This window comes from Grammomys surdaster, unplaced genomic scaffold (genome assembly GCF_004785775.1).
Source record: "Grammomys surdaster isolate TR1022 unplaced genomic scaffold, NIH_TR_1.0 126158, whole genome shotgun sequence".
Classification (NCBI taxonomy): domain Eukaryota; kingdom Metazoa; phylum Chordata; class Mammalia; order Rodentia; family Muridae; genus Grammomys; species Grammomys surdaster.
In genome coordinates, this window is record NW_021620966.1 from 2,086,042 (window position 1) to 2,227,378 (window position 141,337).

Consider the following 141,337-nt stretch of genomic DNA (forward strand, 5'->3'; position numbering starts at 1 on the left):
TGAGCTCCGGTCATGCTGTCTGATCTGATTTCATTTTCTCTTTTAACTTCAGAAGGTAATAGTATTTTAGAGTATGAAATACGACCGATGAGTCACATCTTATGTAGGTAGATGAGTGTTCCAATAAGCTTGTACGTTTTCAAAAGCAAATGTTAAATGGTAATGGAAAGGGTGGAACAGGAGGTCAAGGGTAACAGAAAACCACAATTACAGCTAATAAGTCTGGCCTATATTTTCAGGGGAGCTCTTAAAATAAGCTAGGTCAATTCCCATTTTAGTTGTTTAGCTGAAGCCGAGGTTGCCAGTGGCATCCAGTAACCCTTGTTCCCCTCCTGAGCAGTAAGATATGGGTAATGTGTGTCCGTGGACTGAGTCACATGTGCAGAGAATTGTATAAAAAATGCAAAGTGCAGTTCCTGACTGTCTCTAACAAGAATGCCTGATGAAGACAAACATAAACTCCAGTGTGGTGGTTAGTGGGATTTTTCATTTCCTCTAGGTCAATTGTTGCAACCAGACCTCTCTAGGAAACAAACGAAACAAAAACCTCATGTTTCAGTGATGACTGGTATGAGTGGCAGCCCTGGCTAGCCCTGCTCCTCTTCAGGGGACTCATTGCTTTAATTTCAGTTACTATCTTGTCTCCCAAGAGAACATGTGGTCATGCTCTGTGTGAGACATCTAAGGCACTCTGGTGTGCCATTCTGTAAGCTTCTGGTTGCAGGAGTCTCTAACAGTTCCACTTTTCCTCTGATGCTCTGCAAGTCTGTGTGTGAATAGGCCTTCTGTCCCTCAGCAGCTTCCAGCTCGGCCTGTGCTTCTGAGAGTTAACCAGCGTTTACTGAGCAAGCCCTGTGTGTGCTTGGCACTAGTACTATTTATGGAGAGCATTCAGAGGGTCTTTTGACCTCAAAGGCACTTTCCATCCAGAAGGGAAATAGCACAGACAGACTCAGAAGCCCCAGTCAGGAGGACCACAGAGAAAATTTGGAGATAAGCGAAGCAATTTGTGTTCCGAGTTCTTTCCCTTCCAGCTTCTCTATTGGGATTGGTGGCTTGAGTGACCAAGTAGCTGACACCAGACCATTTATAGGCAGACTCTATTTTGAGATGGGAGCTGTGGTTTGGGAAGGATACGTTATAATCATTTTCAACACATGCTTATTGAGTGTGCACAGAACACCAGGGAATATAAAGCTCCTGCTCTGCTGGAGGTGGGCTCACATTTGGAAGGCTGGACATGTTCAGGGTGCATTAAGTGGAATTGGAGCTGTCTTCCTAAGAAAAAGCACAACCAACAACGTTTGTAGAAGAGCATACTGAGCTACTCTGGAGTAGGACTTGGGTAGTGGCATGTGTCCAGGGAAAAGGAAGGTCCTTCATTTTTGTTCCTAGTGCATGTATATAACACGTAATTTCTGTATGCTGAGAAGTCTTTTCAAATAACAATAGTGCCTCTGTTGAATTATTTTATTAGTTTGATAGGTGACGAAAGCTAGAAGATTAAACATTAACCTGGACTATCTCTGTGTGGTAAATTATGAATGACTTTTGTTTCCTTTATTATACTTATATATTGTTTACATTTTCTATGATGAACATATATTATTTTATAAATATAAATATGGGCTGGGGCACACCTTTAATCCCACCACCAGGAGGCAGAGACAGGTGGATCTCTATGAGTTTGAGTTCCAGGATGGCCAGAGCTACACAGAGAAACCCTGTCTTAAAAAAACAGAAATAAGTAAGTAAGTAAATAAATAAATAAATAAATAAATAGAAGATGGAAATATTTGGGTGGAAAATATTCTGCAAAGATGATTGTCACTTTTTACATGTGTTCTGGATTTTAGATATAATATACCATCTTTCTCTGGTTTGTTTCCCATTTCCCAGTGGAGCCCCAATAGGTTTATTATTGATCTTTGTGATTGTTGACTAGACAGACAAAACAAAGCCATTCACTCCTTGCCTCTGCCTCCTGCCATTTTAGCAGTTCTGTCTGGAAGCAGGAGGAATCCGACCTCTAACTATTCAGCCATACTGTGAAGACTGCTTAGCGAAACTTCAATTATGCCGATTGGATTATAATTATGTCTGTCAGTGTGGGCTCTGATCTCTTGTTTTAAAGCACACTAAGAATACTCTGCTATGTCTTTATATTTAGTTCTGTTTGAGAAAGCAATTAGACTTCCCCATCTCCCATCTGGTGCAGTGAAGATAACTCCTCTGCTTGGCTTACTTTGTGTGAGAGAATTGAAATTTCTAAGTCATCTGTGATTTGGATGAAGTAGCTAAATCCCATCTCTCCCAAATTTTATTGTGGGAATCTGTGTCCCCTTCTAATTATGAACTTAATTACACACAAGAGTAATAAAGGATTGACTAACATATCAGAGAGCTCATCCCTTGGGGAGACTGATTCTCTGTTTTCTAGCAGCCTGTAGTTCTTCCTCTAGAGACAGAGCCCTGTGAGACTTCTTCCATCCACACCAGGATTTCAACCAGTGTTGTCATTGTGGAGGCCTTGCTTAGCTGGACATACTAAGATTTCGTGGTGCAGTTCCTTGTCCTATAGAGAGGATACTGTCTCGTAGCAAGTATCCTGGTCCTCTGGCTCTTTGCATCTTTCTGTTCTCTCTTGTGTGATGTTCCACAAGCCTATGGCTGGAGTCTGTGTTGTAGATGAATCTGCTGGGGCTGGGCACTCCATGGTCAGTTATTGAGCAACTAAAGGGGCTCAGCAGCGCGCTCTCTCTCTCTCTCTCTCTCTCTCTCTCTCTCTCTCTCTGTCTCTGTCTCTGTCTCTCTCTCCCACCACCCCGCTCTCGCTCTCTGTATGTGTATGTGTGTATGTGTGTGTGTTGAGCATGCGTACACACACGCACACATCCACATTTGAAGATGAGGTTGTGAAGTTGAGAGGGAGAGAGGGAGTGAGAGGAACAGGAGATGTCAGAGAGGGGAGAGTATGAAATGGAAATGACGTAAACACAGCGCCCGTGAGTTGCATTCTCAAAACAATACATGTGAAAAGGTAACAAAGGTCTGAGGATGGAAACGGAGTGGATGACATTTCTAAGTGAATTTCATTTCCTTTTCTCTAATAGCATGTCTTCGATGACCTCAGTGGCTCAGTGTCCTTGTCCTGGGTTGGAGACAGCACTGGGGTAAGTAATATTCTAAACTCTTTTAGTCTAGCAAGATGATAGACTTTGGGACAGGTAGACACTCTAAATATCACTAATTTCTGAAAGTGTCTTCAACCTTAGTCACAGAAAATGTGTTTTCAGGACAAACTTTCAGGAAATTGTAGTTGTTTTGGCTTTGCTGTAGAACTGGAAACCAGTTTAATGCAGTCTTCAGACTACTGTTATCCTGCTGGATGAGGGTGCAGGGTGGGGTGGGTGGATGGTGGATAGGTATCCCATTAATGCCTACATTAGTGTGAGGTACATGGTAACAATACTGGACGCCTATGGAAGCCCAGCTCTGGCTCTGGACAGCAAGTTGTCCAGGCTGAGGAGATGCTCAGTGAGTTAAGTGCTTGTCGTGCAAGCATGAGAATGTGAGTTTGGATCTCCGGCACACTTGTAGGAACTGGACGCAGGTCGGAAAGATGGCTCTGCAGTAAGAAACACACTTGTGTTATTGCAGAGAGCCTGCTCCCTGTTTGTAGCACCCACACCAGCGGCTCCCAATCACCTGTGACTCCAGCTCCCGGAAGTCCAGTGCCTCCGTCCTCTGAGTCATCTGTGTTCAAATACCCCCACACAGGCACACAGACACACATAATTTAAAGTAAAATTAAAGACAAGCAGATGGGTGTGTAGCACATGCTTGCAATCCTACCACTGGTGAAGCAGAGGCAAGAAGACCCCTAGAACTCACTGGCCAGGTCACGGTCTCTACTCCGGCATTTGTCAGGTTCATGAGAAGACCTATCTCAAAGAATATGGTGAAGAACAGTGGAAGAAGATACCCGTATTGACTTGTTGTCTCTACACATGCACATATGCACACATATGTAAACATGGACAGACATATAAACCCTCTACATACATACATGAATAAGCAAAACAAAGTTGTTTCTTATAATTACCCTTTAAACTTCCCAGTAGAGGTTTCTTAAGTGTGTACAGTTTTTCTCAATTTTGACATATGCCCTAGTTTCTATGATTTTTTTTCACTTAACCCAGATCCTTGGTAACTCTAAGTTTTGTTTTGTTTTTTCCCCAGAGACACAGTCTTAAGTAGCCTGGCTAGCTTTAAGTTTACAACACGGCTAAGTTGGCCTTGAACTCCTCCTGATCCTTCTACCTCTGCCCCCTACTGCTGGGATTACAGATGTGTGGACCACCATGCCTAGCTAAAATTTCTTATTATATGGGTTTTTGAGACTCTCTAGATGCCTGTACTAACTTATCTAGAATTTTTCTCATGTATATTTTTGCATAGAAAATAATGGTTCACAAAATGAATTGCACAGAGAACTAGCAACCTGGAGGAGAAGATGCCCAGACATATGTGGCATGCTAACCTCTGAGGACAGAAAAAAGAGAATTTTTTTTTGTGCTTATATAGATACAAATTAGACAACTCCTTAATTATATGTCTCTGAGCATCCCTGACTCACTGCTTCCGGTGTAAGCAATGGGATGAGATAGAACTTTCAGATCCGCACAGACCCATGTTCCTTGGCCCTTCCTAGATTTCAGATATGTTGCATTACAGGTTTCTAGAAAGCAGAGCTTATCGTCATCCTCTGTCAGCATGTTGTTGCCCTGTCTCTCATCTCTTATCAACAGAATGCTTTTGTCCCCTCCAGGTCATTCTCGTCCTGACTACTTTCCAAGTGCCACTGGTAATTGTGAGTTTTGGACAGTCCAAGTTATATCGAAGGTGAGACAGACAACATATCCCAGGGACATTTGACTAGGCCACGCAGGGACGGGGGCTCTACCTTTTCTGGTCACAGTAGTTCAACAGATAATTTTGATCTTAAAATTCCAGCAGACTGTGGCGCTCAGCCCACTTTTGGATGACAATTTAGCAACCTTAAGAAAAACGAGAAGGGGCTTAGCTGGAAGGAGATAAGGCTGACCTGCCAGAAAGGTGGGATAACACAAGGTAAAAGGAGGAGTCTGCAGGCACGCGTGCCCATGTTAATCTACAGGCACTCGTGCCCATGTTAATCTGCAGGCACTCATGCCCATGTTAATCTGCAGGCATGTGTGCCCATGTTAATCTCATGAATTCTTACTGACAAGAAGGCAATGTGATTTTTCTGCTTCTATACGTTACAGATAGATTTTTAAAAAATATTTTGTTCAAGCAAATCTTTAATGTTTTGGAGTCTAAATGGATTATTTTTATATTAGATGGTCATTTCTGCATAAGAAGGGACTTTTTAGATCACCCTACTTCAGTCTACCTCATTACTACAGTTCACACTAGGTGATGAGGGTGGGAACATGTGTCATGACATCCGTGTGTCTTCTGCAACTTGAAGAGTAGGCTCCTTTCGCAGGATCCAGAGCAGCTAGCACTCTAAAGTAAACCATTATCTTCTTTATCCTGTAAATCTATCCCATCTTCTGCCAAGGGACCTAAATGAATCACAAGATCCTAGCAGCTGATTCTAGAAATACCACAGGAGCCAGAGGCCTCTGGGAGTCCTGCTGGGCTCTAGCTTGTTCTACAGCTGGTCCTGGCCCAGGTGCAGGGAACTGATGTTGCAGCTCTGAAATGCTTCAACCCCACTTCCCTCTTCCAGCAGGTGTGATCTTTGACTTCTGCCCAGGGGCCTGGAGCCAGAGCTTGCTATTCAGCACAGCAATGCTGGCTTAAAATAAGCAAATACTCCTGTAGGCCAAGAAGGAGTCACATGTTGGAATTGCCAAAGCCCCATGAAGGCTGGGCACTGAATTAACTGGAGACTCTCTAGCTGCTGGCCAAGTTATTACCACATAGTAGGATGGCAGAAGTGTTTGTTGAATGAACAAATGGATGAACTGATGCCTTGACTTCTGTGAGTTTTTATACCAAGAATGTGGTTTTCCTTGTTTCATATAGATTGTCAGTATATTATAGAGTCTGGGTATTAAAAAGGCTCACAGCAGGTGCCATAGTTTATGCAGTTAAATAATCACAGCTAGATGAAAAGTCTCCTGTTTGCAGAGGAAAAGGTATATTTAAAACTTTGTTAAATTTAGTACCTGTTTCTAGCACTTAAAAGTCCTTGCTATAATGAAGTCTTCCCCTAGTATTGTCTTCACCAGCTTATCTTTCATTCCAGAAGAGTTATCATCAAATTATAAAGTAATTGGAAATCCTAACGGGAAGAACGACTATGGCTGAGCATCATCTTAGTTTATTTACGTTTTTTTTTCCCTCCAGTGCTAAATCTACCATTCAGCTGTATTGTCTTGGGAAGTCATATAGAAAAGCAAAGGGCTGCCAAGTTTTAGTTGGCAGGCAGGCCAGGGGTTGACTCTCTGCACTGTCATTTGCAAATAGATTAAACTTGAACAAGTGTTGAGCATTGGCCTTTGCTATGTATTGCAATGCTAAATACTGGCCCCAGATCTGGTTGCCTAGGGATGAGGAGGTTCTCACATAGACCAAGTGATGCTATGTAAGCTATCTCCTTAGTTTAAAACTATTGGTTGAATAAAGATGCCCAGAGCCTATAGCTGGGCAGAAGAGAGGTAAGTGGAGCTTCAGTTCCCAGCTTGGGATTTAGGGGAGGACCACAGAAGGAAGAGAGTGAGAAGGTGGAGAGAGGAGAAGACATCATGGGGTAGGTGAATCATAAAAAAAAAAAAAAATGGCCATGAAGCTAGCCAGTTGGAGTAAGAGCGTTCCAGGCAGAACATGGCAAGTCATATGTCTTAGTTAGGGTTTTACTGCTGTGAACTAACACCATAACCAAGGCAACTCTTATAAGGACAACATTTAATTGGGCTTGCTTACAGGTTCAGAGGTTCAGTCCATTATCTTCAAGGTGGGAGCATAGCAGCATCTAGGTAGGCATGGTGCAGGAGAAGCTGAGAGAATATTGACTTCCAGGCAGCTAGGATGAAGATCTTAAAGCCCACACCCACAGTGACACACCTTCAACAAGGCCACACCTCCAAATAGTGTCACTCCCTGGGTCAAGCATATTCAAACCAAGGTATCATATCTTGGGATTATTGGCAGGAAGTAGACACAATAGCATAGAGGGTAGCTATCTACCCAACTGTAGTGCTGCCAACACTTATTATAAATACAAAAGTGTTGTGTCTTTTATCTAGGAACTGAAGGATAGAAGGTGGGGTAGAAACTACCAATTAATATTGATATTTACTACAACAAACAAGTCATGCAGCCTCCTAAGTGTTAGCGGGGAGTGGGGGGTTGGTGGGGTCTAGGCTCCACCCCACAGTTACCTGGCAATAGCCAGGTATGCCAGACTCACTATAAAAGGGACTGCTCGCCCCTTCTCTCTCTTTCTTGCCTTCTTGCTCTAGCTCTGTCCACTCCTCCTGCTCCCTCTCTCTCCATGTGCTCATGGCTGGCCTCTACTCCTCTGTGTTCTCTCTCTCTCTCTCTCTCTCTCTCTCTCTCTCTCTCTCTCTGCCTTTCTCTGTCTTTCCCTGTCTCTACTACCCTCTCAGCTCCCCTCCCCTGCCCTGAATAAACTCTATGAGGCTGCATGGGCCCCCAGAGGTACCCCTTTCCCTACACCTTACCGCACCTCCACCAAACATATTCCTTCTCTATTTTTTATAAAACACAGCACTAAGACTTTCTATTAGTTTTAAAAGAGGGTGATAGCAGTACTCCCCTCAGGGTCACCATGAGGTGAGGACTCTGTAATGCTTGGCATGGAGTGACGGAGAGAGCTTGGTCTAGAGCTAGGCTAGCACCGCTGCCCTAGTTGTCAAAGTGAATGGAAAGTCTTCCATGATGGATGGTATAAAGCCACTGCCCCCAGATTCCTCCACTACTTCTGTTAATGCAGAAGGGCTTCACAAGCTCTTGTTCCCTCAGTATCTGCTTCTGTCAGACTGACACAGTTTACTTAATTGTTACTCTTTTGGACAGCTGGTTAAAATGTAGCCAGTTTTTCACTGAAACTAACCTTTCTAGGATGCGTCTTGTCACCGGGATGCTTGTTTCCAGTTCATTCTTCAGAAACAAATGGAAACCTCTGATTATTGATGACTTTATATTTGAAGGCTGTGTATTAAGCTCCTCCCTTGCTATGTTGGCTTGTCTTCCATACATAATGCTTCAAGCCAGTTTTATGCCTAATAGTTTTTGTTTGTGTTTGCTTTGTTTACTACAAAGTTCTTGAACCATGTGGGTGCAATTGGAGCTAATGAGTTCCTGAGTCAGACCTTAGCAGTGAACCCCACCCTTTTCCTTTTCAGTAATGTGCTTACAGAGTCATAGGCACTGGTTAAATACTGACCGCAGCCTGACTCAAGCCTTTCGCCTGATTTATGAGAGAAAACCCTCTTTGCTAACACACCCTTTACTAGAGAGCTGTGCTGCTTGTTTTTGACACTAAGTCATTTTTTTTTTTGTTTTGTTTTGTTTTTCGAGACAGGGTTTCTCTGTATAGCCCTGGCTGTCCTGGAACTCACTCTGTAGGCCAGGCTGGCCTCGAACTCAGAAATCCGCTTGTCTCTGCCTCCCAAGTGCTGGGATTAAAGGCGTGCGCCACCACTGCCTGGCCCAATACCGAGGCTCTTTTTCTTCTTGACATGGTAGTATTGCTGCCAGTCAGTCTGAATATTCATTATCTCTCCTCGATGTGAAAGGAGATTGGATTCTGTCTCCTGTTCCAGAGTTTAGGAGAAAACTGTAAATATGCCCTGTTGCCTCTCCAGCTGGGCTGGCCTGGCCTGGCCTGAAATGGCTTTGTTGAGCATGTCAGTCAAAGTGCACCTGTTACTTCAGAAATGGAAAAGGGAGGGGCCGTTGACTCCCAGTGGGTCCTGAGGAGGCTTCAGTTGCCCAATCACATATTAAAAGCTGGCTCTATCACCTTTTCTGTTTTTCACAGCTTGGATGACTATCGTTTATTGACTTGCCTTTGTTCAGGAAAACTTCATTTGGGATGCAAATTACAGGATAGGTAAATGTGTATCTCCTGCTGGGTAGAGTTAGGCATAAAGGCTCTTGAGAACACAAAGAAATTGTCTTTGCTGCCGCCAAAGAAAAAGGCTACCAGGAAAGGAATTGTTAAAGGACTAGGCACATCATAAGTGATAAGAGCAGAATTATCTCTGCAGTCCCGTGTGCCAGCCTTTTGAAAACATTTGTGTTAATTCTTTGAGAATTTCATACATTGTATTTTGATCATGTTCATTCACCTTCCCCATTGCCTTCCAGATTCATGTTCATTCCATACACACCCAACTTTGTGTCCTCGTTAAAACAAAACAAAACTCAAAAACAAAACAACAATAAAAAAAACTCCAACAACAAAACCATCTCGTCTAATTAGTTCTGGCTATGTGACACCAACTAGAACTTATTTGACCTACCCTTAAGGAAAATTAACTTCCTGTCTTTCAGCAGCTATCAGTTACCAATAGCTCCTCAGCTAGGTGTGGGGCTTCCTGACCACCACACCTTCCATGCTAGAATGTTTGATGCCTTGAGCTAGCACAAGTCTTGTGCATGTTGTCACAACTGCTGTGAGTTTGTCTGTACACCTGACATTCTCCTTCATATTCACTGCTGCTCTAATCACAATAGGCAGGAAATGGAAGCAGCCGATATGCCCATCGGTGGATGAATGGATAATAAAAGTGTACATTTTGCATAATGGGATGGTGTTCAGCTGCTAGGAAAAAATGAAATTATTAAATGTGAAGGTAAGTGGCTAGAGCTTAAAATAATTATTCCGAGTGAGGTAACCTAGACCCAGAATGATAAATGTTGCATGTTGGCTTTGAATGTTCAGATAAGTTTGTTTCATTTGGAATCTCCACAAAAGTCAGGACATTAGTAAGGGACCATGGTGAGGGGCTTTCAGGGGAGGGAAGATTGAACACAGATATATGAAAGGGAACGTTGGAGCAGGAAGGATGAAGTGGGGTACAGGATGGGAGGCGGAAGAGGTAATACAAGGAGGGATAGCTAACACTAAAAATCTTCTGAAAGTCATTTGAAAAACTACTACCACAGAAGCATCCTAAGATATATAGACTATAGAGGCCTAAAATTATAGGCTGTTGTCAGTACTCTTGGTTACCTTCCAGAACTTTACAACAAGATCCCATTGCTAAGGGTACCACATACTTGTTTTGTGAGAGATCAGGCTGGTGTTGACCTGGAAGCTTCATCTCTACTAGGTAGCTTTTATAGTGCTGGAAAGTGCTATGCATTCTCTTAGAGAACAAAATTATCAATCTTGTACAGTGTGAACCCTGCATGCTACAATAATGACCAGCCTTGCAAGATATGGCCATTTGTGCAATAGTGGTAGTAATGTCATAGGAGTAACCAAGCAGGTTTTAATTGAATTTGAAGCCCACTCTGCAAGATAAAACCCACACCTGCACTGTTACTGGGACCAAGAACATGTGGCAAGATAGGTTATAGGTCCTAGGGAGAAACTACTGCTATTAGTCTGCGTGTCTTAGTTAGGGTTTCCATTGCTGTGAAGAGACACCATGACCAAGCCAACTCTTATATAAAACAATACTTAATTGGGGCTGACTTACAGGTTTAGAGGTTCAGTCCATTATTATCAAGTGGGAGCATGGCAGCATCCAGGCAGGCATGGTGCAGGAGGAGCCAAAAGTTTTATATCTTGATCCAAAGGCAATCAAGAGAAGACTGGCATCCTCAGGCAGCTAGGAGGAGGGTCTCAAAGTCTACCCCCACAGTGACACGCTTCCTCCAACAAGGCCACACATGCTCCAACAAGGCCACACCTCCTAATAGTGCCACTCCCTGGACCAAGCATATTCAAACCACCAGTCTGCTAACTGGACATAGAATTAAACCTATTTCTAATGACTTACTGTTAAACCCATAAACTAGTGCATGTCTCAGTCTTCATCAAGGATGATTCCTTTTGCAGTAGATGGCAATTGATACAGAGCCCTATAACCGATCAAAGTGTAAAGAATGAGAGACCGTGGCGAGCTCAGCTCTAAATGGGACGTCTGTGTCATGCCCTCTCTTATGGTACAGTTATCATAGTGGAAGAGTGGGTGGGTGACAGGGAAACTGTGCTTTCTGTGCTAGCCTTTAAGTGAGAGGCTCAGTTTAGTTTCACCACAGTAGATAGGGAAAGGCAGGAGGATCATGTGTTCAATGCCAACCTGGGCTACATAGTGGAACACTGTCACAAGCAACAAACATGCATATGTGCATATATGTACACACACATATATAGAAAGTTCATCGAAATGTGTAATGACATATTACCTTTAACACAATTTCAATTTTACATACTGAAGACTTGTCAAACAATGCAAAATACAGGTCCAAGATACTCAAATTTTCTTTATTTTATAGTTCTATGGCTTTATTTTCTATGCTTTATTCTGTTTTTGCAATTATATTTTTATGATTTCCATAGAAAACATACATTTCCCCAATAATTACAAAACATAACAAAATATTAAAAATAAAAACATAAAGTTGCATCAGACAAGGGGAAAACAGATTAGAATAATGAGAGTTAAGTTTAGTATGAATTCAAACTCTGCCACTTTTGCCTGGCATCGGTTTCAGGTCTATTATTCTTTTGTCACATTTTAATAAGCTACATTCTCTTGACTGATATTTTAACTGAAAATCTCAATGTATTTGGTTCAGGTTAGTTGTTACAGCTGTGCTTTGTAAACTTGTCACAAATGCTGAGTCACTGAGTATGGTGGCCCACACCTTTGATGCCAGTTCTCTGCAGGCAGAGGCAGGCAGGTCTCCGTGTGTTTGAGCCAAACCTTCTCTACACAGCAAGGTTGCACCCAGCCAGGGCTTCGTAGCAAGACCCATCTCAAAGACGAAGAAAACAAAGCAAAACCAAACATAAGTGCTGAACCAGCGAGTGCTGAATTATTGTTCCTACAGGAAATACATGGTGAGCTTTCTGCAAATCTCTCTTCATAACATTTCCAATCGATCAGTATATAACCTTGGCTCACTGTGTTTCTGTTAAAAAATATCTTATTAATATGTGTTGTTCCTTTGATAGAATTAAACTCACGGCCAACACTACCACAGGTCTTACTCAAGTGACATTTACCAGGCACACATGTTGCCTGCATGAGGCACTTTTAAGTTTCTTTGTGCTCAGGAACAAGAGTGTATCAACACAACACATGGAGAGCAACAGCAAATCACCAGCAAAAAGTACAAAAATGGAACACCGTGGCACTCTTAAAAGGATCCTTGTTCATAGTATGAAAGAGGACACTGCAGGCAGAGCACTGTCTTGTTGGTCTGGGTGGTTTGGGGAGGAGGATGGCTGGGGACTTACACCTCTAGGTAAGCATACTACCACTGGGCTCTATTCTCAGTCCAAACATTATCTTGTGTAACTTCTGCTGGAAACAAATGACCAGGATGGGTTTCATTTGTTTCTTTGGTTTTCATTTTGTTTGTTTGTTTGTTTGTTTTTCCTGTAAATGTCTGCAGATAGCCACAAAAGCACCATGAGTATTGAATTTGAAATTACAAATAAATTTAAATGCATAGGCAGTTTGCAAATAATGTGTGAGAAATAAAGACCAACTACATAAACATTTCCAATTAATGAAAACTACAAAACTGTAATTATTCTTTAGTCATTGGCCTTACAGCTTTCATTTCAGGATCTGTAGACTTAGTCACTGAAAAATGAGTTAAAGAACTAGAGACCAGATTGAGGCAGAACGAGTGTGAGCTGTAAGCTGGGAACTCCTGGACTGCCGTGAGTACAGCTATGTAGGTGATTCTATTAAGGAATCAGAAAGAAAACAAGGGACCTTATGTCTTAGAGTGCTTCTGTATTCCACCGCAGACACTGTTAAAATATGGATGTAAAAGCCACTATGTTGAGGTCTCAGACAGAACAACCATGTGTTATCCAACAGTGGAGAAACGGTGAAGCTGTCTTAGGCAGTGGCTGAGTGGTGTTCCTGATGTCCTGTTATATGGAAGATGGAAGTCACTAGTGAGGGTGAAACTGGAAATACATTGATGCATTTCTAAGAAAGGTGCTGAACTCGGACCTCGGTTTCCTGACAGCAGATAGTAAGATGCAAAGGGAGAGAAATGACTTAAGACAGAATTGTTAAGAGATGAAGCAGAATTTAAGGAATAAGAACTTAAGCAGAAAATCCTCAGTCATTCCATACTTCAAAGATTGTAACATGAAGGAAGTGGTCGTGAGGCCATTTGATGAAGGGGATTAATATACACAGGAAGCATTTAATTAACCACCCAGCAGGAAAACTAACAAATGTGAGCTTGAGAAGAAGTGGAAAGGAACAGAGGAGGGAAGGGACGGAGGAGGGAAGGGGTGGAGAAGGGCTGCTAGACTTCTTGAGTTTGATAGGCTAGGGCTGGGGTTATTCAGCTAATGTGTACTGTTCTTCCAGACCAGGAAGAATGAGCCCAGAAACCATTCAGAGATCATCAAGGTGGCTTCTTCAGGTTCAAACTAGGGTGGGGGACAGGGATCACAGGCTCAGTAGGTCAGCTGTCTTTCACTTGAAGCTGTAGGTGCAGAGCTTCAGAGTCATTATACTTTGAAAACACTTGTCTTGTCTCATGGCTAGAAAAATGTTTGCTGCAGGATGCACTGTACCTTGAGTCTCACCCATATTTGATTTAGATGACATCTGTGATCATTTTAAATTGTCAACCTAATACAACAGAATTACCTGAGAATCTATTTACCTACTCACTTATTTTGAGAGAGGGTCTCACTTGGTAGCCCTGGCTGACCTAGAACTTGTTATGTAAAACAGGCCGGCCTCAAACTTTCAGAGATTTGCCTACCTCTGCCTCCTGAGTGCAAGAATTAAAGGCATGCACTGTCATGCCCAGTGGGAAGAAAGTCTTAAAGAGTCATCTAGATCAGGATTGCCTTTGGCATGCTTGTGGTGGATTTTCTTGGTGGTTAATTGAGGTGAGAAGATCCACCTCACATGGATTGCACCATTCCTTAAGCAGGGGCTCCTGACCTATATGAGGAGGGAGGGACCTCAGGTAGGTAAGTGTTTAGAACATGAAAGCAAGCCCTAACTGACAGGATTAGTATTATTTAAAAGACCCCTCACCCTCAGACATCTGCTTACCTTTTCTGCCCTACAACCTCACAGTGATAAGATGGTGATTTAAAGCCAAGTGTGATGGGAAATGCCTATAATATTGGCTCTTAGTACTGGGGCAGGAGGATGTGTTACACATTGAATTCAAGCCTGGCTTCATAGCAAGAATCCAATTAAAACGAATAAAAAATTGCAGGAATTGGGCTTCACCAAACATGGACTCTCCCAGTGCCCTAATCTTGGGCTCCCCAGCCTCCAGAATATGATATTCCGTTATAATAGCTATGTGGCTTAAATAATTTTTGTTCTACACACTGTTGTCCTTGGTGATGTCTTGAGTTGAAACCATTCATGAGCATGTCCACACCATAGACATACTGAAATGATCTTTGTGTTTGGTAACCAGAGATGTGGCTGATACCTAGAATTGTTGTTAAAAAGGTATCTCTAAAGCAGATGGTTTTCAGGGTTTTCTTGGTTAGCAATCATTCGGTTACTATTTATAATTATATTGTCATATGAAGTTTAGAAAATAGATTTCATTTTCAGGATGTTTTATTGGTTTCCAGTTCATGCTGATGTACATAATATACCGATAGAAATTACTTAACCCCCGAAGGTTAGCTCTAGGCAGAACTTACTTAACGCCCGAAGGTTAGCTCTAGTCCATTTTCTCCACTTGCTTAACAGCTGAAGTAATGGATGGTTGTCATGGATGTCTTTTGTTTACTAGTGTGGCCTTCTTTTCTGGAGTGCAGGGATAGGTTCATTGGACCTAGTTCTTTAAAAGCAGGCAGTTGTGTCAATGGGTTTGTGAAGGTCCCCTGGGGAGGTTATAAAGGCAGGAAGATTTGTAAACCAGAGATAATGAAGCTGCCACAGTTTCTCCAACAGTTGTCTGAGCTGTTGATGGTGTGCACTCTGCAGAGCTGGGCACTGCTTACCTGTGTCTCCTGCTGGCTGCCTAGAAGATAAGATCCTGTACTCCAAAGCCAGAGACAGGGCAGTAAAGGAAACTGTTGGATGGTACCCACTCTCTGTCTTGATTATCTAGGAATTTGTGTATGTGTGTGTGTGTGTGTGTGTGTGTGTAAAAGTCATCCCAGTAACTCTGAGACAATGTGGTTTGCTTTGCTTTATCATCCTTGAAGACTGCGTAAACAGGCATAGGCACCTCTAGCTTCTACTGCTAAACAGAGACTCTAGCCATAGAAATGATGATTCCCAAGTTATAAGAAAAATGGACTCCTCACAAATAAGTTGTCTCTAGTTTGGGGCTAAGAATTCAAAGAACTGGACTATGATTTCAACTTTGTATTTAATTAGCTACTTGGGTTTTGTTAAATTGCCTCCCGCGCATCTCCTGTAAATCACAGGAGTGGCACACAATGGTCTCCTTGGCTCTGTGCATTTCTCATGTTCCTCAGTTTGTGATTATTTGTTGTGGTATTTCCCTAAATTTGTAGTAAATGTGAACATTACCATAGATTTCTTCTGGCTCTGAGAAACTGGCTTGCCATGTCTTCACCAATAGATGATTTAAAAGTTTTTATATCAGTTATTCTTTGATAATTTCATATGGATATACAAGGATCACATCCCCCCATTTACTCTCTCCAGCCTCTCTGCATCCCTCCCAGTGCCACCCTCTGACTTTGTTGTCTTCTCCTCCTCCTTCTTCCCTTCCTCCTCCTCCTTTTCTTCCTCCTCCTCCTCCTCCTCGTCTTCTTCTTCTCCTTCTCCTTCTCCTTCTCCTTCTCCTTCTCCTTCTCCTTCTCCTTCCCCTTCTTCTCCCTCCTCCTCCCCCTGCTCCTGTCCCTCCTCTCCTCCACCTCTTTCTCTTCTTCTTTTCTGTTTTGCTTTTTGCTAAGTCAGGCCAGTGATTGCTGCCCATATGTGCATGGGTGTGAGACCATCCACTGGGACATTGAGAAATTTACCAGCAAACCAACAAAGAAGCGTGCTTCTCTCTTCCCCAGCAGATACCAGTTGCCAGTAGCTCCTCAGTGAAGGGTGGGGCCTGAAGATCATCTGCCCCATCTGTATGGCTGACACTACATCGTGAGCGTGATTGTCACGGCACACCTGGCATCGCTCAGGTCCTCCCACCCTCCAGCTTTGACATCCTTCTCACATTTCCATGCTGTTCCCTAGGCTTGGCAGAGGGTGGGGATAATAAAGACACCCCATTCAGGGCTAAGCACTTAGTCTCTTGTCAGCCTCTTAGCCACTTGGGTGTGTCTGCATCGGCTGCTGCCCACTGTTTAGAGAAGTGCCTCTGACAAAGGTTGCAAGCAGCCCAGGTCTGCACCAGATCCAGTCCCTTTAAATTTAATAAATATTTGGTACTCTGTATCATTTAAAGAAAGTTATGTATAGTATTAAACCTATCAGACAGCTACTGATTCTGTTGTTGTTCTCATTTCTCAAAAAGATTTTGTTGTTATTTTTCACAAATCTAAACATGAATTCGAGTGCTTCCCACAGGCTTTGTCGGAATGGAATTTTGGGGAAAGCTCTTGAGAAACCAAGAGTTAAATTTGGCCATTTGCTTTCTCTAGTTGTAGCTTTGGTGAGACATGAGTTAGGAAATTATGACTAAGATGTTAACCTCTCACAGGAAAGCATCAAAGTCACCATTACTCAGTCACTGGCTTACCATAAGTAATGTGGATTTATAGGTTAGTTAGGAGCCCTTTGGCTACAGTTAGCAGAAGCTCAATTCAAACTAGCTTGAATAACAAGGAAATTGCTGATTCACATAACTAAATACGGATAAACAACATGCTTCAGGGTCAGTTCTATCCCACGTTGTGTGCTCTGCTTTTCTGGGATTCTAGAATTATCTCAGTTTCCCCTTCATCATGGAATAATAATTTTTTGCATTATATTCATATGCCAATTGTGGTATTTCTCAACAATGATGCATCAACATTTGGGACCAGATAATTCTCTGCTGCCCTGTGCATTGCAGTGTGGCCAGCATCATCTTTGCCTAAATAGTGTCTGGATTGTGATATCAAAACTGTCTCTAGATAGTCCACAAGTGAGAGTAGGGAACAAAAGCACCCCATTGAGAACTACTGGCCTAAAAGAAAACCGACCAGATTCAGCATGTGGCTTATCTGGGAGGAAATGTGTTCCCTAGAAAATCTCAAGGAAAAGAAGGCCCTCTCTTCTTCTTAGGTCAACATAGGTCACCTCACAAACCCCAATCCTGAAACCTATCACTAATGAGGAAGAGAAATATCTCTTAGGCTAACCCCTTCCTGACTGAGAAAATCATGAAAGAGGGATAAAGGCTAAGAATTCTGGCAGATCTCCACACCACACTCTAAGTATGCTTTTTTTCTTCTCTCTGTCAGTGAGGATTATGGGAAGAACTTTAAGGATATTACAAATCTCATCAATAACACCTTCATTCGGACAGAGTTTGGCATGGCTATTGGTCCTGAGAACTCTGGAAAGGTGAGATTCATTCTTGCATGTGAAGTTGTCCCCTCACAGCACCTGAAATATGTTAGTGTCGGAATGATCCAGCAGTTCACAGGATTGCGTTTGTGATGATTGATTTGTCAACATGACCACAACCTAGGAAGAGCCTCCGTGAAAGTCGTTTAGATCAGACTGGCCTGTGACATGTCACTGGGGCATGAGACTGACTTGACTGCGTTAAGATGCAGGAAGATCTATCCCACTGTGAGCAGCATAACTCCCTAGGCAGAGGATCCTGAACTAAGTATGGGAAGCATGCTAAGCAGAAGTAGGCGTGCATACATGCATGTATTCACTCTCTGCTTTTGACTGTAGGTGTGACCAGCTGCTTCAGATTCTTGTCCAGGAAATGATGGGTTGTAATCTGGAAGTGTAAGCCAAATAAACCCTCTCTTCCCTGAGTTGTTTTCTGTCAGAGTGTTTTATCACAGCAACAGAAATGAAATTAGGGCAGTATTTTAGTTTGGTATTGCTATATTTTAAAATTAGACATAGTCTGACACTGATCATAAAAGAATGGGATTTAGCACAGTTTTTTTTTCCTGGTTCACATCCAAGATGCACCAAAACCCTTCCTGCATATGTGGTAGTTAGTTAGCATTGCAACAGGTACTCCCTACAACACTGTAACCTTTGTGGAAACTATATCTCAAAACTAACCAGAATCAAAAAAATTATCACAGGTATGATGCATTGGCCCAACTCAGGATATCTTTAATATATAAGAGTAAAACTTAAGAGTAGTAAATAATGTATTTTATAATTTCTCTTTGTTTTGGATCTAAAATTTCCTTAATTATATGTGCATGTGCACACACACACACACATGTATGCACACACACAAGCATATGCACACTCACTCACACCACCTTCCCAGGTGTTCACAGTGTTACTCCCTAACCCTGATGTCTCCTCTCCCTGGGCAGGTGATATTAACAGCAGAGGTGTCTGGGGGAAGCCGAGGAGGAAGAGTGTTCAGGTCATCAGACTTTGCCAAGAACTTTGTGCAGACAGATCTCCCCTTTCATCCTCTGACTCAGATGATGTACAGCCCTCAGAATTCCGACTACCTGTTAGCTCTCAGCACTGAAGTAAGTCCAGTTGAACTTGCCTTTCCTTGTTTACAGTGTCAAAATATACTGACTCTGAAGGATCTTCTAGGGTGTTTACATTAGACTTCTTTACAACGTGCCCTTACAATGAACAGTATTTTTACACTCTGTTCCTATCTGGGTGTGACTTCCGTAGCCCGCCTCTTCCAGGTATGTGTGATGTATGACTGCTGTCGTATGTTTTTTGATGAATGGATATCCTCTGCTAGAATAGTGAACTGGAGAACAGTTTGCAGTGGTCTTTCTTGAGCTGCAAAGGACAAGTATAAATTGTCATCTGCCTAAGGTCATTATTGTTACCAGAGGAGAGGAAGTTGAAGGCCCATTCTGCCTAGATGAGCCCCAGTCACTTTCTGATGATACAGGGTATTTCTGTCCCACCCCCACTGAGGCTGCTCAGTGAGCTCTGTTGCCAGTGGAATTGAAGCTGACAGATCTCGCGTTCTTTTTTTTTTTTTTTTTTTTTTTTGGTTTTTCGAGACAGGGTTTCTCTGTATAGCCCGGGCTGTCCTGGAACTCACTCTGTAGACCAGGCTGGCCTCGAACTCAGAAATCCGCCTGCCTCTGCCTCCCGAGTGCTGGGATTAAAGGCGTGCGCCACCACCGCCCGGCAGATCTCGCGTTCTTAACTGCTATATCCAGTCCCACTTTTGAGGGCCTCGTTTTGCTTGGCTCTATGACCCCATTTTCTTTGGTTGTTCTACCTCTCTAGATGGTCCTTCTTGGCCTTTTCCATAAACTCCTGTCAGCTGACTCTTAACTGCCTTCTGTTCATCTGACATTGAGCAGCCACTTTTACTTGATTCTCCACTCATAAAGGTTCTCAGATCTTACTTCCTGCTCTGGCTGCCCGTAGGCCAGCAGGTTCCTGTCTTGCTGACCCCAGGTATCTTCAAGTGTGTGTCCCACAGGCACCTCTGGCTCAGGCCCTCCTGAACTTCACTGCTCTTCTCTCATGTGTGCTCCTACAATGTCTATAGTAATTAATGACACAATGTACCCCCGCCCCCACCCTGATGATGTTGTTGACTTATACATACACATGCGTGCACACACACACACACACTGACCTGTTAGAAGTCAGTTCTACTCTGGCTTCGTTTCTGCCTGACCCCATTCCTCAAGGCTGAGGTCGAAGACCTCATTAACTCTTACTAAACTACTTCAAGCTTGCTTACTTCATGTCTGACCTCTAGCTGTGACGCTCTGACATCCATCTTTCCCATTCACATCTATGGTTGTCACCTAAAAAAGGTGAAGCTGCCATCCCCCTCTTAGAGTACCGTCCTGCTAGGAAATCACGCACAGTGAGAGCCAGGTCCGTCCGTAGGCCTGAGCGCCCCTCGTCTTCTCACCTCGGGATTCTGCACCGTTGTTTTTTATCTTCATACTCTACCATGTTTGTGCCCTTCCTACCTTTGCTAGTCTTCGCTGGTCTCCTTCACCAGCGCTCCTGCCTCCCTTTGAGCATAGCACTGGTCGTTTCTGTCAGTGTGGTGTTCTTCAGTCAACTGTCACTGTGCAGCGCGCCCCTCTTCCACACTGGACCCCGTCCATAACACCATATGGTAGTGAGCTTTCTTAGTCATATCCCTTGATAAACTTCAAGATCATTGAGAGGCGGGAATGCAATGTCTGGTATGGCGCCTGGCACTCAGGGCACTTTATATGATTTGTTGTTCTCAGTGCTAAGACCAGAAGGAACCCAAGTAATATGCATGCTTGTATCTGTGTGGAGGTGTATGTGTGTGTATGCATGTGTACATGTTTGTATGTATATGTGTATGTACATGTGTACATGCTTGTGTGTATATGTGTGCATATGTGTGTGAGTGTGTTTTGCTCAGGAAGCTCCAGTATTTGTTTCTACCGTTCTGACTGGTTGGCTGTGAATTATTAAAGGTCATGTAAACAGCTGCACAGAATAAAGCTGGAATTTTGATAAGTCATTTATAATCTTTCAGAATGGCCTGTGGGTGTCCAAGAATTTTGGGGAAAAATGGGAAGAAATCCACAAAGCAGTATGTTTGGCCAAATGGTGAGTAACGCAAGACTCCATCTGTCAGAGCCCTAAGCCTGAGAGCTGCCAAAAGTCACATGAATAAATAGCAAGTACTTGCTATGTGCCAAGTGCTCTTCAGGGTCCCATGAGAGATAGACAGTGGGCTGGGACACAGACCTGGACCTGGAGGAGCTTCTAATTGTGCTGGGAAAGGATTTTGTCTCAGTGAATGTTATAAGGCCTGTGACTGCTGTCTACAAAAGTTTTTTCTCCATAGCTGGTAACATCAATTGGAACAGAAAATGGAGCTTTAATGTGGGGTCTTTGGTACGTCTGTGTAGTCAGGCTTACACTTTCTTGTCTAGCACTCCATCTTAGTGGCATAAAACTCAGTGCAAACTCAGGAAGAGCTGAAAGGGCTTCCAGACTGCACAAGTGCCACCATTTGCAGCGTGAAAATACTCCCTTCCCTTGGCAGCATGCCCTGCCCCTCAGTGCCCGCCCAAAGACCATGCACCAGAGGCAGCTCTGACTTAGCAGTGAAGTTGCCTTTGTTCCAGCCTGGCTGTGTTACTAGTCAGTGGCTTACCCTCTCTGGGCTTCAGTTTCTCCCTTGGTGAGAGGAGGCTTCTCAGCAGAATACGGAGGATGGTGAAGCAAGGATTGAACCAACAGCCTCAGACCTCACACATTCTGCTTTCAGAACTGCGTTCAGAGTCTCTTTTGCACTGACAAATTTTATTAAGTCCAGTAACCTGGTTTCCCAGTGTGTAGCAGATTGCTGCCAGAGATGAGCTATGGGGCTGATAGCAGCAAGCACACAGCAGCTTTACAGTCTGAAGGCTGGAAGCAGGTAGGAAAACTATGAAAAAACCAGACAAAACTCAGGGCAAAATTACTGTGCCAGATCAAGGAAAAATACTTTCTTCAGCAGCATCTGGCTTGATATGATTAATATTTGTGGGGATGACCCATACTCTTTAGGGTTTCATGCATTTCACTTAGGGAGCCAGATGAAATAAATCGTACGTATTTTAAAAATATCTACAAAAATCAATTAAAACACTAGTTATGCTACTTAAATGAGGTAGCCTTTTCCAGAAGCACTAATCAAATGATTTTGTACTATTGTACACCTGCACATCTGATTTCATGGTGTGTGTTTGAATTAGTGGTGTTGGTACAAGATAGGGCTTAACAGGAACGATGTCATATGGGATCTAAGTTAACACCTTTTTTTGTTGTTTTTGGTTTTTGTTTGTTTGTTTATTTTTGAGACAGGGTTTCTCTGTGTAGCCCTGGATGTCCTAGAACTCAGTTTGTAGACCAGGCTGGCCTCGAATTCACAGAGATTCTGGGATTAAGGCATGTGCCATCACACCCAGCTTTACTTAAGGTTTTTTTTTTACCTTAATTTTTTTCTCCTGTGAGTTTTGCATATGGTTATGTGTGTGTATCGTGTGAGGGGTGCCTATGGAGGAGAGGCATCAGACCTTCAGGCATAGAAGTTACAGACAGTTGTAAATCATCATATGAGGACTGGGAATTGAACCCAAGTCCTCTGCAAGAGCAACAAACACTCTTAACTGCCAAGCCATCCCTCTAGCCCTGGTATTTTACTTTTTTAAGAAATATAATTGCTTAGCTTTAAACTCAAGGTAGCTAGGCTACTGATGCAACTAACTTACCTTTGAGACCTTTGATCTCTTGGAATTTACACCCCAAAGTTCTGAAAAAGCATGCTCAAACCGAGAACCTTTGACTAATGTAATCTGTAAGTGCTATCTATCAGGGCCTAGATCTCATTCCTTGCAAACTGCCTTTCCAAGTTTCATTTTAAATAATTCAACCTCTGACCTAGTTGTCTATTTGAGATGGAAGAACTAAATTATTTAGCTCATAAAAAGCACTGAGCTAAATTCAGATGGGAAACCACAAAGCCTAAAACCTAGCAACGATCTGAAGATGCCAGTCTGTGTGGCAGGTGCAGTATGGCACACATTGTGCAATTAAAATAACTCACTAGAGGACAAATGAATGGCCAACAGTTGGTGTAGTAGGGTACAGGGCTCTAGAACAGGGCCTCTCACAGGCTGGCATCTTATCCACTGGGTCACAATGTCAATCCAACAGGGATTCTTGCCTTTATTATCAATGATGTACTAGGCTGCAGGGGTCATTATTGAGGGAGATGCTCTGTGCACTTTGAAATGTTTAAAAGCATCCTGGCTTGTACCTACTAGACGCCAGGAGTAACTCCTGCCCGCTTCTCTCCCCACCTCAACTGTGCCAACCAAAAACACTTCTAAGTGTTCCCAGGAGGCAGAACTCTCCTTGTTAAGAATTCACTGCTCTAGAATTTTGCAAGAAAAAAAAAAAAGGCTTCCAGTCAGAGTGACAATGAGATTCTAACAGGAGGGCTAGTCTTTAAGCCAGTGCTGAAAGATTTTGAGGTTATGAGGTTATGGTTTAGTGACATGAGAGAGAAGCATCTCACTGTGGGGAAATGGTGTGACCCCAGAGGCAGATTTGGAGTGTAAGTACATCAGTATGACTGGGAGATTCTCTCTCTCTCTTTTTTTTTTTTTTTTTTTTTTTTTTTTGATTTTTCGAGACAGGTTTTCTCTGTGTAGTCCTGGCTGTCCTGGAACTCACTCTGTAGACCAGGCTGGCCTCGAATTCAGAAATCTGCCTGCCTCTGCCTCCCAAGTGCTGGGATTAAAGGCGTGAGCCACCACTGCCTGGCTTGGGAGATTCTCACAATGAGGTAGATGATGGTAGGAGACAACAGAGCCCAGGCTGTGGGCTGCCCCACCAGGGGACCATGGGAGCACAGCTTCTCCACTTCTCCTTTTGAATCCTCACTGTAAACCGGACTAAACACAGTGAGTAGCATGCCAGCTGTTGTCAGTGGATAGGGTTGTTACCATGCCAGGGACTTTGTGACTAGGCCAACATACTCTCTCAGTAGCCTGAACCCATTTTTTATCCCTGTCTTTTTGCCTCTTTATAGGGGACCAAACAACATCATCTTCTTCACCACCCATGTGAATGGCTCCTGCAGTAAGTATATTGTAGACCCAGAAAAGAATGTTCTGCTATCCATTCAGGGTAGAACATTCTGGGTTGTGTATGGTGAAACAAAAGATTTTTCTCATCTTCCTGCAAATTCAGTAGCTATAGAAAATTCAAAGCTGCTAATTACTTTTAAAATCTTGAAAGTACAACTAAATTCCTTCATTCTGCACAGGTCAATAAAAATGTAACTGTATATGAAAATGATACAGTTCCTCTTAGCAATTGTGTGTTACTTTTCTCATTACTGTGGCCAAATACCTGACAAATACAGCTTAAGATAAGAGAAAGGTTCCTCAACCTCTCAGAACAGCCCCACCAACAGATACTCAAGCATCAGAGTCTAGAGGGGACACTTCCCATTTAGACTATAACATTCCACTCTGGGCCACTGTTGGCTGTCATTGTATAATGCAAAATACGTTTAGTCCGACATCAAAAGTTACCATTGTCGTTAATAGTCCCAACATTGTTCTGAAATCCTATGTCTCTTCCGAGACCCAAGACAGTCTCTTAACTGTGAGTTTGTATAAAGTCAAAACCCAAGTTGCATGTTTCCAGTATACAAGGGCAGGCATTCATATACTTCTAAGGAAGAATAGGAGGGCAGCATGGAGAGACAAGCAAAGGACCAAACCCATCAGAGAAGCAGACTCTAGAGAAGCATACTCTGCAGCTCCATGCCCACATCTGGGCATCATGGTGGGATCATTGGAGCTTCTGAGACCTTGAATGACCCTTCTCCTATAGCTCCTGTTACCTGTGGCATGTATAGCCTTTCCTGGGACAGCTCCCTTGGGCTCCAGCCTCCTTCAGCATGTGTCTGCATTCCCAGCATCCTGAGGTCTGCCCTTGCACCTTAAGCTTCGCTTCCACAGCTGCATGCATTGGTCCCTAAGGGTCTCCCTGAGGAGATTCCAGCCCAGCTAACATTGCCTGGACTCTGGTCTCTTTCATGAGACAGATCTTGATGGCTCATTGCTCTTGCATTCTGCCTACAGTAAAACCACCACATGGACAATGCTGAAAGTCTCCAGCTATCTAGAGATGTATCTACCCGTCTACCTTGGTCAACAGCTGCAAGTGCCCTCTAAGTGCCTGCAGATGAACCAAGGTGTCCCAGAGGCTCATGTTCTCAGGCATACTCTTTTTGAAAGAAAGTTTGCAAATGACTTTGCGGGGTTTGCCCTAGAGGCTTCGTTGTGTGGGGTCCTGCCCTCAAGGCACTTCTCCTGCTCTCCTGGTGTGGCTGCTCTCCTGGTGTGGCGCCTGGCTTTGCTTTCACGGCTCCACGAGTCTCTTTAACAATCACAACCACATTGCCTCATCTGTCTTGCTCTTGTTTCTTTCTTCAGCAAACTAAATATGTTTCACATCTTTTTCCACAGTTGCCTTTGAATTCTCACTTTAAACCTGACTACACACACAGGGAGCAGTAACCATAGCACAATATGAATGCTAAGCCGCCTGTAGATCTCGGTCAAATAAATTAGTCCACTAGTTAGCAGTCTTACCCAAAATTTGAGCTCATAGGCAGACCACAGTAGATTTTTTTTACCAGAATGTAACATAAGTGCTCTCTAACCCAGTTCCCAATAGAGCTCTTAAGTCTGGCCTTCGTGTCTACGTTCCTCTCAGAACATTTCTTTCAGAATTCTGCTTTTTATGAATTCTCACCAGAGTGATCCACTGACCTGTGCTCGTAGCATTCATGTAGCTAGACGTACCAGAGCTCCAAACTCTTACACGTCCCTCAAACATGGTCAGTCCGTCACTACAGTGCACCCTCTGATACCAGACTCCTGTACTAAATACTTTTCTCATCACTGACTGTCTAAGTCATTGTCACATTGCTGTGAAGGGACACCATACCCATGGCAGCTCTTATAAAAGAAACCATTTAATTGGGGCTGGCTTACAGTTTTAGAGAGTTTGTTCATTATCATCATGGCAGGGAGCATGTCAGCACACAGGTACACATGGTGCTGGAGAAGTAGCTGAGAGTTCTACATTTGGATCCACAGGCAGAGTGACATTGAACCTGGCTCGAGCTTTTGAAATCTCAAAGCCTACCTGCAAGAGACATGCAGACCCACAAGGCCACACCTCCTAATCCTTCTTAAGTAGTGCCACTCCCTGATGACTAAGCGTTCAAATACAGGAGCCTATGGGAGCTTTCTCAAACGACCACATTGATAAAATACTGACAGGAGCAACTTCAGGGCCAAGGGGTTACCTTGGCTCACAGTTTAGAGTGTACAGTCCATAATGGTGGAGGAGACATGGTGACTGAAGCAGCTCTGTCCCTGGCAGTGGGAGTTTACAGCATGACTTAGATAAGGAAAGCTTACCCTCGTTTACAATTACTGGGGTACAGTACACAGTGGCCAGGAGAATGTCCCAGTGGAGCAGCCCTGCGTGGCAGCAGGGCCTCTCAGCCACTGCTTGTTGATATCTTAGTGGATCAGGAAGCAGAGAGCTTTTGCCCGAATCTGAAGTAAAAACCCACCTTCAAGTCCTGCCCTCAGTGACACACAGTCCCAGAGATGCCACAACTCCCTAAAAGCACCGAGCATTAAACACGTGAGGCTTGGGGGGACATTTTGTATCTAAACCATAGCAGCCATGAAGATAAGACAAACACTAGGCTGTAAACAATAGGAAACAGACATGCACGGTGATTCCTGCCAAAGATGAATTGTTATCATGATGGCTGAGCTATTGGCCTCCCAGTCTATGCTACAGTCTCCAAGCAGAAAGCAAAATCTTTTTTTAAATTCATGCAACAAATATCTGAGTCCTTGCTGTAGGCTAAACACTAGTCTAAGGACAGAACAAAACACCCAGGGCTTCCTTTCATGGAACAGTAATGTAAGGGTGTTAGACGATAAGCAGTGAAGGAAAGACTCAAACAAGATCATTTAAAACAATAAGATCATTTTAAAGTGTGACATGAAGAGTACAGGTTGTCACTTGTTATACAACACTGCATTTGAGTCATAAACGCTCAGAAAACCTCTCAGAAGTAAAGCCCAAATGCAAATTCTCTGTGTATGATGGCATGCCATATCTATGCTCTCACCGGATCAACACACAGTGGATTTAAAATGTTTCTTCTGTATTAAAATAGAAGCAATTCTAGAGCAGCTGTGTGAGCAAGACTTGCCAGTAAGTGAAATTTTAATCAATATTTTGTCTTGTTTAAGAAGCTGATCTTGGTGCCCTGGAATTATGGAGAACATCCGACTTAGGGAAAACCTTCAAAACCATTGGCGTCAAAATCTACTCATTTGGTCTTGGGGGCCGTTTCCTTTTTGCCTCTGTGATGGCTGATAAGGTAAGTATTTGCCTTGCTGGGATCTGGCATCCCTGCTAACACACACCGTATGGATATTTTCAGTATGTAGTCCTGATAGTGTTTCTTGTCTTCTTTCAGACTTTTACTTTTTTTTACGTTTATTTGTTTATTTGGTCTGTGTGTGATATTAGTGTTGGACACACACATGCCACAGCAAATGTGTGGTGATCAGGACAGTTTCCAGGAGTCCGTTCCTTCTGTACACCATGTACATCCAAGGAATCAAGTTTGATGGCAAACACTTTCACCCACTGAGCCATCTTGCCAGCCCTATGATCTTAAATATCTGTGTAAAAGCTTGGGAGAGATTCTGTCTACAGAGGCTGACTGAGTCTCAGGGCTTACTAGGGGCTTTAGCCTTTTGTAACTGTGACTAGTCCCTGTTTGGGGATTTGTAGGTCCAGTGTTTTGTTTTACCCAGACATGAATATCTGGAGGGCAAAGAAAGCAATTCATGTGCATATTATTTTATAGTCATAATTAAAAATATACAATGTTCTGGGTAGTAGTCTAGATACCATAAGATAGCTGTAAATTAATAAATACATACCCTACTCGCTGAGCTTGTATTCAAGTGGGGAAGATCTTGCTAAGCAAATGTATTAATGTTCTATTGCTGTGAAGAAACACCGTGACCATGTTGACTCTTATAAAGGAAAACACTTAATTGGGGCTGTAACCATAAGCCATTACAATTCAGAGGTGTAGTCTATTATTATCATGGCAGGAACCATGGCAGCATGTAGGCAGACTTGGTGCTGGAAAAGTAGCTGAGTTTTCTACATCTGGATTGGCAGGCAGCAGGAAGAGAGAGCAAGACACTGGGTCTGGCTTGAGCTTCTGAAAGCCTCAAAGCCCACCCCCAGTGACACACTTCCTCCAACAAGGCCACACCTCCTCATCCCTTTCAAGTAGCACACTCCCCATGGACCAAACATTCAAACACATGAGCCTGTGGGGGCCATTCCTACTGGCCACCATGGCAGTAAGTCTGTCTAGGAAGAACTGAAGCAGCATGGCGGGTGAGGAGCAGCAGGAACTGGCTGCACTACTGCAGACCATGTGCTTGGGTGGGATCTCGGTGACCTTAGTGACCTGAAGAGGACATCCCTGTGTGGATATCTGGGAGGAAAGCAAATATGGAATCAGCAAGGACAGAGACAGACTCCCAGGCTTCCTGAATATGAGGAGAGTGGCAGTGTGGCCGGAGCCCTGGAGAGCATGGGAAGTGGGCCAGGATGGAGTGGGAAGCTGTAGCCATGGGGCTTTTATTCTCCAAGTGGGCCATATTATGACTGAGCTTCCACTGTAGCAGAATAGGTGTGCTTGAGAGTATAACTGTGGGCTTTTCCATACATTCCATAAGAGATTCTGTTTGAGAGAAGGTAAGGGTGGAAACAGCAGAAGGCTGTCAAGCATTCAAGGGGCAAAGGAGATGGGAGCTGGAACCAGGCTGTTCCCAGTGGGTGAGGGAGAAGGGATGAGACTGTTCTGTGTGTGTTTAAATGTATTGCAGTTGGATGAGCTAGTGCCTTAGATCTCCCTGTGAGATGAAAAAATTAAAGCTACAAGAAACTTTCAAGTCTTTGTATAAATGGCAGGGCTGTATTCTGCCATAGCAAAGGCTATAGGAGGAACAGGTTTGTGAGAGAGAAACCAAGAATTCACTGTGTTGGATATAAAAATCCTACTATATATCTGAGATGAAATGTCACGTTGGTGTTCATATTTATGAATCTTCCCAAATTACATGGTATTTAAAGTCTCGTGACTGGGTGCGTTTTTCTGAAGGATGGGGAGGTAGAGAAGAGGTGGGAGGATTGAACAAACCCTGAGGCACCTTTCCACTGAAGGTTTCAAAGAAAAGAAGAATCCAGCTGAGAAGTCTGGGTGGGAGGAAGGGGTGAGGGAGGGGAAATCAGGACACTACGCAGCTGCAAAAGTCAAGTGAAGAAAGTGTTTCCTGAGGCAGTAGTGGCCAGTTTGGCAAACTCATGTGAGATGTTGAGTTACAGTGAACTCTGAGAATTACCCACTGGGCTGGAAGAGTGGATTGATGGATAGGATCGCTTTCATTGAAGTAGTGGGGCTAAAGGAGGGAACTGGGGATGGAGAAGCGTACACAGCTGTGACCGCTGAGCTATGCCTGCTGGTCTCATGTAACTGTTTTAATTAACAGAGACTAGGATTTAGTGGCCTTCCTAACAGACTCTTTTGCCAGCCAAATTCACGCAAAATTACAGGAATTTTGGATTCTTTGTCCATATTCTAGCCTGTGCATATCTCCTTCTTATGGCTGTGGTGAGAATTCCTTAGAAGTGTGTCTCATCTTGACTGTCCCCTGTGGTCTATGAACATGGATACGGATTTCATTCTTTTTTTTTTTTTTCGTTTTGTTTTTTTTTTTTTTTTCGAGACAGGGTTTCTCTGTGTAGCCCTAGCTGGAACTCACTCTGTAGACCAGGCTAGCCTCGAACTCTCGAACTCAGAAATCCGCCTGCCTCTGCCTCCCAAGTGCTGGGATTAAAGGCGTGCGCCACCACAGCCCAGCTACGGATTTCATTCTTATCTTTTAGACCATCAGTTACCTAATCCTTTGGATTAATTATCTAAAGCTAGGGCTATCTTAAAGGCACAGAACATTTAAGTGCCAATCAAATCATCATTTTGAGAATTTCAAGCAAGTATTTGCAAATGATATAGAGCCAACCTAGTTAGTGACGGTCCAGACTCGTCCTTAGCTCTGTTGAAGGAGATGGAATATCAGCCATTGGGAGGACCATACCAGAATGAAGGAGCCAGAGAAAGGCAGGAGAGAAGGGACTCTTTCATTGCCTAGAGGGGATTAGAAGTTACCTTGAGAATTGGCACAGGCCCTTTGTTGCAACTGCACCCACTGAGGAAATAATTATTAATATAACTATTTTAAAAATGTTTCTATTCATGTCCTTGACATGACATCTTTACAGAAGATTAAAAACGTAGATATTGGTATCTTTATTCTAGGATACAACAAGAAGGATCCATGTGTCAACAGACCAAGGGGACACATGGAGCATGGCACAGCTTCCTTCTGTGGGGCAGGAACAATTCTATTCTATTCTGGCAGCCAATGAGGACATGGTATTCATGCATGTAGATGAACCTGGAGGTAAGAGCCGTTTAGTGGCACACCCTTGAATGCGTAGAGGTTTCAGCTTTGGGCTCTGCTCTGAGAACCTTTCCCTTTTATGTCAAGTCTTCCTCTTACCCCAAGAAGTTTATTAATATCCCAGAGATAATGTGCTGCGTCTTTGAAAGGCTGCTGTTCTGGTGCCTACAGTAGTCTGTGAGGGTGGTTTAATGCTTTAGGGGAGCGCTTCCCAGAGCAGCTGTGGGTACCTGTTCAGTGGTACTGGGTTTCAAGCTGGTCTGTGACCAGGTAAAACCAGGAAATATTCAGGAGCCATTTTTTGTTTGTTTGATGTTTTGTGGGGACAGGGACGGACTCATTCTATACTCCAGATGATTTCAAACTCACAGTGCTCCTGCCGTAATCTCCTGGATGCTGGAATTACAAGTATGCGGCACTTTACCCAGTTTAGAAATTCGTAACCATTTGATAAAGCAATTTTTTGTCTTCTAAACATAATTATAAAAAGTTAGGGCTGACATTTTGTCTCTTTCCTATTTTACTTTTCTAGTGATAATTTTTTATATAAACTTACCTGTGATATATTGTGATATATTGGAATTTTTTAAAGATCCTTCAACAAAGATAGTTTGAAAAGTATTCTAAAGTACAAAGATTTAGAAACATGAAGTGGGAATCTAAATACAATGCATATGCCGGCACAATATACCTGAGAAGAGCTTTTCTGATTATGTCAGGCAGCAAATGCAACATCTCTCTCCTGTGTTCCAGCCTCTAACTTGAGTGCTAGAATTAAAGACAAACTTGAAGACTTTGAATGTGAAACTGTGAGTCCACTCAAGTCTGAGTCTTACTGTGAAAGTGATTAACAGATCTGCTGCCAGGCCAGATCATGACTAGACTACTGCTTTGTTCTGTTTCCTCCCAAGTCTCAGTGTTTTTGGTTTTTTGCACATGTCAGATACCGGGTTTGGCACAATCTTTACCTCTGATGACCGAGGCATTGTCTACTCCAAGTCTCTGGACAGACATCTCTATACCACCACAGGCGGGGAGACCGACTTTACCAACGTGACCTCCCTCCGCGGGGTCTATATAACAAGCACGCTCTCAGAAGGTGAGGCTCAGCGCAGCTCAGTGGGCTAGGGTTTGAGGTCTTCAGAGGAACCTCATGGTCCTTCCCCGCCCCCAATTACGTGGTTGCCTAGCCAATAAGACTACTCTTTTACATTGTAGCTTTATTGTGTAAAGAAATTATGCAGGACAGAGCAAAGCAACAGTGGGAAGAGGGGGGTCCATATTGGCTAGTGTACAATATGGGTCTTCTGTATTTGGAGGGCTAGGTCTGGAAGAATGACCCCAAACTTGAATCAGTCTATATTACTGTGTGTAAACTATATTACTAGGCCAGCCAAAGTTCTATAGACCAGTGTTCTACTTATAGGGCTCCCTCTGCTAAGGCTCTATGTAAGGAAACACATCACTTCCAAGGACAAAGACCTTTAAAACTTCTCTATGTGTCTATGTTTTGGCAGGAGGTAAAGGCTGTTTTTCTGCCATACATAACTTGCAATGGCCTATGAGGTCCCAAGTGACACTGGTTCCTCTTTCCCTCCCTGACCTCACCTCCATCTTTTTCTCCTTCATTTGCTCTGTGGCACTCACACTGTCTCCCTGCCAGTCTTCAAACAGACCAGGTACATACATCCATCCCTCACAGATCTGCCAGGAGGTCAGTTTCCTCAGGTGTCCGCCAGGCTAAGTGCTTCTTCAAGTCTTTGCTCCTGTGTTACGTTCTGAAGGAGAATTGCCTATACTAGCCTATTTTAAATTCATATCCACTCCCATCCTTGCACACATTTCCAGTCCTCCTTAGGTGTCTAAAAGGTTTTCCAGAGCACTTAGTGTATGTCATTTGCCCTGCATCTGTGTAATTTCACATATGCACCATCTCTAATATCTGTTTCATCCACTGGAATTCACACTTCATAAGCTTTTGGTGCTGATGGTGGTGGCAGTGATGATGGTGATGTGTGCCACACTCGTGCATGCGTGTTCACATATTCCTGTGTGCCCAGAAGACAGCCTTCAGGAGCTGTTTTTTTCTTCTCTTGTTGGTTCTGGAGCTCAGACTCAGCTCCTCGGGCATGTGCAGCAAGTGCTTTTCCTAATGAGTCTTTCACTAGTCCCTCACAGGGTCTTCAGTCTGTGTCATTCCCAGAGGCATACAGTGGTTTTTAAATACAGACCTTTCAATAAATGTTTGTTGAATAAATGATTTTTCCTCCATCTGCCTTCCTGGTTGATGTACCTTGAAACTTGAGAGCATATCATTTCTGTACCTAAACCACAGCAGTTTATATGATTGAGAGCGTAGGAAGGAGACACTGGGCTGAAAAGAAGAGAGGGAGGACTGGGAAAATGGCTCAGCAGGTGCATGTGTTTGCTGCTGAGCCTGATGACCTAGGGCTGATCCCTGGGACCACGTGGTAGGAGAGAACAGATTCCCCAAAGCTGTCCTACAACCACACGCACACTGTGGCATATGTTCACACAGATAGTTAAATAAATGCAATTTAACATTTTGTAAAAGAAAAGGACTTCAGAGGGATGGTGTGCTGTCCAGTGTTATGTCAACTTGATACGAGCTGAAGTATCGGAGAGGAGGGAACCTCAATAAGAAAATGCCTCCACAAGCTCGGGCTGTCGGCGGTTTCTTAATTTATGGGGAGACCCCAGACCATTGTGGGTGGTGCCATCCCTGGACTGGTCCTGGTCTGTAAGAAGGCAGGATGAAGGAGCCATGTGGAGCCAGCCAGTAAGCAGCGCCCCTCATGCTGCCATGCTGCCTTCCTCCATGCCGCCTCAGCATCCGCTCCTACTCCAGGATCCTGCCCTGTTTGAATTCCTGTCCTGACTTCTTTCAGTGATGGACTGCAGTGTGGAAGTGTAAGACAAACCCTGTCCTCACCAGCTTGCTTCTGGTCATGGTGATACATCACAGCAGTAGTGACCCTAGGTAGGACAGATAGGATATTGGATGCTGGGAACAAAATCCTAATTAGAAGTTATTAATCTAGGAGTAGACATAAGTAATCTGGAGAATCCCTAAAATAAGCTTGGTGTCATGCCTTTGAGTAAAAATTAGGATCCCTGCCTAGATTTTTCTCCAAGGCATCACACAGTGAAGAAGAATGAACGTTTGCTTCTTCATACTTATCAGTGCGTTGACTTTCAGTTACTAAAATAGAATTTAGAATTTGTGAGACAATCAATTTATAAAGAGCATTTTTTTTTTCTGTGTAGCTCTGTCCTGGTTGTCCTGGAACTTACTCTGTAGACCAGGCTGGCCTTCAACTCAGCGCTCTGCGTGCCTGTAACTAAAGGTGTGCGCCACACCAGCCAGCTGCAGAAGCTTATCTTGCTCACAGTTCTAGCAGTTTCCACCTGTGGCTGGTTATCCCCACTGCTTTTAGGTCTTCAGCACCACATCATGTATAATAGAGACAAAACCCATCACCTCAGACATGGGAAGACAAAGATCATGACATCTCTTCAAGGACACAGCCCCAGTGACTGAACTTCCACCCATTGGCCTAGTCTCAGTCTGGCAACCAAGCTGTGAATACCTGAACAGGGAGGAGGGAATTTAAGATCCAAATTTTAGCATAAAAGAGAGCTTTGGGGTTTCTCAGTAGCAACAGTTCCAGGTGGTTTCTGGAGTTAGCTGGGGCATTCAGATGGTAACCCTCTTCTGGCCTGTTACTCACCTACTGTGTAAGGTGTTAAGGTGGGGCTCCAGAGTCAGAGGACTGGGAGGGGGTAAGAAAGGGGGAAATGTGCTCAACGTAGAATATGCATTTATATGAAAACATACATGGATGGATGGATGGATGGATGGATGGATGGATGGATGGATGGATGTGGTTCCTCAGGAGAGAGGAACATCTCCATTGTCGCTGGCTGACTGAGACCCCCAGTGGGTTGGGCTTACATCACTCTTCTTCAATGCACTGGGCTTACATTACTCTTTCCACATTTAGATAACTCCATTCAGAGCATGATCACTTTTGACCAGGGAGGACGGTGGGAGCACCTGCAGAAGCCGGAGAACAGCAAGTGTGATGCTACTGCAAAGAACAAGAATGAGGTTTGTTGGAGCCAGCCATCATCTGTGTGGGCAGAAAAGCAGGCAGCCCGCCCCATTCCTGCTAGTGCTAAGCTTTTCCCTGAGGGGATCTCATTCTCGGTCAGGGTCCACAGGCGAGGGTGGAAGGCTTGGAAAAAAGAATAATGAGTTCATGTAGGATTTGTGAATAGGAACTGTATGGAAAGGCCAAGGCACTGCAGGTTACCTGTCTTTTTCAAAGAAAAACAAAATGGAGTAACAACCATTTTACCAAGTTTCTGAGGAAAGACAGAATGGACAGATGTACTGATTGTTAGCTAAGGGTCTACATTCAAGGGTAAGGCCTTAGAAGTCCTTCAGGAGTTAAAGAACAGCCGTTCATAACATTACCATATTATACTATATATATTATAGGTGTGGGTAGGTACAGCCTGGAAGAACTTAGTTCAACAACAGTGAGCTGGTTGTTCCCACATTCCTCTCAGATCTGTTGCACACGGGGCCACTCTGCTTCTCTAGCCTGGAGTTTTTTTGTGAGGAGTCTCACACTCTCCCTTTGTATCCATACTTAAAGCATCTGCTTCTGTCTTCTTCACCCTTCTTCTGTTCTGCCTTGGACTTGCGCTGCCCCTGCCCAGCTCACCATTCCCGAGGCAGGGGTGATGGCCTCTTCTCTCCTTGAGGCCTTCTGGCTCCTCTGCCTCTCCCTTCAGGACCTTCTCTTGGTTCCGCTTTCCTGGATAAAGACTGCGCCCCTCTAGTGAATGAAGGCTTTGTCCTGCCTGGCTCTGTCCACCTCTCCTCACTGACACACCCTTGCTGTTCTCCACACACCCTCTGTGGCCTCTCAGTGTCTTCACAGAAGTCATGTCTGTCTCCCCAAACTCCAGCTAGTTATAATCTGCAGTAGTCCCAGGCCTCCGTAGCCCCCATCCAGTTAGAACCAGTCATCCTTCTTATTCCACTAACATTTGGCTTAGCCTTTTGCAAAGTACAAAGGCATCATGTTTACTGCTGTGACCGTTTGAGATTTATCTGTCTGCCAGTTTGAAGCAGGATCTCATGCGCAGCTCTGACTGGTCCTGTGTAGACCAGGCTAATCCCGTGCTCATACATATCCATAGCTGGGAGTTCTGTCTTTTAAGTGCTGACGTTACACTCCTGGCTCACCTGAGCCTCTTGAACGGCACTCGCTGTTAAACTTTCACACATTTGCCTGCTTTCTGACATTTGTTTTTTTCCTCAGCTTCATTGAGGTATCGTTGATAAATTTAAATGGCATATATTTGACATTAAATGGTTTGACATTTCCCTATCTGTATACATGACCATAGTCAAGCTAATCAATGCACACATCAGTTAACTCAGCCATCTTTTTCTTATGTGCGATGCGGGCGTTTAGGTCTATTCTCTTAGCAGATTTCAAGTTTGTTTCACAGTTTACAGGATGCTGTCCGCGATGCTTACCAGCTCTCCAGAACTTACTTGTCCAAAATAGAAACTTTAGAACCTTTGGGCCAACATCGCTCGTACCCGTCTTGCCTCCTGATCCCTGGCAGCCTCCACTGTGCTCTCTGCTTTGATGAGTTTAGTGGTTTCTGACAATTCCACATTTAAGTGACATCATGTGGTATTTGTCTTTCATGCCTGGCTTATTTTATATAGCATACCGCCTCCCAGGTTCATCCATGTGGTTGCAGACAGCAGGCTCTCCTGTATAAGAATGACAAACATCCCATTGTGCATGTACTGTGTTCTCTCTTTATGCATTCATCTAGCAAAAGATACATAGATTGGGGGCTGGAGAGATGGCTGAGCAGTTAAGAGCACTGGCTGCTCTCCCAGAGGATCCAGATTGAATTCAAAGCACCCATATACAGCAGCTCATAACTTCTGTAACTCCAGTTCTAGGGACCTGACACCCTCACACACACATGCATGCAGACAAAATATCAAATGCATATAAAATAGAAATAGATCATTAAAAAAAAAGAAGAAGAAGATACATAGGTTGGTTCTCTATCTCAAGCCACAGTGCATGTAGACTGTAGTTATCATTGCCTCGAGGTTCTAACTTCATCTCTTAGCTAAACACCACTAAGTAGACTTGCTGGCACCCCTGTCTTTACATTTTAGAGGAAACACCACAACATTTTGTGTGGTGACAGCTTCAGTTACCTTTCCCCAACACCATGAAAGGATTGCCCTTCCCCGACACTTTAAGCAATATTTGTTACCATTTGTATTTTTGGTAACAGCCATTCTAACAAGTATGACTAGACGATGCACTGTAGTTTTATGTACTTTTCCCTGACAATTAATGACACTAGACACTTCTTCAAACACCACCTGGCTATTTGCCATCTTTGAAGAATGGCTTCATTGTTCTTTGCCCATTTTTTTTTCTTTTTTTAATGTGTAGCCCAGGCTGGCCTCGAACTCGTGATCCTCCTGCCTCTGCCTCCTTCAGCAAATCCTACCGGTGTGCGCCACCACTACCGGCTCTTTGCCCATTTTTTAAGTTAGGTATTTGTGTCTTGCCATGCAGTCCCTTGTCCTCTGTGTAGTGTGCAGACAACTCTGTTCTGTCCACCGTCACTTCACCCTTCTGCCGTTCCCTTTGCAGAAACACTTTATTTGATGTGACTTCATTTGTACATTTTTGTTCTTTGTTATGTGTGTTCCCAGGATCAAATCTAAAGTTGCTGCCTAGACTGTCAGGAAGCCTTCCTGTGTTCTCTGCGAGCATTTTAGTTTCTAGTCTTACATTCACCTCTAACTACTTAGAGTCAATTTTTTAGGTCATATGAAATCAGAGTTCAAATCCTTCTTTTGAATGTAGATATCCCGTTTCCCCAGCAACATTTATTGAAGTTATAATTTTTTCATGTGTTCTCAATTTCTTTGTCAAGTATTAATTAGACATACATGTGTGGGTTTATGATTGCCCTGTTCCCTTGGCATGTATGTTTGTTTTTATAGCAACACCGTGCTGTTTGGATGACTGTAGCTTTATAGCACTGTAGGGCAATGTGACCCATTTCCCCTTCTTCTTTTATTTGATTGCTTTGGTATTTCACAGTCTGAGGGTTCCTTTTTATCACAGAAAAACATTGATTTTTATCAAACATCTCTGAAGATGTCTATGTAGATTACTATATGTTTTTTTATCCTCCATTCTGCAAAATGTGCTATATCATATAAACTGATTTTCATGTCTTTGAACCATCCTGCCACTCCAAGGATGACTCCTACTTGGTCATGGTGTATAGCAGCATGCTGTTGAATTTAGTTGCTAGTATTTGTTGAGGATTTTGACATCTGTGTTCAGTGAAACATTAACCTGTACATCAGTTCCACTTCTGGGCTCATATAAAACATAAGTGCGCTTAGGCATGGTCTCCTATGTCTGTTATCCCAACCCCTAGGGAAAGCTGAGGCAGGAGAACAGCCAACTAGCCAGCTTAGGTGATTTAGTAAGACCTAATATAAAAATAAAAATTTAAAAATAAGGATTAGGGATGTATCTTGGTTGTAGAGTACTTGCCTAATCGGTGTAAAGCTTTTGGTTACAATCCCCAGCTGGGAAAAAAAAAAGAGAACAGAATCTTAATAAAACAATTGTGCCAGCTGTCTATGTAACACAATTTACAGTAGCCACAGAGGTAGAACCCCATCAATAGTTGAATCGGCTAATAAAATATAATATATACTCCCCACCCCTACTCAAGATGGAATATTATTTTGCCTTATACAGGAAGGAAATTCTGACAAATGCTCTAATATAAGTCAACCCTGAGGACATTGTTATAAGTGAAATGAGCCCATGATAAAAAGACGTTTTCTGTGGGGTTCATTCCTATGAATGACTATCCTAGAGGGACCCTAGAGTAGTCAGATCTACAGAGACAAAAAGTGGGACATGGTTTCTCAGGCTACAGGAGACAGAAGTGGTTTGTTGCTTTAAAAGTGGTGGTTTCAGTTTTACAGGATGAAGAGGTTCTGAAGGCTGATTGAGAATATACTAAGAGTAAACTTAAAAAGCCAGATAATACATTTTATTAAATAAATTCTACCAGGTTGTTTTTTGTTATTGTTTGTTTGTTTGTTTGTTTTTTTAAATCAGCCCACTGAGGTTTAAGTTCAATTCAGTCTTATTGCGTCTGTGAAAGGATTGAGGCCGTCAAGCCTTTGGTTTTAATCTGGGCTTTGATTTCTCTTCACAGTGCAGCCTTCACATCCATGCTTCTTATAGCATCTCCCAGAAGCTAAACGTCCCGATGGCCCCACTCTCTGAGCCTAATGCCGTGGGCATTGTGATCGCTCATGGTAAGGAGCCCTCCCTCTCACCATTATGGACTGAGTCACCAAGCACAGGGAGACTGCACTGCCTTTGAGCTTGTGCGTGCACTCGTACACACACACACACACACACCATGAGCTCACCCTCAAAGTAGGTGGCTTTTGTGTTTTGTTCCAGTTTTCTTTCTGTTGCTGTGATAAACCACTCTGACCAAATGAAACTTGAGGAGGAAAGGATTTATTTCATCTTATACTTCCAGGTTACAGTTCATCATTGAAGGAAGTCAGATCAGGGATCAGGGAGGAGCCTGTTTGCGCCTGACTGATCTTTCACAGGCTGATCTTTAGCTAACTTCCTTATACAACTCAAAGTGACCTGCCTAGAGGATTGATGGTGCTCACAGAGGGCTGGGTCCCTGCCCTGTCAATCATTAATCAAGACAATCTCTCATAAATGTGGGTATAACCCAATCTGACCTGGGCAGTACCTCAACTTGCGATTCCCTGAGACAATGCTAAGCTGTGTCACATGTACAGCTTAAGGTGACTAGAATATGATCCTTTGATAGAATTTCCTGTATTACAACAATTCTTTGGGCTTGGCAAGAGCAGCAGCTAGGCTTTGATGGCCGTCATTCTACTACAACAGGCCTGGTGACAAATACAGTAAATTCACTCAAAAGTTTTCCTCTTGTCAGTAAATCCTCTCGGCTTCTTTGCTAATGGATGCTAATGGTCAATTACTTTTCAGGTAGTGTGGGAGATGCCATCTCGGTGATGGTCCCAGATGTGTACATCTCAGATGATGGCGGTTACTCCTGGGCAAAGATGCTGGAAGGACCACACTACTATACCATCTTGGATTCTGGAGGCATCATCGTGGCCATTGAGCACAGCAACCGTCCTATCAATGTGATTAAGTATGCATGCTCTCAGCTCCCCACACATTATCTGCATAGAAGGCAGTGGTGGGAGAGCTCTTGGGCTTACTGCAGGGAGAGCCACAGGACCCTGGTTTACATTATTAGATTCTGCAGAACTTTGGCAAAGGCTCTCCTTCACAGGGATTATGTTTAGAGCAAGCCAGACTAGGTGACGCTACTTTTCCTTCTCCTAGCTATGTATTTTATCACTTTTTAAGACTATTTTTCTAGCCGGGCAGTGGTGATGCACGCCTTTAATCCCAGCAAGCACTTGGGAGGCAGAGACAGGCAGATTTCTGAGTTTGAGGCCAGCCTGGTCTACAGAACGAGTTCCAGGACAGCCAGGACTACACAGAGAAACCCTGTCTCGAAAAACCAAAAAAAAAAAAAAAAAAAAAAAAAAAAGGACTATTTTTCTTAGGCCGGCAAGACGAGTAATCACATAAAGGTGTTTGCTGCCGAGCCTGACAGTCAGAGTTCAGTACCCAGAATGCACATGGTGTAAGTTAAAAACAACCCTTCCACACCCACCATTAAATGAAAAATATTGATCTTCTTTCTCTCCACTGCCCAAAATGTAGAAATGCCCAAGTTAAGTTAATTTCTAACCTAAGTTCACATGTTATAAAGTAATGTGAGTTATTTCAAGTCTATCTTAAGTTCTTAGGAATTTAGAATTAACTTATTAATTTAGAAACTCATTCTTACCTGGGCCATACCTCTGTCTTCCTTTGAGAGAAGTATTCTCTTCCATGCTTGTATGAGTGAATCCTTTCTCATACTCTGCTAACTAGAGGTATTGGAAATTAAAGTAATTTTCAGACGTAAGTCACCCTCTAAATCCAAGAGTGTCCCCTGGTCTGGGACCAAAGGCTAGGTTGCTTTCCTGAACCCCCAGTCCATGCTGGTCCTCTGTCATGATCCTTCTCTAACTTGGGTTTCAGGTTCTCCACAGATGAAGGCCAATGCTGGCAGAGCTATGTGTTCACTCAGGAGCCCATCTACTTCACCGGGCTTGCTTCCGAGCCTGGAGCCAGGTCCATGAACATCAGCATCTGGGGCTTCACAGAGTCTTTCATTACTCGCCAGTGGGTCTCCTACACAATTGATTTCAAAGACATCCTTGAGCGGAATTGTGAGTGTCTCCTTTGGAATTTCCCACCAGAAATCTATAAACTCCTTTTCTCAAATAACGAATTCAGAGGAATCTCTTTCAACCAGGATAATGAGATGCATATGCATATGAAAGGCGACGGGGAGGATGTTCCACGTGGGCAGTCCAGCAACGGAGCAGAGAAGCAATCCTGGGGCTAGTGCTGTCCACAAGAAATACAAGGGGCATCTGTATAATTTAAAGTATTCTGTTAGCTATGTTATAAAATAGAAGGTGAACTACACCTCTGTGGTGGAATTATCTATAAGTGTCTAAAGCATCATTATCACGTAAGCAATATGAAAGATACTGATAGTTCACGGTTTCTTTAAGTCAGCATCCCCAAGCAAGTTTCAATTCATCCAGCCATGCTTGGCGGGGGTGGGGGTCAGGGTGGGGGGGGGTGTCAATTCATCCAGCCATGCTTGGCGGGGGTGGGAGGTCAGGGTGGGGGGTGTCAATTCATCCAGCCATGCTTGGCGGGAGTGGGAGGGGGGGTGAGGGGATGAGGATTGGGGTGGGGCTGCCATATAGGACCCTGCAGCCTTGCCCAGCAGGAAGGATCTTTTGTGCCATTTATGAGACATTCTTTTGACTTGTTTGTCTAAAGTGACTCTGTGACTTTGGGAGGTATCCCTCTGTAGGACAGTGGGTGCGCGGGGACTTTAGAAAACGAGTTTTGGAGGGAGTTTTGAAAGGATCTCTCTCTATCCACTTACTCAGAACACTGAAGGGAGGGGTTTCACATGCAGGTTTAGTTTGGATGTGAGTCCTAGCCGAGGCTCTAAAACTCTGGGCAGGTGTGAAGGACTCCAGGAAGGAAGTGTCCGGCAGTGTAGCGTCTCAGTAAGAAAGATGTAGACTAAAAGAAAACACTGCGGGAAAGGTGCCTGCGTTCACTGTCGGCATCATACAATCAAGGGCTTATTGGAGTCATTTCAGACACGGGTGACCCCCATGTTCACCCTGCGGCACCTGTAATGCAGGGCTCTCAGCCTGCACTTCCTTTTCTATAAGACACTTAAGTGTGACTCATAACCTGATTGCCTTTGGCTTCTAAATGCAGTAAAGAAGGTGGACAGAGCTGGCTTGTGAGTTCATCCTCAGCAGGGACTTCTACATTAGCTCTCAAGCTTAAGACTGTTAAAATATTTGTTACACACCTGTCCCTGAGCAAGCTGGCTCTCCGATGGTCCTCAAGTTCCTCAAAGTAAAAAAACCCAGGCGGCACTCTTTAGGTTCCGACCAGGAGCATTTTCCTACGAGCAGATGATGTAGAATGCTCAAGCAGAGGCAGATGGCGGCAGTCGTAGAGCCAGTGGGCACTAGAGAAAAGCTAGGAGGAGGCTGCTTTCCCTTCTGCTTGAAGCCAAGTATGCGTGGTAACATTGAATCTGGGCTCTTGTTGGTGTCGTATGCTAAACAAATGGCCAACGTATGGGAAACATGGCTGCTTGTCTGTGACAGCTCCTGGGATGGAGGGACCAGGCCATCAAGGCAGACAGCAGCCTCTTGGTTTCAGAAGACTCTAGCGCTCCCTCTACAGCCTCCCTTTAAAACAAAGGTTTCACTTAATCTCCCTACAGAAAGCAAGATGGAGAAGAGTCTTCTTTTGCTATGAGGAAGTGCAGCTGCTAGTGGGTTCTAGACTAAAGTGACTCTGTGTTTGCAACTCCAAACTGAAGCAAGAGATTGAATCAGCCCACCTCCCTTCCCTCCCCCACTCCTTCCCTGAGCCTGACAGCTGCCTTTCTCTTGTGGGTGGGCTGTGTGCTATGCCAATTCCTGAACATTCTGTCTGTCCTTTAGGTGAAGAGGATGACTATACCACATGGCTGGCACATTCCACAGACCCTGGAGATTACAAAGATGGCTGCATTTTGGGCTATAAAGAACAGTTCCTACGGCTACGGAAGTCATCCGTCTGTCAGAATGGTCGAGACTATGTTGTGGCCAAGCAGCCATCCGTCTGTCCGTGCTCCCTGGAGGACTTTCTCTGGTATCAGCACTCCTCAGATCCCTCTGTCAGCCCCTGTCCCACGTGCAGGGAGGTGAAAAATGGTTGTTTTGTCCAGCTAAAAAATACTGACATCCCTTTCCCCCAGACTAAGTAACTCCTGCCTGCTGTCCACAGAAGTGAAGTGCAGAGAAAGGGGCCATTACTAACAGTTAACAGATTATTTTATCATGCTGGATGGTCACTGGACACAGACACTGTCCAACCTTAGAGGTAATGATATGGACAGAAATTAAATAAGAAGAGGTGGTCTGGCATGCAACTCAGGTGGTACAGGGTTTGCCTAGCATACATGAAGCCCTGAGTTCAAGCCCCAGCATCAAATAAACAGTGTGTTGATTCATGCTAGTAATCCCAGCTTGGGGGACGGGGCAGGGGTAGGGGCAGTTCAGTAATAGCCTGGAATACATAAGACTGTCTCAAAAAAATTAAATTTTAAAAATCAGGAAGGGTTGCAGGGGAAGTCTACAAAACGATAAACTAAAAACAACAGGGAAAGTCGCTCAGGAGCATGGAGGAAATTGGGCTTGGCAGGCAGCTTCTGGAAGGCTCTAGGCTTTGGATCATTTGCAAGACTGCGGATTGAAGGTTGGTGATTTGGTCTTGAGACTAGAGGTGACATCAGCATATTCATTGTGCCTAGGTCAGTGAATTTAGTGGCCACCAGGATGTACTCCCTAAAGTTCAGGACCATCAGGATCAAGAGTTAGGTACTTACGTGGTCTGGTGTTAGTTTATATGCAAGAGACCAGTGTCACTTAAATGAGGAAATTTGAGACAAATAAGAACTGCCTCATATTGAAGGTGATAACTTGCTGCTTGTGACAGACAGGAAGTAAAATTAGGTCCCTAAAGCACTTGGACAAAAAGGGCAGCTAGTACTCTTGTCTCCTTGTCAAATTCCCCGAACTACAGATGACAGCTCAGTGCAGCTACAGATGTCAGTGAAGGAAACTCAAGTCCAACCTTGTGTGGCCCCTCCCACCCTCCTTTCCACAGGAAGCATCACTGAGCTCACCTTTGTCTGTCAGGCAAGCCTGGGTCACTCTGAAGGGTTGTCCTGTCCTGTCCCTGGCTTCCAGGGGCCTCTTTCCCAGAGCCGCTGTCTCCTAACATGCTGGGATCCTGCAGAGTGTGGGCTTGTGAGAATGCTTCCTATGTGAGGAAGATCTGTCCTCACCCTGCACCTCGGAACCTCCCCCTTGACCTTCAGTGTATAAGATAGCACAGCTTGAAAACCTCATCCATTTCCCTCACCAGACTGAAACACACAGGAAGTGGTAGGTGAGGAGAGAAGGGTCCCCTGTGGCTGAAAGGAGGGGGATCGTGGAACAGCTTGTTCAGGAGGTAGCAGCGCTGAGTATTGATGACCAAAGTGGATCATAGAAGCCAGTGGACTATTGGGATCTTAGACACCCAGCAGCACACCAAGGAAGGCTGTGAGAAGTCAGAAACACTTGGAAGGCAGAGACAGGCAGAGCCCCCTGAACTCCAGGCTGGCCTAATCTATACAGTGTGCCCCAGGCCTGCTAGAGCTATGTTTTTAAAAAGAAAAATATGGATCAGAGTCCAGGTTGAAGACATTAAGCTAAATTTCCCTTTCAGATAGTGGAAGAAAGGTACTGTTGTAAATAGTCATAGAACCGAGGAGGAGAAAACGTTAGGTTTGATGAGCATTAAGCCTCGTGGGGCCTTAGACATTCATTTCCAAGGTTGCAGAAGGCGTTAAAGTCAAAACACAGGAAACAAAACATAAATGAGCTAAAGGTGTAGTTTGGTTTAGTGGTAACATGTTTGCTTAGTATGACATGTGAGAGTCTGGGTTAAGTCCCCAGCACTAGGGGCTGGGGGTGGGTAATAGTCTAAATGAGCAAAATAAGGTAATTAAAAGTATTCTTGCAAGAAATATGGCTAGACACAGGGCTCGGGGCTAGAGCACTTGCAAAGCATGTATCAGGCCCTGAATTCAATCCCAAGAGAGAGATGGGGAAGGGAAGCAGGAGAGGGAGGGAGAAATTTACCCAATTAAAACATAAGGGAATGATTTCTAGGGTAGGCATGTAGACTGAGAAGACAGTAATTAGCGGAGGAGAGTGGCTGTCCTTTCTCATACTCTCTGTGCACAGACTCAGGGTAGTGGGAAAGCAGGCCCAAAACATGGATGCTACCCATGTCTACAGTCAGCCTGGGAGAAGAGGCAGGATCTCGCTGGCTCTCGTCATGGGAGAACACAGAAGGGAGGGTGGATGAGATGGTGTGGAATGGATGGGGCAGGCAGGGAGTGCTTGCTGTGCAAGCATGAGACTGAACTCTGACCCTCAGCACCCCCAGAAGGCAACACACATCTGCAGCCTCAGTGTTAGTGATGGGGGGGACAGAGGGACCTGGAGTTCACCAGCCGCCAGGCTCGTCAGTCAGTGAGCTCCAAGATCAATGAGAGACCCTGTCTCAGAAAATGAGGAGAGGCAGAGAGGACGACAGCTGACATGAACTTTTGGCCTCCATGCTTGGGCATGGACATATACACATGCTAATATACATGCAAGCGTCCCGGACCACAAGCAGCCCCTCAGGGCAGAAATGTGAGACAGAGCAAGTCAGTCCCCGCAGCCAAAGAAAAACAACGGGTTCCATTAGGCTCTATCCTTTAAACACTTCACCACCTCTCAGTAGCTCCACACTGGGGACCACATCTTTAACTCAGAGGCCTGCGGGAGACACTTAAGATTCTAGCATGTACCTGCAAAGACACCATAGCTTTCCCAGCCCATTCTCAGCAACTGTTCTCACCTCAAATGGAGCACCCTCAATGGGAATCTCAACTGAACCTACCAGTCTCGTGCTGGCTTGTCGGCAGGCAACTTCTAAAGTATGCTTATTGTTGATTCTTACAGTGACTTTGGCTACTTCCGTCCAGAGAACGCCTCGGAGTGTGTGGAGCAGCCAGAACTGAAGGGGCATGAGTTAGAGTTCTGTCTGTACGGCAAGGAGGAGCACCTGACAACAAATGGGTAAGGCGGCCTCTCCCTGCCGTGATCTCACTGCTCTGGGCCAAAGCAGTTTATCGCCACTGTTCTGGATGAGCAGTATTCCAGGACATTCAGGAAACCACCGTCTAGTAGACCTTCTGTGATGACACAGTATTCTGTCATCTGCCATGTCCAAATGGCCTCCTGGGGCCATTGACTGCAGTGCAAATGAGGACCTAGTTTTCCACTTTCATTAATTTTGTATTCAAATGGCCTCCACAGGGGCCGGTGCTCTCCCAGGGACTCCCCTCCCTCATTTTTATGCTACTTTGTTGATGAGCTTTCTCCAGGACCCAGTTTTGGGTACAGTCTGAAGGGACAGATATGTGCCTGACAGCAACACATAGAAACGCTAGGTCTGTGCAGGCCCTGAAACAACACAAAATATCCCCATAGACAGCACCCGTCCCTGCCTCCAGCCCTGGGCCCATGCACATTTTTCCTGCCTCATAATATTTCAGTCAACAAAATAATGCATTCGTAAAACAGGACTTCCCGATGAGGTAGCCAAGCTTATGGAAACCTGCTGTCCTAAGATAGGGTTTAGCGGTGTTTGTGGGGAAAGATGGGATGAAACGTGATGGGGCAGCGCATGTCTGTAACCTTAGCACTCAGGCCATGGGCTGGGAGGTCACCTTAAGTTCAACAGCAGTCTGTACTACACACCTAGTTCTAGGCTAGCCAATGCTACTTAGAAAGCCCTGTCTTGAGAAAGGAAGGGGAAAGTGGTTTATGTGGGCATGAATAAATATGGCCACATGCGTAACTTAGCTTCATAGCTCCTCACAGAACACACACACACGCCCAGAAATGGTGCTCCCATAGTCTCAGGTTGGAGGTTTTGGATCCTTTAATGTCAAAAGGTTACCCATTGAATTATTCTGGGTCATTCAAAAGGTCACCTGCATAGTCATTTGAGTTGTAGCCATTTGAATCCCCTGAAAATTGTTAGGTGTGGTGGGACACATCTTTAATTCCAGCACTTAGGAAGCAGAAGCAGGCCAATCTCTATAGGTTCAAGGCCAACCTGGCCTACCTAGTAAGTTCTAGAACAGTGAGAGCTACTTAGTGAGGCCCTGTCTTAAAAATAAAACAAAAGCCCCTGAAAATGAACAGAAGCCACCGTGATCATCATCAGAAGTGCTACAACTCAGCTGGTGAGAAACAGCTGCGTGGGCTCCGAGCCGGCGCCTTTTAAAGTCTGTTAAAGGTGGAGGCAAACAGCAAGTGAAGCCAGAGCTATGTTCAGATTTCCTCAGTTTCCCAGAGACAAGAACTTTCTGCATTTTTCAAATCTGATTTCTGGAAAGAGGCAAGAGCCCAGGAATATATTCTGGTTAAAAAAAAAAATCTTTCCACCCCTCCTTCCTCCTCTTTTTCTCCTCATCTCTATTTTTGTGTGTGTGTGTGCATGCGTGTGTGTATTGTGTGTGTGTAAGTATACATGTGTGCGTGCATGTGTGTGTATGTGTGTGTTTGTGGGGGGGTGTATGTGGTATGTGTATATGTGGTATGTATGTGTAGTGTGTATGTGTGTGGTGTGTTTATATGGTGTGTGTGTATGGTGTGTGCGTGTAATGCTTCTTGCACATTAATACATTGACATGTGTGATGTTTGTGGTATAGGTATGTAGTGTGTGGTATGTGTGTGTGTGGTGTGTGTGATATGTATGGTGTGTGTGTGATGCTTCTTGTACATTATTACAGATATCTATCATATGTATGTGATGTGTGGTGTATGTATGCAATGTATGTAGTATGTGGGGGAGTGTATAGTGTGCAGTTGTGTGTGTGAGATGCTTCTTGCACATTAACTAATATAGTTATTTGTTGTGTGTATATATGATATATAGTGTATGTTGGGTGTGTGTGTGTGTGTGTCCTGTGTATATGTGGTGATGTGTGTGTGGTATGTATGTGTGAATTGCTTGTTGCATACTAATAAAGATGTTGTGTGTGTGATGTATAGTGTGTGTGTGTATGTTGTATGCATGTGTGTGCTGTGTATATGTGGCGCTGTATATGTAGTACATATGTGTGAGTTGCTTCTTGCACACTGACTAACACAGACACTTAACATGTCTCCTGCATTGCGTGGCTTAGCCTCGAGGCAGCTCTCTGGCTCCCTGCTGCTCAGCAGAGCTCCTCCTCACTGCGGTGAGCTTAGAGCCCAGTTTGCTCACGGGCATCTCCTAGTCTTCATTATAGGCAGCCAGCCTTCACCTGGCATCACTGCTGCTTCCAATTTGTTGTTTTGGGGTTTGGGGAGACTTTCATAAACTTGCTTCTTTAAGGTTCCATATCCTTCACAGCCTCAGGCAGGATGGCTGCAACTCTTGTAAAGCAGTGGTCGGGTGCACCCAGCCAAGAAGCCCTGGCTGCTGTCTCTGTGCCTTCCCCAGACACCAACACAGCCACTGCCAGCCTCTGACCAAGCTCCTCTGCCCTTCAGGTACCGGAAAATCCCAGGAGACAGATGCCAAGGAGGGATGAATCCAACCCGAGAAGTAAAAGACTTGAAAAAGAAATGCACAAGCAACTTCTTGAACCCCAAGAAGCAGGTATGTTGAAAACAAACCTAGGTTCTGGGGATAGGCGGGATTTCACATTCTGTCAGGAAGAACCAAAGTTATACTTAGGGATCAATACGGGATGGGCACAGTGTTCCTGAAGATCTTTGCACGGGCAGCTGTCAGGATGAAGGACCCATCACATGCTGTACCCCAGTGGCAAGCTCATCCTGCTAAAAGATGGTCTGTGTTTGGGGGAAAATGGTGTCATGTAAAAGTTTTAGCAGCATGGAGTTGTAGTTTCTGAGGCCCAGAGTCATTCAGAAGAAAGGATTTAAGAGTTGTGCTGAGTGAGGGAGGGATACACATGTTGATATATCATCTGATATATCACCTGATGATATATGAACTTTTTACATGTTAGCCAAAGGTTTAAAAATAGAAAGGACAGGACAGGGCACTGTAGCTCAGTAGGTAGAGTATTTGCCTAGCATACATGAAGCCCTGACTTCAGTCCCCAGCAACACATCAACAGCCATGCACACCTGTAACCCAAACACTTGGGAGCTAAGGCAGGAGGATCAGAAGTCCGCATAGCTACGTAGCTAGTTCGAAGTCAACCTGGGCTACATGAGACACTGTCTCCAGAACAAACAGTCGGGAATAGAGAGATGACTTAGCACTCAGCAGTACACGCTGCTCCTGCACACAATCCCAGATTGGTTTAGAGCAACCATGTCAGGCCACTCACAACTGCCTATACCTTCATCTTCCAGGGATGTGACACTCTCTTCTAGATTCTGTGGGCAATGCACTCACATGTTCACATGCACTCATGCACACACACACTCACACACACACTCACACACACACACACCTTATAATCAAAAGTAAATATTTAAATACTAACAAGCTTCTGGAAAAAAAATAACAAAAGAATAAAACCATGAAGGGCCATAGAGTGGAGATTTGCACACGGCAGGCAAGCCCTGCACAGTAAGTAGGTAGGGACCTTTGTACTGACGAATGCCAAGTGTGCTAAAACAAAAGCCGAGCTCTGGGCATAATGGGCCACCTCATAATGGGCCACCTCACATCAAGTCATAGGAAGAGTGGTACTGATCTGTCTGGTGGAGCTCTGGAGATGAGGTAATTAGGGAGGCCTCCTGGTCAAGCAGCACAGGGCCAGCAGTGACTTGGGAGATAACCTAAGGCCCATCTTCCATATGTGTAATATGAAAGGTTAAGCACCTGACAATCCCAGCACCTCCTCCCTGCTGTTCAAAGGGAGGAGACACTGACAAGGGCGGGATTCTAAAGGCAACGAGGGAAGAGTGTGTGGGTGTGTGTATTGGTGGGGGGGGGGCAGTTCCTCCTCCTCTGCACCCCTGCCCTGGACTGCTGGTGGCTGTCCTCAGAGTGTTTGTGTGTGTGTGATTGCACAGGACTCCCGCCCACAGGGACACAGCTTGTCCCAGAATCCAGCTCCGCCTCCTCTTGGATACACTGAAAACACACACTTCCTATCTCCTACCCAGAAGCAGGTAGGTTACACGCAAACAATGATCTGATAAGGCTTATCTGTAAAAACATGCCAAAAGTTAGTAACAACAGAAATCTTCGTGACATATAACGGCCTGCCTGGAATAGCATTGACACACATCTTCAAAGATGACAGTCTAGTGATGGATTCATTCAGCACCCTATTCTCAGTCTCCCTTTCCTGCTCCACCCATAACCTCCAGGAGTTGTAAACAAGGGACAGGGAACAGTCATAGCGACCACAGTGATCTAGGCATGTCCAACCCTTGGCCCCAGGGCTGCGTACAACCAAGAATAGCCATAAAGGCAGCCCGACACAAAAGTGTAAACTTATTTAAAACATGAATTCTTCATGGGATTTTTTTTCCCCGTAACTCAACTGAGCAGTTCTCAAACATGAACTTTATAGATGACAGGTTGGACATGCCTGCGTTGAGACAGTTGCCAAGCCTGCCACTGTGATTGACATTGAAGGCCCTACACTATAGCTTCCAGGCAGCTGGAGTTCAGATTTCCCTGTGCTGGTGTGCTAGCCCTGTCATCTGGGGGGTGGAGACATACCCTGGCTAAGTGTGTTGGACCGTATGAATACAGCCATAGACTCTGCATGCCTAACTGCTGCTCTGTTTGTTTTAATTTATCAAGAATTCCAAGTCAAATTCTGTCCCTATTATCCTGGCCATCGTGGGGCTGATGCTTGTCACAGTTGTAGCAGGAGTCCTCATTGTGAAGAAATATGTCTGTGGTGGAAGGTAAGAAATGGGGAAGTGGGTCAGGGCTACTAAGTCCAAACCAAAAGCCACCTCATCCCATGTGGTCCGGTTCTCTTGGAGGACACTAGGGAGTTAATGATAACCCCGAAGATCAGGTCCAGATTGTGTATCGTATCTCTGCATGCCATGGGGCCATGAGTGTGGAAAACTGAGGAAACTCTATGATGTAAGAAATGCTCCCTCCTCAGCTCGGGAAACTAACCAGGGTCCCCTCCACAGGTTCCTGGTGCACCGATACTCTGTGCTACAGCAGCACGCAGAGGCTGACGGAGTGGAGGCTTTGGATACGGCCTCCCACGCTAAAAGCGGTTATCACGATGATTCAGATGAGGTAAGATACTTTCTTCTTGAGGAATTATCCAAAATTTTAAGTGGTTTTTTTTTTTTTAATCTGCTTGGTTTTCAGGGCAGGATTTGTGCAAACTTGGCTGTCTTAGAACTAGCTCTAGGTACAGTAGACCAGGCTGCCCTCAAACTCACCAAGGCCTGTGTCTGCCTCTCAAGTGCTGAGATTAAAGGTGTGCACCACCACAGCCTGGTGAAATATTTAAGTCTTAAAAAGAGTCACTTTTATCCTTGTGATAGAGACAATCTCCAGAAAGATGGCTCAGGGTTTAAAAGCACTCGCAACTCTTTGACCACCCAGGTTCCATTCTCTGCAAACACATGATGGCTCACCACTCCTTGGAAGTCTAGTTCCAGGAGATCCAGTACCCTCTTCTGGCCTCCCATACACACACAATGAAAATAAGTAAATCTATTTTAAGTTTTTTTAAAAAAATACAACTGGGACCAAATTGTACATGCTCCTGAAGTTGCCCTGGAGAGCCACAGAGCAGGTAGGCGATTGCTTTCAAAATAGATTCCTAATCTGTCAGTAACACTGCATGTGTCTTTCTTTTCAGGACCTCCTGGAATAGCTCTTCAGAGGAGCTGGGACTGAGTGTGCACGGAGCCTCAGTACCTCCTACACTCCCTGAGGCTCTGACTTGGGGAAATAAATTTCCCACTGCGTCGGCCCCAGCTCTGTTTCTGCCGCTTCCATCCAAGCCCAAAGGACCTACACTAAAGAAAGCAGGGTGGGGTGGGGGACCCCATCTGATCTCACAGTTGGCTCTGAGAAGAGGGGGGAAATTTTAAATTCTTTAACATTTTTGTTTCAATTTCTGTCTTTTGTAAAAGTGCGGGCTTTAGGCTTCTCTTGGTTTGTTTTGTGTGTTAAGGGACATGACTTGGGATTCAAAGGGATTGCTTCACTGACCCCCGCTCTTGTGTGTTCCACCTGGTGCCTGCCCCAGGGCATCTGCCAACTCCACCATCAACTCAACTCCCACAGCATGGCTGGTGCTGTCCCTGGGCTCTGCTAGTCATGCGAAGCAGCCTCAGAGAAGGAAACAGAGGGGCAGCGACTGGCACTGCCTGGCCGGCTTTTCTGCATCCATGGACAGCAGCGACTGGCACTGCCTGGCCAGCTTTTCTGCATCCATGGACAGCAGCGACTGGCACTGCCTGGCCGGCTTTTCTGCATCCATGGACAGCCTTGTTCAAAGAGGAACGTGCATTGGTCCTACTTCCTCATCCATGACTATAGGGCACAGTGACTTTTCCTTTCCTGTTTAATTAGGCAATACCCTTGCTAATTGCCCTTTGGCAACTAACTTAATCATGTGCTTCCAACACACTAAATGGGGGAAACTTACAGGGCACTATTTTTACTTGTGGCAAGAAGGAGGGCGCATCAGAAAATTGACTAGCTCTAAGACCTATTAAAGACAAAACTGCTTCTGCGCTCTTTCAAACTGTGCTTTGTGGTGTGCCAGGGGCTCTGCTTGAGGCTTGGCCTCAAAGCCTGCCCAGGCGCCACCATCCCTTACCTGGAGTTCATTGTTCAGTGCACAATGCAGCCGCAGGACTGACAGTCCTAGGCTTCCATTTTTTCCATCACCCTTTGTAAAGGCTCAGTGTTGAACGTGGCTGCTTATTGCCTCCTCCGAAGTTGCTACTGTTCATAGAACTGGAACTAGGAATGTTTTCAGGTTGATGGACTTTTTCAAACTCAAAGTTATGTTACCAGCCTATCCTCACCCTTCCCCTAGTTTTGCTGAGGTATTTGTTGTCCAGAACCCTTTGGCTCACCCCACTGAAGGCACATTCTAGATGATGCTGTGTGTGCTTGATACATTGCTTTCATGTTTTAAATTTAAGGAAAATTTCTATCTGATATGTTTCCAAATTAAATAAGTTCTAGAATGTGATTGGCAGATGTGGGGGCAGCCATCTGGTAGTGGAAAGCTGTAGTGATTCATTTGAATACAGCTTAGATGTTAACTGGACAGGAAGATGGTATGGTAGGGTAGGTCTCTGGTCTCCCCATGCCTGCTGTGCTGATCACAGTCCCTCCCAATTACCACTAGGACATCCTTTAGGAGATCCATTTTGCTGTCACTTCATTCTGTGGCTAGAAAGTCAGTGGAAAGTAAATGTGCCAAACTAACTTTTGTCAGAATGCATGAGCAGATGGCTGAGTCCTCTCCTCCCCAGAGGAACAAACAGCATCAGGGAAAGAGGGGGAGGAAGAGGAGGGAGAGCCAGAGAGATGCTGACTTGCAGCTAAATGATTCATGGAATATCAGTTAGAAAATGAAGTTAGGTCGTTTCTGGGAAGAGACTATCTGTTAGAGCCAGAATACTCTAGTCTTTTAGCTTGTTCATTTTGTAATGATTCTAAAATAATTCCAAAGATACAGCAGCTCATAACTTATCAAAATTCTGTCCACCCTCACCTCCTGCCAAAAGGGAGAGATCTATTTCCACTACACACTCTCTCTCCCAGCATATTCCCAGGTTGGTGTGGGTAGATGGACCAATGTATAGTGATCTTCCCAGTGTCTGGATGGACGTAACACTCATCCCTAACCATCAAAGACTAGGGTGCTCTGCATCTGATGGTTTCTGGGATCTCTGTAGAACTTGGCAGTTTCTGGATCAGTTCTCTTTTGAGCACCACACTAGTCTTGCCGTAGACAGAGCTCAGGAGCCAAAGTTGAGTCAGCCGCCCAGGGTCTTCAGAGCTCTGAACCGTAGTTATGCAAGCCCCTGGGGCCTTGCAGCAGAGTGTCTCATGGGCGACTTGCTGGGACCGAGGACCATTTCCTGCAGAACCATTATTCTGACACCTTTTTGTTTTCTTTTTGGAAAACAAAATTTTATTCCCCTGCTTCATGGCTGAAATAAAAAGTGATGGTAATGAGGGGCATCCCTTCTCCCTTGGCTAGTCACTGTTGTGGAGCACAGGACCGGTCTCTGGATGAGCCCTCTCTGCCCCTTTGCTTCTATCTCAAGCTTGCTGGCTCTGTTGGCTTGGGTTCTGCTCCTACAATGGCTCTCAGAAGCATTCACATGTACAAACGTGCAATCCCAGCCAGCAGTTTAAACTCTTTAAGCTGTTGTTTGGTTTGGTTTGGTTTAAAAAAAAAAAAAAAGTCTGCTTTGCTTGGTCCTGCACAGCCTTGGAGTGTCACCAGCATCACTGGAGAGCATTGTAGTGGCAGATGGGGTTGATTCTAGAGACTTGGGCAGTAGCATTTAACATTGTTAGGTGGCTCAGACATATCAGAGAATCCATAATGGCCTGAGTTTTAAATCCAAAACTTTTTTTTTTTGCCATGGCTGAGTGTGCCTGTCCTGTGATTGAATGGAACACTGCTTTGAGGCCCTGGAGAGTGACAGCAACTGCAGGGTGGGCTAAGGAGCTGTCAGTCTTGACAACTGAGCCTTGGACCCCGCGGCCTGTGAGTCTACATTCTGGCGGGCAGTCCCGTGCTCTAGGCCTTACCTCTAATCCCCTAGCCCTTCCTCTCTGGCAGTGTAGTACTATAGGCCAACCTCAGCTCCTTTATTGGTCGGGCCTATAAACCATGGCTGGATATAACTATACTGAACTGTCCTGTCATCAGGATACTAGATGCTGAGAGGGGTGCAGGGCCATTCCAATAAGCCCCAGAATGAAAGGGCTGGCATGATGTCTCTCATTTTATTGTTCTGCAGGTAAACCATATAGGCAGAGAGTCCTCCAGTCCTCTGAAGAGCCCCACCACTATGCACACTGGCAAAGGGCTCACCCACTTGTCAGTATGGCCCTCTCAATTCCATATTCAGCAGGGATGCATCAGATTGCTAACGTAGGGCGGGGCACACCTCCATTTTCTATCACCTTCCTACCAGAGGGGAAACTAACATGAACTTTAATGTCTTTTGGAACAAAACCAAAGTTTAAGATTTGCCATATGATGATGTAGGGAAGCCCTGAGTCGGCAAGCAGGTGCCAGATTTTCTGTCCCACTGGCCAGTGCTTCACCAGGCGCAGGCTGCTATGGGCTTGTTGAAACCACGGGTGCAGGTGGGGTTTCTTGGTTCCATGTGTTATAACAGTAAGAATTGGAGCATTAACTTGAAATTGTCTTCAAGGACTTGCTATGTGCACTTTTTCACACCGGTACATTCTCTGCATCTGTTTATATGAAATAACACAAGCTAATCTGTACCTTTATATATATGTGTGTGTGTACATATATACATGTATAAACTGTATAGTGTACATGTTAATGATTTATCAGTATGCCCGAATTTCTAGTGCAGTTCTCATCCTCCGCATGCCCTCAGCTGTGGTCAGGGGACTTCCTTTCCCCTGGCGGCTCGGCTGAGTCCCTGTGTTTGAGCCTCCAGGGAAAAGGGTTTGGGCTGCATTCTCCTTACCCCCATGCACAGAAACGCTCAGGGTCCCCCACGTGCCTGTTGTCTTCCCCTCTTGTCTTTTGTTCCCTTTCTGAGCATGTGGCCCCTCCCCCGGCTGTGAGGGGCAGCTGCCTTCCTGGGACAGTGTGAAGCAGGATTAAGACCACCACTGCATGTGTACTGAAAACTCCAGACTTCTGCCCACTTGGGACGGAACATTGCATGTGAGGTGGGATTATCAAGTTTCAAAGACCTGTGTCAATTATACAGCAAAGCCAGACCCCATAATGACATCCCACAAAATGGAAATAAAACGCAAAATCTCTTTAGCATTGTGTAAATAAATCAGGATGTGTTTAACTTTGTACTGTTAATTTTCTGTATATTTGCAATATTTGGGTTAGAAATAAAAACAGCTTGGACTTTGGCACCTAACCTACTAAGATGAGTAAGCTACAGGTTTTTTTAGCGAGTGTTTCTAGCTTTCTACCTTCAAAAATCAAAACTCCAGCAACCAGAGAAGCATCGACCTGAAAGTCAGCAGAGCATCTCTCGCATGAAGGGAGGAAGACAATTTATGAGGAAATGGCTCCCAAACAAACAGGCTGCTTGCCCGTGAGTTTTCTAACTCCTTGTCTTTCCTTTTTCTCCATCTTTATGCTGTCAAGGTCCGCCTCCCTCGGTGGGAGCCTAGCAGCCCGCCCACTGCACACTTTCTCCAGTATCTGCTGTTACCCTTCTGGATACAACAACATGTGGCTACACCCTGTAGCTGATTTGTCAAATGAACACTGGAAGGTGGTGGCTCTGCATGTGTCTCATCTTCCCTGGCTCCTCTCATGGTCCTCCTCATGTACAAGTGTCACCTGAAGGAGCTTCCTGCCTTCAGCCATTAGCCAGCCATTAGCTATCCTACTGTGCCCTGGGATAGCATTTTGAGCTAATATTTCCATTCAGTGTTCCCATATCTCAGTCTGGAGATGCCAGGGATTGATCCAATCTTGTTTAAGCCATTCTAACATATCCCAAGACTCTCAAGCACCAGAATCAGGCTGGCCTAGAACTTGTTGTGTACCTTAGGCTGCCCTAAAATTGATAATCCTACTACCACCATCTTCAGAGTACTGGGATTGCAAGTGAGTGCCACTATGTCCAGCTCTGAATTGGATTTTTCTAGTGGGCAAACTGAGGAGTTTGTATTTTTAAATTTGATTCCTTATAATTCTCTACATGTACGGTACAAGTGGACAAGGGGAGGGGCTAAAATAAGAGGCTTAGGCCACTTTCTCCACAAAAATAGCTAAGAATGGATTAAAGTGGTCCCCCTAAGCTGGAGAGAACAGTCAGTAAATTGCCCACACACAAACATGAAGGCAGTCTCCAAGCCCAGGTTAAAATCCCGGTGCCCAGGAAGCACACAGGAAGATTCCTGGAACTCAGTGGCCACCCTAGCCTGATCAATAGGCCCCAGGTCGAAGTAGGAAACCTCTTAAAAACAATATGAGGAGACCCTTGGGGGTTCTCAAGAGACTGAACCACTAACCATAGAGCATACACTAACCAAGGGACCTAGGCTTCCTGCATGTATGCAGCAGATGTGCAGCTCTGTCTCCATGTGGGTGCTGAAAAACTGAAGCACAGGCTGTCCCTAAAGCTGTTGTCTGTCTTGGAATACATTCTTCTAGCTTGGCTGGCTGCCTTGTCTAGCCTCAGTGGGAGAGGATGCACCTAGCCTCACAGAGAGTCGATGTGCCAGGGTGGGGAGATACCGGGGAGGTTCCCATCCACTCAGAGAAGGGGAAAGGGATGGGAGGAGAGACTGTGGGAGAGTGGACAGCAGTCGGGATGTAAAATGAGTGAATGAATGAATGAATGAATGAATGAATAAAAAAGGGAATATATACATGACTGATAAGATGGCTCATCAGGTAAAGATGATGCCACCAACCCTGGCTCTCTGAGTCCAGTCCCTGGGATCCACATGGTGGAAGGAGAGAACTGACTCCTGAAAGCTGTCCTCTGACCTTCAAAGGTGTGTTAGAGCACTGGGCTTGATTCCAAGCATCCTTGTGGCAGCTCACTTTGTCCTAGAAGATCTGATACCCTCTTCTGGCCTTCACTGGCACCAGGAATGCACATGATGCACGGATATACATTTTTTAAAAAAGCAAAAATTTTTAGATAAATACAATTAGGAAAGGGGGGCTGTGATAAGAAACCATATAATTTGGGTGGAAGGTACAGTGTGTAGTGGAATGTCTGGATGAACATGGCAGTCAGCTGGGGACTCTTGGGTTTAGCTAGCACTGACTATGAGCTGGCCATTGGATCCTAGGCACAGTTCTGCCATCAGCATCCCTTGTTTCACAGACCTGAGGTTCAGAGCCATCAGCTGGTGACTGAATAGTACAGCCAAATGTCACACATCCCTGTCTCTGGGGAGCTTCCTTCCCTGGGAGGCTGCCTCTCACTTCATCTGTGCTTTATCTCATAGGAAGAGAGCCATTGACAGCTTTCAAAGGAGGAAATGCCGGTCTGACCTAAAAATAGCTTCCATTTATCCAGCACTTAGTCAGCTACACTCTGCTAAGCACTTTACAGAGATTACCTCTTTTAATCCTCACAGCAACCCTATGGTTATTATTATCTCCATCTCACAAATGAAACCCAACTTAGGAGAGGCTGGGGGTGTTAGGTGTAGCTCAGTGGCTCTGTAGTAAAGGGCTTGTTTAGCAAGCACAAGGCCCCAGGTTCAAGCCCCCATACATACACACACCACACACACATGCAGAAGAGCAGAGACAAGTCCCAGTACACACATAACATGGGAGGAGCCCTAGTATACACACACAACACACATATACACACACAACACATACACACACCATACACACACACACAGAAGAGCAGAGAAAAATCCCAATGCATATACAATATGGGGGGAGCCCTAGTATGCACACACACACAACCCATACACACACACCATACACACAGAGAAGAGCAGAGAAAAATCCCAGTACACATACAATATGGAGGGGGAGCCCTAATCTACACATACACACACACACACACACAACCCATATACACACACATATACATACACACAGAAGAGCAGAGACAAGTCCCAGTACACATACACACACACACACACACACAGAAGAGCAAAGTCCCAGTACACATACACACAACATGGGGGATCCCTAGTATACACACACACACACACACACACACACAGAAGAGCAAAGTCCCAGTACACATACACACAACATGGGGGATCCCTAGTATATATATACACACACACACACATGCATGCACACACACACAAGGGAGAGTGGAGGCAAGTCCCAGTACACATACACACATGGAGGGGTGCAGGGGAGATAGTACACAAATACACACACACACACACACACACACACACAGTGGAGGGGAGAAAAGCCCCAGTACACACATACACAGAGTGGCAGAGAGATTATGGGGTGTCACTAGTCACATAGCTAGCTGATGACAGAGCTCAAGTGTAGCCAACTAGTCTGGCAACAGAGGACTAACTATCCCCACTCCTCTCCTACCCTCCCCTGCCCTTGGGACAGCAAAGGGAGGGACCCATGAAGGCCAAGGTATGCAGACCTCTGTTCAATGACCTCTGTTCAAAGAGTGTAGGAAGAGCTAAAGGTGTGCCTGAGAGCTCACTGGTCCTGGGACCTTACGCCCTGGAGTGAGTGGGAGTCAGGAGCAGACGTAACCGCTCAGCCACCCCCCAAAGCCAGAAGTCCCTCTCATATACTCTGTGCACACACTCTCTCCTCCCTCCTAATGCTGTAGGGGTGTCATCTCACTCCCAAGATATCAGGGCCACCTCAGCCCTCCTCCTGTGGCTATTCTGGGCAACTCTCTGATCCTCCTCTTCTCCTGGCCCCTACTTCTCCCTTCAGTGGGAGTAGGTGGGTGGGGAAAAGTCAGCCCACTTACATAAGCCTGTGGCTGCGACCCCAGGGAGACCAGCCTGGACAGCAGGTGCACAGCCCCTCCCTCGACGGCAACAAAGAATTTTCAGCTGGACCCCAGCATGGAGACAGCCACCACGCTGGAGATAGCTTCATGCTCCCAGCGGCTGGTAGAAGAAGCTGCTGACCCAGCGGATGCTGAAGGACCCCGGACTTCACGTCAACAGGAGGCAGGCAGCCCCTCTCTGCAGCTCCTGCCCTCTATTGAAGGTGACCTGTGGCAGTCTGTAGGGTAGGGATGCTTAGTGGTGTGGGAGGGGGGAACTTCCTACTGCCCTGAATATACTTTAGGGGTCCCCCCAGCCCTGTGTTTTAATAACTTTAGGGAACTTCTAGTTAGGATAATGCAGGAATATTCTGGGGACCCCTACCTTCCCTTCTCAAATTGTGAGTTGCTACTCAAATGTCTCTGTTGTAATTTTATTCTTTAGCTGAGAAGTCAGTGAATGATGTTTGTGGCACTTTACAGTGACCAGCGGTGATCTGTTTATATTTTTACCATCAAAAATAGTCCCAAGTCCTGGAGGATCCAGTAGACTAAATACCTGGTTGGGAAGGGAACGGAGGAAAGAGAGTCAATATGTAGTGGAATAAGAATGATTCCAAAACTGTTGGTTTTGAGGAGGTTGAGTATCTTGGACAGCGTGATACCCGGCCTCTGCCTGGGTCATGCTGCAGCATCAGGGCCCCTAACACCCCACACTGAATCACTGGCCAAGGCCTCTCAAAGTCAGAGCTCTGAGGAAGAAGGGCCTTTCAGGGGAAAGCACTCCATTTCCAGTTTCCAGATGAGGGTATGTGGTGCCCACCCCAGCCCCACCATCCTGCTACCTGCCCCAGTGCCAACTGTCACAACAGCTTACCTGGGCAACTGCTGGGAACTGAATGACACTGTGTGTGTCTCCACTGCACCTGGGTCCACTCAGGGCAGAGGTGAGAAATAGCTCTTCCCTTCTTTGTGACGGTCTTTAGCAGCCCTGTTGCTGGGCTAAACGTTTAGCCCAACAAAATCCCAGCATTATAACCCCTTAAATTTGCAGAAGATTTGAAAACCACACATGAGAAGTCTATGAACTCCTGGAAAGAAAAGTGGTAGGAGAAAAAATAATGGCAGACAATGCCCCAGGCTCCTTTCCCAGAGTGACTCTACCACCACAGTGACCTTGAACAAATCAATTCAACTGTTCCATGTTAGTTTCTTCTCTGTAAACTGACTTTAAACATCTCCTAACAAGGCCAGTTAGAATGGCTGATCAGCACTGGAAGAGGCTAAACCAACATGGAAACTTTCCAAGAAAGAGATGACAACCAAGTTCTGTCTCCAACTAGGGCCCAAAAGCACAACTGTCCACTCCTTACCCTAAGGAAGGTCCTAATTCAGCTGCCTGATTGTCAGAGCTGATGGGGTTTATGCCATTGAGATAGAGCTGCCGTGAGCATCCTAAGCTGAGACAGTAGAGACAGAAACACAGTTCCTTTCCCTGAAAGGCCAAGAGGGAGTGAAAACCCAGAACCACTAACTCCCCAACTCTGAAAGGAGTGGCATCAATTTCAACCATGCCACCAGAGAAGGGTCAGGACATCTCTCTGAGCCTTCATTCTCCTCTGCTTGGAGGGTGGGGTGCTGTGGGCAGCTCCCTTTGGCAATTTCAGGCTCCAGGTGCCAGCCAGAAGCCTCAGCCTCCTGTATAGAAATTCTGTGTAGTGCAGGCCTAGGGCCACAGCGAGTGGCTCCACAGAGATGAGTGGCAGTAAGAATATGCTTTGACACATTGCAAAATCTGTGTGCATCTACTAGCTTCTTGAAAGACTGATGGCGTGAGTTCAAATCTAGGCTCTATCCTGCCACCAGGGAAGAAGCAGGACATTTCTCTGAGTCCTCATTTTCTCCTCTGTAAATCGAGAGAGCTGAACATGGGCAATATCCTATCCCTTTGATGGCTGTGGACTCCCAGGGAAACCTTACCCCCCCAAAAAAAAAGTTTTCTGGGGTTCACAGGGCCTCTGGAGCCCATCCAGAGATTCTGAAGGATGTTCAGTATGGGACCTGCTGACTCCTAAGTTATCTGAGAGTTCCAAAGACTATCTGCCTCCTAACACTGCCTGTTCCTCACAGAGGGCACAGGGTCTGAAGGGTGCTGCGGGGAGCATGTGACCGTAGGAAAGGGCAAGCAGGCAGACATTCATTGGCACAATCAGAACAAGCTCCATCTGACCAATGATGGGCTTTTAGTCTAACCACGTGACCAAATCGGCCGGACGCTGCAGCTGGCACTGGCTCCTTTTGACCTCAGTGCCCCACAGAGGTACTGTGACCGGGAGTCAAAGCCCGAAGGAGCCAAAGAGGAGGCTGTGGAAGGGGCTGGACCCCTGAGTAGGAGAGTATGGGCCTTGAGCCAGAGAAGGGAAGGTCAACTGATGATTTCAACAGACTGTGCACACGCATCCCTCTGAGGGTCTTCTAGGCATAGGAGCCCATCTCATTCATGCCCAGGAAGAACCGACCTGCCTTCAGGTTTTCCTTCTTTCCCCTTCAGATATTTACTTCCTTACCTGTTATAAGCTAGACAGTATCCTAGGTGTGGTTACAAAAATAAACAGTTACTTAATGTTGCCCTCAAGTTATATTCTAATAGAAGGAGAGAGACAAATAAATAAATAAACAAACAAACAGTGTGGGTCAGATGATGCCAAATGTAACAGAGGGAAGGAGGCAAAGTGCTGCGGGCAGGGAGACAGGCAAACTTCATGTTCCAAACGGGATGGTGAGGAAAGACCTTACAAATAGGGTACAATTGGAGCAGTAATATCATAGATATTTAAGTGGACTATTTTCTCTGTAGATAGGTCAAGTACAAAGGTCCTGGGACAGGAATGTTCTTCGTAAAGGGTTGGGCCATTGTGGCTATAGCGAGGGAAGAGACAATACTGGGACGGAGGGAGGGACTCTGATACCCCTTTCTAAGGTGTCATGTCTCATACATACATTGTCTATTTGTCAAGAATTTCGTAGGAATGTACATTGTATTTGATGTCATGTCAGCATGGTTAGTGTTGCCGTTGTTTTCTCCTATACGCTTGCCTGTGCGCACACAGACGCTGTGTGGGTGGAAGGATTATTTGACTATTTTAAGCATTGCCAAGAGGGTGTAATGAAGTAAAAGAGAGATGAAGGGTCTGGGTGCAAGAAAGTGGATGTCACATGACCATGGACTCCGAGCTGGTAGGGGAGTGACAGGCAGAGTGAAATGGATGCATGGTTGGGTAACATGTCTCAGTGGCATGACAGAATTGCGATATGGTAGGATTCAGGAAGAGGCAAAGCGGAAGGAAATGTCTGTATCAGTTGGGTACCAGCCGAAGAAGCCAGCAGAGCTGGAAAACAATTGAGCTTCTTGTTCCTAGTACAGAACTAGAAATAAGTGTCCCTGTTAAGTAGATAATTTCCATGAAGCAATTCAGGAATACTATCCTTTTTTTCTATGGGGGCCTTGACACTTGAGGGGCCCTATGATCATCTGCCTATTGATAGCAGGAGTTTGGGGGCAGAGAATAGTCTCTTCTTACTACCCCTGGCACTGAAGCAATCCCCACCCCTTGAATCCTCCTTTCATTGGAGAGAGTTGGTACCTGACCCACAGCAGTGGGGCCTGGAAACTGTTCCTGCTGAGGCCGCCGACGCTCAGAGATAACTATACTGTGAAGACATAGCATCTGAGTTGGTGGTCAGTGAGCTGTCTCTGTTACGAAGGTGTAGAAAGAGTGTAACACTTCTAAGTCAGATCGCAGAAAGGTCGCAGTGTCTGGATCTGAAGTGTGACCAATGGCTGAAGCAGGCATTGAACTAGTGAGTGTCACAAACTCAGGACACATGGCTAGCTGTAGTTCCTATTAGCAGAGCAAAGTATCTGCTGGCCTCCAGGCTCACTCAGTACCTGTGGCTCCATCTCAGCTCTTCTCACTAAACTCCTCCAGCTCCTCCCCTAAACTCCTCCAGCTCGCAGGCTTCCCTTCCTCCAGCCTCTTTCCTATCTATATAAGCCTGCCAATTCAGCCATGCACTCTCTGTTCTCTTGGCCCCCTCTCTCCTCTCATGGCTTGGTTCCATTTGCTGGTCCTGTTTAACCCACTACTTTCTCTCCCTGCTCTGGACTCTTCTGGGTGCCTCTGGCTGTACTCTCCCTCATACCTACGATAAAGACCTTCCCCTCAACCATACCTCGGAGCCGTCAGGCCCTCGCTTCATAAATCTGGTGCCACCCTCCCCACCTTAATACAATGAGTCAGACTGTGAGAGGATCTGTGTGGATTACAAGTACAGACTTTGAAATGACCACATTACAGTGGAGCAATGTGGAAAACTCAGGCAGTGAGCGGGGGCCGAAGCCTCTAACCACGAGAGCAAGACAGATGAGGAATGACGGGTCTACCACAGAGAACCAGTTTCTGCTTCTATATCGCTTTGCTTTTCCTAATCTTGCTTCAGGAGTGTAAGTGGGTGGCACTGTTGTCCTCTACGAGGAGGTTCTTCTGACTGAGGTCCACCCATTGGTACCCGTACTTTTCTGACCACATTCTACCAAACAAGTTTCTAAGGCTACATCCTTGGCAGCCATAAATGTTTCTCTAAGAAGTTCTGGTGCATAGTTCTCGAATCCCTGGAAGTATTTACTTTTGAATCTATACATGGCTTTGAACCTCTTGCCCTTGTTTTGGTAACAACTTATTCACAGAGGCATCTGTTTATGTATGTATGTATGCATACATAATTGCAAATCTACACAGTTACATGCACACATATATACTTATATACGTCTGTGTGTCTCTCTCTTGTCTCTGTCTCTTCCCCCTCCCCCCTCTGTCTCTGTCTATCCCTGTCTCTCCCCCCTCTCTCCCTGCCTCCAGGGCATCTACTCTTTTCTTCTCCTCCAAGCCATAGTTAGTAGCAACATATGGACCATACAACCTCAAGAAGATTACTGGAGGAAAAGTTTCTGACCATGTAGAAGAAAGTTGTGAAAGGATGTGACCAATTATTTCCTATGAAAATAGAAAAAAACTGAGCACAAACTTCAGCACATTAAAGCTGGAGTAGACAGTAGGACAACCAAGATCTTGGGACCTGAAATAAGCTCTCCATTTTTGAGACTTAATATTCTCTTGGAGAGAAAGTGCTGAGAACAACCCAGGTCAGAGGTCAATGTTTCTCAAAGGACATTTCAAAATGCTCTACCCCATCCCTGCCAGGCCAGTGGCCATCAGTCCTGGCCTAAGCACACTGAGGGTGAGCTCCCTGACATCTGAGGAGGAAAAGCCCTTGGGTGTGATAGGGGAGCCTCCCCAAGGTCAGTCCAATTTACACCTCAGTTGGCAGGAGGTGCAAAGAGAGAGGCCTCCAAGGAGCCCTCAGTTAACATTCTGAGCAAAGGGTTGGGTTGCTGACCAGGTTGAATTTGGGAGGTGACAGAACTCAGTGCTGACAAGGTGCCTCTAGCTGCCAGACCCTCCTTACTGACCAGCTGTGGTTACTCTCAAGGCCATCCGTGGCTCTCCCCTGGGGCGTCTCTTCATCTATTCACCCTCTGAGAATCTGGGATACCCCTGTGACTTCAGTATGATCATCTTGTCAGGGGCTTCTTATACATAAAGAGCATCAGGGAGCATTCAGGGAAGGAGACCCTCCTCAGCCTCAGCATCTCCACGGTGGCCTCCCTCCTGTGGCTGCCTCAGCGGACTCCCCAGTAAACTCAAAGGCTGCTTCACAAATCCTCCCGGCTCTGAACGCCTGAGATTTAGCTCCTGTCATATTTCTCTTTAATATGGACAAAAGAAAGCTAACTTTTTCTAAGATTTATTTGTAACAAGAAATGTCAGGTGGAAAATTATATCAGCTCACATCAATCAGAAGAAGTCCGGATGCTGAAGCCCAGCATAGGGCTAGCTAGTGTATCTCCCAGCATGAAGCCTGGTTCCTGTCCCCTCAACTCAGCCTTTCTTGGTCCTTGAGCCTAGCCTTCTGCCTCCTTTCTTCCTCCTCTTCCTCTGGGTGACTAGAGGTCACAGCAGGCCCTGAGTCTGGCACCTAGGTCTAGGAAGATACTGATGAGGGTGGGAGACTGGATGGCTGAGCCATGGATGAGCCATGCTTCAAAAACACATCCTTTGGATATCTGATTCCAGCTAGGGAGGCAGAAGTCCTGTGTGCCAGGCACAACTCCACACCTCGCCTGGAGATCAGCAAATCAGTATCTCTCAGAGCCTCTCTCCAGTTGGCTGGCCTTTCTCGGTGCTCACTAAGATCCGTTTTATCCCGATATTCTGTAGGTAGCAGAGGGACAGAGAAGCCCATTCTTTGGCAAGTGCGAAAGGTTATTCCCTTGCCCAACAATGGACAACCAAGGCCAACAAAATGAGGTTTTTTGACCTTCATTTCCAATCACTTCCCTCTTTTAAAAAAGAAAAATAAATTCCTCACACCCGCCTGTGTTCAACCCCTTGGTTGCTTGCCAAGATGGCCACAGGAAAGGAGTGCATCATACAACACTCCATTGTTGCCGCCCCACCCCCTGCCACCAAAGTCAGCAGAGAGCAGACGGAGCAGGGTCACTGGACAGCTTGGGTGCCTTGCCTGCCCTGCACTTACTGAGAACACTAGTGTTTGCAAGGGTAGAAACCAACCCAGGTCCAACCCAGCTGAGAAAAGCAACATAACAAAACCAGATAAAGGAAGACAGCAAGCACTGTGCACTCACGTTAACTTCTAAGACCGTGGTTTGAGATCATAATGAGGTTGGGGGCTAGTCTGCAAAGTGGGGCCTAAGAGGAACACAGTAGGACCTCTGTCTATGTTCTCTCAGCTGGCATCATTTAAAGGGTTACTTTATACAATGTATGTATTTAAGCTGTTCAGTCTATAAGTAAACTTACTTGTATTGTGGTGAGAACACAGGAATGTACTCTCAGGGAAACGTGTATTATCAGTAAGCTTGGGATGCCCTGTCAGACACTCATGATGTTTGCCACAGGAATGTACCAGGGGTGGAACTTCTTCAACTGCAAAGAATACACTTTGGCAGGAAGTCTTCTTGGGTTGTTGGTGGGAACCTAGGCGCTGTCACATTCTATTTGAGATAAAAAGTGGCAAAGGGCTGCCTTTGAGAAAAGAGGAAACAGCAGCCCTGGAAAGGTAGGTGGAAAAATGATCCCCAAGTGAGCCAGGAGGAATGTCTGCTCTTCCACAGGAAACCCACAGCATCCTCCTGAGAGCAGGACGCCCAGGCTCCAAACCCTGCAGACCCCTGAGCATCTTTTGTCTTTATCCTGAGATCACCCCAGTATGGATGTGCTGAAAGTCAAGGACAAGTAATAAACAGCCCCAATACTCCCCAGATTTTGCTTGTACGAAGTGATCTAGTACTGATGATAAGAATGCCACATTGTAGGGATTGGGGGTGGCCTTGCAGAAGAAGGGACCCAGACACTGGCTCCCCGTGGGATGACCCTGCAGTGCCTCTGTGTGAGGACAGGATGTTGACTCCTACAGGGCAGAAAATCTTCTCTGGAGGTCTGCATCCGACCAGGAGGTCAGATTCACTCAGACAGCAATATTATTAAGGACCCAGCAAATGAAAAACCGCTGGAAAGACAAGCCGTAAAAACTGGTCTGCTCACGGAAAGGAACAAAACTTGAATGGGTGGAAAGCCAGTAGTCAACAGTTACTAATCAAAAGCAGTATCAGGCTGCAAGCCCAGGTTTTGGGGAGGTAGGGGTTGTTGCGTGTGACAAAGCCTCACCGTGCAGCACATCTGGCCTCACTTCTGGTGTCAAGATTATAGACAGTCACTGCCATACCCAGCTCCCATGTTCTTTCTGGAGACCTCAGCCTTTCCAGGGGCTCCTCCAGCCAACTGTTCCCCGAATCCCAGCACAATGGGAAGGGCGTGGGTGTGTGGTTTAATGGTAGGTCACTAGAGTGATTGAGATTGCTGCATTTGATCCCCAGCATAATGGAAATATCTAGGAACATTTCATATGATAAGGGCTTAATCTGGTGGTCACTTGGGCCACTGCCCACAGAATACTACTGGACGTAGTACTCACTTCCTCTGTGTATTCATTTTCTATTCTCTTTCTTTCTGTTACTCAGAGCACCCCAAGATCTGGCTACCTCGGGCCCTGAGGCAGACTTATATCCGGAAGGTTGGGGAGACAGTGAATCTACTAATCCCATTCCAGGTGATCACGCCAGCCCTATGTTGGCACCAGGTCAAGGTTTTGACTTGGAAGTAGACCTAGGAGTGAAGCAGTCTTTCTGGCTTTGAATGAGATCCACAGTACCACTCTGAGGCCAGATCACCACCATTCCACACTCCCAAGGTTGGGTTTGGCAAGGACAGGTGTGTCCCATGAGAGGAGGTAATGCTAAGCTAGGCTCTACAGTCTGAAGAGGTCTGGAGACCCTCAGTTTTAGAGGGCTCTTAGGAGTTCGGGCAGCTACCCAGCTACCATGAGTATCCATGACCAAAACTCTCAGAGAGGGAAAGACTCAGAAGCCATCCCCCTGTCTCTAGAGACTACACTGAAAGGAGAGAGCTTCCTGGAGGGATCTACCAAAATACCTCTAGTTCAAGGAATGCAGCTCCATGCCAAGATATCCTGTGGATTTGGGGTAGACTGGCTGAATCGAGAGGAGGGTGTGTGGGTGTGTGGGGGGGCTATGAACATCTTGGGGATACTCAAGCTTATCCCCATTCCCCAGGGTAAGCCCAAACCTCAAACCACTTGGACTCACAATGGCTGTGCCCTGGACAACAGTCGTGTCAGCGTGAGGAATGGGGAGCATGACTCCATTCTTTTCATCAGAGAGGCCCGACGCACTGATTCAGGATGCTACCAACTCTGTGTGCAGCTTGGTGGGCTGCAGGCCATGGCCACCATCAATATCCTGGTGATCGGTAAGGTTGGGGGCTGGAAGAGGTAGTCTCTAGCATCTCTGGGCTGAACAGGAGCTATCCCAGAGACTCAGACATGGTGGTAGGTGATGGGAGGGATCTGAGCAGAGAAAGGGGCCAAGGGTATTCTCTAAGTGAGATCAGCACATGTGGGTTGCACAGTGCCTACTGCCATCCACGGCTTTGCTCTTCCAGAGAAACCAGGTCCTCCTCAGAGTATTAAGTTGGTGGATGTTTGGGGCGCCAATGCTACTCTGGAATGGACACCTCCACAAGATACAGGCAATACAGCTCTCCTGGGATACACGGTGCAGAAGGCTGACAAAAAATCTGGGGTGAGGCGCAGCTGGGAAAAAGGGAGGGAGGCATTCTGGATGAGCTTCTGGCAGCTCTATATGGGGCAAGATTAAAAAAACAAAACCAAAAGCCAAACAAAGCCCTGATATCTCACACATGGCATCTCCTGGGACCCCACAGCTCTGGTTCACAGTACTGGAGCATTATCACAGAACCAGCTGCATTGTCTCCAACCTCATTGTTGGCAACTCCTATGCCTTCCGTGTCTTTGCCGAGAACCAGTGTGGGCTCAGTGACACAGCCCCTGTCACAGCTGACCTTGCCCACATCCAAAAAGCAGGTAAGGAAGTTAAGACCATGTGCTGACAAGACAGAAAAAACACAACTGAAGATGGACAGAGTTCTCAGGTGCTGCACCATGGTCCTCTTGATGCCCACAGCTACTGTTTACAAGGCCAAGGGGTTTGCCCAGCGGGACCTCTCAGAAGCCCCCAAGTTCACCCAGCCTCTGGCAGACTGGACTACAGTCACTGGCTATGATACCCAGCTCTTCTGCTGTGTGCGTGCCTCTCCCAGGGTGAGTGGGGAGCTTCTGGGATGGGGGTATCCTGTGCTGCTTCCTGTTACCATCCCATCCTATCCTGAGCTATATCACAGGGCATCCTAATTGAACATCTGCTTCCAGAGCCACCATCTGCCTCCTCGACAGCAGGTTACTTAGGACCTGTCAGGGCGTCTGTAATCCAAGATGGATGATGATGTTCCCTTTGAATGTTGGGTCCTCGTGTACAAAGACGTCACTTCCAGCTAGTTATCTGGCAGAAGTGTCTGATCCCCGCTGGCTTCTCTTTATTCATTCCCCGTGCCTTGTCTATGCGGGGCTATCCACATGCACACTGCTCTGCTTGCAATCTGGTCTTTGCAGTCCACGCCATTAATGCCTTTTACCAAATAACTTGGGTTACAAGAACAGGTCAAACTGTGTGGAGCTAACACCTTGAATGGAGACTTGTGGTAAAGTCTCTCTAGAAGCCACTTTCAAAACACAGAAGCCACTCACAAACAGTGGGGGCTGAGTATGAATGAGTCACTGTGGATACATAAAAAACAAACAAACAAACAAACAAACAAAAACAGAGACCCTGAGCTGGCAAGATGGCTCAGAAAGTAAAGACACTTGCTTCCAAGCTTGACCACCTGAGTTCAATCTCTGGAACCCACAGAGTAGGAGGAAAGAGCTAACACCTGTAAGTTTTCCTCTACCCTCCATAGGTGTTGTAGCACCAGTACACCTCCCCACACAAATGTAACTGCTATCTTAAAATAGTGTTTGAGTAGAACCCATAGCTATGTGTGGAGATACATTATCTTTAGTCACAGAACTACAGAGGCAGAGGTAGGGGTGGATGTCTGTGAGTCTGAGGCTAGCCTAGTCTACATAGTGAAACCAGCCAAGGCTTCATAATGAGACCTTAATCTTAAAACAAAAATACTTTTTAAAAATTTTAAAAGTAGACTTTGTCCTGAGCAGTTTCTTCCAAGTCAGGGACATCTGTTGAAGTGGACTAGGGTTCAGGCAGTCTCTTCAGACATAGGAAGGAGCCCCAGTGCTTGCTCAAGGTACTGAAAGGGGAATCCTCGCACCGCATGGTGGCAGGGAACCTTGGAGAAAGTCGTCATCTACAAGCCTGTAGGCAGGATCCCAGATACTAAGTTCAGAAAGGACAGCTGGCTGCTACCCTGCTCTGCATCCCTTCATCTTCCAGCCCAAGATCATCTGGCTAAAGAACAAGATGGACCTCCAAGGCAACCCAAAGTACAGAGCCCTCAGTCAGCTGGGGATCTGCTCCTTGGAAATCCGCAAGCCTAGCCCCTTTGATGGCGGCATCTACACCTGCAAGGCCATCAATGCTCTGGGGGAGGCATCCGTGGACTGTCGGGTGGACGTTAAAGGTAAAGATGGGAGAATTCATGTCTCTGGTGCCAGCCACCTCCTCCTTCCACCCTCCAAGAGTGACTGACACAAGCTGAGATAGAAAGGCCCCCCCTTTATGTCCATTACCTCCTCCAGTGACTAAATACCCAACAAGAAGCGACTTGGTGATAGGCTTATTTGGATCATGGCTTGACGACACAGTCTGTCCTGACAGGGTAGACAATAGGGCAGGAGTGGACCTGGGTAGCAGCAGGAGGAACAGCAGACTGCTTTCTCACATTTGGACACTTCAGGAGGCAGAGAGAGCTGACTGCTAATGCTCATTGGATGTTCCCCTTTTATTCAGCCTGGGCACCCACACTATGAGATGATGTCACCCAGGATTTTGGTGGGTCTTCCCTCCTCAGTTAAAACTCTCTAAGAACACTCTCACAGGCATGCCTAGAGATGTGTCTCCTGGGTAATGAAGACATAACAATTACCCATCACAACTGCCCCGGGCTCTAGTGTCACTGTTACCATTAAGATGTGCTAAGAGCCCATCTTATCATCCAAGGTTTCATTTCTGTCCATCACAAATCAATAGTACAGGAAGAATCACTAATTCCATTTTTTAAAAGGACAGTGTGACGTATGAAGAGGTAGCTAGCTGCTTTGTTAGCTGAGATGACACTCCAGAGGCCAAGAGCCTAGGTCCTTTCTTTAAGCCCTCTGATCTCTGTCCAGTGCAGGAGCGCTGCACAGGAAGGTTATTAGTCCCTTGTTGGGCTCTCCATCACTACACCTAGCATATTATTGGGATTTTTTTTGGGAGGAGAGGGCATTTTTAACATCTTTCTTTAATCTTCAGCATCTCATACCTAAATACACTAAATATGGTCATATTGTCCCAGCACATTGTTTCATAATTATCTACTTACAGATTGTCTTCCAATTAAACCGTAAACAAAGCTCTCTGTCCCCAGTGTCCAGCCTAGTTGCTGACACACAGAAGACTGTAGCTGAATGTTGTTGCATGAGTCAGGATTGAGTGGGCCTTTTTATATCCTCCTCTCCATGTATAGACTCCCCAGCTAGCATTATGGACACCCCCAAAGCGTAAGTGGGACATCCGTTCCCAATGCTCTGAGAGACAGTTTCCCAGAGATGTATGCAATGTTAACACTGAGAAATGTCTGCGTGTTTGCAGCTCCTCATTAAGGCTCTTCTGAGAAGACAGGATATCCGAGGAAGGTAAGAAAGGAGAAAAGGGCATCTTGATGGATTATTTCATGTTCCTGGCAAATGCTGATAAGTTTGGGATGAATGTGAGCCTCTCAACCATCTGCCCCTGGTGACTTTTTTTTTTCTTTCTTTTGAGGCAGGGTTTCACTGTATAGCCTTAGCTGCCCTGAAACTAACTCTGTAGGTCAGGCTGGCCATGAACTCACCGAGATCCACCTGCCTCTGCTTCCTGAGTGCTAGGATGAAAGGCACCAGCTGACATTACCACTCACCTTTTTTTTTTTTTTTTAAATTCTAACACTATCAGCTCTGCAGAGGAAACTGGTAGAGAGAGATAAAGTCTACTTATGTCATATCCTGTGTGTTTCTACGTAGGTTATTGATAGGGTTGAAACCCAATAATCCTCGGAGAATGTGAGCTTCTACCTAATCAGGGGGATCTGTGGGAAGAGCTGCGTGGGGAGTAAGAGAAAGAGACCAGAGTCTCCACCACCACAGACCCACACTGTGGGCAGAGACAGGTCTGCTAATCTCTCTACCTCAGTATCATAAGCAGGGTGAGAAACAACGCAGTGTTCATATCATTTTTTTTTTTGCTTGCTCATATTCTTTTGAGTTTTATGCATCTCTTCCTGTTCAACAGAAGAAAATCACTTTTTTTTGTTAAATGTCAACAGTAATTTAACATTTGGGTATGTGGTTCCCAAGTGGCTCATCACTGGCAAAGAGCCACTTGGGTCGTTATCTAGAATGTGATAGCAGCTTCAAATTCCCTGTCATTCACAGGAGAGGTGCTACACATAAGCCGATGGGTAAGGTGAAGGAAAGGTCCAAGAGAGAAGGACAGAGACCTAGCTCCCAGCATTCCCTCTGACTTTCGGCTCCAGGCTGAAGAAAACAGAGCATGAATTTGATCCCTGAAGGCATTTATTTAAGCCCATCAATGATACATAGCAAATGAAAACCCTAAAGGCTACATTAAACGCACAAACTCTTCTCAGGAGAGCTCTCTTTGCCAGCTGGCTTATAGACACTTTTCTCCTTCCCTGCCTTCTCTGTCAATACCACGTTATGTCGGTCTTGATTTTTGCTTAACTGTGGTTCCTGTCTGTCTCCCAGCTGGTGCTAAGAAGCAAAGCATGGTGGGCAGTGAATTTATAGCACTGGACCATGAAGAAGGATGGTCTCAGCACATCCCGGACGGAATCTGTTTGTCTGTTGTGTTGGCTATAATATACCCTTTCATTTCAGGGCCTCCTGGGGAGCCTGACTCTGACAAGACTGTGTTCTCAAGGAGCATTAGCTGGCTTGGCCTAGACTAAATAAATGTATAGATCCTCAATTCTTGAAATGTCCTCTTTCTGAGCCTTTCTACAAGGACAAAGCTGACAAAGGTTACAGTCCTTTGGTCAGTCTGTTTGATCCCAGAACCCTAAGGTTCATTTTCTCCTGTTCTTTTTCATATCCACACAGTCTATCTTACAGAATCACATTCTTCCTCTCTGCCCTGACTTACTTTTGAGACTGAGTTTTATATATTCCAGCCTGGCCTCCACAAGCAAACCAATGATGCCCGTGAACTGCTGATGCTCCACTTTACTTCCTGAGTGTTGGGATTACACCCAGTTTGTGGGATCCTAGGGATTGAATTTAGGACTTCGTGTAAGCTAGGTAACCACTCTACAAATTGAGGCACATCCCCTGTCTACCCACAGAGGTTCTGATGTTAGCACTTACCCCAGCCCGCTTATGACAGGGCTGCATTCACTTCTATGGAGGCATGAGGTGCTGGAAAAAGATGAAGATGATTTGCCATCTTACCCCATGGGCTTCTCTTTGTAAACTGGTGTTACAGAAAGCATGCCCCTCAAGTACAGCAAGCAGCACAACACAATCCTACAAACAAAGGCGGAGCCCCAAGACGTGAGCCTCGGGATGTTGTTTCTCTTGCTTCTGTTTGTCTGCCTACTTATACCAAGTCACATACTGAAGATGCTCTGTGACGAAATCTGTAAAGATGCTGACGGTCCCTCCCCTTCCTCTATGCCCATTGTACCCATCTCATCAAGAGCCACAAACCAGGACTGGAGAGATGGAGGACCTGTGCTCAGTTCCCAATACCCACATGATTCATTACCACTTGTAACTCCATTTCCAGGTGGTCAAATACCCTCTTCTGGTCTCTGCAGGGACAGGCACATACATGTGGTACACATACATACATACATGCAGACAGTTACACACACACATAAAAATAAAATATATTCTTTTTAAAGAGCCTCAACTCAAGCTGGGAGGTGGTGGCACACACCTTTAATCCCAGCACTTGGGAGGCAGAGGCAGGTGGATCTCTGTGAGTTTGAGGCCAGTCTGGTCTACACAGCAAGTTCCAGGATACACAGAGAAACCCAGTCTCAAAGAGTCAAGGGAGTAAGGAGAGGCAGGGTGCGGGGGACTCAACTCACAATTCTTCTACCTTGATTTCCCAAGTGCTGGGATGACAGGAATGCACTCCCAGGCTGGGCTCCTATGCCATCACTGTCTGAAGCGGCATGTTACATAAAAGATAATGCTGTGTTACATAACAGAGAATCTGGGTGGTAGAGCATTGGATTTCAGCAGCAGCCTTGGTTCCCTCAGCATTAAAGTCCTGCCACACCACAGTAAGCATCTTCCTGGGAGGCCCTAGGGAAGTTTGTCAGTCTAAGATTGCACTGCACATGGATAACGGTGAGAATCAGTACCGCCACTGGAGACTGTCATCAGGAGGACAAAGGTTCTCATAAGCACAAGGGACTCTGCTGGTGCCTAAAGTTGCCTTTTGTCCCTGGGTGCCCTGGGTTAGTGAACCTTAGTGAAGAGCTAGAGTGAGGGAAAGGAAGAGCAGGGAGGAGGGTGGAGGGGGCGGGGCAGATAGCCTTCTATGCATTAGGAACTGAATGGAAGTGATTTCTCTTTTTTAATCTTCATGTTAACGAATGAGAAAGTTAAGCTCAGAACCCTCCAAACCACGATCTCTCTCATCTATGTCACCAGACAATCTTGGTTGGAAACATGGGCTTAAAAGAGAAAATATTTCCGGGTTTAGGAGGGATATTAGGCCACTTTTTTTTTTTTTTTTTTTTTTTTTTTGAGAAGGAAAGGGATGTGGATTCGCTCGGAAGAATCCTAAGGCTTTTTTTTTTTTTTCTTCAAACCAAAGAGATCTATTTTCACCTCGAGGCTGGGTCTATCCTGCCCTTCTCTCTGAAGTTCTGTGAGACGGAAGCTTCCACGTGATACCTACCGTATGTTGTAAATTAGCTCCTTACCCTGCTAAAGAAAGCATTACTACTTACATGCCAGCCTTGGAAAAACTGAGGAAACAATTAGCAAATCTATTGTCCTTAGGGCACACCAGTTTGAAATGGTTAGCTAGAGCCAGGTTTGGTGGCTGCTGCAAACATTTCTTCCCTGGGAGAGACATAAGACATGTCTACTCCGTCTCTTACTGTCCCAAAGACAAACAACAGCAGGAAGTCACCAGAGGCTATCCAGAGGAACCAATGAACTTGATAGGCTTACTTACAGAGCAGTGGGTGAGGGGTTGGAGGCACGGATGACCTTGAAGGTCACCCTGGAAGGTCTGAATCCAGTGGCTATGTTGACTTCCCAGAGGAGCCCTTCTCTCGCCTCTCCCCACTTACAGCCTCTAGCCCCTCCCCCCAAACCGTGTGCTATTAGGACAGAATTGCATACAGTTGGTAGAGATGGATGGCTGCATACTTAGGTGAAGGTCCCATGACCTCTGCTCCACCTCTTCCTTCTGTGAGGGAAGGTAAACAGTCCTCAGGCCCAGGCATGATGGTGTTTCCAGAGCAGGGGCAACAGAACTCCTGAAGATGATGTTTGCAGCAGAGGATGGTCCTATAGTATAGTGAGTGGCACAGGCCTTTAATCCCAGCACTTGGGAGGTAGAGGCAGGAGGATCAGGACTTAAGATCATCCTTGGCTATATTCAAGGCCAGCGGGTGCTACATTAGGCTCTATCTCAGAAAACAACAAAAAAATAAAGGAGAAAGAGGCAGATGGTGTATGTGTGGGCATGCGTGTGCGTGCATGCGTGTATTATTGAATGGGAGAGTGGTCAGGTCATAGCCACTCAACAACATCCACAACAGTCAAGCCTAGGGTAGAAGGTGGTGGAATATCCAGTGACTGTGCCCTAAGGATCAGACTGTGCTATTTGCTGAACTTTCACAAGCCCACCATTAAAGTTCACACATCTCCAGCATCCTGGCGAAGAAATAAATTCTCCACACGAACAAGTTCTCTAACAATAGGTAATCCTTTTGCACTTAGGGAGCACTGCCCTGAAATCTCTTATTATTATTACTACTTACTGTGTGCCTGAAAGAATGATTTCTTCGTTATTTATTTAAACTCTTAAATAGCTGCTCATACTCATCGTTTTGGGGTTGAGGTTGAAGCAGGAAGAAAAAATATCAGATATCTCAGAGAAGTGGCCTTATGCTAAATGATGAATTCTTGTGCCTCGGGTGCTGGAGAGACGGTCTATTTGGTGGTTTCTGCAAGTAAGGGAGAAACCCAGCAATGAAACCCAGTCTCAGAGCCTGGAATCCAGGAGGTGGGGTGGGGGAAGAGGCGGGGCTCCAAGCCCACATTGGTCGGACAGCTCTCCCCTTGTCTGGCTCGCGGTTAGGAGGCGCTCCCGAACGCGACACCGCGCACTCGCGGCTCCTCCCGCCACCCCGCCGTAGGCCCCCCGACTCCCCGTAGAGTCTTTTTGGGGTGCGCGCTTTGGTCCAAGGGATAATCTTCTCGGGCTAACATCCCGACAACACCCGCCTCAGCCCCGCCCCCGTGGACTCGCCAATCGCTGCGCGTTTGTGGCGAGAGTGGGTGGAGCCTAAGAAATTCGAACGAAGCTCCGCCCCTCGGGAGCCTATTCCCGGGAACTGAGAGGTTATTAGAAGAAAAGCTTCCTGCGTAGACCGTGAGGCCAGGTGGGGAGTGGAAATGATGTGTGTGCTGGAGGTGTGGCGGGGATGTGGTGCCGCGGAGTGGAAGATGGCTGGGGTAGGGGGAGGAAAATTCCAGATAATAATAAGGATGGAGGTGGAGACTGCCCGACTGAGGAGAGGCCAGGGCGCAAGTTGGCGGATTGCACATCAGGTGTTAGGACACGAGCTTTCTGCACCTTTCCCTAGTATAACGGACTAGTTTCAGGGGCACGTGCTGTTCCTGTGATCTTGCTTTACCACCACCATGCCTCCTCACCTCAGCTCATGCACCCCGAGTCTGGATGGGGCCCTAAGGCAGGATGATAGATACCTGAGGTAGGCATGTTGTCTTTCAGGTCTAAGCTGACTCGCTTATGCTGGCTGGGCATGGAGGATTTGCAAGAGGGTAAGGAAGCCATGGAGGGAGGAAGGAGGCCCTGAGAGTCTGTCTGTCAAGAACTGATAGCTGGTATTGATTCTTCTCATCCCTTCAGATATCAAGTTCGTCGTGGATGAGACCTTGGACTTTGCAGGCCTGTCCCCCTCTGACAGGTATTTATCCAGTTATTAGTTTCCTCCAACAATACATCTTTATCTGTAACCCTTTACTGCTAACTTATTGACCTCTAGAACTGGGGTTGGTATTTTAGTAGAGTACACTCTGATACCAACAGTCTGGTAGAATTGGCCCTCTAGGATACATCTCTGCATTCGGGTGAGGAGAGGGGAGGAAGAAGCTGGAGGGAAATGTGGGGGTAAATGTAAATCATGCTTGGGCATGTGGAGACATGCCCTGCAGGCCCCCCCCCCCCCCCCCCGCCTGTGCGAGGCGAGTGCCAAGGATAGACTAGAGTGCAGAGAGGGTGGGGAGAGAGAAGAAAGAGAAAAGAAAAGGCAGGGGGATTTTGAATTTGAGATCATTCTGGTCTATAGAGTTGAGACCTTGTCTCAGAAAATGGGAGTAGAACCAGGTTTTCCTCACCTAAAAGCAGTTCTCATGGCCAAAATGAAGTCAGGGTTTGGAACCGTCCCTGATTTGCCTATAGGAATGCCTTCTGCTATCTGTTGTCCAGCATGGTGCCATATTTGTTTTTTAGTCACGAGGAAGAAGACGTAACAGTGTTAGTGAGTCCAGAGAAACCACTTCGCCGTGGCCTCTCCCATCGGAGTAACCCGAATGCAGTAGCTCCTGCCCTCCAGGGTGTGAGGTTCAGCTTGGGCCCACTCAGCCCAGAGAAGCTAGAGGAGATCCTTGATGAAGCCAATCGCCTGGCAGCTCAGCTGGAGGAGTGTGCCCTGAGAGAGCGGGAGAGTGCTGGGACAGGCCCTGGAAGGCCCAGCCCTAGAGGGAAGCCCAGCCCTCGACGGGAGACATTTGTCCTGAAGGACAGCCCCGTCCGAGACCTGCTGCCCACTGTGAGTTCTTGGAGCACCCCACCCCCAAGCAGCCTGACTGGGCTCCGGAGCAGTGATAAAAAGGGGTCAGCCAGGGCTGTTCGGGTGGCAGCTGGAAAGAAGGCCGCCAGCATAAAGAAGGTGAGTGTGGAGAGTGGAATTGTGTGTGTCCACCTAGACAAGGTGCAGGAGACTCTGAAGGCATAGCGTGGTTCCCTTACTGGGCAGAGGGAGACAGCCTACCCCTGGAATTTTTAGGATTAAACAAACTGGGTTGGAGACATAGCCAGGTGCTAGTGTTTGCCTAGCCTAAACAAAGCCCTGGGCTGGATTCCCCAGCATCACAAGAATGGATGTGATAAGCATAAATAAACAAGTATATATTTGTAATCCCAAGACTCTGGATAGAGCCAAGAAGATCAGGAATTCACAGTCATCCACAGGGGGCTATATGACGAACTTGAGACCAACCTGGGCTATTTGACGCCCTCATTTCAAAAAAATAACAATAGGCTGGTGAGATGGTTCAGTAACAGCACTTTCCATCAGGGCTGATGAAGCTGAGTTCAGTCCCTGTGACCTCCATGTGAGGACTCCCTCTGTGATGAGCACACTCCCTCATACTGTCCCCTAACTTAAACATGCACATTGCCACATATGTGTATGTCACACACAGTAAAGAAGTAAATATAAAATGACTTTAAAGAAAGAAAGTAGCGAGGTGGTGGTGGCGCGCGCCTTTAATCCCAGGTCTCTAGAGGCAGAGGCAGGTGAATCTGTGAGTTTGAGGCCAGCCTGGTCTACAGAGTGAGTTCCAGGACAGCCAGGGCTATAGAGAGAAACCCTGCCTTGAAAGAAAGAAAGAGAGAGAGAGAGAGAGAGAGAGAGAGAGAGAGAGAGAGAGAAGGACGGACGCACCCAGATCCCAGATCTTGTTGGCTGACATTTCCTCACAGGTTCTAGACAACGCCCTACCTCCTATCTCCTTTCCTCAATGCCTTAAGGCAGCAGAACACACACTGTCTCCATTCTCATCCTTTTTTGTTCCTTGCTCTGTTTCAGGAATCACCCACTTGCAATCTGTTCTCTGCTTCCAAAAGCCCAGGGCGCTCTCCTCTTGCACAACCAAGTCTTCCACCTCGGCGGAAAACCGGGTCCGGCGCCCGGACAACAGCAAGTGAGACCCAGGCAGTAAAGATGTGGGTGAGGCTGATAAGGGAAAGGGAGGAGCTGGGTTCCACCCTGACCTGTCTGCACTCCTGTCCACAGGCCCACCAATCCCTGTCAGACCAGCTCCACAGTCCTCGGCCAGCAACTCCCAGTGTTCATCCCGGCTACAGGGAGCAGCTGCCAAGTCTTCTAGTCGACTCCCCGTCCCCTCCGCCATCCCCAAGCCTGCCGCCCGAATGCCACTCACTGGGCGGGGTCTACTACCTGGCAAAGGTGTCCCACCTCCAGATTCTCTGTCAACTCAGAAAGGGCATCCAAGTGCCGTAGGGCACAGAGGTAAGATAGGGTGGACAAATGGTCAGGCTAGGAACAGTGGCACATTTCTGTAGTCTCTGCACTCAGAAGGTAGATGCCAGAGAATGAGAAGCTCAAGGCAGCCTTAGCTATATAAAAGCATGTCTCAAGAGAGAAAGAAAAAAATTTGAGCTGGATGTGGTGGCACATGCCTGCAATCCCAGCACTTGGGAGGCAGAGGCAGGCAGATTTCTGAGTTCGAGGCCAGCTTGGTCTACAGAGTGAGTTCCAGGACAGCCATAGCTATTATAGGGAGATCCTATCTCAAAAATCAAAGAAACAAAACAAAACCAGAGAACCTTAGATAGAAGGTCTGCCGCGACCCAGCTTGATCTGACCCCCCTGCAGCGGTAACTGACACTGCTTCCAGGTAGGAAAGCTGTGTTAAGAAGGGGACCCTTGCTTTTCCGAGGTCAGCTGAGCTTTGCTCTAACTCCTCTCTTCTTCATCTCCATCAAGTTCCTGTTTCCCAGCAAACAAATCTTCCAACCACCAGAGCCGTTCGAGGCAGGATGCAGCCCCTCAGGAAAGCTGCGGTCCCTGGACCTACTAGGTAAGACTGGTTCCTCTGTTCTCAGCACCTGAGCCTGTGCACAGCATCCTGGGATTCTGTGTGGATTGGGGAAGAGAAGGGAGAGGGTACTGCTCTCTCCTGTGCTGATGGGCTCAGGAGGAAGAAGGTATTCTAAAGCAGTTCCCCCTCTCTCTTCAGGTAAGAAGATCAGGACAGCAAACAAAGACTCAATAGCAAGCCACTGCATCCTAGCCATCAGAGACTGGATCCTCCTCTGCCAGTGGTCCCTAACTCCGCTAGACTCAGGCCCAGAGATGGGAGGAAGAGATGCCTCCAGGGCTGGTCTCTGAAGTACAGACTATGGAGGTTGGGGGTGGGTTGAGCTCTTAGAAGACTCAAATCCCCTCCTCTCCCCATACACACACACCCCTCGACTCTGCCTGAAGGAAAAAGAGAGAGGCAGAGGTCATCTGCCCGTGGAGAAATTCACAAACAATGATAAATGCAGGCAGAGTGACCTATCTGTCCCCTCCTTGTGATCAGGCCTAGAGAGCTTGTCCTGACCAGACCACGGGATCACTGGTCATTTCCATATGAGTGGCCTTAGGAAGCAGCCAGCTCCCTGTTCTCTAGGACAGGTCTTCCTGACTTGATTACTATACTGGATTCTGGTCTGTTTGGAAAGGCCAGGAGGGCAACTGGTATGCAGAACTTGTTTCCTGTGAATTCTGTGACTCTTCACAGGCCAATCAGTTATAAGCTTACTCACCATCTTCATATTTTTTCTTAAATAAAATGCATTTAAAAATTTTTTTTCTGTATATCTGAAAGTAGATTTTAAGAATTTTGAAGTAAACATCTGCGTAATTCTAGTGAGACCTCAGACATAAGTCCTGGGGCTTAGAACCTCCAGTTCCTCCAGGCGTGTCCAGTCCCTTGTTGCCAATCAATCAGGATCAAGTCTCCTTTCTGCACTTCAGTGTTTACAGAGAGTCCAGATCAAAGTTGACCGTAGTTTCATCTACAGTGCCTGAGGCTGTTATGCTAGGAACTAAGTTTACTGTTACTGTATCTTAAACTTAACTATTATCTCTGACAAGACACTGGAACCCCTTAGGGGATAAAGGGGCCCTTTGTTGGTGTTCAGCTTCTGAGGTTGCCTCTGCCAGAAGATGCCAGAAGGCCTAATAGTATCTACCTCACATCATTAGAGTTGCCTTTGTTCTCCTACTGGGTTTGAGGGCTGGCATCAGAATTTAGAAATGTTCACTGTGGCCTTGTGTTGTAGCTTGTCTGTGGTGGAGTACTGAACTCATGTAGAGTGAGCATATGCTAATGGGTACTTTTTGAAAACAGGATAAGGTTCTAACAAGTCCACCTTAGGATCTCCTGGTTTGTAGCCTTTGACTCTTGCTGTCAGCACTAAGTCAATCCTTTATGAAGAAGAAACTTCAATTAAGGCAACTGAGTAAAGGAGAGGGGGTGGCCAGGTGGCTGGCAACTGTGTCCACCCATGCCTGTGCCATTAAGTGCTCTTAGGCCTTCGGTGCTCCTCCCCAGGCCCCCCGCCCCCCCCCCGTTCAGGAGCCTCCATAGTGTTTTGTCTTCTATGGCTGACCGTAAGATTCATTTAATACACCTATAAATACACGGGGACTATACACACAATGGTGGCTGCAGCCACTGACCTCAGAGCTGGCATGTGAGAGGAAGAGGATACACAGTTGCCATGGGTTCTGGTTTGAAGAAATAGAGGCAAGAAAGGCTCAGGTGTGTTTCCCAGACTCCTGCCTACCTCATCTTCCTTAAAACAACCTGGCCCAGGAGGTCTACTGGGTGGGCTATAGAGAGGGCAAGCTTACCAACCAGTCAGTTGCTGAGTCCCTTGATCTCCTGGGGTCTTCCAGGCGTTGCTTGTCCTGGGCCTCCATCCGAGTGGATAGGTCACTGCAAAGAACTCAGGAAGCATAACCTGGTGGCAACCTCCTGCTCTAACTGGCATCTGCAGTAGCCTAAGAACAGGCAGTGAGGCATGGCCAATAGGTGGCAGCTTTGTTTTGTTTGTTTTTGTTTGTTTGTTTTTTTGTTTTGAGCCAAGCCCCTGTGGGTGTGAAGCAAAGCCAGCCACAAACCCTGGTGTTGCTACCACCTGGTGGCTGGAGCCAGCAAGGCATGTTCTTTCTCACTGGGCCAATCTTGAGTTTCTGCCTCCACCCAATAGGGTTCACTGGCTCCAAACCTGTGAAGTGGCATTCATTTGGTAGTGCCTACCTGCCACAGCTGCCCTTCTTGTTTAGCTACCTGCTTGCCTCCTCCTCTCTGGCTTGGATTTCTAATTTTCTCTTCATCCACCACACCCCTTCCATTCTGCAAGCAACAACAGGAAAAGCCAGTGTTTATTGGCCTCTTGCTATGCACTGTGAAAAGTTGTAAGCACTTTGCATGTGTTAGGTTATTTAATTCTCCTAAAAGCTCAATTAGGCAGATGCTGTTACCACTGCCCTCATTATGGAGACAGAGGAACGAAGGCTCAGACAAGTCAGGCTGCTTCTGTTTGCAGGGTTTGTTCATAGTATCAACCCTATTTTGTTGAGTGGATCTTTTAAAAACAAAAATGTAGGACTAGAAGTAATGTCACCAAACACATACTTATACCCAGAATGAGTATATGTTTCATTCCCCCAATAAAACAGTCAGACAGCCCATAATAGCCAGGTGGTGATAGTGCACACCTTTTATCCCAGCACTTGGGAGGCAGAGGCAGATAGATATCTGAGCTCGAGGCCAGCCTGGTCTATAGAGTGAGCCAGAGCAGCCAGGGCTATACAGAAAAACCCTGACTCAAAAAACAAAAACAAAAACAAACAAAAAACAAAAAAAATCACCTTGAAAACAAACAAAACAGCCACGGAAACTACCACTCCTTCCTATCTACTGAATTCTGCCCTAGAAAACTTGTTTGTCTGCCACTCAGACTGAGACCCTGCCTGATTTGTGTAGCCTCTCTAGCTTGACAATTCTCATATTCTAGGGGGAAAAAATATCCACCTACCCACGCATCTTCTCTACCTCCAAACAGCCAGACTCAGGGCTCTGCTGATATGGCTTTAGTCTCTCTGTCCTCCGGATCTTCAAGGTTCTATCTACCCTGTTTCCCAAAATCCAGGCCTCTACCCAGGTTGCTATACAGAAGCCAGTGATGACACAGTTCCTGCACAGAACTAGTTTATTCAGTAGTATGGGGGAAAAAGAAAAACAAAACTCTACCATATTTACAGCAACAATCAAACTGTACAATCTGATGGTTAGTATCAAGTTAGCATCCAGCATCTTTGTATTTTTTTAAGTCAAGTCATCAGTAGTTTTTTTTTTTTTAAATCCAGTTAAATTTTTAACCCTTCACAGGAATTGCTGAGGGAAAGAGGGTGGTGGGCAGGTGAGAATCCATGGCAGAAAAGCCAGAGACCAGCCATGGTGAGGAACAGGAACATTCTTCCTGCCGAGAGCCTTTATTCTACCACCTGCTCTAGAGGGGAGTCAGTGACAAGTCTGGAGTACATGCTTAGAGGAAAAGACGACTCAAATGAACGGTGGTTGGTAAAAACCAAGGGGAGCAAATGGAGCGAGGAAGGATGGTAGGCCCCAAATCCAGGGCTGCCAGGTACTCACCAGCCTGCGATGGCCACATGAGACCCCCTGGGGCCAGACAGAAACCCATCCCAACACACACACACACCAAAAAAAAAACAAAAAAAAAACAAATAAATAAAAAATATATTAACTCTCTCTTCACAGGGAACTGGGGTCAAGTAGGGGGACAAGGAGGAATGGGGACCTGGTTCTTTGAAGAAGAGAGCCAATTCCAGGAAGGGGTTAAAAATAGAACATGTCTCAGAGGCCACAGCAGGTCAGACAAAACAGCATTTGTCTGATTTGGCGGGGAGGGGGTGAGTGGACACCAGAACCCAGACTTGAAACCTGTACTCGAGGCCCCTCGGGGACACCAAGCCAGCTCTGTGCTTACCCTTCCTCCTGGTGCCGCCCACACAGCAAAGAAGCAACTCAACAGTGACTGGCCCTCCCTACGAGGTTGGGCAGGAGAAATGAAGCACTTTGGGGTCAGCAAACTGAGCAAACACCTGGGCTGTAGCTCATGGCCAGAGTCCAGGAAAAGGAGAGGGGCTGGGGTAGTCAGTCCCCATCTTGGGGACACAGGCTTTGCCTTAAAAAACGGTTCATGCAGCATTTGGGGGGTCCAGGGGCCATGAGTCCTTCTGCCCCTGGCCGGACAGGGCTTACCAGTTCCTGGGAGAGGTGGAACTGGTCGGTGGGAAGTGCCTTTACTTATTTATTTTTTGTCCTGACCCCTCACCATCTGAGGCCTGTCCGTCTCTCCGGTGCAGCCTTGCAGGGGCTCCCACCCCTGGTGCATGTGGCTTTGTCCTTTCCTTTTGGTGATGGCAAATGAGGGGCAGGACCCCTAAGAGTCCCTCTCCTCCCAGAGGCACAGCAGATGAAACTGAAGAGAGGCTGGGACGCATCCTGGGAGGTCCTATCCTCTTTGGGAAGGGAAAGGGAAGTCCATTTCCAGCGTATAAAAAAAAAATTAATCCCTGAAGTCATGAAGAGTGGAGATCCTTTTTTAAATTCTTTTTTCCTCCTTTTTTTTTCTGAAAAACTTTGTCTTGGAGATGTTGGCCCCCGAGGGTCCAAAGTGCAGTGAGGGGGAGGTGGGGGAGGGACTTGGCACTAGATGGCCTTATAGGTGCAAGGCCCAGGCTCCTCAGATGGACGGTTCATCGCTGCTGCTTCGGCAGGCAGGTGGACGGTAGGGAGCAGGGGCAGGATAAAGCAGAAGACAGGATTGGGGCATGAGCGCAGCAGGGGAGGGGACGAAGGAACACCGGCCCAGGGTTAATGCAGGAAGTTAAAGAAGAGAAATCTGGAGAGGCAGGAGAGGAGAGTGGCAGAGAAGGCAGACAGAGGGTTAGCTGGAGCAACAGAGGGGACAGTGAGCAGCTTCCACCAGAGAAAGAAACAGAAAAGCAGCCCCAGCTCCCACCCTCTCACACTACCGGGGACGGCGGCTGCACATAAAGCCCAGGGGGTCTGGTATACCCCCAACAGAGCACCATGTTGTCTGGGCACACAGGGAGCTGGACTCCACTTAACCCAACTGTCTTTCAACTGGCAAGCAGAGTAGCCTGGTGAAGCTCAGAGGCATCTCTGGGCCAGCGAGGACCTCTGCAGGTAACACCCTGTCCCTCCCACCCAACCCGACTCACTCAGAGCCAGATGAGTCCTCGTCCACAGTGCCTGCCTTGATGCTCATGGCGATGGGCATGACCCCATTTAGCTGTTCCTGGAGAGACTGGCGAGGTGGTGGGCGGGGGGGAGGTCCATTCCGACTGCCCTCACTGGCGGAGGAGCCCCGAGAAGATCCTGTGCCCTGCTCCAGGGGCAGCCTTAGGAGGCTGCTCTTTTCGCTGATGGTGGGCAGACACTTCTTCTTGAGGATGCCTGGGTACAAAGTGTGGGTACCATGAGATGGGGCATCCTAACAGCTCCAGCAAGAGGATGGGAGAGTGAAGCAGAGGGAAGAGACTCTTCACTCACCTTTGTGAGGTTGGGTAGAAGGGCCCGGAAGGGGTCCCAGAGACCCTTCCCGAGTTAGGGCATCTCCATTCTCCCGTGGCCGATCTTCAAGGGGCCCACTACCACTATTGTCCTTTGTTGTGGTCCCAAAGTCTCCTGGCCAAGGGACCTTCCCAGACCCTGGTCCCCCATCTGTCAAAGAAAGGAAGCCTATGAGTGAGTCCCAGAGAGGGTAGACAGTTAGGATAGCCACCACCCAGTTCTATTTTCCAAGAAGCCCTGGCCTCTTAGGCTTCTGTTGCCCCCCAATGGCTGCAGCCCTGGTGCTGGCCCACCCTTGGGGGTACTGTGAAGGGGCAGTCTCTCAGCTCCAGGACCCAGCAGGCTGTCCCAGCCCTGTTCGCCAGGGAAGGCGGCCTCCTCCTCCTCTTCCTCGCTGTCTGATGAGTGGGTAGAAGCATAGGAACCACTGTGGTCATCTTCCAGGGACAGGTCACTGTCAGAGTCCGTGTCAGGATCTGGGAGGTCAGGGAGGGATCACAACTGTCCCACCTGCCCCAGCCCACCCTCAGCAAAAGCCAGGTCCCTGCCCTGCTAGGCATCCAGGGCCTCTGTCCTCACCGTGTTGCTGGGCTTGACCTTCAAGGAATAGGCCACTTGGGTCTCCTAGGCCAGGGGGAACTTGGCCAGGGTTCAGTGTGGACTCCTCCCTAAAAAGAGAAGACCATGCTGTAGAGGTCAGTCTGGCCTCGCTGGTGGGACTCCCAGGTCCTTCCTTGTGTCCCTTACTGCTTCTAGTCTAAACTGTGAACTGTGTTGGCCACAGTCTGAGACACTCAGCTCCTAGCAGCTGGCTGGTCTTGGTTTTAGCATGCACAGTCTTTCCCTCTTTCCCAGCTCTCCCATTTCCCGGGCTCACCTCAGCAAGAAGGGGATGTAGCTGGGCTGACTCTTGCCTGAGCGGCTGGCACTGTGCAATGAGCCTGCTGAATCTCCATAAGGCTGGTACAGCCTCCCGTCTGCGTAGGGGCTGGGGCAGTTATAGGACTAGGCCGGAGACAGACAGTGATTGGATGAGTGGGAGGGAATGGCCCCAGGCTAGAAAGTAAAGGGTCCCAGGAACTTACCCCGAGCCCTACCTCCCACATGCCCAGGGATTGGAAGGTACACTTCTGTGTTGCCTTCACTGTGGGGCCTAGCACTAGGCACAGCTATAGCACAGCTGTGTAGCACTGAACACTCCAAATGCCCTGGACTTGTATAAGGGCTTTAAAAAAAAAAAAATGGCTCTTGGAACGGTCTCCTGAGAATATTCTAGGAGACAGGAAATTTATCAAAATTCATGAGGAATTCTCAGGCACAGGGTATCCCACCTGACAACCGATCTCTGCCTGCATCTCCCCTAAGTCAAAAACCCTTTTACTCAGTGATAGCATTTCCTCCCAGGGGAACACACGCCACTTCACCCCCTCCTACTAACATGACGGTGTGCGGAGATGGGAAAAAACATGCCCAGGTCAAAAAGTACAAAGAACAAACAGGTTCCTCGGGCCTGCTTCCCCTTCCATCAGACCTGGGTTCCCTCACCGAGGTCAGCGTAGACTTAGTGGTCAAGGCAGGGTCAGGACTGGGCTTCCGGCTGCAGGCGAACTTGAGTGCTTTCCGGACCTCCTTACTGAGCACCACATAGGAGAGGAAGATGAAGGGGCCCTGGCAGGCAGAGATAGCCATGGTTGACACACTAGGCACCTCACCCCCAGGCATGCTCTCTTCTACTCAGTAGGGCAGGGCCAGGTACCTGGACACAATTGCAGGCGGCAAAGAGGTAGTGGAAGAGGAGCGTGTCGCTGTTGACAGAGAGCAGTGCCAGCAGCCACGCGGCACTCAGCAGCAGGAGGACAGTGAAGGAGGAGCGCAAGCCTGAGCTGGAGGACAGAGCATATGTGACTCCTGCCATGATGCCCTCTATACCAACACCCGCCCTGTGCCCAGCCACCTGCCAGTACTCACACAGGGCCTTTCTTCTCAAAGCCCTGCCGTTGGGCAGCACAGGAAGCTCGGGCCGACAGGATGTACAGGAAGACACTCATCTGGGCAGTGAGAGGGGCATGAGAGGACCAGAGAGTGGAGACAGCTTCTGCCCTGCCCAGGGGCCCCAGAAACCTCAGCTCTTCCTAAAGGAGAGCTATAGGACCCTCTCATCCTGCTTACCCTAAATCGCTTTCTAGTACTTACCGAAACAGCAAAGGCCACTGGTCCAGCAAAACTCCAGATGAGTGTATCATAGATGGAGAGCCAGCAGAAGTCAGGGTTCCCATAACCTTCAGGATCCAAGCCCACAGCGAGACCTGGAGCATAGAGACAGCAAGACAAGATGCTGGGGGCGGGGGGGAGGCAATTATGCTGCCATCAGAGTTCACACACCCAGGTGTGGAACAGACAGAAGGACCATCTGCCCACTCCCCTCTCCAAAGAGAAGCCCAGCCCCTGATACCTAATACCAGCTTATCCACGTATAGGGGGAAGGAATTCTTAGGACCTGAGCTATGGGTTTGGGGGTACATGCATGAAGGTGGAGCCAGGATACCTGTGATGAAAGCAGGAACGCCCCAGCCCAGCATGTAGTAGAAACGCATGGGGCTGGCATTGACGTCTCGCACCTCTGTGAGTGCCCGGTACAGGTGTAAGGCCTCCAGCAGAGCCCAGGAGAAGGTGCAGAGATACAGGAAGTGCAGCAGGATGGCAATAACTGTGCAAGCAAACTGAAGGCCAGGACGTGGATCAGGAACCAAGGCAGCCATACAAGGAGTGCACCCAGGAGGCAGAGGGGAGGCAGTGGGGAAGCCTGGTGGTGTGCGCTGCCTCGGAGGAAGCCCAGACTATAGGCAAGAACATCCGGGTCTCTGGGACATTATGAGTGAACTAGAGAAGAGCAAACTGTGGGCCAGGTGCTGGAATGGGCCCTTTATTCATTCATTGCTATGGGAGGAGGGATGGGAGAGGCCACAGAGGGGACGCCAGAAGCCCTGGTGGGGCTGGAAGTTGGGAGGGTCTCTAGGAGAGGAAGAATCTTACAGGGAGGTCAGCCTGGTTGATCCCCAGGAGAAAGACCAGCTGGGCCAGGCCCAGGGCAGCTGTGAGGTTGCGTCGGATGCCATGCTGGTTGGAGCGAAGGGCACGAAGAAGGGTGAGGAAGAGGAAGGTGATGGTCAGGGCAGCTAAGGTGACTCCAAGGGCCACGTATGTCAGGGTCTTCAGTGGCAAGATCTCACCATTCTGAGAGATGAGTGGCAGGGAATCACAAAGACCAGGGCCTGAGCACCCAGCCCCTTGACTTGGTTCCCCCCACCACCACTCTGGGCTATCCTTGTGAGTCCAACCTCTCGTCGGGACACATCCATAAGCACGGCAAAGCTTGTCATATGATTGCATTGGCAGCTGACATGGCTCTCGTTACGGAAGACAACTTCGCAGCCTCGGGCGGACCAGCCACCAGTGCCACTGACTCTGCAAGAGGAAGACAGAGTCAGGGAGGAAGAGGGGTGGGCAGCCAGGAACCTGGACTCTTGGTCCAAAGTCATAGGAAGAAGAGTGGTATAGGCTCACAGGATCGAATGGTTCCAGAAGACACAGATGGGCTTGGTTCGCTCCTCTGTCTCCAGCAGCCGGAACTGCACAGTGACTGGCTTGTCCAGAGCACGTGGCAGGAGCTCCTCATCATCGTGTACACTGATGCTTACCACAGGTGTGTTGATGACTGGGCGTTTGGGGACTCTGATGAGAGAAAGGTACACAGTCACCAAATCAGCCACAAGACGCCTTCATCAATGGGAGATGTTTCCACGTTCCCTTTGTAACCCCAACCTCCCAGGCCTTTTCCTGGCCGCTTACCTCAGGCTACGCTTATCAGGGTCATAGTTGTGGGGCAGCAGTCCAGCCAGGGTGTGGTAGATGATGACACTGGCCACTGCCTCTCCATGACTCAGTTCTGGGTGTCTCCGCTGCCGCCGTGCCAGCTCCTCAGTCTCCTGGGCTTCGCCAGGTCCTGCAGACCTCACCATCGAGGGCATCTCTGAAAGTAAATGCTGCCACACTCAGCTGGCACTGCATGGGTGTCCCACACCAGGCCGCTACCACATCTGTGTTCCCCACTGACCTCTGAAGACAGACTCTGGCAAAATGACTGTGGTTTCAAGATCTGGGGGGCGCTCCCCACGTAATGCCTCGTAACGGGGCAGCTTGGTCCCAGCAAAGCTCCCCTTATCCAGGCGCACTACAGAGATGACTAGAAAGGAACATGGTCACAAGTCACTCACCAAGTGAGGCAGGCAGGCCCTAAGCGTGGCTGCCCTTTGAAACAGGGGCAGGACTCTCTTCAAACACACCCCCACAGGCCAGCACCACCTCACCAATGTTGGGTGTCACGATGGTGAAGGGGCTTAGGTAGGTGTGCCTCATATTCTGCGCGAGGGCGCTGGCGTAAGCCTCATAGTGCTGGAGCAGCCAGGCGGTGCCACCCTCTGTCTGCTGGATCAGTTCCCAGTGCCTCTTGTTGGCTGCATCCAGGAGGGCGCTGCCCACCCTCAGCAGATTCTGGAGATTGGCATGGTCACAGTGGCATATGCTTGTGGTCAACCTCATACCAAGTCCAGGCTGTGCCTGGTCTGGTCTGGACCCGCCCACTCTGTCCCTCCCTCAGCAGTCCCCACACTCTCCCCTGGGAAGCCTTGTGTGTCAGACTGTCCACTTCCAGCATGGGTACCCCGCCTCTAACCCTTCCTCCACACCTTAAATCAGAGCCACCCAGTGTGTGCTCGCACACCTTGTTCTTTTGCATGACTCTTGGGTTCCCTGAAAAGACTGAGCTCTTGGTATAACAGGTAGGACTCTGCTTCGGGTCAGCTTACACCTCAATGCAAGCAGCCTTTGCTAGGTACTAGGATCCTGCTACTGGTAGGAGGAGGTACTCTTAATCAACTGTACTGTGCCATGGCTTACAGGCTGTCATGGAGGCCTCGTGCCAGGGGTGAGCCACCTTCCAGTAGGGGAGTATTCCCCTCTTTCCCCCAAGATCTCCACGAGCAGGATCTTTCACTGGGCCCCACCAAGCCCACTTCAAGCCCCACCTCAGTGAAGTGCACATCCTGTGTGGCAGATAGCCCAAAGCCCCGCTGGGCACTCTCATGAGCCAGGAGTCGTGTGGCCAGCTGGTAAGCCACCTTGACATCACTGCCAAAGTAACCAGAGGTGTGCTGGGTGGCATTGCGCAGGAGCAGGGCTAGCCTCTGAGAGCGTCCTGAGTCCAGGCCTGATTCGTTCCGCTGTAACCGCTCAGCCTAGATGGAGGACCAGAATTGCAGAGAGTCAGACAGAATGGAGGTGACTGCGGCTGTGGAGTAAAAGGGCCTCAAGAGGTAGGTGGGGAAGAGGCGGCCTCTCAGGAGAACAGGAGCCAGGATTCAGGAGCTCCATTTCCAAAGATAAGGGTGTGAAAAAGAGGAGAAGACAAGGGGTCAACTTACAAAGCCCTTTAGCTCTGAGAAAGTGACTGATGTGCAGTTGAAGAGGTTTGGGGGAAGCCAACCCCTGTGCTCATCACAGTGGCGTACAGCAGTCCCTGGAGGGAAGAAGCCAAGAAGGCGGGGCTTAGGGGGACAGAGGAAGCCCGGAGTACCTCATGAGCCAGACAAGAACAAGCAGCCCAAAAGAAAGTAAGAAGGCAGGTATGCAGAACACCAGAGCCAAAACATCTCAGCAAAATCAGTACAATGGTCAAAGGAACAGAGGTATGTAACCTCTGCCACCACGCCCCGAAGATATCACTATGCCTGTCCATCCAGCTACTCCCTTGCATTCCGCTACTCCTTAGCCATGAATCCTGTGCACTGCTAATCTGGATCTCCTTGGGATAGTACCCAGCACTCCATACTCCTCAGGACTGCCTCCCTTTACTGTGGGGTAACTCCAGTACTAGGGAGTTAGCGGAAGACAGGTGCCCTGTGCAATCTGCCTTTGAGTTTAGCTCCCAACCCCATTCCCAGAACATGCAGGATTTTCAACAGTTCTGTTTGGGTTGGATACAGGCACATTTGGTCAGCCTAGGTTGAGGGGTGAGTGAGTGAAGGAAGGTGAGACACTGAGTCTCTGGGAGCTAGAAACCAGAAAGTGAGGCCCCGGGAGCTGTCTTTATTCCTCTGACAGTAAAGGCCAGGTGTTCAATATCATACTGTAGTCCTCTAAGACCTACCAAAGGAGCCTTTGGGGCAAGGGGCAGCAGCAGGTAGCCCGAACCGCGTGCGGGGCCACCAGATCCCAGCCTCTATGGCCCGTGGGCAGCTGTCATAATTCACTATGGAGAAGAGCACATGGTCACCTATAAGCAGTTCCATCCAGGCCCCGCAACCTTCCTTCCACATCCCCGACCCGTGGGCAGCCTCATTTCTAACCTCTGGAACGAAAGCTCTTAGCATACAGTGAGGAGAGAGCCTACATGTCCCAAGAGCCCTACCTTCACAGCCATTGGTGGTGACCTCAGCAAAAGGGTTGTCACAGCGATCACACTGACGCCCAATGACTCCAGGCTTGCACGGACACTGGCCATCCTCAGGGTCACAGACTCGGGACAAAGAACCCGTGGGATAACAGTCACACAAGAGACAAGTGGGGCTGCCTGAGGGCCGGTAATGATTCTCCTAGTAGGGAAGAAGCAGGGGTCATTGGATCAAGATGTCTTTTCCTGGATGCTAGTGGAGCTTCAAGCTTTGGCCTCCCTGGAGAGAGTCTTCCCTACCCAAGGTCCTTGTGGGAAAAGGATTCAACATTCTCAACAGCAGGTAAAGACTTAGAGTTGAACTCATCAGTGAGAAACCAAACATTCAGAATAGGCTGCAGACGGTTCATATAGCCAGTCAGGGCTCACTGACTCAATACTGGTCCTGGATCCCTCTACAGCCGGACATAAGGGCAGACAACCACGTGCCTGCCTGATATGGCAAAGGCACAGGGCTCTTGACTCTCTGGAGGAAGGCCCATCCCTCCTCCTCTGCTTTCTCTGTAGGGCCAGAAGTCACAGGCCAGGGTGCCACAGTCGGGGTGCATCTGGGACTCTCACCTTGCAGTGGCACTCGCCGCTTGTCTTGTTGCAGTCTGGGTCAAAGCCTTTGCTAACATCACAGTTGCATGGACCACATGTGGGGTGTCCCCACCAGCCACGTGGGCAAGGTTGGTCAATCCTGCAGAAAGACATCCAAACAGGCATGAGCCCCCGCTGCCACTACATCTCCTCCCACTGGGTTCAACCATATGTGGTCCTTTCAGCCTCAGCTGCAGCTCAGCCAGACTCTGAGGGCTCAGAGTGACACCAGAGATAAGCCCTGACCCACCTACCTGGTCTCACAGTACGGCCCAAGGTAATTTGGTAAACACTCGCAGATGTAGCCGTGGGGTGCACTGGGTTTTCGGGTACACACAGACTGGTGCTCACATGGGTTCAGGTCACACACATTTGTACAGTTGTCACCATAGTAACCTGGGCAAGAAGGATCAGAAAGGTTCAGGGCCCACCCTCTACTGGCATTCTCTCCCATCTAACACCTTTTATCTACTTCCACTCTGAGCACTGTACCAGATGGCTATCCCCCTGTAGGAGATGACGGCTCAGAGAAGATGTGACTGGCCACATATTAGACAGAGTGTGACCCGTGCCACCGGCCCCATTTCCCAGCATCCTCAGCATACCTGGATCACAGCTACAAGAATAGCTGTCCCAGTCGTTGCTGCAGTAGCTGTTGGCGGGACATGGATTCGAGTCACAGGGATCTGGCCAGCTACAGCCTGTCTCCACATTGATGCTCTCCCCACGACTGGGATCCAGACTGCTGATACCCTCAGGTGTCTCGCTTACCCTCACACCCTGGAGAGATAAGGGCAGCATTAGCCCTCAGTGGAACAGGCCTCCAGGTAGGAATGGGATGGGAGGTCAGGGGAGGAGACTCACTTGCAAACAGCCCCGGAAGCCACGGGCCACACCGCTGGCTGGCCCAGGAACTCCCCCGACTGTAATATTGCTCAGGTGCAGCCCATGCAACCGAGGGCCCAGATTGCCCTCTGCCTTCTGTTGCCCGTAGTCAAAGGACAAGATGGCATGGCCAGGGCCTCCGCTAGCTCCCAGTGCCAGCTGTGCATGATGCCAGTCACCATCATTGGCTCGGCCTGCCTCCAGACGCAGAGATGACGCCTGGAGTCCTGTGCCTTCTACACTTAGCACTACGTGGCCTGCCCGAAGCTGTACAAGAGGAGAAAAAAAAATCAGCAGACCACCTCAACAGGCTCTTCCAATCTGCCTGGATGAAGGCAGAGGAGACTGCTTATTTCCCTTAAGCCCAATAGGTGGCAGTACTGACACGCCAAATGGGCCCAGCCAACTCTTCGCTTCTGCCAAACCCTGCCCAGCCACCTGGGTCCAACCCCCTGAAGGCTCCTACAATGCTAGCCAAGCCAGGGCTTGCCACACTCCCACGTGCCCTGCATCACCTGCAGGGTGATGGTGCTGCGCCCCCTGGTGACGGCCTGCAACAGGACGCCATCTGCCTGGCGTGTGCGGAACATGAGGCTGAGGTGCCAGGGCTGAGAGATGGGCAGAGAGAGGCCATGCCAGGCCACAAGGCTGCTACCCAGGAAACGCTGGGGATTGGCCATTTCTGGGAAGGTAGATAAAAAGTGACTCAAGGGCAGAGCAGTGGAGTCGGAAGCGTGGCGGTTCCATGAAAGCCGGACCCTCGCCTCCCCTCACATCCAATCCTCTCAGTGACTGCCCTTCAGAGAATTTACCTGTTCCGGGCCCGCCCTACATTGTGCCCAGGGCCTGTCTCTGACTAGGCCCTTTGTCTCCTGCCTAGCTTCTCCTTACTCTGCCCAGACACGCTCTTCCACCCACAGCCCAGCTCGCAGAGAGCCCTGCCCAGAGCCTGCCCCAAGCCCTGCCCATGATCCCAGACAACTGACAGCACCCAGGCCCCAACCTGTGGCAGCTGCCAATCCTACCCTGAGCACAGCTCTTGCCCCCGAAGCCTAGCGGACACTCGCAGCTGAATGCATCCCACTGGTTCACGCAGGTGCCACCGTTATGGCAAGTGTTGCTGTCACACACGTTCTTCTTGGTGGGGCATCCTGGAACGGAGAGAAAGGGACTCAAAGACCCCAGGGTCTGAAAACCAGCAGCAGTGACTGGAAGACCACACAGGCTGGTGTCCCCATGTCATGCACAGCCGGTCCTCTTGGTATTCAGCTCCCGGCCTTGCCCCTGCCCCCGGGTCCTCGTACCAGGCACAGTGCCATTGTTGGCAATGAAGTCGGCCATGTCTACATGGCGGCTATCCACTTGGAGGTTCTTCATGCAGCCCACAAAGTGCCGCATCCGGACAGGGAAGTTCTCGGGCAGATCTGGCACCCCACCCAGCAACAAGGGCCCTGTCAGGTCCAGAGACCTAGGGGACGAAAGTGTGAAGACAGAGGGGTTTAAGTTTATGGGTCTTCTCTTATCCCATACCCTGCTACTAGGCCCAAGAAAGGGAGCACTTGGGCCAAGGCCAAGAGGCCCTTTTAGAACCATGCCCAGGAAGTAGAGGTACCCCAATATAGACAGATGTGCTCTCAGCTCATACTCCTTCCCTTCATAGCCCACCAAGAGCTGACTCTAATTCCCCAACAGTACGAGTGTAGGGAAGGGGTGCATCTGACTGCTTCCCACTCCCCTTAACCCCTATCCCCTTAACCCACACCACCCTCACCCTAGCTCCTGCCCCCCTTCCCCACTTACTTCTTGCTGCCTCCTTGGGTGCCCTGGGCAGCACAAGAGTAGTTGCCCAGCGTAGCTCCGAAGCGCAGAGCCACCCCTGTGTCACAGCCATCCACAGACACCACAGCTACCTTCTGCTCAGATGGACCTTGGGGAAGCCCTGTCTGACCCAACAGTGGCTGTGGACAGAGAAGGGAGACAGTAGACAACCCAGCCGAGACACCAGCACAGCGCTGCACCTTTCCACACACATGCACCCACAGTCAAGGACCACCCAGAGGGATGGAGGTGCCCTGCAAAAACACCCCTCCCTCTTCCCAGGCACAGAGCTATGAGCAGCCTTCCCCACCACTCACAATACCATCCTGGTCTAGAAAAGCACATACACCAACAACAGGACCCTCTAACTCCTCCGTCCCTCGCCCAGACCCACCTTATTGTAGTACTTCAGCTGTACTGTGTGCCACTGGCCATCACTGACCCCTCCAGGCACAAATGGAGACACAGTGGTGGTTGATTCCCCTAGAGAAAGGACCAGGTAAGCTGGGTCACAGGAAGAGAGTTGGGGGTGGCAGAGAAGTGGGTAGGTTTAGGGATGGAGGTCAGGTCCAGGTTTGACTGGGAGGGGAGGTGCGTGGCTTGAGGTCAGAGGTTCGGAGACACAAGATCTTAGGAGATGGGTGAAGGCATGAGGCGCTGGGCTCACCTGCAGAGAAGGTGAGCTGCACCTGCTCCTGGATCACCTCAAGAGCCACAAAGTCATGCTTCTCATTGAAGCGCCCATTGTACAGAAGGAGCCCGTCACGCTCCTTGGTAGCAAACCTGTATAGGGGGTTGGTCATGGGGCAAGGAAGGAGGCACCCACCTGCCTGCCAGTACCCCAGACATCTAAGCAACAGCAAAACTGGCACTTTGGCTAAGGCTATGGAGTCAGAATGCAGATAACGAGCCCACAAAAACCCTGGCATTCTGGCTCCCCATCCTCAAGGGGAAGAGTGCCAGCCAGATCCTGATGGTGAAGGCAGCCTGCTGGCAAAGCAGACAAGTGCTCTGTCAACAACTGACTGTTCCCGGTATGTTCACTGACTTGCTACCCCATCTACTAGGCCAGGAGGTACCCCACACTCTCAAGCGTGCCCTGCAACCCCAGGGCCTCGTCACTCACGAGAGGGCCAGGGTGAAGTGGAAGCGCTGGCGCAGGCCACGGAAGGTGACGAAGGAGCGGGCTGGGAAGCTGCGTGTCGTCACCTGGCAGAAGGGTTTCTCAAAGTCCCCGGAGGGGCAGTCGCATTTGAAGCCTCCCACCAACAGGTTGACACAGGTACCTCCATTCTTGCAGACACCGGGAGTACAACGGCCTGAGCGGGCGCTCACTTCGCAGTGCTCACCTGGGGAGAAAAGGCAAGCAGGGTGAGGCCTGAAGAGAAGGCAATGGTCCCCCTGATATAGTTTGAATATGAAATGTCCCTCTCTCTCCCGGCTCATATAATAAAGGCTTGGTCCTGGCTGAGGGAGCTATTTTAGGAGGTATCAGAAACATTAGGAGCTGGAGGAAGCAAGTCACTGGGAGTGTGATCCCCCAGACCCTTCTCATCTGGGTGAGCCGCTTCGCCAACCAGATGTCCTGCTTTACAGTGAAGGACCAGCCACCAGAACTGAAACTGCAAAGACCAAGAGACAAAATTAACCTTTCTTGTTTTAAACTGTCTCTCTTGGGTAATCCAGTGGTGAGAAGTCTAATGTGTCCCTGGTAACATCTCCTGTGACCTCTCCCCATCCTCAGGACTCTCCTGTGTGTTCTCACTTCATCTCAGTGACTTTCTCCTCTGGAATCTATGACACGCCAGCTCCTCTTACTGGCCATCACACTATTCTCTCTGTAGTGCCACAGATGCTCTGCTGCAAGCTCCTCAAAGCTCCTCAGCCTTCCCACACCTGCTGGCAACCCTGGTCCCCAGGCCCTAGCCCCTGCAGAGGCAAATGCCAAGACAGGAAGGACCTAGAGGACAGCATAGTGCTGTGCCAGCCCCACTCCCCTGTCCTTCCCCCATTCCCACTCCTGCTTTTGTGTCCGTCAGGATCAGAGATCAGTTTTCTTCCCTAGAGATGTGACAGGGTTTCCATGTCTATTTGAGTTATGGGTTGGGGCCGATGGTGTGAAGCTGGAGCTCCCCCACTTCAAGAACAGAACAGTAGGGTCTGAACTGAGGATCTCCCCCCGACCCCTGCACAGAAACAAGGCTGAGAGAGAGCGGGCCTGAGCCTGAGGACAGACGAGGAATCAGGGGACTGAAAATTCAGATTATCAGATGGGAAAATCCACTCCCTTCTCTCCCTCCCAACTCTGATTCTAGAGATAGGTTCTCAGTTCCCTGTGCCTAGTGACTGGCTCTTGTTTCCATGGAAACTGTTGTTCGCCTACTCTGAGCCCCCTTCCCCATCCTCCTGGACAAAGACTCCCCTCCCCTCTCTCAAACGCACCCTCCCCTCTCCCCCCACCCCCAAGCAGCAGCACAGAAGAGTCAAGTCTAGCAAGTTCTGAGCAGGAGGATGCAGCAGGAGGCACCGAGCCTGCCTACGCTCCTGGCAGAGCCAGTGCGGCTGGCGCTGGAGGACGGGAACCCTGGGAGTCTGGGAAGGAGAAGGAGCAATAGCTGAGGAGCAGCAGAGCCTATGGGGTGGGGCAGGGTGTGAAGAGACCTGTAGCCACAGACCAATGGGGAAGGCAGGAATGGAGCCCTGCTGCTCAGGGCTACACAGGCCCAGTGTCCTGGAACTCCCACGACTCCACACCCCTGCTTTTCAGGGCCTTCCTCCAGTTCCTGGGTGGGGACACTCTGCCTACAGGTTAATGAAGGGATTCACTCAGCATTATGAAGGCCTGGTCCTGGGCCAGCAACACCTCTAGCCGGATCAAGTCGCCTCATCTCAGGACTTCCTCAAACAAAAGCCAACATTCACCACCCAAGCCAGCTTTCTCTTCCTGTCAAATTATTGACATGAATCCTCACAAGCAACTTTGACCTACATAAATTGGTTATCTCCATCTCAGATACTGTGGGAAGAGAAGCTTAGTAGTTTGGTCATTTTCACACAGCTATTAGTGGTAAAGCTGGAACACAAACCCAGGTGCCGGACTGACCTCAATTACACAGTCTTAGTGGGTCTGTGTGCAGGCAGCATGTGCCAATGTGGGTGCGGGTGTGTGGGCATGCACAGTGAACATAAGGATCCTCATTCCGACTCACTAAGCAGGCAGCTGTCAAACAGCAAGTAGGATCTAAGTACGGCTGAAGGACCTATCGTTTATACTCTTGGAAGGACCGAGGCAGCCCCATTATTAGCCTGATTTGTGCTTGGACCAGAGCGTCAGCCCTGCAGGGCCGCCCCCACTGTCCCTGCCCTAGGCTCACCCGTGTAGCCGTCGCGACAGAGGCAGGTATAGCCGCCCTCTCGGCTGCGGCAGCGCCCATGGGGTCCACAAGGTCTTGAGTAACAGAGGTCCACCTCTGTCTCGCAGTAGTCGCCTGTGAAGCCTGGTGGGCAGCGACAGCGCAGACCCACGACAGGGTGGATGGGCCGGAAGAGCACCGAAGAGGAGGCGATGAAGGGCGCGGAGGAGTCAAAGCGCAGCACAGACACGCAGCGCATGTAGTTCTCGCAGGGCTCCCGCAAGCAAATGTTGTCGTCGAAGGGGAGCACGCGCTGCGCTGAGATGGCAGTGAGCAGGCTGCGGTTGAGGTACAGGCGCTCCTGCAGATCCTCTGAAGGCAGAAAGGGTGGCCCACCTCCGGGTCCTGGAGGCTGGCCCACTGACAGGCTCACGTTGAGGATATGGCCTCCTGGAGCATCAGTATCCCTTTGCACATTGAAGACCACCACGTGATCTGGGGGTGTGGCCAACGTGGCTGCCACAGCCTGAATGAAGAGTCCCAGCAGTGGTGACAGAAAGCGTTCTGGAGACATGTCTTCCAAGCGCAGGGTGATGCTGTGTGTGAGCATCTCGTCTGTGATGATGGTGACACGTAGTGAGCACTGGGCCGTCACACTGTGGACACCATCTAAAGAGAAGCAACATGGATCAACATCGGCCTTGGGGTAGGCAGAAGCAGATGTGCCAAGCCACAAGACCCTGGCTTAGAGAAAAGGCGGGAATAGGTTTGTGTGACAGAGGAGGAGTCAAGGAAAAGGAGCAAGGAAGAGGGAGTATCAGGAGGAGGGAGTACCATCAGGAAGAAATACTGAGACAAGGGGGCACCCTTAGGAGTGGGGAGTACCAAGAGAAAAGAATGATGAGAAGGAGGGCCAGGAGAGAGCACCAGGAGGAGGGAGCACTACAAAGGACTAATGAGAAGAGAGAGCACCAGGAGGAGAGAGACCAAGAGGGAGCACCAGGAAGAGAGAGCATCAGGAGCAGGGAGCAGTAGGAAGAAGGAGTAATCAGAAGAGTGAGCACCAGGAAGAGAGAGCACCAAGAGGAGGGAGCACCAGGAGGAGGGAGCACCAGGAGGAGGGAGAATAAAAGGGATCATCAGGAGGAAGGAGCACCAGGGGGAGGAAGCATCAGGAATAGAAGGGGCAAGTAGGCTAAAATCCAGCCCATATCCTGCAAGGTACCCAAGAAAACCTTTATCTAGATAGCATAAAGGTAGCCAGTGAAATGTATCACTTGTGGACAAGTCTTTCCTTGAGAGGGTTACCCCATATGTGCTTAAGGAAATGAGATTTTTCAAAAACTGTTCTTTGAGTGTTTTCTCAATACTCTTGGCATGATGCATGAACTGCCTTCCAGTTTTTCTGCCTTTCACCCTATTCAGTATACATCCTGTCCCCTGAAACCAGTCCTTGGGTTTCTTTGCTCCAAAATTGTGCTTTGTCATTGCTTAGTTTCTAGAGGGCCCAGAGTACCATGAGAGACTGCCACCCCTTACCCGTACATCTCAGTCCCATGATAACCTTGCCTCTCACCATGCTGTAGCAGGTTGGGTATGGACGATGAATCTGGTCAGAGGTGCCAGGTTCCCCTTGCACTCAACTCCATAAGTGTTCCTATGCAAGCCTGCTAGCCCCACGGCAACACCTCCTACACAGAGCCTTCTGCCCACCCAACTCTGGGTAGCCTGGGGGTCCCCACCCCAAGAAATCCAGCTGAGTCACCTCAGCCAGTGGCAGCACCACACACTGCTTCAAGCTGGAGAAAGGGTGGGCGGGGGTAGGGAATTGGGCAGAAACAGAAGAGACCGGGCAGCTTTTCACCCTGGCCTCACTGGGCTGGTCTCTCTTATGGCACCAGGGCCTCTTAGGCATTCATCACTCACTTGGCTCACCAAGTTGTACCTAATGGTCTGCCTGCCATACCCCTAGGCAGCACACTCACTTATAGACAGCTACGTGCTAACACAGCCAATGGTGTCTCACTCCGCCCGCGCACCCTATGCTCAGAAGGGCCATGCACACCTGAACGTGCATACCCATGGCAACGGACTTTGTTTAGATTAAAAATGAAAACTGGGAGGCAGAGAAAGGGAAATGACTTGGAAGGGTTACACGGGGCATTCCTAGTTAATACAATGCCTTACACATAGTGAGTGTCCAGTAAAAATTAAGATGCTGATGAGAATCCCTTGTACATAAACGTATCTTGAAAACACGACAGCAAACTAGGTGGTGGCTCACGCCTTTAATACCAGTGCTCAGGAGGCAGAGGCAGCAGGATCTCCGAGTTCAAGGGCAGCCTGGTCTATAGAGCAAGTTCCAGGACAGCTAGAGCTACACAGAAAAACCCTGTCTTGAAAACCCAAAAGGAAAAAAGAAAACACACACACACACACACACACACACAGAGAGAGAGAGAGAGAGAGAGAGAGAGAAGATACGATGGGGCAGAAAAGGGATATGGGACCCTATTCTGTACATGTCACACTTCAAGTGGCTGCCACCTTGGGCATACTGAAGGCAGGCACCCATCTCAGCGATGCCCTGGGCCCACTGCCTACCTACCCTTCAGCCTCACTGCTGTGATCCGCTTGCTCTCACTAACAAGCCTGCTGCTGTGACTGCCGCTCACCACTGCTTCCCCTGCTTTGCCTAGGGTACCAAGACAGCAGGCCACAGTCTTCCAAGCCCTCTAGCCTGCCCAGAGGTCACTGTGGTGATCAGACTCCTTTGCCTCCTTTCAGAAGCCTGCACTTGGGTTCAGGAGCTGATGTCACAGCCCAGTGTTTTCTGGAAGGTATGTTCCCTCCAGACTGAAAGCAACATAGGACTCTACATACAGTGCTCCTGGACCAACGAGCAAGAGAATCTTTGCCATCCCCTGGTCCTGGGAAGCAACACTCCTCCATGTTGTCGTCCACCAACCCAGGCCTGTTTGTGCCCCTCACCCAGCATGTCTCTGCTGCTTCCCATCTGGCCCACCATCTGTGGCCACCTGCCCCTCTGCTATTGTCCCCAATCCAGCAACCAACCCATTGCTCTTTCTCCTTCCTCTTTGTCCCTCCTCCCTGCCTTGACCTGGGTCACTCCTCAGGTGCAAAGGCAGGTTGGGAATAGGAGTGGCTGGTACATTGCCTGACTTGTTTTAGACAGAAGAGAGAGCTGGGGTAGGCTTTGACCCAGGAAATACCACCTTGGTCTAGGCCTCAGCCAGCTGCACCCGAAAAGATGCCAGAGTCAGCCTCCCAGCCTTCCCTCTTCTGGCAGAGGCTCTGCTGTCTGGGAGGTGAGCAGGCCTTGGGCAAGTTCTCCTGTGTGTCGGAAGAAGGTAGCAGCCGGGGCCATTTGGGCTACAGAAACCATGGAGCCCAGGCTGGGGCAGCTGCAGCCAGGGGGAAGAAGGGAAGGCAGGATCTAAACACAGGGGCCAATAGGGCAAGACAAAGACGCAGGGAAAGAGCCAGCAGTGGAGGAAACGTAGGAGAAGGAAAGAGACACAGAAGCTGGGGAGAAGGTGACAGACAGGCAGTGCAGGAGGGTCCCCATGGGCAGGGTGGGAGGGAAGGAGGAGACAAAGAACTAGAGAAGGAAGACAAAGGGACAGTGGGCGTCAGTCCCCCTCACCCAGCCTCCTGAACTTTGGGGTTGCCTTGGTGACTGACTCTAAGGGTCAGGGCTGATGGGGGAGGGGACAAGGGCAGAAGGCAGAAAGGGAGCCACAGTGGCCCTAGCTGCTGCCTGGGCCTTTCCCTCTAGCCTAGAGGGCCGTGACAGGGCTGTGTGCCCTGGGAAGAGGCAGAGGCTAAGCAGAGCTGTCCTCCACACAGCCCCTAGGCATCTAGCCAGATTCACTACTGAAGGCTGTGGATGCAGGGCAGGAGGAGAGGCCTTTCTTCTGCCTCTAGTGCCAGGCTCGGGTGAGGGTATGCCTGGCTTCCTTCTCCTGGAGAGGAACTCAAGCTTCAGGTGGTTCCAGCCTGACCCACAGCCTTTGAGAGCTCTTCCTCCCTGGTCTTTGCAGCCACCTGAGGGGTGGGACCAGGAAGTGTCTGTCCAGTAAGAAGTAGGACAGGAAGAGGGCTAAGGCCATCTTCCCTCCTCTGATGTGTAAAGGCTGCCTAGAGTGGGCTGCCTGGCCTCAGCCCTTGGAAAAATCATTAACAGTCCCTTCCTCCTCACTCCAAGCCCCAGCTCCTAGAAAGTACTTGGCCACTGAGTCTGTCTCACTCCCACCTTGCATCTCATCCCCAGAGCTGACAGAAAGGATAGCATACTATCACCCGGTCCTGCTTTCCTTCCCCAAGTCCTGCTGTCTGGGGAGTCTGCAGGCTGAGCGCTTCACCAAGCAGCAGGAATGCCTAGGCTGGGTTCTGGCCAGGCTCCCACGCCCCTAGAAATCTGTTCTCTCCCCACCAAGTCAGGGCCCTGGAGTCTCTGGCCTCAAAGCTCAGTAGTTCCGGTGCACTCTGATCCCCATGTCTGTTTTCCTGAGACCAGGCCATCATAGTCAGTATGGGAGGCCTAGCACCCCAAGAACAAGCCATGTGGACTCTAGGGGCCCAAAAGGTCCATCTGCCCTGGCCTTGTTACTGCCCTTCCCCCAAGCCAGACCCCAACCAAGAACTCAGGACAGTGATGTCTGTTTGGACAGAGACAATGCGCTTCACTTCCTGCCTGGAGCTCTGAAGGGGGGTGGGGGGGCCAGGGCAGACTCTTTCTGCCTGGAGGGAAAAGGAATGCTGGAGACAAAGTCCAAGTCAGTCTCTTCTGCAGCTCTACTGAGAGCCAAAGGGAGAGAGAAGAGGGCGGCAGGGTCCTGACCCCCTTAGTGGAATCCTGTGTCCCTAAAGCCCTCTGACCCACCAAAGGCTGTGTGAGATCACAGGACCATCCTAACGAGGGAGGGTGCTGGGGTGCGGGGTGCTGAGGAGCCAACTTGCCAAGGTATTCCCTCCCCCACCCCCAGCTCTTGGGCCTTCCAGACTTCCACGCGCCCTTTTTTTCCACAATTCTTGGCAGCCATAGTCAGGGCAGTCTCACAACACTTCCCCCACCACGTCACAGTCTGGTAGGCAGGGGGCAGCCAACCAAAGCAGTCCAGCCCAGCCTGGGGCAGCAGGCGGGGCCTGTGCCAGCTGCCAGGATTCCTGGGGTTTCTTCTCAGGCCAGGTTCCCGATCTCTCAGCCTCTGAGCTATCTACAGGATAGAGAGTTCGGTCACCAGCTCCTCTTGGATGGCACTCCACCTCCAGTGGCTGCCAAGACCTCCCTAAAGGACTATTCCCCACCCCAACATCATTGGGAATCTTCCTTACCTGATACCAGCACGCTCATGATGGCTTCCAGGGGCCGGTTGTTGTCCAGTGCCCGGCTCAGTCTCAGCTCACCAGTGGAGGCATTGAGTAGGACCAGGCTGAGTTCATTTCCTCGCTCAAAACTGTATGTCAGGCTGTCTGAGATATCGGGGTCATGGGCAGGAACACGGCCTATAGCACCCCCGGGGAAGCTACTTGAGCGGTTAGTGACATAGTTGTTGAAAAGAATCTCAAAGTTGCCCAGCACTGGAGGGTTATCATTGCGGTCAAGGAGGCGTACATGGACAGTAGCCCTGCTGACCAAGGGAGCAGACGTAGCCTGGATGACCAGGATGTATTCAGGCCGGTCCTCATAGTCCAAATCTACCAGGGCAGTTAGCTCGCCTGAGAAGATGTCCAGCTGAAAGACCTCTGGGATATTGCCCTCCACAATCTGGTACATGATCTGTGCATTAGTCCCTTCATCTGGGTCAGTGGCTGTGACCCGGGCCACGGCCAGCCCGATGGGGCTGTTCTCTTCCACAAATACATCGAACTCATCCTGTTCAAAGACAGGGGGGTTGTCATTCACATCCAGGACAGTAACTGTCACTTCCATGGGTGTTCGGGCTGGTGGCATCCCCTTGTCCACTGCATATGCCCGCAAGATGTACTGGGCCACGTTCTCACGATCCAGCCTCCGCAGTGTGCGCACAATCCCCGATGTTGACTCTACAATAAAGTCACCGTCTCCATCATCTCCTCCTTGGAAGGTGTAGAAAACCCTGCCATTCAGTCCGGAGTCACGGTCAGTGGCTGAGATCTGCAGGACGCTGGTGAAGGGTGGCACATCCTCATAGACACTCCCCTGGTAGGAGTCTCTGAGGAACTGGGGAGCATTGTCGTTAACATCATTCACCAGAATCTCCAGATAGGTGGTGTCAGACTTCTGGGGAATGCCATTGTCCCGAGCGGTGATGGCCAGGGTATAAGACACTTGGTCCTCATAGTCCAGCTCAGCCTGGGTGGTAACGGCCCCAGTGTCTGCATCAATTCGAAACTGGGGGATGCTGTCCTCCATAAAGTAAGTGATTCGGGCATTCTCCCCTGTGTCCTCATCTGTAGCACTGATCAGTACCACTGTGGTGCCTGCTGGCCGGTCTTCATTAACGTTTACTGTATAGTGGGAGCTCTGGAAGACGGGACGATGGGTGTTGGCATCAGTGACGTTCACCACGATCTGAGCTGTGTCCTGCCTTGTGCCATCTGAGGCAGTCACTGCCAGCACATACTGCCGCTCGAGTTTGTAGTCCAGTGGTAAAGCAAGGGAAACCAGTCCACCACCACTTTGGCTGGTGATAGAGAAGCGGTTGCGGGTGTTGCCGCTGGTGATCTGGTAGGTAATGACGCTGTGAGCATCTCGATCCACGGCTGACACTGTCACCACACTGGTGCCCACGGCAGCATCCTCGTTGAGCCGCACTGTGTACTCTGGTTGCGTAAAGGTTGGATTGTTGTCATTGACGTCCAGGATGGTTACACTGACACTGGCTGAGGCAGTGAGCGCTGGGGTGCCATGGTCCCGGGCTTCGACACCAAAGCTGTAGAAATCGACCTCTTCACGGTCCAACTCTGCAGCCACAGAGATCCAGCCTGTGCCGTTGTTAATGGTGAAGGGGAAGTCATGCCCAACTCCAGCCAGGCTATATTCGAGGCGGGCATTGTCACCAGCATCAGCATCAATTGCCTGGACATGCAGAACTAAGTAGCCTAAAGGAACACTCTCTAGGACAGTGGCCTGGAAGGGGGTGCTGACAAAGATGGGGGCATTATCATTGATGTCTAGGACTTGCACTGTTACTAGACCAGAGACGTTGGAAAGTGGAGGACGGCCACCATCCTGAGCCCGTATCCGCAGTGTATACTCTTTGGTTGTCTCATAGTCAAGTGGGCTTACCACATCCAGGGCTCCAGTCTGAGCATCCAGATAGAACTGTCCCCGAGCATTGCCACTCATGATGCTATAGTGCACCAGGGCATTGCTGCCCTTGTCTCTATCCGAGGCCGTGACTCGGAGAACAGGTGCTCCTGGGGTCACATCCTCCCGCACCTGAACCACATAACGTTTCTCGCTAAACTGGGGGGCATTGTCATTATCATCTTCCACAGACAGGAAAACAACGGCTGTGGAACTCCGTGGGCCTGGGTCCCGACCCTGGTCACTCGCCTCCACTGTCAACTTGTAGGACTCCACTTCTTCCCGGTCTACAGGACCACGGGTTCGGATCACCCCAGAGCGAGGATCGATCTCAAAGACTTCTGAGGGGCTGCCTCCAGCCCCCTCCAGCAGGCGGTACAGAATGTTAGCATTGGGAGGGGCATCGCCATCGGTGGCCCTGACTGTAAGCACCTCATAGCCAACCTCCAGGTTCTCCCTGAGGCTCTCCTTGTATTCTTGCTGCTCAAAAACAGGGTCGTGATCATTGGTGTCAGTCACTAAGATGGTAAGTGTGGCCAAGGCACTCCGTCGGGGCATACCATGATCCTGTGCAGTGACCCTGAAGACATGGGTGCTCTTGGTCTCCCGATCCAGCTCCTCCGCTGTGGTAACAGCACCAGTGATTGGGTCCAAGGAGAAGAAATGATTGGAGCGGCTATCAAAGAGGGCATCCATGGTGTACTCAAGTCGACCCGCCTCACCCTCATCTGGATCAATGGCTCTTAAGGATGCAACAGAGGTACCAGCAGGCTGGTTCTCAGGCACTGTGGCCTGGTAGCTGGGTGGCTGGAACTGGGGAGCTGTGTTCACATTCCTTTTCCGTCGCCCACCCAGAGATTCCTCTGGTGATCCTTCCCCAGCCCTGGGCCCTGGGGCCTGTGCCAGCTTGCAAGACTGGCATTTGAGCCGTGGGGCCTTTAAGCAAGGGTGCTCTTGAGGCAGGGTCAGCGTGCCTTGTGGAGAAAGGTGTCCTCCGATACCCAGGAGACGACAGCTCCAGGGACAGCCTTCAGAGGATGGCGGAAGAGGGATATGAGCCCCTGATTCTGGACACCAAGCCCTCAGGCCATCGTGGTGGGGCACCAGGTGGCCGGTCAGCTCAATGCCCGAATCTCTGCAGCGGCTGGTGTAGAGCCAGAGGTTCGAAGCAGAGGCTGGGCAGAGCCAGCCCACGGGGGCGCAGGCCCCAGAGGAGCCGCGTCCCCCAGACCCCAGAGAACGACAGGGCCCCACTTGATCTCCCAGCAGTGGCGACGGTGGCAGCAGCAGCAACAGCAGTAGCAGTGGCAGCAGCGGCGTTGGGAGGGGGGCGCTGGCAGCCCGGCTCCGCATCTCTCCCCGCTCCCGGCCAGCCGGGTCAACAGCCGCGGCGGCTCTTCCTCCGGCTCCTGCCGGCCCCGCCGCGCCTCATGCCCGGGCCGGGGCGCCGGTCCCCGGGGGCCACCTGTACGTCCCACTGGGCCTGCACCCAGATGGCTCGGCGGGGCCGCGCTCTCAGCCCACGATGCGCCGGGCTCCCACCACTCTAGAAGCCGGGCCCGCTCCCGAGTCACCGCGACCACTGCGGGTTCACACTGCGCTTCCACCTGCGCTCTGGGTGCTCTCTACCTGCGCCCGCGGGCCGCGAGGACCCCTGGCTCTGCCGGGTCCCCGGATCCCGAGCCCCAGAATGTCCCCTCCGCCCGCGTGAGATCGCCCACCTGCGTCCGCGGAGCCGCACGCTCCAGCCCGGGCCCGGCTGCCAACGACCGCCCTGCGCCACCCGCTCGCGCCCTGCGTCCCCGCCGCGGCAGCTGCCGGTCGCCGCGGTCCCGGGCCCAGAGCCGCGTTCCCTCGCCTCCCGGGCGGGCGGGCGAGCTCTGCAGAGCGGCGGCGGTGGCGGCGGCGGCTCATTACCATAGACCTGCTCGCGCCGCCGCGGTCTTAAAGCGGCGACGCCCAACGCGCTGAAGGAGGTGGGCCCCACCCAGCGCCCTCTTCTGCGTGGATGCTCTAAGTAGGATTCCCGCCTCTGGTAGCATTTTTCTTCCCAGCACATCAGACTTGCTCCTTGCCACTTCTGGATCCCTACTACAGTTTAAAGAGGAATGAACAATCAGAAGTCACACAGGGGATTGACAGTCATGTAGAGTTCTATGGGTAGTGCTCTTTCAAAACAATCTGAACATCTGCATAAGGGGAGGGGGGTGGGGTCGGGGAATGGATATAGACACACACAGACAACTTTCCAGTCTTACCATCCCTGAGAGCCCTCATTGGTGCCTCATCCTGCAGGTCCCGGGTCAGAAGTAAAGAAGACTTTGTTCGACACCACAAAGTCTCCCCCACATACCAGAAGTTGTGCTCTCACTTGGATGCCTCCGACAAAAGGACTCCTAAGCTCCATTTTGGATACATCTTGAGTACCACATGTCAGTTCAGGGGAAATGAACTAGAGTAACCAGAGCAGCAAGTACACTAACCCTACCAGATTCCTAGGGCCAGGGTGAGGTGGTTCTGGAGGACCCAAGCTTCCTGGGCCTTAGGACTTGTGTTTCCACTAACTTATAGTCAGGCCTGCAGTCTGGAGAAGTGACCTTTTTCTATATCCCTCCTCCCTCCCTGATGAATGTCCAACCGCTGTCCTTCTACCCACGGCTTTGTAACTAGCAAATGGGCCTGTCCATTGCACAGGACTACTGAGCCCTTTATGGAATGGCACCTCAGAACCTTCTGGAAAGGATATGAAAAAACTGGTGAACCCATACATACAAATAACACTATACAGATGGAGCAGGTTGTATTTAGAAATGTATATGCATATACATATGTGCACATAACAGCAATTAATGAAAAAAGAGGTCATGGATTTGAAAGAGGGCAAGGAGGGGTATATGAGAAGGTTTGGAGGAAGGACAGAGAAGAGAGAAATGGTATCATTAACTAAAAGGAGCGCACATCTGTTCTGCCAGTGTTAGGGAAGCAGAGACAGGAGGATCCTAAGGGCTTGCTGGCCAGCCAGCCTGTCCTAACGGATGACTCTCAGAGTCATTAGTCTCTGTCTCAAAAATACCAAATATCAACTTCTATACTCCACAGGTGCTAGCGCGGACACACACACACGCACACACACACACAGACACACACACAGACACACACACACACACAGACACACACACACAGACACACACACACACATACACACACAGAGACACACACACACAGAGACACACACACAGACACACACACACAGACACACACACATACACGCACACACACAGACACACACACACATACACACACACAGACACACACACACAGACACACACACACACGCACACACAGACACACACACACAGACACACACACACACACGCACACACACACAGACACAGACACACACACTCACACACACACAGACACAGACACACGCACACAGACACACACACACACACACACGCACACACACACACAGACACAGACACACGCACACACGGGGTCTGGTGGAACAAGCTGGGGTTATAGCCCAGTACTTGGGAAGCAAGGCAAGTGGATCAGGAACTCAAAGTCACCCTTCGATACAAACTGAAGCTCCATGGGACACAGCTCAGTGTCTGCCTAGCTACACAAGGTTCTAGATTAAGTCTCTCGTCCCGGGCTGAGTGGGTGGGATGGATCATTTAGTAGAATGTTTAGGGGCTGGAGAGATGGTTCAGTGGTTAAGAGCACCCACGTGGTAGCTCATTACCAGCTGTCACCTTAACCCCAGGGGGATCCAATGTCCTCTCCTGGCCTGCACAGACACAGACCATAAACATACGTGCAGGCAGAATACCCCTACACATAGAAAAAAAATTTAAGCTGGGCATGGTAGCATCACCTTTAACCACAGCACTTATTTGAGAAGAAGAGGCAGGTAGATTTCTGTGAGTTGAAGGCCATCCAAGGCTACATAGTGAGACTCTGTCTCAAAATTAATTAATTAATTTCTTTTATTACATGTACCTGCAATGTTTTTCAATTTCTTACTATTTTTTGTCTCATTACATGTATATGAGATATCTTTTAATTTCTTAGTTTTGTTTTTTTCCTTCCTACTTCCTTCTTTCCTTCTTTCCTTCTTTCCTTCCTCCCTCCCTTCCTTCCTTCCTTCCTTCCTTCCTTCCTTCCTTCCTTCCTGTCTGTCTGTCTATCTGTCTTTCCTTATTGGCAGAGTCTCACTATGCAGCCTTGACTGGCCTGGAACCTGCTGTATAGACCAAGCATGCCTTAAACTCAGAGCTCAGCCTCCCTCGTCTTCCCGAGGATTAAAGATGTGAGCCATAGTCAGATACAGCTTTGGAGAAATGTTGCTTTTCTTCCACTGAGGGTCTCAGGGACTGTCAGACTTACACAGAAAACACTGTCACCTGCTGGGCTAGCTCTCTGCCCCAAGGGCTTCAACTATAAGCAGATGAAACTGTCTGAGAATGATCCAGAACCCCCGGGCTGCTCTGTGGAACCTGGGGATCCTTAGGAACCTATTTTAAAGAGCATAGGATCAGCTACTCTCCCGCCTCGTCACTTTCTGGTCACATAGTGTCCCTTTCAGCTAGCTGTAGTAAAGGATTTCCCACCTTTGCTCTAGACCAGAGAACCCCATGTGACCTCAGAGTTATGCCAGAGGTAACAAAGCCAGTTTTTCTCTCTCTGCAGGGGAATATAAGAGAAGCTGGGCAGAAGGGCTATGTTGGACTATTTTCCTGGTAGTGGTGGTAGACAAGGTTGGTAGACGACTCCTGGCTGCTGGAGTAACCTACAGTCTGACCCAAGATGAACTTTCTTCCTCTGGACAAAGTCACTCCAGACAGATGGGTGGTATAAGTGGTCTCCACTGGGCTCCGCCTCTCCTGGTTTCCTCGGACTATGGTTTCCGGGGATTGTGTGGGCATTTTTGCTCTTCATTTCATAGCCATGTGGTACAGAGAATGCTTGGAAATTATAGTCTGTTAATTACTCTTTGAATTGTGGTTGGGTAATGAGACTTGTTTTTGATGAAGGCCCAAGCCGACATGTTGAGAAACTGTAGCTCTTCGTTCATCGCCTCCTTGTGGGACTAAAATGGGCTTGCTGGGTAGAAGAAAGAGCAACCCTGACTCTAGAGTGTGGCCAGAGGGGTGGAGATGGGGCAAGGATGCCAGGGAAAGCTCAGGCCTCCAGATCTTCCTCCAAGGAAGTGGCCTTTCTCCTCAAGGTAGACAGGCTGGGGGATGTAAGGAACCCTCCCTCCTTTCATCTCCACACATATTTGGCAAATAGTACTTAATCCCCTCCTGGCCTCAGCCCCTTAGGAGGACAGACAGCTGCCTCTTCTCTCACCCCTCCCCCTTGCTCTTTCCACTGCCCCCAAAACAAGAGGGAAGTTTCCAAGTCTTGTATTCATCACTGGGAGACTCAAAATGGGGTGGTCCTGTGTTGACAACCCCCTAGAGGGGCTTCCTGCTTCATGGAGCCTTTCAACTATAAGGAACTTTGGGTCTCCCACCTGCTCCTACCCAGGTCCGATGAAGTCTTACTTAGAAGGGAGTGTACCGTATGCCTGCAGTCTCAGCAGCTTTGGATAGTAGGCTCTGATGGAACGAACATCGAGGCAGAAGAAGAGTCTCAATATAACTAAACCCTAATTCAAGGGGTGAGGGGCGGTTCTGGGGTGTTATTACTATGTTGAAGACTAGTCTCTTGGCCTATGGCAGGCTCCTAATGGTATAAGAGGGATCTGGTGTGGCTTAGGCAGAATGTTTCTGGAGCAACCGAGACAGGAAGGTAAGTAGGTAAAAACACCTGCCTTGCAAGCATGAAGACCTGAGTTGCATCCTAGGACCCACATAAAAAACAACTAAGTGTCCATCCATTCATTTTATAATCCCAACACTGGGAAGGTGGAAACTGGCAGATCTAACCAGTAACTTGAAAAGCTGGAACTTTTGAAAAGTGGAACAAACAGTTGACTGTACACACACACACACACACACACACACACACACACACACACACACACCCCGGTGGTCTGAATGGGGTGTTCTCTATGGCATTTGAACAATTGGTCCCCGTCTATAGCACTGTTTGGTAGGTTTAGGAGGTTTAGCTTTGTTGTTGGGAGTTTGTTACTAAAGGTGGGCTTGAAGACTTTTAGAGTCATTTTGAGTTCCCATTCTCTCTGCTTCCTGCTTGAGGTGTTTTTTTTTTTTTTTTTTTATATAAGCTCTCTGGCCTAGGCATGGTACACACCTTTGATCCTAGCACTCAGAAGGCAGAGACCGGAGAATCTCTGTGAGTTCAGGGCCAGCCTGATCTATGTATTAAGATCCAGGACAGCCAGGACAGACTCAGTTTAAAAAATGAAAAATTATTAAGTGAGGATTGAGGAGGGGACAAAAGAGAGGAGAGGGAGGGGATGGGTTAACCAAAATAAAGATGTAAGAAAACTCCTTATGGAAACCTACTACTTTGAAAGTTAATTAGAAGAATGTGTATGTGTGTATTAAGGAGGGCCTTGAGCACATCACCCTGCGTGGGCGGACAATGCTTCTCCTAGAAGGCATGCTGTTAAACGAAAATGTCGTGGCCAGGTGTGGTATCCATCTCTCTATGGATTACTGCGCAGATAGGCCACAGAGATCCCCAAACAACACATGTTACTGCTAGTGCTCCCCACTGTTCATCAGAAGTACTAGGTAATACTCTATTGCTGCTGGGTGCACACCTTCAATCCCAGCACTAGGGAGACAGAAGCAGGTAGATCTCAACGAGGCTAACCTGGTCTACATAGTTTGTTCCAGGCCAGCCAAGGCTATACAGTGAGATCTGTCTCAAAATAAGAAGTAAACAGAAAAGAATACACCCTGTTGCTGAAGACACACACACTTTGATTATAGGGCACAGCAGATTCTACCTAGAACTGACCTGAAAATGTCTTCCCTGCTGGCTAGCTTTCATAGTGCCAGAAGGTGTTGTACAGGTCACTGGGGGAGAAAGGTCATTAGTGCCCTTCCACAGCAATAATCCTGAATGCTACAGTACTGACCTGCCAGGCAAGATGTACCCACGGGTACAATAGTGGTATGAAAGTTATGGGGGTAACCAACTAATTTCTGATTGGATTTGAAGATTGGATTTCACACAAGGGAATTCATACCAGGAACTATAAACCTGGTCAAAAGCCTGTGGCTGTGAAGGACATAGGCCCTAGGGGAGCCTATTCCTGTTGTTTCACTGAATGGTCACACTGTCAAGCTGCCTTCTAAATATTTATGTTTATATCAATGGGTTATAGGACTGTTGTCAATTTTGGCCAGAACAGTTTCTTTAGAGTTAATTAATCCAGAGGATCATAACTGGACAAACTGCTAAGAATAGCTAATGAGTTCTCAGCCGTAAATGGGACATCTGTATTTCCCTACCATCACCCAAGGCTCAGGGAACATTGCAGAAGACAGGGTGGAAAGAATGTGAGAGCTGGAGGGCGGGGAGAAGTGTGTGCTGGCACGTGCCTTTAATGCCAGTACTCTGCACTCAAGGTCAACACGGTCTGGAGAGCAAGTTCCAGGCTAGCCAGAGCTACGTAGTGAGACCCTGTCTCTAAACCAAACCAAACCAAACCAAACCAAACCTGAACCTTAAAGGCTGGGAGTGAAGCTCCATTGGAAGAATGTTTGTCTAGCACACCCAAAGCCCTGGTTCAGTTCACAGCACTGCATACACTTGGGCTCAGGGGTACAAACCTGAAGTCCCAGCGCTCAGGAGGTAGGAGAACAGAAAACAGTTCAAGGGCATCCCCGAGAGATCGGAAACTCACAGTGATTCCTGGCTGCACAGAGAGTTTAAAGCCAGCCTGGAATACATGTGAACATGTCTCAAAAAAATAAAAATTTAAAAAAAATTTGGGGCTCGAGAGATTGCTCTACTCTCCCAGAGGTTCTGAGTTCAATTCCCAGCAACCACATGGTGGCTCACACCCATCTGTAATGGAATCTGATGTCCTCTTCTGGTGTGTCTGAAGAGAGTAACAGTGTACTCATACACATGAAGTAAATAAATCTTTTTTTTAAAAATGTGCTATAATAAACACTACCCACTAGGTACAATAATGGCCAACACTGGTTTCTTTCTCACAACTTTTGGAGTACCTGTTCTGTAGGCCCTTCAGCAGGCTGCACCAGAGATGCAGGGTCCTCTCCCTTCCCCCGTTCACCTACAGGGCTTCTGCCATGGCCACAACCAGGAGCATGAATGAGAATCCCTAGAATGGTCATGATCCAAGACAAACTCTTGAAGTTTCTGCTTTCAAAGCAGATTTTTGTGCATACTTATATGCTGCTTTTTAACTTACTATTAATGTATGTTTGGTATGTAAAATGTATTACAGGAGCGTAGGTGTATGCTTGCCATGATATGCTTGTGCCTGTGGAGGTCAGAGGTCAACTTTTAGGCATAGGTTCTCTCTATCTACCATGGGATCTGGAGCTCAAACTTAGGTTGCCAGGTTTGCTTCACCCTCTGAGTCATCTTGCCTGTCATGTCTTCTCCCCTCCCCCCACCCCAACATTTTCTTTTTCTTTTTTTTAATGACATACTCTTAAGGGTCCAGGCTAGTTTTCTTCTTTAGGTGCCACAATCTGACTCTGTGTGTGTGTCTGTGTGTGTATGTGTGTGTGTTTGTGTGTGTGTGTATGTGAGAGAGACAGGTCACTGGGGGAGAAAGGTCATTAGTGCCCTTCCACAGCAATAATCCTGAATGCTACAGTACTGACCTGCCAGGCAAGATGTACCCACGGGTACAATAGTGGTATGAAAGTTATGTCTCTCTACATAGGCCTGGTTGTTCTAGAACTCACTATGTAGACCAAGCAGGACTTGAACTCACAGAGATCTGCCTACCTCTGCATTTGAAGTGCTGGGATTAAAGGTGTGTGCCACCACGCCCCAATATGATTTATCTGATTTAAGATAAATCACAGAGAGTAGTAACATTTCAAACTTAAGTCTGAGTATGTTGCTTTCCTGCTGAGAACCATACCCTGTTGCACACTGGACAAACCCCCAAATGTGAAGTGGCTTAGCCTCTCCCTACTCCTTGCTCTGTTCTGGATACCTGGGGCTCCTCCCAGTTGCTGAACAGAGAGAAGTCTTAAATGCCTCCTTCTTCATGTATGGCAATTTGCAATTTCATAGGGTATGTACCTGTCAATTTACTTACTTAACAGCTGTTATCCTCCAGACCAGGGAGAATGTGTCCCAAGTACCTCACACCTAGCATGCAACCAGACACATAGTAGACACTCAATAAATATCAGTCAGATGAACAGCTGAATGAATCTACATGGTAGATGTCAGGTGTCTCTTCAAGTTTTGAACTTCTATCTGGTAGGCAGCTGGGTGTCACTTCAGCCGCAGACTGCATTCTTGGTACCAGATGTACCTGAAGGTAGCAGGCTCAATGCCCCAACTTTCAACTGGGCTCAATTAAAGATGGCACGGATGTCTTCATCATAGCAGGCTCCTTTCACAGTGCCAGGGATGTTAGGGATGACTTAAAAAGTTAGCATTCTATAAATGATGCGAGGACCATCATCCCAGATGCAGATCATATGTGACTTGTCATATGTACACAACTTAGGTCATATGTACACAGGAAGGATAAGATGGAGCCTGGGGCTGAGGCTCGTGTAGAAATCCCCAAACAATGCCTCCAATAACTTAGTTGCTAGGGTTGTCAAAGCAGACAGAGGAATGCACAGGCAGACAACACAGATGAAGGAGACTCTGGTTCCAGGTTAGGCTGAGACAGGTTATGTTCACTGATATTTTTGTGACCCTCCCCCTTCATTTATTTATTGTGTGCACATGTGTGCTTTTGGAGGTCAGAGGACAACCTGCAGGAGCTGATCCACTCCTGTATGTGAGTCCTGGAGATCAAACTCTGCTCACTATGCTTGGTGGTAAAGGCCTTTACCAGCTGAGTCATGTTACCAACCCTCATGAAGTAGAATCACAAGCTATTCTGGTACCCTAGGGGGGCTGTCCCTGCAGGACTGTGGTCTATAGACCAGCAGAGCAATGAGAAAAAGATCTCATGGTGAAAACTCAGTGGGACGCTGCAGCAGACTCACCTGGGATACAGAGCAGGAAACTGTCTAGGGTGACTCCCAGGTGTCTGGGGCAGGGGTATATGGATGTGTTGATGGCACAGGGGGCTTGCCATCCTGGAGAGAGGCTCAGTCTGCCCCACGCATTATTGAAGACCAGGCATATGGAAAGACAAGGGAGACCAGATGCTTCTGGAACCAACACATGGAATCAGGTGCCATGTTTTTCCCCAAGCTGCTTCCTCAGCCTCAACTCAGACCTTTCGTTTGCAATTCCAGCTTTCTTCTATCTGGAGCAGAACATTCTGCATTCCCTCTAAGTGGGAAGACACCAGAGGGCTGGGGATACTGATGAGGCAGTAGAATTGCAAGTGTCGTCTGAGAATGAATCTTTGAGGGGGAAAAAAAGGAGGCAGATAGGATGCTGTCCAAAGATGGGGGCAGTGTAAGCAGGTTGATACTGAGGGAGGCAACAGAAAAGACAAGAGATAAGAAGAAATTTAGGAACAACAGCTTAAGAATAAGACCCAGGAGACAGACTCTAGGCACAAGGGGATAGGGCTGGTTTGGAAGAATAAAAAGAAATTGTTTTCTCTGACACAAGATGGAAGGTGTATGCTCTCCTCAACTAGGAGCTTAGTTCTTCAGTTTCAGAATTTAAAATCCAAGTGTCCCTTAAGGGTCATACCTTCTTATCAGCAATTTACACCTCAACAAATGTAATTTCCCAGACTCTTTCTAACGGTAGGCTTCTGTAGGGGTGGGGTGAGGGGGTCAGTCTTACTAGATGAGACTCCAAAACGCAGCTTTTTCCAGGCCAGCCAGTTAGAGCACCAAGAGAGGATCCGTCTCTCCAGAACAGAGGTCTCTTGACCACGAGAACGAGAACCCTAGCCTCTGACCAGAGCATTGAGAACTGGGATCTAGGTCTTCCCAGGCACCTTGAAAGGGAAGCTGTACAGTGCCCGGGTTTCTGCAAGACTCTGCTTGCAGTACCCCGCCCCCATTGGGAGGGCTCTTAAAAGGGCAACATCAGAGGCAGAGCCTTACGCTCAATCAGGCCCCGTTGTAGGTGGGGGCTGCAAGGATGCACCCCTTTTGTGTCTATCTGGGAGGGGCTACTGAGGAACCCCATGCTGCGAGAGTGGTAGAGGCCCCTTATCCTGGCACAGGCTCTGACATGTAACTCATTTCTTTGGGGCCCATCCCAGCTCAGCCTGTCAGACTTATCCTGGGAGCACAGCCAGGACTGCTCTAGGCCCCCAGTAGGAGGTATGGGAGTTGGGGGGAGGTATCTGATAAACCCAGGATAAACCGGAAAAGCTTCAGGAGAGTTAAAGCAGGATGGACTCAGGGAATCTGCTGCTGGGAGCGGGGTTTCAGCCTAGGGGTGTGTCTGGTTGACATGCTCTGGCTGCACTGTTCAGCATGCTGAGGACGGTCCCTAGGAAACACTGGGCCTGCCACACTTGCCTGACCTTTCAGAATCGTCAGAAAGCATGCCGTCTAGTTGATGATCAGTGGCTAGGACAAGTACCAGGTCCCAGTAGATTACTTCATGTATCTAGACCTGCATTTTGGCTCTGAATTCCTGGGTGTGGGAACCAAAAGCTTCTAAGGGACTCAGGGTTCTGACTCACTTCTTCACAGGGCCTCTGGGGGTTGTTTGCTGAGGTAACACAGGTGAGCTGAGGTTGGAGATGGGGCAGTCAAGGTGCCAGGGATGAGGGCATTGGCTGTGGGCTGCAGAGGCAGCTACCAGGGTGGAGTCAAGGTTGTTTGGGCTCATTCCCAAGTACTTCCAGGTGGGTCAGCCCAGCCTCTAAACAAGGCTTGCATCAGCCAGAGCCACTGCTCCAAAAAAACGAGTATGGTTCACTCTGGAGAATAAGCCACACCTTCCCAGTAGTGTGGCTCTCAACCCTACCTAATACAACAGCCCTTTAATACAGTTCCACCTGTTGTGGTGGCTCCTAACCATAACATTTATGCTGTTACCTCATAACTGATCATTTTGCTAGTTACAAAGTATAATGTAAATAACTGGCAAGAGGGTCGCGACCCACAGGCTGAGAACTCCTGCAGTAGCTTGAGTCTTGCGTGCATGCTGTATGTTCTATGTTCCCAGGAAGCTTAACACGGTCAGACTGAATGTCCACCTGTCAGCAGATCTTATATATGAAGTGTGCGGGAAGACAAAGACAGCCATTTTTTGCTCTCCTCTAGTTTTGGGAAGGAGGCACACATTCTGTTAAGATTCCTTGGCCTACTCTAGGGCAGACCGATGTAGGAGAAATGACCGATTGCTCAGGGTGTCTAGAGTCCAAAAGCAAGGTCTGGAACAGGCTGCTCCAGAAAGCTGGCAAGGTAGAGAATAAAGCTGGCTAGTAAAGGGGAGACAAGAACTGATGTAGGAAGGCAGAACCCTGTGCCCAAAGGCTACAGGCATTAGAGGGCAGGGGTGGGGAAAGCAGCTGTGGAGACCTAGGTCAGGCCAGAGACAACACAGGACCACCTAGACATTCCTAACAGATTTGAAAGCGGGACAGCCTAGCCTCCCGATCATGGTTCAAACTGCTTTTCTTCAAACTGAATGTTAAGGTTATGGGAATGTGAATTTCTGGTCCTGAATTAATTACAAATGGGAGCAGCCTAGCTCTTTGTCCTCCCTCGTCCAGGCTGTTTTCCCAGGGCGGAAGCCAAAGGGCCATGGAACCTGCCTGGGGGCCCCAGCTGGCACAGCAGGCAAAATAGGCACTCAGTTTTGATAGGCTTACCAAGAGCAAGGTTAACCAATTCCCTAGCAAAAAAATGAGCACATGGCTGCTTCCCTTGCTTGGCACTGGGCCAAAGCAGTTGAGGTGGGCTGAGCTGAAGGCCTGTCACAAGCCAGGTCATACTCAGCTTCCAACCTCTCAAAGACACTCTGAGCCAGATTCCCACCTGGCCACGCTACCTCATTCTCCCACTCTGGGACAGGTATAATCATGTTCCCACCCTCCCTTCTGGGACCATGCGAAGATAAAAGGCAGCATGTGGAGGAAGCACTTTAACCTGCTAGGAGGCAAGCACCAGACTGACCTAAGGTGTCATTAGAGTGGAGGATACAGATCACAGATGAAAGGGAGTGGGGGAACAAAGTTTGACTACTACTTTCTCGGGGTGCAGGTGCCCAGCTATTAGGACAGTGGGAGTTCCTGAGCACAGACCTGTCCTGCACCCCTCTGCCCTGCCTCTGACACTACAGCAAGTAACTGCTACGTGGCAAGTCTCCTCACATGGGGACTACTATAAAGACAGAAGCTGCTGTTCATAACCACAGCTCATGCTTTTGAACCTCGGGGCTCCTGTGGAGGAGTGCCAGCTACCACAACTAGCCTTTCTCTTTCCAAGAAGCCCTTCCTAGGGAATGTATGTGTGAGCAGGCTTTTCTATCACACTGGTGGTCTCTAAGCTCACTGCGTCTAGGCAGAAGTAAATTTTGAGAGAATCACAATCCTTGTCCTGAAAACTTGTGTTACAACTCCAGGTTTTCTTAAAAGCCTTAAACACACCTTCTCTTCACTAACACCTTAGCTGAAGGACTCTGTATTCTTCTCAAAGGATCCTTATTGGGGAGAGCAGTTCAAGCCCAGGGAGACCCAGCAGAGACAAGGTTCAAGCCTGGGGAGGAGACTGGGAAGGTCTTGTGCCCTCCCCAGAGACGCTTTATTGCATGGATTCACCGGTCATCAGTGAAGAGACCCTTGGCCCATGCGAGGAGACGGGAACACCTGCTCGGTACACGGCAGACGGTTCCCCAGCTGCTGTGCAGTCAGATGGGACAGGGTGAGGAGTGGTACTTGGCCTCTCCGTTCCAGGACAGGCCTTGGATCCCAGTGGGCAGTAAGTCAGTCTGGCAAACCGAGAGGAGGCAGTGCTCAGGCCTCAGTGACTTCCATGTTCTGCAGCTGGTTCTCCAGGGTGACCTCTTTGGTTTTCTTTTTGCTGCCTTCATGCTGCTTCTTCTGCTTCTTGGATGGCTCCTGGTCAATAGGTGCAGGCTTCACAAACGGGATCAGCTCTTGGAGTCCTGGGAGGGAAGAGCCCGCTAAGTGACCTGTTATTCTGCCAAACCCCACAGACCTCAGTGGAGAATTTAGATGACATCCTTTCAACAAAGGGTGAAGGGGTACCCTCGTGAGAGAGGAACTGCCCTGCTCTTCCCCTCTGTGAAGTTAGGATCTGCACATGACACCCACACTATGTTTCCAGCACCACGGGGAGGGCAGAATTGTGTAGACTGTATGAAAATGGGGTGCAGATTTCAAAGGGTCCCCTCAGAAGGTGTGAGGATGGAGGACCGTACCTGGCGGCATGAACTCCCTCAACTTCTCTGGCACAACGATGCCCTTCTCTGTCTGGTAGTTCTCCAGGATGGCGCAGATGGTCCGGGTGGTAGCACACATCGTGGCATTAAGCATATGGACAAACTCCACCTGGGAAGAGCAGATTCCACAGGGAAAATTAAAGCCCTCCCTCAGCTGCTCTTCCTGACGGCCTGGACCCATGCACTCAGCCATAGGCTCCCCAATCCCAATGGTTAACCCATTTCCAACTTTGTAAAACTTGATTTTTTTTTAACTGCCTCTAAGGTAACCCTAGGAAGATCCTCATGTTGGCATTTGTGACAAGTAGGAGGTTACAGTCTTTTCCGAGGATGTGGGGGAAGGAAGAAGCCACCAGTGTGGCCCCTCCTTTTAATGCATGCCAAACCCAACTCGGGACAGATCAGGGTTTGAAGACCAAGTCATTTTTGTTTTTTTGAGACAAAGTCTCAGAGTGTAGTTCTGACTGTCCTGGAACATACTATGTAGATCAGGCTGACCTCAAACATACAGAGCCTGCCTAAGCTTCCTGAGTACTGAGATGAAGGGCATGCGCCACCACACTCAGCTCTGGAGACTGGGTTTAAGAGAGGAGCTTACAACCTGACCTTCTTGGGCGAAAAGAGGGAAGACATTGCCTTCAACTTGTTCTGTGTAGAGAAACGGAGATTATTCTTTCTCTGGAGTTAAGGAAAACAAAGCCAAAGAGAGAAAAGCTTGAATTACTGTGTAGAATAGAGCTAGGCTCAGGTTTCTGTCTAAAAGAACCCAGTTTTGACTCAGTAGAAGTTATTTCTACTGTCTTTTGGATCTAGACTGAGCTGATTTTCTCATGACGCTGGAAACATACACTCCCAGGAATTAGAAACAGAAAAAAAAAACCGTGCCCTGTGTAGAAGGGTCTGCTGCCCACTTCCCTGAGGGGCTACCTACCTTATCCATCATCTTCTTGGTCTGCCCATATCGGATTCGGAGCCGGCGAGCCTGGTAATCCGTGCAATTAGAACAGGAAACCAACTCACGGAAGGCACCTGAGCCTGGGAACCAGGCCTCCAGGTCGAGCTTCTTACTGGCAGCATGATTCAAAGAGCCTGTAAAGAAACCCCTAGATTCAGGAAGGGCAGACGGGGTTTCAGGGAGCCCTCTGTGGCGAGCCTGAAGAACCCTTCAGATCACATCAAATCCCCAGAAGGGATTCAGATCTAATCACCAAATGCTCCAGGGGAGAAGGGTGTGATATTTTAATGAAAGTGGGTAATGGCTTGAACTGAGAGCTATCTCTGTGTGGTGCCTTGGCTGGCGAAAGTGATCTGTGAGACGCAGAAGAGGGAGAAGGAAGAGATGAGGAGTTCCATACCTGAGACAATATTCACAATGTGGTAAGGGATCCCCAAAGACTGGTAGAATTCTTCTGCAGTGGCTATCATCTCGTCAAACATCTCCCACGACTTATTGTCATGGGGCGATGAGTACACAAACTGCTCAATCTGCAGAGAGGGGCCAAAGAGACAGGACAGCAGTGAGCTTGGCCCACAGCCCTGGGGACAGGCCAGGCCGGGTCCCAGAGGAGACCAGTGCTCAACTGGACTGCAACAGCCGCAACAGTGAAGTCTATAGAGTGTCATCATCTTATGCTAGCTGCTGCACTAAGTGTCCAACACACACTAACCTAACCAGCTTGGTGTTTGGTCAGCCTCGGGAGGTGGCGTCCACCATTTGCTCTCTTTACAGAGGTCACACAGTAAGTGCTGGAACTGACACAGGAGATTTAGGAAGCCTTGCTCTAGTCTGTGCACAAAGCACTGCATGCGTTCTCTAGGCTTTTCCCCACCAAGACTACTCAATGAATGAAAAAGCTGTAGTCGGTGGGAAGGTGGACCACACTCCTCCCGGGGTGATCTGGATAGGGAAGTACAAAGAAACGACTCTCCCCACTCCCATCTCCTCACCTTCTCAAACTGATGGACTCGAAAGATACCCCGGGTGTCGCGGCCATGGGAGCCCACTTCCTGACGAAAGCAGGTGGAGAGCCCAGCGTACTTGATGGGTAGATCCTCCGGCCGCAGCCACTCGTCCCGGTGCAGGGCCGCGATGGGCTGCTCTGAGGTGGCAATCAAGTATTTCTCATCATAGGAGTTGTCATCTGACTTCTCGCTGCCTTTGCCGATCACCTGTAGGAGGAATACACAGGAGGGAAGACTGTGTACGAAGCCACAGGAAAGATGTATCGGTGCCTGGGACGAATGCTAAAACAGGGAGGCAACAGGTCTGCTAAAGAGGAGTCCCTGCTAGAGTTAAAAACATCCCAGCACTCGGGAATCTGAACTGTGAGGACCTTGAGTTTGAGGTCAGCTTGGGCTATACAGAGCATTGACCAAAACACTGACACACACACACACACACACACACACACACACACCCCAAACCAAAAATCCAACGACATTCATAAAAACAAACAGATGCCAAGTGAAGAGCCTAAAACCTTACTGAACAACTGCAAAACACATAGTGATATTACACGGTCAATGCTGGAAGATGGACAACATCTTATGCACTCAATAAATATTTCTAAGTCCTTCTGCCAATGAACAGAAACTAACAGAGTGCCAGGCAGACCGAAGCTGTGTTTAATGCCAGAGTCAGTTAGCAGAAAAACATTCTGAAAGTCAACTTGAACCCTCTTGTTGTCCCAGGTTCAAGCAGAAGGTAAAAGGATGGACCTTTCTAGTCTGCAGGGAAGAGTGGAAGTCTCGGGAAGTGGACTGGGAGATCAGTCCATGTCTCTAATTTCCTTTTGTCTCAGTAGGCAGTAAAAGGGTTTCTCTTCTTGGCTCCTAGTGGCAGAGTGCTCAATTTAAGTATGCTACACAGGTTTCTAGGGGGAAGACGAAAGGGGTTTTGTTCTACACTAACAGGGTAGGTGCCAACCACATGTGGCTTTTAATATTGAAATTAACTAACATTAAAAACCTGCTGGGCAGCCAGGTGGTGGTGGCGCATGCCTTTAATCCCAGCACTTGGGAGGCAGAGGCAGGTGGATTTCTGAGTTCAAGGCCAGCCTGGTCTACAGAGTGAGTTCCAGGACAGCCAGGGCTACACAGAGAAACCCTGTCTCGAAAAAAAAAAAAAGAAAAAGAAAAAGAAAAACCTGCCGGGCTGGTGAGATGACTCAGCAGGGAAAGGCCCAGCTACTGTGCCTGATAACCTGAGAACAATCCTCAGGGCCCACATGGTTTGAGAAAATTATCCACTGTCCTTCACATCATGGCATACACAAGCCTCCCCATGCCAAATAACTGTAAAAAGTGTAACAGAAAAGCCCCACCAAAACATAAAAGAAAGCCAGACAACTCTGCCAACAGCTAGGTGTGGTGGCATACATCCTAATCCCTGTACTCTGGAGACAGAGGGAGCAAATCACCAAATCACAAATGACTGAGGCCAGCCAGGACTACGCAGGCAGCAAGACTGTCAAGTAAACTTTCAAACAGTGCATAGGTGCATAGTGTACATTCCTGTAACTCCAATACATTCTCATTCTCTCTCATTCTCATTCTCATTCTCTCTCTCTCTCTCTCTCTCTCTCTCTCTCTCACACACACACACACACACACACACACACACACACACACGCACACAAAGAAGAAGGAAAAGGAGGAGGAGAAGGAGGAGGAGGAGGAGAAGCCACACCTCTCGGTGCAGACCTGTAATCCTTACTACTCAGGAGGCTAAGGAAGGAGACTTTAAAATTTAAGGTATGCCTGGGTTAAGTGAATTCAAGGCTAGCCTGGGCAACTTACTGAGACTGTTTCAAAATAAAAAGAAGGGATGGGACTATAACTCAGGGTAGGGCACTTGCCCCGAGAAGTCCAGGGATCAATCTTCTGCCTTAACAGTACTGCACAGCAAACAGAGAGACAACAAAACCCCCAAACAAACAAACATTCACAATCAGAAATACACAGAAAACCACACAGGAGCACAGTGAGCAGGTGGTTGGCTATGTACAAGCCAAGGATAGAAGCGTCAGAAAAACCAACATGTTAAGGATAGGAGGTTCAGGGATTCAAGGCCACTCCCGCCTACAAACAGTTCCTGGTCACCGTGATGTGCAGACTTTTGTACTTAGCAAACGTGCTTCCTTAGTTATACTGGAACATTGAAAGCATTCTACCAGAGCAGAAAGCTGTGTGCAGACCGTATCATGTCACCACTGAGCCTGAGCCTTGCAACTTAAAAAGTCAGCCTACCACATTACTAACCTTATAAAGTTCTTCATCAAACTGGCTGAGCTGGGCCACTTCCTGCATGACCTCTTTCCTCATGAAGAAGGGGGTGTAGATTGGAGTGTAGCCTCGACTTCCCAAGGTACGCAGTGCATACTGGATAAGCGCCTGCTCCAGGAACACCAGGACCCCCTAAGGACCAGACACAGCAAATGGGACTGAGTCTTGTCACCAGCCCAGTCATTAGAATCAACAGGCACAGGCAGTTGGATGAGACCAGACTGCAACAATAGACTGAGATACTTGTTTTAAAGTGGTATCTTATTTAGTTGGTCCATTAAAAACTCTTGTATGGAAATATTTACAATATTAATTGAACATTCAATCTAGGAGACCAACTTGCAGGGTTGTTTTTTTTTTCTTCTTACAACTTGATACCAGGTATCAAGAGGATAATCAATATAATTATGTTCAAAATTATGTCTGGTTTTAGGGTGTTTACATACAACTCAGGTTTGGGTGTTATTTGGCTTCAGGAAAGAACATCTGCTCACCTCACTAATAGAAATTTCTCTTAATGCTGGGAAGGCATCTTGGTACAGTGGTGGAAAATTTGTTTTTGCGATTGTCCAGAAGAACAATTTATAGGCTTTGTTCCTTTCCTAAGCAGCATGTGTTACCGGTTTTGTCTCCTTACTGCTATGGTAACTGGCATGTACTGTTATTTGGAACTGACATCATGAGTACCTCTCCAACTCAATTTCACTCATACAATCACAGATAACCATGCCAAAAATCAAAACAGAAGTACCCAGGAGATTCTTTTTTTTTTTTTTTTTTTTTGGTTTTTTGTTTTTTTTTTTTTTGTTTTTCGAGACAGGGTTTCTCTGTATAGCCCGGGCTGTCCTGGAACTCACTCTGTAGACCAGGCTGGCCTCGAACTCAGAAATCCGCCTGCCTCTGCCTCCCGAGTGCTGGGATTAAAGGCGTGCGCCACCACCGCCCGGCCCCAGGAGATTCTTAACATCCAAGGCCAACAGCATACCATCAGGACACCATGTTTAAGAGACTCAAGTAGCTGGTGGTAGCGATCCACACTAGTAATCTCGCACCTGGGAGGCTAAGCTAGCATTACTGTGAACTTGAAGCCGGTCTTCGTATTCAGTGAGTCTCTAAGTCCTCTCACCTCTACCCCATCCCCACGAAAACAGACCAAAGTAAAGAAATTATTCAGCCAGGGTACATGGATGAGTGTTTTCTGTGTTAATTCTTAAAACATCAGACTCATTTGTAAATGTACAATGTTTAAATGTGCAACATTTCCAAAATTATTTTGCCATTTCCTTTTGGAAGAATTCCTGAATTCACATGCCCTCTGCCCAGTTAATCTGTGCCAGCTGCCTACACCTACCACGGCTCAAACCATGCTGGGTCGACTAAGACCGCAGGCTTATCACACTGGGTTCTTAGTCTTTGTTACTTGTCTGACTGTCCAATTACACTGAGCTCCTCAAAGGCAGAGACTGTTCTGATTCAGTCAGCAAAATATATTCATTATGAGTGATCACTGAGTGGCTTTTGTTCTATGGAATCTGGGTAAGCACTCTCTTGCCTCAGAAAGAGAATCATGTCTAATTGCTGCACATTCACAAGAAGGCATCGGGTTCAAGGAGAGGATTTGTGAGCCTCTTCAAGTATGATCAAGCCTCTCGGCTTTTATTTGTTTATTTTTAGTTCCTTCTGTATTCCCTACTGATCCTGACTGACTCTTACCTTCAGGAAGTACCCCCGACTACCAGCCACCACGGCTCCCTTTTCGCCTTCAAAGCCATCCACCATCACCACTAGGTCCACATGGGAATACTTCTTTCTGACTGTACAATCACCCCAAATACGCTCTACTTTGTTGTCTGCATCCTGGGGAAACAAAATGGAGAAGGGACATAGCAGAGAACAGCAGAGTCTTTGAGTGCATCTATTAAACCAAGCACCAGCTTCGGGTCTCACGTACAACCAATGAGGACGGGAATTTGCTACCCAACAGACAAGTAAGTTACAAAGTCACAGAAGCAGTGCCAGTCAGCAACTTGGAACCTTGATGTGCTCAGAGACCTATAGTATATTCTCTCTTTACCCTTTTAAATGACTTTCTAAAAACCCTGCACAAGAACCCGCCTCTGACAATTGGCATCACCTGGGGTACGGAGGAGAATGCAGGACTTTTTCTTTGTGGGCTCTCTTTGGTCTCTGAGCCACATGAGGGTGGGCTCCAGGCCCTGACCTCGGTCTACTCAGGCTCCAAGGCCTCCACGTACCCCAGCCGGCAGTGAGTTCAGTGTTCACAAGGGAATGAATGGAAGAGGCACAGATGGGCCCTGCCACTGCTGGGGTGTCTGGAGACAAAGGCTGGGCTCAGAGCAGCTTTGTGCCAGAGAAGCTCCCGCTCAGCAGGAAACTTTTATCATGCAGATTTCCCTTCAACCTGCAGCTTCCCAGTGGGGTGTGGGTGAGGGGTTAGGTTGATTTAACAGATCCCTCCCACAGGACTTACTGCTACCAGGGGCAACAGGCCATGGAGGACAGCAGCCCCATTTATAAGAGATTTCTAGGCTGAGTCTCCTCCTACCTGCTGTCCCTGCCACTTCCCAATCCGGCAGGGATCTGACTCCTGCAATGCTCAATTGGTGGGCAGAGGGAACACACAAAGGCAGGCTTTTCCGACAGAGCGCCAGCCTTGCGTCTTTCCTCCCACACTGCCGGCAGTGAGGGAGGGGAGCCCATGCATGGCCCAGCCCCACCTACCTCATCGTTACTAATGGGCACAGAGGGGTGCAGAAGGTTCCCAATCTCTCGGAGGTTCTCGAACCGCTCTGCTTCCAGCTTTATCCGCTCCCCATCACACTTCTGGATGGCTTCATCAATGAGGAGTCGGACTTTTTTAATTTGTGAGACTTTCAGGACCTGCACAAGAACGAACCCCAAGGGTGGGCATCCATAAAATATCAGCATCTTAACTATTGTCCTCTAGTGACAACTTCCCTGGTGACATTTTCTATTTTTTTAGTGGAGGGGCCATGTATGAAGGATCGGTCGGGGCCTAAAATGTGCTACACAAGCACTCGACCCACGATAACGTCTAAGAAACAGACAGGGAGGTCAAGCGTGGTGCTCCACACCTGTAACGTCTAAGAAACGGAAGGGAAGTCAAGCGTGGTGCTCCACGCCTGTAATCCCAGCACTCAAAGCAGAGGCAGGTGATCTCTGAGTTTGAGGCCAGCCTTGTCTACAAAGTGAGCTCCAGGCCAGCCAGGGCTACACAGATAAGCCCTGTCTTGAAAAAAAAAAAAAAAAAGCAAAAACAAACAACAAACAAAAGTAGAAGAATGGTACCCTGCACCTGCTGATCTAGCAACTAGGAGGATTATAAATCCAGGCCAACCTGAGTTAGGAAGTGATATTGTCTCCAAAACAATGCACACACCTGCAATCCCAGCATTCAGTGGGTGGAGGAATCAGGAGTAAACCTGAATTACTGAGTCTAAAACCACCCTGGGCTCTATGAGACTATCCCAAAATAACAGTAAGTACTAAACAGCAAGTTATGCTACGCTGATGAAATGAGCCAAGTCAAGCTAAATTAAAGTACAGCAAGGAAGGTTTATTGGAAAGATGCTCTCAGCGGGTTCACTGGTCCTAAGGACCTGAGACCAGGGAAGTCTCCATGGAGAGGGAGACAGAGGGGAGGGGGAAGAGAAAGGCAGAAAGAGTGTGTGCACACAGGGACAGAGGAAATGCAGAGAGGGGAAGAGGGAGACTGACCAAAATGTCTGGATTATACAGGGAAGAGCTTCTGGGGGGCGGGGAGGGGAACCCAGCTCCTAGGCTGGAAAGTTTAGGGAGTATGCCAGCCATGACCTGTAACAGGTAGGGACTGAGAGATGCTGGGAAAATCTAAAGACCTGGTCTCCTTTGGTATGTTCAATATGCACCTCAGCCCTTGTCCTGGGTCTGAAACCCAACACTAAAAATGAATGCACTTAAGAAGAGAGGTTGATCCAACAGGGCAGACAGTCTTGCCTTTTAGTCCTGGTGCATATTCCTTTTCTTTCAGGGGCAGAGATTGACCTTCCTTCCATTCATATGCATATACATAGAGCCCAGGAGTTTGATCCTGTGTTTCCCCTTAACTTCTAATTTTCCAGATTGAACCAGTTTAGCACTCTATTATGTATTCCTATTCAAATTCCTCCAGGAAGATAATAAGTTTACAAGGACCAAGAGACCCTGTGGTAAGTTTGTCTGCCATCCCTAACTGTAGATATTTCAAACTGTGCTCTAATTTCTCAGGGGAACCCTTAGCAAACCCAGCTAGAGGAATGAGTCCCTAGCCCTCCACACACAGCAACTTTGCGTTTCTGGTTTATACTCTTGCAGTGTGCTAAGGATTTCAAAGAATGGTTTGGTGAGAAACACAGAAAATCAACACCCTGAAACCACTGTTTAACTAGAGTAAATTGAGAAATCCCCTGCCTTTGTGAAAGAAAGCAGAAAATGGAGCTAACAAAAACCAACTAGATCTGTGCCTTTTCTTTTCTCCCCTTCACTGTTCCCCTCCCTCCATCTCTCCTGTAACTAAGGAGTCTCAGGGACAGAGGGTAACAACAGCAGGTAGGAATAGTCCAGCACAGGATCGAGGTTTCCCTACTGCTGTATGGAGACAGCTCCAGTTCTTCCTGTCCAGGAATGAGGTTACCAGAGGAACAGAGTCTTCTTAGAAAAGGAGAGAAACCTACAGCTAATTTCTCTGCAGTGAGGTCATCAAAGTTCAGCGCATCCTCTGGGACAGACTCATCATCTCCCACCGGCTCTTTTTTCTGCAGGGAGAAAGAAAAGGCAATTTAACTAACATAAAAATTCTGACATTGTTTTACTAAGTACATGCCAAATCAACATATCATCTAAGCTAATCACACTGCATTATATTTAGTAAGCCGCAACATGTAGAGGCATTAGCTACCCAAAAGCCAGAAATCACAAGTGTGGAGTACTTATTTATCACTTCTTCCTTTCTGATCCTGGGCAAGTCAATAACTCTGTTGGATGAGAGCATTAATATCATGAAAGAAAGAACAGCTTTTAACACACACAGAACCATTAAAGAAACCACAAGCCATCTGGGAGACAGAAGGAGGAGGATTACTGTAGATAAAGACTAGCCTCGTCATAGAGGCAGTTCCAGGGCAACCATGTCTATAAAGCAAGACCATGCCTCAAAAAAAACAAAACAAAAATCAATGTGGTAGTCAAAACTGACCCCGAGGACGAGTCTTGATAACACTCTAAGAACAACCCCAGCAATAGGCTAAGGTTAAAAATGGATCTGAAGTAAGGAAAAGGAACAAACAAATCAAGGCAACATGACAGAGTGCAGGAGGACTTACTCCCTCACCCTGATTTCTATATTCATAACTTGTTAGTCTGTCAGTTCACTTCTGATCCCGATCCGCAGTCAAACACTTAGCGGGCACGGTCTGTGAGAGGGTCTAAACAATACTTAGGTAGGGTACATAGGACACAAAAGTACTCATGACTAAAGGATCTCCGACCTGTAAATGATTAATCAGCATGAGTCCCATGGGAATAAAACTGTCATTGATATCCACTTTCACAGCCGAAAGTATAACAAAATACTGTCAAAGGATGCAAGATATCATGAAGAATAATGCGCCAAAATTCCAGGTCGGACTTCATGCCCATGTATGTGTATAAATGAAGCACATTCTAGTCTCCATGGACTCCTACATACATGTATTCACATAATAAGATATTTTAAAGAAATAGGCTCACTGGCAGAGTCCCTAACGAGATACAGACAGCATGTATGTGTTCCTTTCAAAGCAGGACTATACTGAGACAAAACATCTCTGCAGCCTGGTGGGAAGATGCCTTCCTGCAAAACAAGTCGGGCTCAGATAAGCAGAAGGAACGGCTTGCTGGAAACGAACGATGAAGCCACCACAGGGTCACTGGTAGTGCCTCTTGGTGACCTCCCTCCTTCCTTTTAAAAATAATTTCTCAGCCGGGCAATGGTGGTACACATCTTTAATCTCAGCACCTAGGAGGCAATGTCTCTGAGTTCGAGGGCAGCCTGATAAAGTGAATTCCAGGACAGCCTGGGCTACAGAGAGAGAGACCCTACCTTGGAAAACCAAACCAACCAAACAAACAAATAAATGAAATAATTTCTCCCTGGTAAGAAGTTCAGTACCACAGATATTAGACACAGGGTTGGAGCTTGACTTCTAGCTGACACAAGACGGAGGCTCTGCCCAAGCTCTGAAGCCTGTCAGTTCTCTTACCTTCATTTTCTCGCCAATAGTTTTGCTGCATAAATTCTTCAGCTTGTTCAAGTTGTCTGCCCGAAATCTGCCTAAAATTGAAAAAGCCATATGTTAACACTGCACACATCATTAAGATAATCCCCTGATCACTGTCCCTCCTGCAAATGCTCTGTGCTATGTATTAAAAGCTTGGTCTTCAGTTTGGCAGAATTTGAAGGTGGTTAGACCCTCTAAGAGCTGGAACCTAATGGGAGGTCACAGATACTAGCGTCACGCACCAAGGGTGGGGGATATGTTTACCTTTCCTCTTTCTTTGCTTCCTAACTGCCACAAGGTGAGCAGCTGAGTTGAGCAGCCTTCTTAATTTTTTTAGACAAGGTCTTGCTACATACCTATGGCTGGCTTAGAACTTACTGACAGTCCTTCTGCCTCTGCCTCCCAAGTGCTGGGATGGGGATTACAGGAAAGTACCACCATATTAAACTTCTTCCATCTTTTTTGTTTTTGTTTGTTGCTTTTTAAAAGACAGGGTTTCTCTGTGGAGCCCTGGCTGTCTTGGAACTCACTCTGTAGACCAGGCTGGCCTCGAACTCAGAGATCTGCCTCCCTCTGCATCCTGAGTGCTGAGATTAAAGCTGTGCACCACCACACCAAGATCTTCCATTTTCATAAGTCTTCTCAGTTAACTGTTAGTAACAAGAAGTTGACTAACCCAGTGCTGATCTCTCAGTAGGGAATCCCAGAATTTGGTGACAAGGAAGAGGTCAGGCTGGAGTTGAAATTTTAGTATCAGAATCTGGGGCTGGAGAGATGGCTCAGTGGTTAAGAGCACATACATCTTCTATTGAGGACCGGAGTTGAGTTCTCAACACCTACACCATGGAGCTCACAACTTTCAGTTCCAGAGGAGCCAAAGCCTCTGACCTCCACGGGCACCTATACTCACATTCACATAGCATCCCAAAGACACATGAGCATGTGCACACATGCACAAAATTAAAAATAATACAATAAACCTTGTTTTTTTTTAAAAGGCACCATATTCTATACATCACCACAAAGCAGCACAACTGAGCTACCTGAGAGGTATGTCTCCAAAGCCTGCCCGATTATCCTAAAGTCCACTTATAGGAACTATGTAATACTTTCCCAATTGCTACTTATACATAAACACCGCTGATCTGCTTATTATATTCAGTGGTCTCCCTAAAGTTCATGAGGAATTCCAATTCTGCACATTATAATCAAGTCATATGCAAATTGTGAGTTTACCTGCTTCTGTCCCAATCTTTGTTTCTTGCACCATAGCACAAAGTCTGCAACCTCCACCAAGAAGTAACAATGGCCAGGCGTGGTAATGGAATCTGACTAACATGATGCCCAACTCTATTTATGGTAAAAATGGAGACAGGTCTGGGAGTGGTTGTACGTGTAATCATACACTTGGGAGGCTGTAGCTGGAGTGCAGGCAAGCCTTCACACTGCTCACAGAACACCAGGCCTTACAATAATTTTGGGAAACTGCTTTACAGTAGCTATGTGCCACCACCAATCCAATTTCCACTCTAGGGCTTCTTGGCCAACTAGTACAGCCCAATTTTACTGAATAGTCCACTTTTACTGAAAGACTGTATGTCAAAATAAATAAATAAATAAATAAATAAATAAATAAATAAATAAGTGGAGAGCCAGGCAGTGGTTGTGCACATCTTTAATCCCAGCACTTGAGAGGCAGAGACAGGCAAATCTCTTGAATTCAAGGCCAGGCTGGTCTACAGAGGGAGTTCCAAGTACACAGAGATACCCTGTCTCAAAAACAAAGAAAGAAAAAAAAAAAGAGAGAGGAAATCTGGTATAGTGGCACACTCTTTCAACCCCCCACTTAAGAGGCAGGCTGATCTCTCTGCGTTTAAGGCCAGCCTGGTCTACATAACAGTTCCAGGACAGCTAGGACTAGAGAGACCTACTCTCAAAAAAAACAAATCAAATCAAACAAAAAACAAAACATACACATACACACAAAAAAAGTGGAGAGTGACTGAGATCCCCAAAATATGTGAGCTTCATATGCATGTGCACACATGTGAGTGGCAGCACAGGAGGTGGATGAACTGGGTTAGCACATGCATGTGGAATAAGCAAGTCCTGTGACAGGCTAGAGCAGAGCGGAGGCCATCTGCGACTGAGTGACAGATGAAGACGGGGAGCCAAGACTGGGAGGTACATTATGCTTTAAGGCTGTGCGCTCCACTGTGCACTCTAGTGATATGGGACGACCACTGAGCATCTGAAATGTAGCAAGGCCTACATGAGACTGTGGAAAATACACATTAGATTCTGAAGACCTGTAAAGAAGAAAGAAAAAATGTAAACTATTTCAGCAAATGTGAGTATGGATTAATGTGGATCTTAATATGGTTACTAATGAAACATACAATTTTTGTATTTTAATAGGCTTGAAGAAGACTTTGAGGAAACCAAGGTGTTTAGAAAATCTAGGTGTAACTGCTTTGCACTCTGTGATACAGGAGAGTGACGTGGCCTGTCACACCTTCCATCCTGCCTCTGATTAGCACATTGGCAAAGATGACCTGGTTCTGAGTGTCCAGACAAGCTCTACTCAGCTCTACTCTGACTGTGCACAAGCTTGAGGTAAGAGACAGAGGCGAGACCTTCTCCTGAGGCTCACTGCAGGCACTTCCGGCCTCTTCAGCTCCAGTCCCCTTTATGTTTTATGGAGTCAGTACTGTATCTGTGACTCACACCCTAGCCTTTGGTATTTCTCTAAGACAAAAGTGTAAGACTAAGGCTTGCGAACCCAAGGGTGAGATCAGCATTACAGAATCCAAGAGGGATTAGAATAAAAAGGAGAGCTGTTTGAAAGCTCTTCTAACTGTTGGGAAAACAAAGATGAGGGCCAGGGCCTGTCTTCAATTGATACAGAGAAATCTCATTCTCCGATGAGGATGCATACTACACTCCAGAGGACAGAATCCTTGTGGTTGGCTGAATATTTCAGACACACTGAAATCAAGCAGCCTGGAGGCCGGCAAAGACAAATGCCCCCAAATGTGGCCTTGTTCCACTGCTGTGAATTAAGAAACTGCTGCTCAACATAAGGAGTTACAGTTGTGGTCACTACAGACCGCCGCGTTCCCCATGGAGTCCTTTGGGCACCATCAAGTCTCCACAACAACAAATGGGGACAGTTGTTGATACTTGCCTGGAAGCTCACGGCCCTTGACTGGGAAGCATAGTCTCAGCTCTTCCTTGATACTGGTTATAAGTTCTTGCTGCCACCAATACAATAGTGAGGAGGGAAGAACCTCATCCTTATCCTCTAATCTGAAGTACAAGGTGTGAGAGAACCATAATACAACATGTCAGAGTCCACCATGACCAGCCAGAGACTCCTGTGATCCTGGCTATTTGGGAGACTGAGGCAGTTAGATCACAAGTTCGAGGTCTGCCTGGGTTACAGAGTGAGTTCAAGGCTACTTTGGTTCCTTAGGGAGACTTTGTTAAAATAAGTATCTATAGGGCTGAAGGGATGGCTCAACAGTTAGAGTGCTCATTGCTCTTGAACTGCTCAGGTTTAGTTCCTAGCAAGCAAAGGGCAGTCACAGCCATCTGTAACTCAAGTTCTAAGGAGACCCAACACCTTCCTCAAGCTCTTGCATCTATGTGGGATATACATATACACTTAGGCACATACACATGAGATAAATGAATATTTTAGAAGTACCTTCGACACAGATCTTCAGGCACGGGACAAATGCTTGTCACACTCTTATCAAGGATGAGGTGTGCTGCCAAGGACTGGACATTGTATGTATTTGCACATGTGTTTATGTCTGTGTATGATCTTTACAAATTACAGGAGGCCACTGTTTTAGACTAGGCTCCTGTACCCAGCTCCAACAAACCATACTAAAAATCAAAACGGGGGTGGTGGTGGTGCACACCTTTAATCCCAGCACTTGGGAGGCAGAGGCAGGTGGATTTCTGAGTTTGAGGCCAGCCTGGTCTACAGAGTGAGTTACAGGACAGCTAAGTTCCATATCCCCAAACTACAACTACTTTCTGTTTCAATCTTACCCAGGGAAACTTATGTTGACTGATCTGCTTTTGTTTCTACTTTCTTCAACCAGGATCTATAAAGCCAACTCTTTCTGCTCAGCTCGTTGAAATGCATAATTGTTTCACAGAATTATGTGTTGCTGATTCCAAAACTAACAACTGGGTGTAGGGCCTTTAATCCCCAAACACAGAGGAAGGTGGACCATGTGAGTTTGGGGGCAGTTCGGGCTGCACTGTGATAAGAGTTAAGACAGTCTCAAATAAAATTTAGAAAATAAGGAAGCATGGCTGTGTATGAGTATATTCCCAGCTGCTTGGGACACTGGAGTAAGACTGCCAGTTTAAAGACAGACTAGGCAACACAGCAAGAACCTAGCTCCAAATAAATAAATAAATAAATAAATAAATAAATAAATAAATAAATAAATAGAGTTGATGAATAAATGGGTAGTGAATGAATGCATGAATAGGGTTGTGCATAACTCAGTGGTCGTATACTTACACAGCATGTACTAAACCCTAGGCTCAAACACTGCGCGCGTGCGCGTGCGCACACGCGCGCGCGCGCGCACACACACACACACACACACACACACACACACACGTGCGCGCCTTCTTTAAGCCTGCTGTGGTGGTACACACTTGAAATTCCAGAATAAGGGATTTAAGAAACAGAATCAGTTTAAGGCCAGCCTCACTCCAAAGGGACTACATGAGACCCTGTCTGAGAAAAGTAAAATCTTTCCCCTTTTATATGCATTTCTTTTAAAAAGATTTTTATCCATCTACCCTCTCCAGTTTCTCTCAGGGCCCACCTACCTGTTTCTCTCCCAAATTCTGGTCCTCTTTTTTATAACTGTCAATAGTTCCTACTCTGATTATTGTTCAACACCTTTAAAGGCAGGTGTGGAAGCACAGATCTGCAGCCCTGCCCCCAGCTCAGAGGAGAGGACGCCTTAGGCCCATGAGTTCTACACTAGCCTGGACAAAATGGCCAGACCTCACCTCAGAAACAAACGCTCATTTTTTTTTTTGTTTTAAGTTGTCCTTTAATGTCTGGCTATACTATTGATCCCTAGAGAACCTACCAATTATCTCTTCAGGTAAGGGCCAAAATTTCCTAGTTGTGTACATTATACACAAGAGAACACTAACATTTAAAGTCACATTAGTCAGATTCGATAGATACAGAAATCTTAACATTCCTGACCATGATTCAAGACAAGGTGCTCAGAGTACCTGTTTTGTTTTTGAGGCAGGGTCTGCTGACTCTGAAATGCAGAATCTCCTGCCTCAGTCGACTTTGTGCTAGGATAGTATGTGAGTGCCACCAAGCCCACCTCAGAACATTTCCATTTTCTTTCTTCTTTCCAAGAGGGGATCTCATTATGTAGCACTGGCTGGCCACTATGTGGACCTGGTCACTATGTAGACCAGGCTAGTCTCAATCTCAGAGGGCTACCTTTTTATCTTAAACAAAAATGAGGGGTGGCGGAGGGAACAGGTTTAGGCCAATTCAAAACTTTAGATTCAACTGTAGACTCTGACAAACTACCCTATTAGAGTACCTGAAACATACACAATGGGTACACAACTGTCAGCTAAGCAAGTATTTTTTGATACCCAAGAGCCTTTTTAAAATCAATGTCCCCAAAAGATAAAACCATATCACCCAGATGGGCATGGTGGCACACACCCTTGATCTAAGCACTCCCGAGGCAGAGGCAAGTGGATGTCTGAGTTCAAGAACAGCCTGGTCTACAGAGCAAGTTCTGGGATAGCTAGGGCTACAGAGAAAGAAACCTGTCTTGGGGGTAGGGGGAGACACTCTTGGATCTCGCGATTGCCTCTGGAGGACTCTGATAAACCAGGCTCTCAGCTGGTTGCAGACCTATTGCATCAGACAAAACTAGTCACATGTCATTGACAACATCCGGTCTGCCAGGTGATCGTCACTCCAGAGGCACACTTGGAGGCAGAGGATTCCAGGATTTCTTTTAATTTCATGAATGATGCTGGGTCACTTCTACTCTGCCAACGTCTTTTCCAGAAAGCTACCACAAATCACGACCATCCTCAGTAATTACAAGCTTTTTCTTGCCTTACAGCACCCCTCCCTCCTATTTGATCCAGCACGGAAAAATCTGATTCTTAAAGGTATGCACACAGGGTTAGAGAAATGGTCATCCCAAGCTTCGGGATCACTGTATTTAGCCAAGAGCAGCCTCCAAAATCCCCAAATGGTTCGAATGGGGTGGAGTAATCAATCCTATGGTGCTGCAGAAGTCAATCTGAGAGAGCAGCCTTTGATCCCATCAAAACAGAGAGGACCACGCTGGGTTTGCTAAGGATAAATAAAGCACTGGAAACGACCAAAACGTATGGAAAAGAAATTCCCAACCCGCCTCCAAGTAAAACTCCAGTTCTGGCTTAGTAACACAAGGGTCTGACAGCTCTCCCTGCGCGTGCGTGCTGCTCCTTCCTAAGGAACTGGCGGCAGTCAGCACAGAGCACGCGCGGGGAGGGACCCAGGCCGCGGGAGTTGCAGGGAGAGGGGGACAAGCCTGGTTCCCACCTTGTTCTACGGACAGGTGGACAGTTACAGCAAGCCAGTCCCGGGAGCATGTGACAAAAGCTGTAAGCTGTGACCCCTGAAGCGATGAGGGACTCAAGGGATACCGCGAGCTCCTGGTACTTACATCGTCGCCACTCACTGTCAGCTTTCACCAGCTGGTCCACCAGCCCTGGGTCCTTGAAGCGTTTCTCCTGCGTCTCTCGAATGAGGGCTGGGTCCCCTCCTTTATCCACCCGAAACAAATCCAGATCCAGCACCATCCTTCTGCCTCACGAGTTAACACTATGAGAAGACTGTACCGCAGTAGGCGGCGGGTGAACGACGCACTGCGCCTGCGCGCTGACCTGGTCTCACTGCGCAGGCGCGGGGCGGCCTAGTGTTGGGAGGGGGTGCCTAGCTCGCCGGAAGCCGCAGTGTTAGGCGTGGTCCGGAGGGAGTGGTGTGCAGTAAAAAGGGCGTAGCCTTCTGTCTGGTGTTTTTCTTTGGACCTCCTTTCTGTAAGGCCTTCTGATCGCCCCCAAGAAATCGTGAATGCCTCAGGCTCCTCTTGTTGAAGGGTGTATCTTGCTGTGGACCGAAGCTGACCTGGAAGACAGTGCACTTTGTAGATGCCAGTTTTCCTCTATCTTAGTACCAGAGCTCAGCTTCGTACTTACCCAGTTACCTACCCTCAAGATTTTCGAGCTCTGGGGCGTTTTGTTTTGATGCAGGGTCTCACAGTGTAGCTCTGGCTAGTAACCTGACCAGCCTCCAACAAAATGTTGGGATTAAAGGTGTGTGCCATCCTTTATTTTTCTTTTTATACTAGCCCTAACCCCCAACAAACCTTTGCCACCCCCCTGAAATAAAAGGACAAGGCTAGAGACCCTGATGGACTTAATAAACAGAGATACTGAGGGAGACTAGGAGGCAAGGTAATCTGAGCTTGCCCTGTTCTGGTCTCCTGCAGTTTTGGCTACAGTTTTGTGTTTAAAACCAGGGGAAGAAGGGCTGTGTGTCAGGAGATGAGTCCATGTGATGAACACACCTCTCTTCTTACACACCCCCTCCCCCAAATTCAATAGACCTTTGTAAGAAGTTGTAGCTTATATTTATGACCGAAACTATTCTATGCTTATGTGATTTGAGCTATCTATAAACACATTCAAGTTACTCTTTCTTTGTTTTGTTTGTTGAGATAGAATCTCTCTACATAGGCCTGGCTGTCCTGGAACTCACTATGTAGACTAGGCTGGCCTCAGAGATGCCTGCCTCTGCCTGGGGAGTGCTGGTATCAAAGGGATGTGTTACCAAGCCCAGCCTACACACTCCTGTTACTCTTAAAGTGAGAAGACTTGGCTTGAAACTGCCTCCCTTGGCTAGATGTGGTAATGCATGTCTGTGAGCATCCCTGGTGAGGGGGAGCAGCAGGTACATGAGTTAGGGCCAGCATGTCTCAAAAAACAAAACAAAACAAAGCCTAATCAGTCTAGGTAGTATATGCCTTTTATCACACTGGAGGTAAAGAGCTCTGTAAAAGGCCAACCTGGTCTACATACCAAGCTCCAGGCCAAACAGAGCTGTGTAGTGAGAATCTGTCTCAAAAACAAAACACACATACAACCAAACCAAAAACCTACCATCCTCATATAGTAGAAAACATTAACTGACACGGAACTCACAAATCTGCTCTACCCTTCTTGTATCTTTTTTTTTTTGCCATAAAATATGGATATTTTATTCCAGGTCAAAAAAAAAAAAACTCAAGAGAAAAACATTCTGCTAGCCCCCATTCTAAGTTAACTGGCAATAATTGGGAAAGCTGAAGCAGATACATACATACATATATATGCATGTTTTTAGAATTCAGTCTTACTGACATATCTTCATTTTCCTTTCTGATAAATTATATTACAAGTCATGAAATATACTCCTAGTATTTCTACCTCAGTTCCCCCATCAATCACTTAATATTGTGTTGCATTCATTAATTTGTGTTTTTACCACTTGTATCATTGGCCAAACTGTTTATTTGAAAATGTCATGGAAAAATTTCAAGTCACATTCTGTCAGTTACACATTCATTATGTGATCTTTCACCATTGTTTGCAACTTTGTACATCTGGCAATTCTCTATGCAGGTTTCCTCTGTAAACTAGTTCAGCTTCTGGTGCTGTACATATCTTTATCATCTGGATGAGACTGCCCATGATCCATGAGCTTGGGGTCAGGTATAAACTGTGTAGTACCTGAGGTGGATTCTGATTTAATCTTTGTCTCGGAGGCAAGTTCTTTTGGCAAAGATACTGAATGTTTCAGGTCAGGTGTTTTGGCATGGATTTCATCAGACCTTTTTTCCTTGGTTTCTTCCTTTGGTTCAGGGAGTAATTCCTTTTCACTGTTTGTTGTCCACAATGACTTAATGGCTTGAAAAATTTGCTGGCTTGTAGCATATGCCTTTTTCCCAGTTATCTTTGCAATTATTACTGACTGAGCTGGGTAGCAAACAGTTGTTCCTAATGTGGCCAGTCCTAGTGGATAAACAATCTTCTTAAACCTAGAACCTTTTCTTGCTGAAATCAAACCTGCCAGTCCCGAAGCTGTAATCACTCCCATTTTGGGAAGAAAATCTTGAGGATGATTCTTCAGATAGACATATGCATCTTTTCCAAACTGTACTGTAGCCATAATCCCATTCTTCATAAAGAGATAAATGCTTTTGCACCAGCCAATATAATAAACAGTTGTAGTATGGATGGATGCAAAGCCCCTTTGTAGATTACCAGGTTGTTCTTCAATATATTTAGAATGGAGAGGTGGTGCAGTATATATGGGGAGCTGCTCTGGTCTCACTAGCTGCTTTTTGGGTTCCTCTTCTTTGGCTAGATGCACATTTATAGACGCATATATCAGACCTGTAGGCATGGTTGTTAACTTTCCCATCCTAAAGGCCGCCATACCTTTGGCCCTCTCCGCTCAAGTTTTCAGACGGACGTCTTTTCCTATTTCTAAAAAGTGCACTTTCCTGAATATGTAGCAGCCAGAAGGCTAGAAAATGGAAAGCAGCCGAAAGAAATTATAATAATAAATGTTACGAATAGATAGCTGCAGTCTTTGCAGAAAACACATGAA

At 47.8% G+C, this 141,337-nt stretch overlaps 5 protein-coding genes and 1 pseudogene across 6 annotated transcripts; 3 read left to right on the forward strand and 3 right to left on the reverse strand.

Moving 5' to 3' along the window:
- The first annotated feature begins 1,157 nt into the window (after nucleotides 1-1,157).
- Sort1 (sortilin 1) lies at nucleotides 1,158-56,003 on the forward strand. The gene is made up of 21 exons (XM_028757280.1): nucleotides 1,158-1,214; nucleotides 3,114-3,173; nucleotides 4,832-4,905; nucleotides 17,642-17,744; nucleotides 18,698-18,862; nucleotides 20,848-20,921; nucleotides 23,899-23,948; nucleotides 27,167-27,297; nucleotides 30,325-30,469; nucleotides 31,413-31,568; nucleotides 34,495-34,601; nucleotides 38,807-38,909; nucleotides 39,634-39,802; nucleotides 40,750-40,940; nucleotides 42,768-42,957; nucleotides 45,870-45,986; nucleotides 48,457-48,565; nucleotides 49,960-50,058; nucleotides 50,702-50,808; nucleotides 51,049-51,160; nucleotides 51,735-56,003. The coding sequence occupies exons 1-21, from the start codon at nucleotides 1,158-1,160 to the stop codon at nucleotides 51,747-51,749; spliced, it is 2,334 nt and encodes a 777-aa protein (XP_028613113.1). The 3' UTR covers nucleotides 51,750-56,003.
- Nucleotides 56,004-59,515: 3,512 nt separating this feature from the next.
- Nucleotides 59,516-73,321, forward strand: Mybphl (myosin binding protein H like). The gene is made up of 9 exons (XM_028757422.1): nucleotides 59,516-59,780; nucleotides 67,718-67,806; nucleotides 68,330-68,525; nucleotides 68,718-68,857; nucleotides 69,000-69,159; nucleotides 69,260-69,396; nucleotides 70,586-70,772; nucleotides 71,945-71,988; nucleotides 73,231-73,321. Exons 1-8 carry the CDS (start codon nucleotides 59,633-59,635, stop codon nucleotides 71,953-71,955), a joined length of 1,068 nt encoding a protein of 355 aa, XP_028613255.1. The 5' UTR covers nucleotides 59,516-59,632; the 3' UTR covers nucleotides 71,956-71,988; nucleotides 73,231-73,321.
- Nucleotides 73,322-77,369: 4,048 nt separating this feature from the next.
- On the forward strand, nucleotides 77,370-80,458 carry Psrc1 (proline and serine rich coiled-coil 1). The gene is made up of 6 exons (XM_028757424.1): nucleotides 77,370-77,388; nucleotides 77,477-77,534; nucleotides 78,080-78,518; nucleotides 79,440-79,554; nucleotides 79,647-79,883; nucleotides 80,361-80,458. Exons 1-6 carry the CDS (start codon nucleotides 77,370-77,372, stop codon nucleotides 80,456-80,458), a joined length of 966 nt encoding a protein of 321 aa, XP_028613257.1.
- A 3,205-nt stretch (nucleotides 80,459-83,663) lies between these two features.
- Nucleotides 83,664-107,866, reverse strand: Celsr2 (cadherin EGF LAG seven-pass G-type receptor 2). The gene is made up of 34 exons (XM_028757254.1): nucleotides 104,557-107,866; nucleotides 99,220-99,867; nucleotides 96,972-97,194; nucleotides 96,513-96,628; nucleotides 96,240-96,328; nucleotides 95,828-95,985; nucleotides 95,332-95,495; nucleotides 95,053-95,178; nucleotides 94,543-94,709; nucleotides 94,007-94,294; nucleotides 93,748-93,922; nucleotides 93,397-93,538; nucleotides 93,122-93,242; nucleotides 92,519-92,702; nucleotides 92,258-92,359; nucleotides 91,533-91,627; nucleotides 91,137-91,346; nucleotides 90,420-90,603; nucleotides 90,167-90,295; nucleotides 89,902-90,082; nucleotides 89,617-89,784; nucleotides 89,391-89,517; nucleotides 89,086-89,286; nucleotides 88,598-88,772; nucleotides 88,246-88,358; nucleotides 88,021-88,100; nucleotides 87,809-87,935; nucleotides 87,598-87,720; nucleotides 86,930-87,057; nucleotides 86,632-86,720; nucleotides 86,346-86,528; nucleotides 86,032-86,202; nucleotides 85,701-85,935; nucleotides 83,664-85,220 (listed from the first exon to the last, which is right to left on the reverse strand). Exons 1-34 carry the CDS (start codon nucleotides 107,864-107,866, stop codon nucleotides 85,199-85,201), a joined length of 8,754 nt encoding a protein of 2,917 aa, XP_028613087.1. The 3' UTR covers nucleotides 83,664-85,198.
- A 12,420-nt stretch (nucleotides 107,867-120,286) lies between these two features.
- On the reverse strand, nucleotides 120,287-138,624 carry Sars (seryl-tRNA synthetase). Of its 2 annotated transcripts, XM_028757301.1 has the most exons (12): nucleotides 138,351-138,624; nucleotides 131,590-131,660; nucleotides 130,024-130,104; nucleotides 128,033-128,191; nucleotides 127,004-127,147; nucleotides 125,267-125,422; nucleotides 122,954-123,175; nucleotides 122,362-122,491; nucleotides 121,938-122,095; nucleotides 121,613-121,684; nucleotides 120,986-121,115; nucleotides 120,287-120,709 (listed from the first exon to the last, which is right to left on the reverse strand). In XM_028757301.1, exons 1-12 carry the CDS (start codon nucleotides 138,484-138,486, stop codon nucleotides 120,558-120,560), a joined length of 1,611 nt encoding a protein of 536 aa, XP_028613134.1. In that variant the 5' UTR covers nucleotides 138,487-138,624; the 3' UTR covers nucleotides 120,287-120,557. The 2 variants fall into 2 exon arrangements, with proteins under 2 accessions (XP_028613134.1, XP_028613135.1); XM_028757302.1 differs by lacking the exon at nucleotides 121,613-121,684.
- A 1,716-nt stretch (nucleotides 138,625-140,340) lies between these two features.
- Nucleotides 140,341-141,163, reverse strand: LOC114612447 (annotated as a pseudogene).
- Between the last annotated feature and the right edge of the window lie 174 nt (nucleotides 141,164-141,337).

Excerpts from the sequence above, each read along its gene's own strand:
- Sars (XM_028757301.1), bottom strand. The coding sequence starts at position 138,486 with ATGGTGCTGGATCTGGATTTGTTTCGGGTGGATAAAGGAGGGGACCCA. Across the intron at positions 121,685-121,937 it reads CCAAGAAGATGATGGATAAG|AGAAAGAATAATCTCCGTTT; the intron begins GTAGGTAGCCCC and ends CCTTAACTCCAG. Across the intron at positions 121,116-121,612 it reads CCCTCTTTTCGCCCAAGAAG|GTGGAGTTTGTCCATATGCT; the intron begins GTCAGGTTGTAA and ends TGCTCTTCCCAG.
- Psrc1 (XM_028757424.1), top strand. Across the intron at positions 79,555-79,646 it reads CGGCGCCCGGACAACAGCAA|GCCCACCAATCCCTGTCAGA; the intron begins GTGAGACCCAGG and ends TCCTGTCCACAG. Across the intron at positions 79,884-80,360 it reads AAGTGCCGTAGGGCACAGAG|TTCCTGTTTCCCAGCAAACA; the intron begins GTAAGATAGGGT and ends ATCTCCATCAAG.
- Sort1 (XM_028757280.1), top strand. The coding sequence starts at position 1,158 with ATGCTTATTGAGTGTGCACAGAACACCAGGGAATATAAAGCTCCTGCT. Across the intron at positions 4,906-17,641 it reads CAGTCCAAGTTATATCGAAG|TGAGGATTATGGGAAGAACT; the intron begins GTGAGACAGACA and ends TCTCTCTGTCAG. Across the intron at positions 17,745-18,697 it reads GTCCTGAGAACTCTGGAAAG|GTGATATTAACAGCAGAGGT; the intron begins GTGAGATTCATT and ends CTCCCTGGGCAG.
- Mybphl (XM_028757422.1), top strand. The coding sequence starts at position 59,633 with ATGGAGACAGCCACCACGCTGGAGATAGCTTCATGCTCCCAGCGGCTG. Across the intron at positions 67,807-68,329 it reads ATCTACTAATCCCATTCCAG|GGTAAGCCCAAACCTCAAAC; the intron begins GTGATCACGCCA and ends CCCATTCCCCAG. Across the intron at positions 69,160-69,259 it reads TGCCCACATCCAAAAAGCAG|CTACTGTTTACAAGGCCAAG; the intron begins GTAAGGAAGTTA and ends TGATGCCCACAG.
- Celsr2 (XM_028757254.1), bottom strand. The coding sequence starts at position 107,866 with ATGCGGAGCCGGGCTGCCAGCGCCCCCCTCCCAACGCCGCTGCTGCCA. Across the intron at positions 99,868-104,556 it reads CATGAGCGTGCTGGTATCAG|ATGGTGTCCACAGTGTGACG; the intron begins GTAAGGAAGATT and ends GCTTCTCTTTAG. Across the intron at positions 96,329-96,512 it reads GCAGCTCACCTTCTCTGCAG|GGGAATCAACCACCACTGTG; the intron begins GTGAGCCCAGCG and ends TCCTTTCTCTAG.